Source organism: Podarcis liolepis (assembly GCF_965112155.1).
Source record: "Podarcis liolepis genome assembly, chromosome: 10".
Taxonomy (NCBI): Eukaryota; Metazoa; Chordata; class Lepidosauria; order Squamata; family Lacertidae; genus Podarcis; species Podarcis liolepis.
In genome coordinates this window covers 58579016-58723194 of record NC_139562.1, presented here as the reverse complement: position 1 = coordinate 58723194, position 144179 = coordinate 58579016, and the positions used below count along the sequence as shown (strand labels likewise).

General features: G+C 43.7%; 1 protein-coding gene and 1 long non-coding RNA gene across 9 annotated transcripts in view; both read right to left on the bottom strand.

Annotated features, from left to right (window-relative positions):
- Positions 1 to 31245: 31245 nt before the first annotated feature.
- GRAMD4 (GRAM domain containing 4) lies at positions 31246 to 128749 on the bottom strand. Of its 8 annotated transcripts, none has more exons than XM_083463538.1 (20): positions 128730 to 128749; positions 99985 to 100195; positions 89160 to 89280; positions 69829 to 69949; positions 59908 to 59969; positions 55848 to 55980; positions 52965 to 52990; positions 50929 to 51020; positions 49518 to 49609; positions 48254 to 48302; positions 47280 to 47351; positions 45573 to 45616; positions 45362 to 45471; positions 43812 to 43966; positions 41174 to 41191; positions 38243 to 38390; positions 37638 to 37731; positions 34442 to 34526; positions 33109 to 33177; positions 31246 to 31594 (listed from the first exon to the last, which is right to left on the bottom strand). In XM_083463538.1, exons 1-20 carry the CDS (start codon positions 128732 to 128734, stop codon positions 31493 to 31495), a joined length of 1809 nt encoding a protein of 602 aa, XP_083319664.1. In that variant the 5' UTR covers positions 128735 to 128749; the 3' UTR covers positions 31246 to 31492. The 8 variants fall into 8 exon arrangements, with proteins under 8 accessions (XP_083319664.1, XP_083319660.1, XP_083319665.1 ...); XM_083463534.1 differs by lacking the exon at positions 128730 to 128749 and adding an exon at positions 127795 to 127905; XM_083463539.1 differs by lacking the exon at positions 128730 to 128749 and adding an exon at positions 127623 to 127788.
- Positions 128750 to 132739: 3990 nt separating this feature from the next.
- Positions 132740 to 144179, bottom strand: part of LOC310687941 — a 34709-nt gene continuing 23269 nt past the window's right edge. The window contains exon 3 of the long non-coding RNA XR_014516661.1: positions 132740 to 132828. This is a non-coding gene — a long non-coding RNA (uncharacterized lncRNA). The remainder of the gene's footprint in view (positions 132829 to 144179) is intronic.

Sequence of the window (144179 nt, the reverse complement as noted above, 5' to 3'; positions counted from 1 at the left end):
ACCCGCCCTGTGGAACGCCCTCCCATCAGATGTCAAAGAGATAAACAACTACCTGACATTTAGAAGACTTCTGAAGGCAGCCCTGTTCAGGGAAGTTTTTAATGTGTGACATTTTAATGTATTTTTAATCTTTGTTGGAAACCGCCCAGAGTGGCTGGGGAAACCCAACCAGATGGGCGGGATATAAATAAATTTATTATTATTATTATTGTTATTGTTATTGTTATTGTTATTGTTATTGTTATTAAAATTAAAATGGAGTCATGCAACTCCTGATCCAAGAAGATAAGTAACTATACAACCTTTAGAAAACACCTGAAGGCCAGCCCTGTATAGGGATGTTTTTAAACGTTTAATGCCTTATTATGTTTTATATATGTTGAAGTGGCTGGGCAACCCAGTCTGATGGGTGTAGTATAAATGTTGTTGTTGTTGTTGTTGTTGTTGTTGTTGTTGTTGTTGTTGTTGTTGTTGTTGTTGAATAGGGCATGCCTATTTTCATCAGAGAATGGGAGGATATGCATCCCTCACTCACATAGTCCAAAACTGGCACAAATATCCCAATTGTCACTGTTCCTTTATGGTACCCTCTGCCCCCCCCCCCGGTCTTGTTTAGCACAAAACCAGCTACAGAGAAAGCTGCCCCTTAGGAAGCACTCTCAGATATTGGCTATAAATGTGAAAGACCAGACAATGAACAATCAGTCGCAACATTTTCCCCACAGAACAATCAATACACAGGAAGAAGGAAGGAAAGGGATAAAATGATTATTTAAAAATAATAAATTTCCCCAGTACGGATGGATTCACCTCTGAGATTTATATATCACACAGATATAAATAATTGGCAAAACTTTCACCATCCTTAACAGAAATGAGGAATGCAGGTATGTGGAAGCAAAGAAGAGTTCCAGCCTCTTGGAAGGAAGCAAAAATTATTATAATTGCTAGCCCTGGAAAAGCTCCAGCAGAAGTTGTCTCCTATAAAACAATAGGTTTCCAAAACTTAGAATGTTAAAATATCAACATGGGTATTGGCAACCAGGTTGAACAAAACAAATGGGTCTTGGTCCAGTATACCTGAAGGAGCGTCTCCACCCCCATCGTTCTACCCGAACACTGGGGTATAAATAATATATTATTATTATTATTATTATTATTATTATTATTATTATTATTATATCACAAGTCTATTGACAGCAATCCAAATGTCTGTCGTCTAGGTGAAAAATTAATTTGGAAATTAATTAACATTATGTTAAAGAGAAGGTCTGTATAGTGAAAGCCATGGTTTTCCCAGTAGTGATGTATGGAAGTGAGAGCTGGACCATAAAGAAGGCTGATCGCTAAAGAATTGATGCTTTTGAATTATGATGCTGGAGGAGACTCTAGAGAGTCCCATGGACTGCAAGAAGATCAAACCTATCCATTCTTAAAGAAATCAACCCTGAGTGCTCACTGGAAGGACAGATCCTGAAGCTGAGGCTCCAATATTTTGGCACCTCATGAGAAGAGAAGACTCCCTGGAAAAGACCCTGATGTTGGGAAAGATGGAGGGCACAAGGAGAAGGGGACGACAGAGGACGAGATGGTTGGACAGTGTTCTCGAAGCTACCAGCATGAGTTTGACCAAACTGCGGGAGACAGGAGTGCCTGGCGTGCTCTGGTCCAGGGGGTCACGAAGAGTCGGACATGACTAAACGACTAAACAACAACAACAATGTTAAAGAGAGAGCAGAGGAGCCTTTATTCTCAGCAGGTCTCCAATGGAGTCCTGTAAGTTAGAGGGATGTTGGCACAACAGACATTACTGGGGCTAGCCTTGAATGCCCTGTAGAGGAATCAGACTCCTGGGCCCTGACAGTTTGCACCCATTTCTGTGTTTCTCAGCTGAAACAGGAATCTAGTGGACCTGCGTACAGCACCAAAGGTGTGGGGCAGGGATGATTAATACCAGCTGGCTTTTGAAGTTCAAAGAGTTACATCTTTTTAGATGTCGCACCAGCTGTGATTTTTCTGATCAGTTTTCAGTCCCAATTATTCGGCTTTTTGTAAAGGTATTTCCGTTGAGTGTTTTATTAATGGAGGTGATGAATACTTGTCACAGTGGAGAATTGTGAATAAGTTTAAAGGATCTAAGTGTCCTTTTTACCTGCAAAATCTTGATCGGCAGCAGCTCTTCCGATTATAATAGCTTTCTGCCATCCAATTTAAGCAACAGAGTAAGGCAGTCAGAAGCATAAATAGGCCAGAGAGCATAAAAACACAGCAGAGGCTGATAAAACAAAAACAAAGCGCAAAGACAGAGGGTGCTCAGATTAATAGATCTGCCCCACCCTCACCCATCCAGAATACAGAAAGATGTGTTACTGCCCTTGAGCAATGGCCAGATTCAGGGATGGGAGGTTCCTTTCTTTATTGGTCTTTAAGAATGGGGGGGGGGTTAATTAGAAGCCACCCAATTTGCACTTCTTGAACCAATATGTGATCCAAAACACAGCTGTCCTTAGGAATTCACACTGGCTATGTTTCCCAGTAGTGATGTATGGAAGTGAGAGCTGGACCACAAAGAAGGCTGAGCGCCAAAAAATTGATGCTTTTGAATTATGGTGCTGGAGGAGACTCTGGAGAGTCCCATGGACTGCAAGAAGATCAAACCTATCCATTCTTAAGGAAATCAGCCCTGAGTGCTCACTAAAAGGACAGATCGTGAAGCTGAGGCTCCAATACTTTGGCCACCTCATGAGAAGAGAAGACTCCCTGGAAAAGACCCTGATGTTGGGAAAGATGGAGGACACAAGGAGAAGGGGACGACAGAGGACGAGATGGTTGGACAGTGTTCCTGAAGCTACCAGCGTGAGTTTGACCAAACTGCGGGAGGCAGTGGAAGACAGGAGTGCCTGGCGTGCTCTGGTCCATGGGGTCACGAAGAGTCGGACACGACTAAACGACTAAACAACAACAACAACAAATGTTGGTTAAGCGGTTTAAGAAAGCTTGGCTTGATGAAATCACAGAATAGTAGAGCTGGGAGTAACAATCATCTAGTCCAACCCCCTGCAATGCAATGCACGTTGCCCAACGTGAGACTCGAACTCGCAACTCTGAGGGCAAGAGTCTCATGGTCTACCGGCTGACCTATCCTGCACAGTTACGATTGCAAGGAGCCTAGAACTGAGATTCACAAAGCAGCAAAGGGTGTGAGATCTCTAGGATCTCAAGAAAAAAGCAAAATGTCTTTTGAGGATGTGGAGTAAAATGTCTAATCAGGAAAGCATTCTAAGAGAGGAAGAGTAGCAAGAACAGTGGTACCTTGGTTCTCAAACGCCTTGGTACTCAAACGCCTTGGTTCCAAAATGCCGAAAACCCGGAAGTATGTGTTCTGGTTTTTGAACATTTTTCGGAAGCTGAACATCCAATGCAGCCATCGGCTATTGTTTCCAGGGCACCAATCAGAAGCTGTGCCTTGGTTTTTGAACATTTCAGAAGTCAAACGGAATTCCATAAAAGATTAAGTCTGGCGCTTTTGTTTTTGCTCTTTATTTTGCGTTTTTGTGGCTCTTTCAGTTCATTTGTTTTTGTGACTACGTGGAGCCCAGTTCAGCTACTGATTGATTGATGGTGTGACTGCAGAAATGGATAAAAGCCCCCCATCCCAACAATGACTATCATCAGTGCAGGTAAGAAAAAATTAAAAAATCATCATCATCATCATCATCATCATCATCATCATCTACAATACTGTCTTATTTATTTTATAGTACAGTACATTGATTGTTGCTTTCATTTTATGGATCAATGGTCTCCTTAGATAGTAAAATTCATGTTAAATTGCTGTTTTAGGGGTTGTTTTTAAAAGTCTGGAACGGATTGATCTGTTTTGCATTACTTTCTATGGGAAAGCGTGCCTTAGTTTTGGAACGCTTTGGTTTTGGAACGGACTTCCGGAACGGAGCAAGTTTGAGAACCAAGGTACCACTGTAGTGAGAGATTAATCTGTGTGCGTGCGTGTCATTCCCTGATGTCTGTCCGTGAGAATGCAAGTATGAGGATTTTTCCCCAGCTCCGGGTGCCCTGGTTGACTCTTCTTTGAGAGCATCTATTCTCCCTCAGGCAGCAGCCTATATTTGCTCTCGCTGTTCCTCATTGTACAAAAGTGACCTGGTGCTGTGACAGCTTATTGGCACTCTCCAAGTCACTAAGGCAGAATTCGTGGGGGTTTTTCCCTATGATTATCCTCACCCATCCCTTTAGGGCTATGATTAATTCATAGCGTGTCAGCGACAGAGCCTTCCATCGCCGTTCAGAGTGAGAAGGGTCCTCTTCCACGAGCCGCCCTGAGACCACTGTGAAATTTGTACAGGCAGTCCCACCAGGTAGTCAATCTTGTAAAAGCACAGATATTACAAAGTAAATACAAGTGATCTATTTGTTTAAGGTTATTACTCTGACCGAGAGGGTATTAAAACAATCTTTTGACTGGCAAAAGATAGCTGGCTGCCATTTCCCGCTGGATTGGAGCAAATAGGTTTTTGCTCTCCCCCTCGACTGTTCCATCTCACCTCCTCCTTTTCGCTACCTGTGAGCACTCAGGAAGTTCATCAGTTTTCCGCTGATAGGGAGATTGGAATGCATAGCACAACAGAGTCATTGAAATTCAGTCCATACACAAGTCTAAATTAGGGTGAGAGGGGGCCTTTCGCCAGTAATAACACCTTGATCTGCGGAGACATAAAACTTAAACTTCATCTCAAGTCAGTGTCCAATCACATCGTTTGATTTTTTGAAATTTCATCTCTTAATACACCCGAAAGCGCACGTATCAGATGTCGAACTCTGCCTTCAGAAGTAATTAGGACTGCAGCTGTTTGAAAGCTTCCGTTCTGAGCTCTGATCACAGTGGCATAGCTGAAACGTTTCACAAGATGCAAGCTTACTCCCTATTGATCTGAAACGGAGATCAATACTTCTCGCCGACCACCGTCCCTTTACTGGAAACTATCAAGGGTGAGGAACCTGGAAATTCAGACTGAAAAGTATAAAAGTAGCTCTAGTATTAGGGACGGGAGTCTAAGTAACAGTATTACTCATGGTGGTAGCAGCAGTGGAGCAGTCTGTGGTAGTCTCACTCAGAGCACACCCATTGAAAGGAATGGGCATGGCTAATGTAGGTCCATTAATAGGTCAGCTTTGAGCATACCTGAGTTGTATCCTGCCCACCATCTTCTTACAGTTTTCATAGAAAATATGTTGGATTTGGAATCCGTGATCAGGGGAAAGAGACGGCGGATGAAGATTGGAAAAAATTTAAAATTTATTTTAAGAAACATTATCAAATTGATGAATGCTAAAATGTTGAAGTTTCAGAAAAAAGGGGATTACAGCGGCAAAGATTAAGTAAAAGAAAAGAATAACAAGGGACAAATTTGGTAAAAATAAGTGTTAGGATTTGCTGAAATAATTTTGGAAATCGGGATGTAGAAAGGGGAGGTTTGGGGGAGTCGGAGAAGGGAGGTTTATGAAAAAAAGGATACGAAATTATACATGTTTGTTTGTTTGTTTGTTTGTATTGTCTATAAAAACTTTTGTAAAACCAATTAAAAAAATATTTTTTTTAAAAAAAGAAAATATGTTGGATTTGAACCCAAATCCCCACCCAGTTTATAAATATACAAGCAGGAATTGTTTTATGGGCAGCCGAAGTAAATTGAGAAAGGTTAAACGATTTAAGATGAAATATTAAATCATTACATTATTTTAAAGGATTTAAGTGTAAATTAGATTAAAATCTATAATATGATGCAGTATCATAGGGAAATATTGGAAACACCTTGGAAGAAGGGTGAGGAGCCAGCTTTATAAATTTGCATTAAATGTGAAACAATTCAATACTGATTTGTTAAAAGTTATGAAACTCAATAAAAATTTAATTGGCAACTCCCCACCAAGCTATGCGCTCACTATCTCATGACTGAATTAGACTTTCCCATGTCTTCCAGGAGCCTTAATCCACGAATTACAGTTAACATGTTTCCCTCTGCCTTCCCTGAGTTCAGCAACATTCCGGTATATCAAAAGAAAGAACTATAACCAATGTAAATCCTTACATGGGCACTGGATTGTTTATGCCAATAATGGAGATTGAATGGGGGGTAGGTAAAGGACCCCTGGTCAGTTAAGTCCAGTCAAAGGCGACTATGGGCTCGTCTCGCTTTTCATGCTGCGGTGACAAACTGGTGTTTGTCCACAGACAGATTTCCAGGAGATGTGGCCAGCAGGACTAAACTGCTTCTGGCGCAACGGAACACCGTGACAGAAACCAGAGCGCATGAAAACGCTGTTTCCGCCACAGTGGTACCTATTTATCTACTCGCGCTGGTGTGCTTTCGAACTGCTAGGTTAGCAGGAGCTGGGACAGAGCAAAGGGAGCTCACCCTGTCGTGAGGATTCGAACTACTGACCTTCTGATCACCAGTTGACCAGTACAGTCGTACCTTGGAAGTCGAACGGAATCCATTCTGGAAGTCCATTCAACTTCCAAAACTTTCAGTTCGGCTTCTGAAAATTGTTCAAAACCCAGAACACTCACTTCTGTGATGGAAACCAGAGTGCACGGAAATGGCGTTTACCTTCCTCCTTACCTATTTGTCTACTTGCACTGGCTCCATCATGGGGAATCAAACTGCCGACCTTCTGATCAGCAAGCCCAAGGGGCTCAGTGATTTAGACCACACCGCCACCAGTGTCTCATGGATTGTTTATGCCAATAATGGAGACTGAATTGAATCATGGGTACTGATCCTGGAGAAGATGATCCAGTGCTATTTTTCTAGAAAAATAGGTGCCAGAACTCTCTTGTTCCCTTATAATGGCACCCAACTGAGAGATGCCGCAACTGAGTTGGTCATATAAGGCCAGGTGGAAATACCTTTTGGCAGAATATAAAGAAATATCTGTGGGGTAAGTCACTTGCATGAGTATGGAGGAGACCTCTCAAGATGCTGCCTAGAAAACTAAACGTCTGTAGAACCTTGGCTGTGGAGGCAGCAAGTTTTGTGTGGTTCTGAGTGCCAAAGAGTCATGTGACAACAACCACCTGACCTGTCCCCCGCATCTGTCCATTGATTTCCCAGAGGTGCCTGCATGGACGTTCCAGAGATAAGAACAAGGCACAGAACAGTCTCTCGTCTGCTGTACATTTTCGCTCTTGTGAAGAAGCGTATCGAGCGCAGCCTTGCAACCCGGTTACCAGCTGCCCCCTCCCATTGGCCTTTTCCACTGTGGGATCAATGAAGACCCGCCGATTGCCACCTGCCCGAGATCAGAAAGCACAGCTACAGAAACATCTGGGCCTTTTCTTTCCTAAAGCTTGCACTTGCGCTAAGTTACGGCTCCTATTTCTGGCAACGCGTGTTTGCTTTGTTGCTCGGCTTTTTTGGAGTCAATAGAAAATAAAGGTCACTTTGACTGAAATATCTGCTTGCTGGAGAAAGACACAACAAAGGGAGATCATAATTTCCGCCGCTGCATTGTTTTGCAAGCTGAATGCGCCTCTTTTCACAGAGCTCCTGATCTTTGAAACCAATGGGAGTTTGGCTATTGATTTCAGCGAGGAGAGGAGAGAGACTGATTTACATATGCAATTAGGAGACAAGTAGGAACAGAGTCTTAGTTAGGCCAGCTTCATACTGATTTGTTTCTCTTGATCTCTTGTATCATGTTTGACATCTGTCAAAAGGTGGGGGGGGGGACTGCCAGCTGGCAGAAGGATGGAAAGGAGGCCATACTCCTTTCCCGAAGGCAGCTCCAAGGTTGTGGAGACAGGCAATGTGTTTATGAAGGTCATTCAAAAACCTTCCTCCCATTTCCCCCCCAAATACAAACTTTTGGACTTAGGTTCAAAAGGGATAGTGGAGAGGATGCAACTTCTGCCTGGTGTAGGGACAAGAAGGGTATCGCTGAATTTCAGACTTCTAGGGCAGCAAGAAAAAACACAGAATTCCTGCTTAAAATAAAAGAAAAAGAGGAGGGCCATTTCTCTCTTCCTTTTTTTAAGTTATTCTTTTCATATTTACTCATTTTACAATCATTTTAACACTTCAAAACTTGACTTCCTTCCCCCTCTTTCTGCGGTTCCTTCAATTTATTTTTAACATCTTCTGCATATCCAAATTAACTTCATTTGCTCATTTGTTCATCTACTTTAAATATATACTCTTATAAAACTACTGGTTATTACAACAATCCTGCCAATGTTCTTATCTGTTTACAATTTATATGTAAATATTCCATAAACCATTTCTATTCTTTTATAAAAAGTTTGTTGTCTTGTTTTCTTACTCTTCCGGCAAGTTTTGCCATTTCTGCATATTTCATAAGTTTTTGTATCCATTCTCCTTTTGCTGGGACTTCTGCTTCTTTCCATTTTGGGGCAAGTAACATTCTTGCTGCTGTAGTTACATACATAAATAAATTTCTATACAGTTTGGGTAGTTCTGCCGTATAATTCTCAAAAGGAAAGCTTCTGGGTTTTTGTTTGTTTGCTTGTTTTGTTTTTTACAAACATTATTTTAAACATCCTTTTCAATTCATTATACATCATTTCCTAGTAAGCTTTAAGCTTACTACAAGACCACCACAAATGATAACAAGAACCTTCTTTCTCTTTACATTTCCAACACTTATTTGGATTTATGCAATTTTGCCAATTTACTCGGTGTTAGGTACCATCGATATATCATTTTCATATATTTTTCTTTTAGACCATGACATGCTGTACATTTTATATCCATACTCCACAATCGTTCCCATGCTTCCATGCCTATATTATGGGGCCATTTCTATCTTCCACCTCCCCTCCTCCTGGTTTTACACCAATATTTTTTCCCTAAAGTACATGGCCAGTCAATTGCAGAAATCGAACCTAGAACATCACACACATAAAAAGAGCCCTGATGGATCAGACCAAATGTCTACCTCGCCTTGCATCCTCTTTCCTGCTGTGGCCAAGCAGATGTCTCTGGGAAAGCCAACATGCAGGGTATGGGCACCATAGGTGTCTCTGAACAAGTGGTCTTCAGAGGCCTAATGCCTCTGATCTACTGAGCCAACCCTGACCCAATAAGTCATTGGTGGCCCCTTGTGCACCCTGAAATTGCCTCATCTCCTTTTAAAGCAATCCGAGTTGGTGGTTGTCCCCACGTCTTGTGTCAACAAATCCCATAGGATATTTAAGTGCTGTGTCCATGGAGGCACAGATAAAGTCTGTCTACCAGCTCCATCTGGTACTCAGGCTGAGACCCTACCTGCCCACAGACTGTCTCGCCAGAGTGGTCCATGCTCTGGTTAGTCCGCTTGGACCACTGCAATGCATTCTACGTGAGGCTACCTTTGAAGGTGACCTGGAAACTACAACTAATCCAGAATGCGGCAGCTAGACTGGTGACTGGGGGCAGCCACCGAGACCATATGACACCAGTCTCGAAAGACCTATATTGGCTCCCAGTACGTTTCCAAGCACAATTCAAAGTCTTGGTGCTGACCTTCAACGGCCTCGGCCCAGTATACCTGAAGGAGTGTCTCCACCCCCATCGTTCAACCCGGACACTGAGGTCCAGCTCCGAGGGCCTTCTGGCGGTTCCCTCACTGTGAAAAGTGAAGTTACAGGGGACCAGGCAGAGGGCCTTCTTGGTAGTGGCGCCCGCCCTGTGGAACACCCTCCCACCAGATGTCAAAGAAATAAACAACTACCTGACATTTAGAAGACATCTGAAGGCAGCCCTGTTTAGGGACGTTTTTAATGACTGATGTTTTAATGTATTTTTAATCTTTTGTTGGAAGCCACCCAAATTGGCTGGGGAAACCCAGCCAGATGGGTGGAGTATAAATAATAAATTATGATATTATTATTATAAAGAAGCATATCATTCTGCCCATACCGAATCTCCCACATCATTAAATGACCCCAAGTTCCAATAGAAAAATGCACCCCCTATCCACTTTCCCAACGACATACATCATTTGAATAGACCTCTGTCTTATCCCTCTTCTAGACTAATGCTGTAACCGTTTCTCATTGGAGGATGATTTAGGAATCTGGGGCTGAATCTAGACATATACATGCGTACATAAAACGCTGTGAAAATGCTTTTTTAAAAGGCTTTAAAATATATATATTGAATTTGCCATTAGCTCACCATCGCCATCTAGTGTCCATTTGTTTAATGCACTTAAGACATTATATTTGCAGCTGCATAGCTGAGTCCCAGGAAGCTGCCTTGTACTGAGACAGACCATTGGACCCTCTTGTTCGGTACTGTTTACACTGATCCGCCACTGAGCTATGACCCTTCCTAAGGGAAGAAGCACCCTTGGGAGACAGGGGTCTCTCTTTGTGGACGTCCTGGATTTCACTGCTTGCGCCCTGGAAAAGAGGAACCGAAGAGCTGTTGATTTCCATCGCAGACCTGGTTAGAGAAAGCCTCTCCTCCTTCCAGAGGGGAGGGATTGTGAGCGGGAGACGATTCCCGTGCCATGCAGGGGGGCGTCCTGCCCCCTGCCCTGTCATCATCGCTGGCGCGCCACGCCTCCCAGTTGGGCACCCAATCGGGTGACACCATGGGGGCGTGGTTTATCCAGCTCTCCCCGCCATTGCTCTGCCAATCTCCACAAGTCACCCACCCACCACTCCCTTTAGTGCATAGCTTCTCACTTGACCTTGCTATGGACCCATGGTTGGTCACCCTGGTTGCCCAGGGGGCCTGGTAGGAGTTTTTTCCAATTGGCAAATTGGCCTCTTGGTTTTTTTCATCTACCTCGTAGCAATCGTCACAACTTTCTTGGTATTTGGTGGTTAGGCATTGGAATGTGTTGTTGGTGTATGGAAGGGCAAGGTGTGGCCATCGCCTACCCCTTCACTTATGGGTATTCCGTTAAAGGAATCCGGCGATCGTGGGTCCTGTCCTATGCCCTGTGTGGCGGGGGGCCATGGCATGACCCCCGGTGACATCAGGGGAGAGCTTATAGTTGTATTTGCATCAACAGGCTCCCCCTACTGGTGGTTAACCCCTCATCAGACTCACACCTCTCCAAGTGGGTGGAGTCCAATTTTCTGTGGTCCAATGCCTAAGCCAATACCTTCTCACATGCTGTAATCAATAAAGTTGTGGCCTTTTTCTTGCCCATTAACCTAATATACTGTGTCCACGTGTCTTCATTCCCCAAGCGGGGATTGGGTCCTCGAATCACAAAGCTTTATGTTCATGTCCAAGAGGAAAGGTAAAGATTGGCAAAGCTGTTCGAATTACAGCCCATTTGTCCGCTTCCACAGTGATGTGCGGGCAAGGGGATTGTTGAGCAAATCTCATTTATTGCTTTGCAAGCATTTGGGCTCAAGGAGTGTTTGCCGTGCGGTTGATCATTACCCAGAAATGTCCAGGAATCTCGCGGTGTACATAGGATTTCCCATCTCCCAGCAACCCATTCCTGCAGATCTTTATTTCTGACACATCCTGCAGCCTCAGACTCTGCACTTATCTGCCTCCATCTTCAACTCTGCAGAGGGTTGAGAAGCTCTCAAGCTCCTTTTGATTAGCACACCTTTCACCGAGTGTTCGGCGCGGAATAACTAACACGGCAGCGGTGTGCCTCTCGCAGCTATTTGAGAATCTAGACCAGCTCTTTGCAAAAAAGGAATAATTCCCCCCCATTTTCCTTTCTTTTCTAATCCGTATACTGCAAATGTTGAACTAAGCAGGGATTTCTTTAGAGCCACACACATTTCATACTGTTAAACAAGGCAGAATTCAGTTTCAAATAGAAGTGCAGAACTTCTTAACAGGGTCCTCAAAGGACTGTTGCTCCATCACACTGAAAGAGTGTACTATTCAAGCTGGGATCCATTTCAATCAGGGTTTGGGCTGGTTTTGGCACAGAAACTGCTTTGGTCGCCCTGTACAGTGGGTCATACTTCCCCCATCTTTGATTTAAAGGAAAGGGAGAAATTAAGAAGAAATGAATTACAATTACAGTGGTGCCTTGGTTCCCAAACGCCTTGGTTCCCAAACGCCAAAAAACCCAGAAGTGTGTGTTCCAGTTTTCAAAAGGTTTTCGGAAGCCGAACGTCCGATGTGGTTGTCGGCTAGTTTTCAGGGCGCCTGCACCAATCAGAAGCTGTGCCTTGGTTTTCGAACATTTCGGAAGTCAAACGGACTTAAGTTTGAAAAGCAAGGAACCACTGCATTTGCTGCTTTTGGTTTTGCTATTTATTTTGCATTTTTGTTTTTTTCAGTTCATTTGTTTTTGTGACTGTATGGAACCCAATTCAGCTACTGATTGATTGATTGTGTGACTGCGGAAATGGATAAAAGCCCTCCAATCCAAACAATGACTATCATCAGTGCAGGTAAGGAAAAAAATTAATTTTAATTTTTATCATCTGCAATACTGCCTTATTTATTTTATAGTACGGTACAGTGGTACCTCAGGTTAAATACACTTCAGGTTACACTCCACTAACCCAGAAATAGTACCTTGGGTTAAGAACTTTGCTTCAGGTTGAGAACAGAAATCGTGCGACGGTGCAGCAGCAGCAGCATGAGGCCCTATTAGCTAAAGTGGTGCTTCAGGTTAAGAACAGTTTCAGGTTAAGAACATACCCCCAGAATTAAGTACGAATTAAGTACGTAACCAGAGGTACCACTGCATTGATTATTGCTTTCATTTTATGGATCAATTGTCTCGTTAGAGAGCAAAAGTCATGTTAAATTGCTGTTTTAGGGGTTGTTTTTAAAAGTCTGGAACGGATTAATCTGTTTTGCATTACTTTCTATGGGAAAGCACGCCTTGGTTTTGAAACGCTTTGGTTTTGGAACGGGCTTCAGGAACGGATTAAGTTTGAGAACCAAGGGACCACTATACTAGCTCTGTCCATGTAGAATCCCTCACCTCATTCCAGAAGCCTGCTAGAGGAGAGAGGGAACTCCTCTTTTCTTTGAAGAGTTGCTTAGGGGAACTAGCTGGGCTTTGCATCTTGGCCAGTGTGCTTTGGTTAGGTCTTGTTTTGCGATGTCACCGTTGAGGAAGTTTCATGCTGTGCTCCAGAGCACTCAGAACTAATCTTAGAATCATAGAATCATAGAGTTGGAAGAGACCACAAGGGCCATTGAGTCCAACCCCCTGCCAAGCAGGAAACTCCAAGCTGCTCCTCTCTCTAATATTTGGGTTTAACCAGGGGTTTTTTTCCAGCCAGAACTCAGTTCTGGCACCTCTCAGGTGGATGCCATTGTCATTATAAGCAAACTGGAAAGTTCCAGCCCCTCTTTTTCTAGAAAAATTGCACTGGGTTTAAACATCTGAAGTCATAGGTTCCAGCATGCAATTCTTTACCTCACAATTATGCAGCAGAATCACGTCTGGGTCAAATTTTAGGTGTGCCTATTTTACATTCCCATTTTGGAGAAGAGTTGGATGCAACAAACAATTTTATGGACTCCACCATAAAAAAAGGTACCTAAAACCCTTTTGAAGTGGTGACAGGAGTATTAAAATCCATCTGAAACGTAAACACACAAGGATAGTGTCACAAAATGGAATTACTTTACCTTTATTGTACTTTATTGTCTGCGTATTGACCATGAAACCAAACTGCTCTCTGCAGCATGTTCAATTTGCTCCTGGAAACTTCCTTAAATCAAATTTAGAATGTTTGAGGATCTCTCGGGGGAACAAATAAAAATAAATAACATAGCAAAACGGCTTGGAAGTGTCCAGGCAACAGTCATCAGATCTGACAGACTGAACGAGACATTTGGAAAACAATGAAGGTGTCCTCCTTGATTCCCCACGAGCTGTTTACTGGCATATATTTGCTCTTCTTTATGCTACTACTAATACAAAAAAGCAAGCAAGGCATCCATTTTGGCAAAGGAAGCCCATTATCTTGACTAATAATCACGTGTTTGTCTCTGTGCACACATAACTCCTGCATAGATACGTGTGTACATTCCCTTCCACAGAGCAGGCAGTTCTCCATGAAGATAACCCCCCCCCCCAAGCTATTCCCCACCCTTCAACATTTCTCTGAGGAAAATTGTTGTTGTTTAGTCGTTTAGTCGTGTCCGACTCTTCATGACTCCATGGATTAGAGCACGCCAGGCACTTCTATCTTCCACTGCCTCCCGCAGTTTGGTCAAACTCATGCTGGTAGCTTCGAGAACACTGTCCAACCATCTCGTCCTCTATTGTCCCCTTCTCCTTGTGCCTTCCATCTTTCCCAACATCAGGGTCTTTTCCAGGGAGTCTTCTCTTCTCATGAGGTGGCCAAAGTATTGGAGTCTCAGCTTCACAATCTGTCTTCCCAGTGAGCACTCAGGGCTGATTTCCTTCAGAATGGATTGGTTTGATCTTCTTGCAGTCCATGGGACTCTTAAGAGTCTCCTCCAGCACCATAATTCAAAAGCGTGAATTCTTCGGCGATCAGCCTTCTTTATGGTCCAGCTCTCACTTCCATATATCACTACTGGGAAAACCATAGCTTTAACTACTGTATACGGACCTTTGTCGGAAAGGTTATGTCTCTGCTTTTTAAGATGCTCTCTAGGTTTGTCATTGCTTTTCTCCCAAGAAGCAGGCGTCTTTTAATTTCATGACTGATGTCACCATCTGCAGTGATCATGGAGCCCAAGAAAGTAAAATCTCTCACTGCCTCCATTTCTTCCCCTTCTATTTGCCAGGAAGTGATGGGACCAGTGGCCATGTTCTTAATGAGGGTGAAAGAGGAGAACACAAAATATGGTTTGCAGCTCAACATCAAAAAAACGAAGATCATGGCCGAGGAAAATAGGGATGTCCTATTCCATAATAACAATTTCACTATTCATATCCCACCCATGTGACCCATGGTTGCTCCAGCCCCTCTGGACAGCTTCCAACATTATAAAAACATAATCAAACATTTAAAAACTTACCTATACAGAACTGCCTTCAGATGGCTCGGGGATTGGGTTATTCCATGCCCTCCAACATTTCTCCGTTGGAAATAGGAATGACCTATGGGAAAGCAGGACATTCCAGAATCAAATTAAAAACTGGGTCAGCTTCTGTATATCAGGGCTGTCCCTAGAAAACAGGGACACTTGGAAGGTCTGCTCTTCCCCTCTATGGAATTAATAGAGACATAGATGTAGCCAGGATTTATGTTGGGGGTGGCAAGAGCTGTCATCATCCTCTGCCTGGTTCTGTCTAGCAGATTTGGAATGAAATATCTCAACCACAGTTGTTTTAAATTACTTTCTTCCGCCCCCAGGTGCTCAGAAAAAAATCCGTCAAAATCTTCACTCATTTGAAAACTAGGAAGTCAAATGAAAAATTAACATCAGGGAGTACCTTTCATGCGGTTAACTCTTGCAAATTTCCAAAGAACACACCGTTTTTATCTTATTTTTTCAAAAATCAAAACTGAAACAAGTTGTCTTCGATTTGTTGAAAACCTTTTCAGCACTTCCTTCTCAAATTCCTCCTTCCCCCCCAATGCAGCTTTCCTGTGCACACTCAGGACACTGCTACACAGCTGCAAATGAAACGTTTTCAATGTACAATGTACATGTGTGACACTAGGTGGCAACAGTGAGCTATGCCAAATTCAATGTATTTTTCAAAACGTTTGTTTAAAAAGCGTTTTTTTGTGTGTGTGTGTGTGCGTGTTGATTCTACCTCAGTAAGCATATGCCATCGAAATGCTCCCCTCTAATTGTGGACCTCAGCCAGGTCTTTACTCCCCACAAGGTACTGAATGACAGGTCTATGGTACAAGGTCATCTTTTTTGGCAGAGTAACAGATTCCCACCTCTTTTACTAAGTCTTCTATGTTCAGCTCTTTTAACTGCTTTTTTGCTGAGTTTTTTCTCCTTCCACATGATGTGTCATAGTTCAGCTTTGGACATTTCCATTTCAAATATTCTGCTTATTTCTACTTTTAGTTAAGCATTTTTATTCGTTTACTCGATTGGGGGGGGGGCAGCTGCCCCTCCTGGCTACACCCATGAACAGAGAAGCTCTTGCAGCTCAAATTCCAGAAAGATCCTTTACAGTTCCCACCTCACTTTTGGCACAAAGTCACATCATTTATTAAGGATCTTTAAAGAGCTTATCCCCACCCCCACCCCCCAAAAAAAATTTAAATCCTGAGAACTGTGGTTCACACACACTGAGCTACAATTCCCAATACCCTTTAACAAGAACTTCAGGCTGAGAGCAGAGCATAAAATGAGAGCATATAATGAAAATCTTCTCCACACAAATCCTTCCCCTCCACCAAAAAATACCACTAGATACTGGAGAAAAGAATTGTATTCTACTAGAACGTTTCTCTCGGATATCTAGTTTTCTACATAGAGAGAATCTTTGGATGAAAAACATTCCCAGACAAAGTGCTACATCCCAGACAAAGGTTTGCCACTTCAGTCAGAACCAGGCTTTTAACACCGGTCTCAGAACACATGAAAGCATTTTAATGGCTTGTTAAATTGAAGTCACTGTGTCAACATGACCTCAGAGAAACCTCTCTTAGCACTGGAGTCCAGTTCATTTTTATTTTTTTCCAGGACGGCAAGAGTTTTCTGTTTAGGCAACTCAATTACAAAACTTCGGATTTTCTCTCTGTGTCAAAAAGTTGTGAAAGAAATAGATTGGGGGGGCCCTTCTTTGCCAAAACGATTATTTGCCTGCATATAAATTAGAAGCAATCAATGGCACAAAACAGCATCAAGTTCATTTGAAAAGAAATTGATTAAATTGCCGAGGTTTTCAAAGGAAACAGATTTACAGTTCGGGCCCTCGCAATTTTCTTCCAAACAAAGGGCTTTTGCTTCTCTCTGATAGTCCAGCATCTCTTGGAACAACAGCGATGGGTAACTTCTTTGTTACGCCTGCTAAGTAGGTATGTTTGTGTTCTGTTTCTTCGTGGTTTCTTTAAAAAGAAAAGAAAAATCCTAATGAATAATGGGGAAATACAGCTGCTTCTAATTCCTAATATTGCAGGTTCTACTAACCCTGGTGAAATTTCTGTTATTCTTCCATTTCTGCTTTGTCCATTTAGATTTTAGAATCGAAGCTGGTTTATTCGTGCATTTACTGCCCTCAAGTGCTTGGCTGCAATGTTGCAGAGGCGAGAGGCTTTTCCAGACTGAAACTCATCCAGACTATGGAACTGCTTTCTGTTACATATCACTCATGTATTTCCTGATCTTACTCTGCTTGCCATGGCCAGCATCGCTGAAGAAGGGAAATTCAGGGATAGGTCAAGATGATGTTGAACTCCAATTCCCATCAGCCCCAGTCAGCATAGCCAATAGCCAGGAATGATGGGAATAACTCAGATGGAAATTTGCTGGTGCCAAAAAAGGTTATTTATGTATGCCACTACTATGGCTTGTGTTTTGTTAGCCCAAAAATGGAAAATGAGCGAAGTCCCAGCTAAAGAAGAAATGGCAATTTAAACTGATGGAATAAGTGCAGCTTGCGGACCTAACAGATAGAATACGAGAACAAGAAGAACGTACGTTTAAAGAGGATTGGGAAATGTTTATTGATTATATGGAGGGAAATTGTGTATATTTGAAAAAAGCGGGCAGCATTAAGATAAATTCAACAGTATAAACAAGTTTTGATGGATGTAATGATGCTTCGGTTTTGTATAAAATATACAGGGATTTAGATTATGCAAAATGAACAATGGAAAGAGAGGAAGGGAAGTCGTTGATATTTTAAGGTTGTTTAAATGAATATTCTAAAATGTAAAACAGAAAATTTAATAAAAATTATGGGGGGGGGGATGGTGGGAGCTTCAGTCCAATGACATCTGAACAGAACCATATTGGCTACCCATGGTTTTCAATGATATGTGTTTCCCACAGGTCTGGAGAGGTGGAGCTTAGAGCAAAAAAAATAAACCACACGCAGGCATCTTAAGAAGAGAAACGACGATAAATGAAATTGCTATGTGGATAGGCAGCTGTGTTTAGGGAAGTTTTTAATGTCTGATGTTTTATTGTGATTTTAATTCTGTTGGGAGCCACCCAGAGTGGCTGGGGAAACCCAGCCAGATGGGTGGGCTATAAATAAATTACTATTATTATTATTATTATTATTATTATTATTACAAGAACATTGGCACACTTGTTGCCTTTTTTCTACCCTTTGTTCTAAAGGCTACAGGAGCACTTTTGCGCTGGATGGCTGCCGTGGAAGGGAACCCTTTCAGAAATGTCCGTGAGAGAAAAATAGAGTACAAAATTTCACCCAACTGCAAGATAATGCAGGAAGAGGGTCTGTGTATCTTATCATCAGTGGGATGTCTGGAAACACCCAGCATAAGACCAGCTGATTATACGTCGCTCAATATTGCAGTGGAAACGTTTGTTTGAAGCGTTGAGTGGAGTATTGTATCATTGCTTTCTTGAGAGACGTAAAGCGCTTGAACATCATATAGAATATTTTATCCCGTTGCACTGCTGGTTTTATAGGATAGCTGAGCAGTTCATGTATCTAGCAGACTGGTTGCTTGCCACTTGGATCTTGTTCCTACCGAAGCTTAAAAACATAAAAACATTGAGATTCAATGGGCATTTGACAAGCTACAAGCGGTGACAATCACATATTGGCACCAATGAACCCTCAAGTCTCTTGCTCAGCAACAAACCCCACCCAATTGCCATAGGCATTAAACCAAAGAGTAGGAATGAACAGTGCAGAAATCCCATTCGGAGACTCTCCCAGTTGTCTTCCAGCAGTAGCAAATCAGTACCAAGTCCCCATCAGGCGTCGTGACATTAAAATAAAATAAAACTCACATAAAAACATACAGTACAGAATCAAATACCGTTTTAAAGGTGTGTGGTTTTAGTACTGTAGTGGACGTTTTTTGAAAATGTACACTTCTTGGCTTCACAAATACAAAGAAAGGCTGAATTGTAGTGGAGGAAAAAGCTGTCAAATGTTACTGCCTCTCCTCCAGAGAAAATAAATAACTTGGGTAATATTCGCAGATTCCAACACACACATGCACATCAATCTTAAATGTTTATGGAAGCAATACTTACCATCTCTATCACAATAGTGTTAAGATGTTAAGCTGACCTATAGTCAGATACAGTGGTACATCTGGATGCAAACGGGATCCGTTCCGGAGCCCCGTTCGCATCCCAAATGGAACGCAAGACACAACGGCGCGTCTGCGCATGCGCGGGTGGTGTTTCGCCGCTTCTGCGCAGGCACGTGATGTCATTTTGAGCGTCTGCGCATGCGTGAGAGGCGAAACCCAGAAGTAACGCGCTCCGTTACTTCCGGGTTGCCGCGGAGCGCAACTTGAACGCACTCAACCCGAAGCGCATTCAACTCGAGGTATGACTGTAGAATCATAGAATCATAGAGTTGGAAGAGACCACAAGGGCCATCGAGTCCAACCCCCTGCCAAGCAGGAAACACCATCAGAGCACTCCTGACATATGGTTGTCAAGCCTCTGCTTAAAGACCTCCAAAGTAGGAGACTCCACCACACTCCTTGGCAGCAAATTCCACTGTCGAACAGCTCTTACTGTCAGGAAGTTCTTCCTAATGTTTAGGTGGAATCTTCTTTCTTGTAGTTTGGATCCATTGCTCCGTGTCTGCTTCTCTGGAGCAGCAGAAAACAACCTTTCTCCCTCCTCTATATGACATCCTTTTATATATTTGAACATGGCTATCATATCACCCCTTAACCTCCTCTTCTCCAGGCTAAACATGCCCAGCTCCCTTAGCCGTTCCTCATAAGGCATCGTTTCCAGGCCTTTGACCATTTTGGTTGCCCTCCTCTGGACACCGTTCCAGTTTGTCAGTGTCCTTCTTGAACTGTGGTGCCCAGAACTGGACACAGTACTGCAGGTGAGGTCTGACCAGAGCAGAATACAGTGGCACTATTACTTCCCTTGATCGAGATGCTATACTCCTATTGATGCAGCCCAGACTGTAATTACTGGCTGCAACATTAAGACCTGTAACATCCCAGATCTGGAAGTTGACCTGAAGGCCAACTACCCAAACCCCTCTCCAGAAGCAAACAAAAGTGCCAAACCTAATTTGTTCTGGAAATCTGTTTGACTTCCGAAATGTTCAAAAACCAAGGCATGGCTTCTGATTGGTGCAGGCGCCCCGGAAACAATAGCTGACAACCGCATCGGGTGTTTGGCTTCCGAAAAACATTAAAAAACAGGAACACTTACTTTTGGGTCTTCGGCATTTCGGAACCAAAGCGTTTGAGAAGCAAGGTACCACTGTACTTGCTTATTTATCCGTTCCATTTAGAGGAGCTATTTCCAAGCAACTCTTGCTCATTTTAAAAGAGTTCATTTCAGCTTATGTCAAGATTCTCTATCACAAGAAGAGCTATTAGACTAATATTTCACATTAATAGCTAGCCAATTAAGCAGCTGTGTGCGCCGGTGATCATTTCTGGAGCTCTCTGTGAAATTCACCTCTATATTTTTTCATTACTAGCGGAGGGGTAGCAAAAACAAACGCTTTCAGCCTCCCAGGCTTGCTCAGATAAATGCAAGAAGGAGCTCGTTCAGTTTTTCAGGTGCCGATCTCCCCCAATGAGACATCAGAGAAAATTATTAACCGCCACCCAGAAGTGAGCTAAGAATTGTTCCCAATGTGGCGTATAACAAAGTGATCCGATCTGTTCTTAGATTTTTGTTTTCCTTCTTAAAAACAAAACAAAAAGTAGCTCGTCCCTCCTGAACTATATATAAAAAGGGCGACACTATGCTGTTTGGATGAGAGGATTCTAGAAACAAAGATTTTGAATGGAGACATCCCGAATGACAAAATTAATATTTTCTTATACGCGACAACAGCAGCGAGAATGTTGATAGCCAATAATTGGAAAGGAAATTATATTCCAAGCAAAGAAGAATGGTTGAATAAATTATGCGAATACTTGGAATTAGCAAAGTTGACTGATTTGATAAGACAAAAACCAAAAAATATAATACAGAAACAAAGGAAAGGCTTAAATGAGTATTTATGTAGACAAGGATTAAATGTAAGGTATTGGTTGTGTTTAGAATAGATTTATGAGAGATTTGGAAGACTTATTGATTAGAATATTGTGCGAGATTGTATGGGAATAATACGGAATAACAGATACAGTCTTGCTTAAAATGTATATAGGAAGTGCAATGTAAGCGATGAAAGTCAATCAATGAAATTTTATTATTATTTTCATATTGAGATATTTGTAGAATAAACTTGGGAGAAATTCTTCCAACTTTTCTTCTTCTTTTTTTCTCTTTATTTTTTTCTTCTTTTTCTTTTCTTCTTTCCTTTTTTCATGTATATGTGGTTATTTGAAATATATATGTATGTATGTATGTATTTGCAATATTTTGCTTATATTTTGTAACAATTATGTTAAATAAACAATAAAATTATTAATAGTTAGCAGTACAAAACAAAAAAAATAGAAACAAAAACTTAAGTTAGCTTGGCATTGCCATATTTTGAGATTTTAGGTAGATAAGCTCATTATGCCAGGAGAATGGGGGTGTTTCGGAGGTGGTGAGTCTACTCAAAGCTCTCATGAGCTTTCATTCATGTACACTAAAGTATAACCTCCTTATGGGTGAGTGCAGAGAGCCATCACTATTCACTGACTCACTCTGTCAAACTAGAGATAATTCACCAAGCTTTAGAGATAATTCACCAAGCTTTAGAGACAGTACTTTTTCATCTACTGCCTTTGTCCAAAGAACGAAAATCACCTCCAATTTCAATCCTTTCCCAGTGGATATGAGGCTTGTTAAAATCCAGTCTTTGCCCTTTTCAAAGGAACAGTATTTTGCATTTTCTCCCACTGCCTAATATTCTACATATCTGCACTTGTGCCATGGTTCCAGCTAGACATTTTCGCTTCCATTACCTTCTCGACTTCTAAACGCACTTCTAAGCCAATGCCCTCATTGGGACTAAAATAATAATAATCCTCCAACATTTCTCCAATGAAAACAGGGATAGCCTATTCCATAAGAACAATAATTTTATTTCTACCCTGCCCATCTGGCTGGGTTTCCCCAGCCACTCTGAGCGGCTCCCAACAGAATATTAAAAACAAAATAAAACACCAAACAGTAAAAGCTTCCCTAAACAGGGCTGCCTTCAGGTGCCTTCTAAAAATCAGATAGTTGTTTATTTCCTTGACATCTGATAGGAGGGCATTCCACAGGGTGGGCGCCACCACCAAGAAGGCCCTCAGCCTGGTTCCCTGTAATCTCGCCTCTCGTAGTGAGGGAACAGTTTAAGAATCTCTTTGGCTGCAGTCCCCGGATCATTTCTATCCATTTCTGGAGCTAAGAGGATAGCATTGCATTATGGAAATGACACCACCCAATCCTGACCCACAGAAATTGGGCTGTACATTTTGCTGCCTGCTCCAACCTCCCCATTTCACGTGCAGAAGGCAAGCGGAGAGGCACATGAATCTTACTTCAGCACTGACAATGCAACAGCAGTACACTAGAGGGCAGCAGGTTAGCCTAGGAGGTGCAGAACAGATTGTGTGGCACACACAGCTCAGCCTGCTCCTCACCCCATAACATCTGCCACCTGATCTCACTTTGCCTAATGGGAGGGCCGGCCCTGAACACAAATAAGCCACAACTGTTCTCACCACGGCCAAAGAGCACATCATGAACCTCTCTATGTGCCCTTTGACAACTTCAATGGTTAGAGTACAGTCTTACCTTGGAAGTCAAATGGAATCCGTTCCAGAAGTCCATTCAACTTCCAAAGCGTTTGAAAACCAAAGCGCAGCATCTGATTGGCTGCAGGAAACTCCTGCAGCCAACCAGAAGCCGCAGAAGCCCCATCGGACATTCGGGTTCCAAAAGAACGTTCAAAAACCAGAACACTCAGTTCCGGATTTCAATCATTCGGGAGCAGATTTTTTTTCAGGAGCCAAAGCCTTCGAGATCCGACTATACGACTGTATAAGGAGAAAGGATTTTGTTCTGCTGAGCCCAGATTTCCTGAAGCTGCTCTTGGGCCAATTCAGGATTCCTTGAAAACAGGTGCCCTGGCTCTGCACTTCTGGGCAATTCAAGACGGCCTTTGAAGAAGCGTCTCCACCCCCATCGTTCTACCCGGACAATGAGGTCCAGCACCGAGGGCCTTCTGGCGGTTCCCTCACTGCGGTTCCCTCACTGAGAGAAGCCAAGTTACAGGGAACCAGGCAGAGGGCCTTCTCGGTAGTGGCGTCCTCCCTGTGGAATGCCCTCCAACTAGATGTCAAAGAGAACAACAACTACCGGACTTTTAGAAGACATCTGAAGGCAGCCCTGTTTAGGGAAACTTTTAATATTTGATATAAAAATTGGAGTATAGAAGAATATGCAGTAATATGTTTAAAATGGGACTCCATGAAAGTCCTGAGCATAGCTGTCAACTTTTTCCTTTTCTTGCGAGGAATCCTATTTGGAATAAGGGAATTTCCCTTAAAAAAGGGAAAAGTTGACAGGTATGGTCCTGAGATTTGGAGGAATCTCTTTATATGGATATGGTTTTCATTTTTTTGTGTGTATAACTTCGTATTTGTAAAACCAAATAAAAATGATAGGTAGGTAGCTAGGTACCGTATTTTTCACCCCATAGGGCGCACCGGCCCATAGGGCGCACCTAGGTTTTTTTTGGGGGGGGAATAAAGCAAAAAAATTATTTCCCCCCCAGGCGCGGGGCTGGGGCGGGGGGAAGCCAGAGTTTCCCCCGACCCCAGCCCCCAGAACAGGCTGCTATCCGCAAGCCTAGGGAGCCCGGCAGGAAGTCGCGCCGGTCTGCCTAGGTTTGCAGGGAGCCCGGGCGCGCTCTTCAGCACGCCCCAGGCTTCCGAATGCAGGCAGCTCTGCGCAACCCTTGGGAGACTGGCGCGATGTCGCACCGGTCTCCCAAGGGTTGTGCAGAGCTTCCTAAAGCCTGGAGAGCGAGAGGGGTCGGTGCGCACCGACCCCTCTCGCTCTCCAAGCTTCAGCGAAAGCCTGCATTCGCCCCATAGGACGCACACACATTTCTCCTTCATTTTTGGAGGAGAAAAATTGCAACCTATAGGGCGAAAAATATGGTAGGTCTATCTACCTACCATCATCTATCTACTTCAAGATTGACTCTGGACTGTATCCTGACTGCTGAACTTCTAACTTGACTTACTTGGACTGACCCTAGACTGCGTTTCCTGATCTTTGGACTTTCCTTTTGTAGATTGGCCTCTGAACTTGCAACTTTGTCTGTCTGCCAGGTAGGTCAGGGGATCAGGACATTTGCTCAGCTCGGCTCCGTTTCTAAGGGCAAATACCTAAGTTTTTTTCCTAATCCCAGGAGTTCATTCAAGTTTCCATAGTTTGAACACCCTAGAATAAATGCAGCGTCTACCACCTGCAGTCAGTTGGATACTTGCGGGATGATCATGGCTGCTTCACTCAACTCACAAGAGGTTGTGCAGGAGCATGGCTTGTTGCCCTGTTACAACCTGCAAGCCATGTTTCCTGTAATCTCATCACGTTGCTCACAAATCGCTCTGTTGCCCTGGGTAGGAGCTATAGGCTCTGTATTGTCTCCAAATATGTGCATTTTCCAAGTTGTGTTTTCAACAGATCAGTTACCCAGTGTGGGTCTCAAACTCTTGACCCTGATATTAAGAGTCTTATGCTCTACCAACTGAGCTATCCATTATCTCCTAGGCTCTGCATTATGAGTTGAAATGACTTGCAGGGGCATGAGTCATCCTTAAGAATTTAGACACCTGCAAAGCCTTGGTGGATTTTGGTGATTCAGAAAGCAGTTTAACCTGCTTTAATTCAACCAAGCAAGAGTTCTGTCTGGGCTCCAGATTCTCCTGTTTCTCTGAACAGTATTGGAATCCACCTTTGGCACATGCAGTCTAAGCCATATAGAACTACAGTGGTACCTTGGCGGCTGTCGGCTATTCTTTCTGGGGCGCCTGCACCACTCAGAAGCTGCGCCTTGGTTTTTGAACATTTCGGAAGTCAAACGGACTTCCGGAACAGATTAAGTTTGGCACTTTTGTTTTTGCTCTTCATTTTGCGTTTTTGTTTTTGAGGCTTTTTCGGTTCATTTGTTTTTGGGACAGTGTGGAACCCAGTTCAGCTACTGATTGATTGATGGCGTGACTGCGGAAATGGATAAAAGCCCCCCATCCAAACAATGACTATCATCGGTGCAGGTAAAAAATAATAATAATTTTAATTTTTATCATTTACAACACTGTCTTAATTATATAATACAGTACTTTGATTATTGCTTACATTTTATGGATCAATGGTATCGTTAGATAGTAAAATTTATGTTGAATTGCTGTTTTAGGGGTTGTTTTTAAAAGTCTGGAATGGATTAATCTGTTTTGCATTACTTTCTATGGGAAAGCGTTCCTTGTTTTTGGAACGCTTTGGTTTTGGAACAGACTTCTGGAACGGATTAAGTTTGAGAACCAAGGTGCATGCATTTATCTTGAGTAGTCTTACTGAAATATAGTGGGATTATTCAATTGTCCAATGGAGGAGGGCACTTAATAAGCCAAAATATAATCTCACACAGGAGCTTTTTCTGGCACAAGGCTTGTTGAGCTGCCTGAAAGGGTAACAGCACGCTTGTACAGTTCCCATTCATTCCCAGAGATCTTGTACAGGAAAATGTCCTGCCAGATTACGCTCCACGTGTATTTTGCTGCAACAATTTTCCCGGGGCTGAATAGAAAAAACACTGTCCATTTGGACACTTTTTATTTAAAGTCTAATGAAATAAGCTTTTTGCTTTACAGCGTCGGCCAGAGCTGTTGGGTAGCTGTCATTTGCTTCTGTACATTTTAATTAGAGCAAAGATGCTTTTCTTCCAAGGCTTGTCAGCAGCTGCAATCACTGTCAGCCACAGGACCAGCTGCTTGGCTGAAAATATACAACCCTACACCTTGCAGGGAATATTACATGTTTCGTTTTACAAGGCACAGCAGATGACAGGAGGCAGCCATCTAAAGCCTTCTGGAAATAACAAAACAGCACTAAAAACATGCCCCCCCCCATCCTCAAATCCATAGATTGTTAAAAACTATTCATTCCTAATACTTTTATAAAATGGAAGTAGTAGCCTAAAATACAATGGAACCTTGGTTTTTGAGCATCTCGGAAGCCAAACGATTCGGAACCCAAACGCCAAAAAACCCAGAAGTGAATGCTTCCATTTCGAACATGGAAATGGAATTCTGGGATGGATTACGATCGACAACCAAGGTTCCACTGTATAGCCTACCAAAAAGGCTCTCTTCCTGGGTCCTGCTAAACCTATTTCTGGGGATGTTGAGGGACACAAGAGCTCTTCCAAAGTTCTAAGTAGGCAGGCAGATTTGGACAGGAGAAGGTGGTGCTTAAAATATCCCAGATCCAAACCATTCAGACATTCAAATAATAATAATAATAATATTTATTATTTATACCCCGCCCATCTGGCTGGGTTTCCCCAGCCACTCTGGGCAGCTTCCAACCAAATATTAAAAACAATACAGCGTCAGACATTAAAAACTTTCCTAAACAGGGCCACCTTCAGTTGTCTTTTAAAAGTACAGTGGTACCTCGGATTAAGTACTTAATTCGTTCCGGAGGTCCGTTCTTAACCTGAAGCACCACTTTAGCTAATGGGGCCTCCTGTGGACAAACGTTGGCTCTCTCAGCCTGAAAGCGAGATGAGCACCGCAACTCCATCGTCATCTTTGACTGGACTTAACCGTCCCGGGTCCTTTACCTTTTTAGTACCCACAGATGAGATACATACACAGACAGACAGACAGACAGACAGACAGACAGACAGTAGAAATGCATTCATAAACGTATTTTGTTTGCTCATTACAAACATCCCTTTTCTTTCATCATGGAGTGGCCTTAGACCAGGCCAGGGGTCAGCAACCCGCAGCTCCGGAGCCGCATGTGGCTCTTTTACACCTTTGCCGCGGCTCCGGGGCAGATACTAGTGAGGGGAGGAGGCGCATTGTGCACCCCGACACTCCCCACTGTGGCGGGCACTGTACTGGCTGTGACGTCGCATGGGGGCGGTGTGTGCGTTAGTCACGCACCGTCCTGACGTCACCTTCCCGCCCGCTGTCAGATCGGAGGGCAGCGGCGCGCATGTTTGCGGCTCCCAGTTTTTTTTTCTTCGGAAACTGGTCCAAGTGGCTCTTTTTGTCTTAAAGGTTGCAGACCCCTGGACCAGGCCCTGAAGCCAAGTTCAGAGAACCTCAGGGCATCCATCTGTGACAAAAATGGCTGATAATTTATTTCAGGGGAACCACAAGACTGAGTACTTCCACAAGCCCGCCGTCTCACCTCCCAATGTCTTGAAAAGGCTGAGAAACACCAACTCCAACACAAGCAGAGAAAGAAAGAACTGTCTGAAGGAAAACAGGCACATTTGGTAGCATCAAAGCATTTTTAGGGTTTATTTTATTTAAATAAAAATTATAATTTATACCAAGACCCCCCTCCCCTTCTTTTTTTCTTTAAACAAGTGTCTTTAAAAAATGTACAGGGCAATTTATTTTTTTAAGTTCAATTTCTCATACAGTACAAGTCTCCTCTTGAACAAAAGTTACACTGCTAATGAAATATATACAACTTCAAAATATAGACTCAAACCTCAGACATAAAAATTATTTCACATCCATTCTATTTAATGATTAGTAGCAGAAATAAAAAAATATCTGCCAAAAATGTACATCGTTCATTATAAACTACCAAGTTTGTTTGATTTAAGGGTTTGTAAATGTTCCTATCTCTCCAGCGCTTCCTCACTCGGTCTGCAGAACTCATTGTGAATTGGTTTTTGCTGGATTTTTGTGCGACGTTGCTACATAATTCGTCCGAAGTCGAATCTTGCCTCGCAAAACTAACACATGTAATAAAACTTCCGTTTCTGGCAATTTTAGAAAGGGAAGATAAAATGTGATCAGCTTTCATCCGCCTTTATCTTGAGAAAGGTTCTCAAACTGGATCACTTCCAAAAAAAAAGAGAGAAGTAGTTACCTAATTAAATACAAATATTCACCAGTAAGCCACAGATAGAGTCAGAACAACACATATTGATACAGCAAATTTATGAAGAGTGGTTTTAAAAAAATGTTGCTGAAAAATAATACTTCACATTCAGTCGCCCTACTGAACCTAAATTCAGCTGGACTATACCGCAAATCCCATGGAAGGAGATGAATTCAGACCAAACCTATGAGTGGTTACATCAGTACAGAATAGCCTGGCAAATGCTCAACATTTCAGGGCACAGGGAATAAAAAGCAGTTAAGGTATTCAAGTCTGCCAAAGTTATTTTTAGGTTATTGTAACTAATGGCCTATCACACGACATAGCAGTTAAATTTGCAGTACTTCTGTGTAATGCCAAGTTGGATTTTGCAAAAGTATATGCATGCCTGCCCACCTTATCGCAGATTTGATCTGTAAATATCCAGTTCGTTTACTTGATAGTGGAATGAACCCCCTTTGCATTTCAGTTTGCAAAATACATTACTACCATAGCATTTTATTTTTTAAAAAAGTTTGCATTGTTAAAAGTGCAGACTGTTTCAAACAAACCTATATTAGTAGTACCACAGAAGAGAGGGGAAACTAAAATTTAAAAACTACGACATACCGGCATTTTATTTTCATTGTTCTATTCTGAAAACGTAAGGGACTGATTGTGGCATTATCAATACATCACAGCCGGACAGGACTTCAAGAAACCACATTCTAGAACAATACTTCAGTCGGCCACAAGTGGGAAGGGTTCACCAGAACCAGTACTTTCATGATCAGAGTGAAGGTAAAAATTACATTTGAAAATGATACAAAAATAAGAAAAACAGCTCACTCTGTATAAAATATAATCTGTTTTTCAAAAAACGAGAACTTCATGAACACCTAAGGGATCTGCTTTTGTTGAAAAGACAACTCAATATTCTACAATTCTGATTTAATGCTTATTTTACCCATCTTTTTATCAACTTCTTTATGCTTGACAAAACCCTCCCATAAAAGTCCAACTTGTGTTATGCCCATGTTCCTTCAACTGGTTTCAAAGGGTATACAACATACTTGCTAAAAAAAAAGTATACAAATTGCCAATTGCCTTTTTTAAAAAAATGAAGTCGCGTTGGGCCGAGAAACTTACAACATTGCTCTTGGTGAAACTGGAATACTGTGAATCTTGCACTGACATTTCGGATTCAGGACCGAACCAGACTTCCAAGTCTGCTTAAGTCCCTTTGAGAAGAGGTGTTTCGCAGTCGAAGAAAAGTGTGTTTTGCTAAATCCTGCCACTGCTATTTCCCTTGCAAATTTACTCCTTCTAAAACAATGTGGAGAAAGCAGTTTTCTACCCTAACAAAGCCTGAAGTCCACAGAAGCTCATTTTCCTGCGTCAAGTGTACTGTTTAACAACCAGTGCCCCTGTTGACTTTTTAAAAAGAAAAATGAATACAAGTTTTAGGATGGAGCAAGTGGAGGTATATGTGCTTAATCCTTTCCCCAACTGAACTGCTTCACCCTTTCCCTCCCACTGGGGTTCCAGTTGCGGTTTTGCCCTTTGCCGATGAAGGACTTGGGAGCTCACAGGGTAAGCAGCCAAGAAAATGATCATGAGATGGAAAATGAGGGTGCAGAAAGGGTTAAAGATCCCAAATTACTTCTCTGCTCACAATCTCCAATCCCTGAAGCTGCTCTTTAAAAGTAACAAAATTGGTCCATTATATATATGCATTTGCACATAACATGGAGTTAGTGCTTGACACTGACAAACTGGAACGTGTCCAGAGGAGGGCAACCAAAATGGTCAAAGGCCTGGAAACGATGCCTTATGAGGAACGGCTAAGGGAGCTGGGCATGTTTAGCCTGGAGAAGAGGAGGTTAAAGGGTGATATGATAGCCATGTTCAAATATATAAAAGGATGTCATATAGAGGAGGGAGAAAGGTTGTTTTCTGCTGCTCCAGAGAAGCGGACACAGAGCAATGGATCCAAACTACAAGAAAGAAGATTCCACCTAAACATTAGGAAGAACTTCCTGACAGTAAGAGCTGTTTGACAGTGGAATTTGCTGCCAAGGAGTGTGGTGGAGTCTCCTACTTTGGAGGTCTTTAAGCAGAGGCTTGACAACCATATGTCAGGAGTGCTCTGATGGTGTTTCCTGCTTGGCAGGGGGTTGGACTCGATGGCCCTTGTGGTCTCTTCCAACTCTATGATTCTATGATTCTAAGAGTCCATTCCTAGTTCTTCTCGATTAAAGCCTTCCGCGTACGAAGCGTTATTGAATTAAAAAGCAGAGAGGAAGCCTGCAAGAGGCAAGAACGATCAGCAACGGAAAATAAATTGGCATGTTTGTGCATAAGGGGAAAAAACACCACCCCCACACTCCCAAATATACTACTAAATTGAGGAGAGGGGAGACCAAACATTCTGCTGTGTGAATTTGATGAGCAAACCTGCACTCATAGAGTGAGCCTGTACTACAGGAAACTAATTTTCACAACTTAAAAAAGCCACCTCATTAGAACAAACGTTTTAAAAGAAGAAAGTAGAAAATCAGTGAAACTGTAAAGGCAGCACAATGCCAATTTATTCTTGGTGGGGCGAGGGAAATGAAGTTCCTAAAAATGGAGATTCGTCACAAAAATGACAAGTTTTACTAAAAGGTGCTTTCTGTTGAAATACAGTGGCTTCCTCTGGTTTATCTTATCAGGCCAACTTTCACTGTGAGAGATTATTATTATTTCTCAGCGCAAAGGACTCCAAAAGATGGGAATTCTTTGATAAGGTACAGTGGTCTTAGCAAGAAAGTTTGCTCAGACATATAACTACAGGTATTCCATATGCTCGAATAATATTATATATATTTATCAAAAGCTCTCCAGAATTCGTTTATCAGGGCTCCCAAAAACACGCAGTTAATACGTTTTGGAAAGTCAGGCTGTCATTCTGCAACCAGTTACGTGGCATTACTGAAATCGACAATAATTGGACTGTGCGCAGAACCCGTTGCAGAGATTGTACCATCACGCGCCCTGGGATTTCAGGGTAGCGCAAGCCAGCTTCTATGGCCTGCCCCTCGAGCTAGCTTTGCCAAGGATCTTCCTAAGCTTTTTTTAATGTCCGTAAAATAAACATTAAAAGTGCTTGATGTGCAAGGCTAATAGTGATGATAGCACTTTCGCCGTGTTTTTTATTTTTCTGTTTTTTACAAAAGCTTTTTTTTAAAAAACAAAGACATGGAAGGCGTATATAAAATACACTTGTGTGTAACATAAGACATGTGCATCAAAGAAAATTATTGCAGAACCGATGAAGGGTGTTCCACCTTTTTATTCACTACCGAGTGAGTAAAATTAATAGAAGTCTCCCCAGGAGAACCCACGGTGATCTACTAGCTTTCGCTGGTGGATGCTGCAGAAGTTATCTTGATATACTGGTTGAAAATTGTCTCGAAAGCTTCGTCTCTGTGTACCATGGCACCAAACACCAAAGGCTTGAAGGGGGGGAGGAAGAGAAAAGCAGAAGAGTCAGTAACACTAATGACTGAAATACAGAGATCCCTAGTGCATCGGTAAGAATTAACTGCGCAATCCTATACAGTGGTACCTCAGTTTTTGAACAGCTTAGTTCACGAACAACTTGGAACCCGAACGCTGCAAAACCGAAAATAGGTGTTCCGGTTTTCAAATGGTTTTGGGAAGGCGAACATGCTCCGTTTTGCATCCCCCAGTGTTTCCTGTTGCGCTGCTAATTTGCGCACCCCTGTGTTTCCTGTTGCACTGCTAATTTGTATCCCTCTCCCATTGTAATTCAAGCCTTCCGTTTCTGATTGCAGTGTTCTAAGGTGATATTTGGAGCTGATGTTTGCTGCTTTTGTTTTTGCTATTTATTTTGCATTTTTTGTTTTGAGGCTTTTTCAGTTAATTTGTTTTTGTGACTGTGAGGATCCCAGTTCAGCTACTGATTGATTGATTGATTGATTGCGTGATTTCGGAAATGGATAAAAAAACCAACCCCATCTAAACAATGTCTATCATCACTGCAGATAATAAAAAATAATAATTTTAATTTTTATCATCTGTCTTATTTATTTTATAGTACAGTACATTGATTATTGCTTACATTTTATGGATCAATGATCTCGTTAGATAGTAAAATTCATGTTAAATTGCTGTTTTAGTGGTGGTTTTTAAAAGTCTGGAACAGATTAATCCGATTGGCTCCTGCAGTCAATAGGAAGCCGTGGAAGCTCCGTCGGATGTTTGGCTTCCAAAAATAGTTTGCAAACCGGAACAGTCACTTCTGGGTTTGTGACGTTCAGGAGCCAAAACGTTTGGGAACTAAGCTTCCAAGGTACGACTTCCAAGGTACAACTGTATTGTTATTATGCTATAAGAGAGAAATAATAGGGTGCAGCAAGGGGGAGAAATTAAAAAAAAACTACCATGAAAATCAGGGTGGGAAGTCAACAAAATAAAAGAAAAAATAGTATGCATTGGAGTGTATTTGTGTATTGTTGTTTTTGAAAATTTAATAAAATATAATTGGGAAAAAGAAGTCTCATTGAATTCAATGGGACTTATTCTCAGGTTACGTTCAAGTCATTCTTACCAAACGCCTTCACTAAATAAGTTTCTCATCATTAACTTCCCCAAATCACCATACTCTTTCCATTACTACTGACAAAGAACGTGACTCACTATTCCCTTTCTGCTCTAAAACATTAGCTGTGGTGGATTTTTGTTAAGACGGGCCATGCATATGCAAGCTAAAAAAGGACCCGAAACGTTTTCGCTTTCCCTGAAGATAATGACTAAATTCCCTTTCATTGCAAATTGCAGCACAGATGCTTGCAACAACTTAAAAAAAAAAAAAGGTTTAGTAAAGGAATCCGCGTGGCTCAAGTTAAGTGCTCCAAAAACAGACAAGGTCATCAGAGCATTAATATTTCAGCCGGCAGAATTGATGGCGCAATACACGTTAAGATCCTTTTATTTGCTTGCTCACTTTTTGCGTAGACGGCGTTGATACCGCAATCCCCATTCCGGATCCGGGAAGGACGGAAAGCACTTTGTACTGAAAAGAACAAAGAAAAAGGCAATATTAAAATACTGAGCCGGTGGAGGCAACGTGGGAAAGGCTCTGATCTGGCCAGGGCTGGAGACCTCTCAGGTCCATAGCACAAGAGGGAGGGCATTAAAACAACAACATCATAATACTAGGAGAGGAGTGGACAACCCCTCTGCAGGCTTGAGACCCACTGTTACTCCTGGGCAGCCTCTCTATACCCTATACCTGGAGGTCTCAGGGAGGTTCACAGCAAGACCACAACATATAAAATCAAAGCAATAACCCACTAACACCACCCCAAAAAAGAGCCACATTTTAAAATGGTATAGGATGTCAATCAGGTCAACAAAAGGCCTGGTTAAAAAGGAAATTTTTGTCTGGCACCTAAAGGTGTATAATGAAGGTGCCAGCTGAGCATTCCACAGATGGGGAGCCACTGCAGAGAAGGCCCTGTTCTCATGTTGCCACCCTCCAAACCTCTCTAGGAGGGCCTCAGAAGATGATCTCAGGGTCCGGGTAGGTTTATATGGGAAGGGGCGATCCTTGAGGTATTGTGTTGCTGAGCCATTTAAGGCCTTATAGGTCAAAACCAGCACTTTGAATTGGGCCCAGAAGCTAATTGGTAGCTAACTGGAACACCGTCATGGAAACCAGAGCACACAGAAACGCCTTTCCACCGCAGCAGTACCTATTTATCTACTTGTACTGGCATGCTTTCGAACTGCAAGGTTGGCAGGAGCTGGGACAGAGCAACGGGAGCTCACCCCGTCGCAGCGATTCGAACCGCCAGCCTTCTGATTGGCAAGCCTGGGAGGCTCAGTGGTTTAGACCACAGCACCACCCACATACTTGGGTCCAGGGGTGCCAACTTGAATAATAGGTTGCATAATCAATCACAACTCATCATCTGAATGGCAATGCCCATCAACTTTGGGGGAGCTCAGCCGACTCAAATATTTTATGGGGGTCCCTAGAGGATGGCTTCTAGGGTAGGATCTGCAATGGCCCAGAAATATGCTGGGAAAGGTAGTTCCTGGGTTAGTTAGCTCAGACAAGTATTTCAGAGTTGTTGCGCTAAAGGAGCTCCACATGATCTGAAGGTTCCACAGATCATGACAAAGAAACACAACACAATGACCAGAAGTGGCTCCACATCTGTACAGAGAATGGATCTAGGTGCCAATGTGATGTTCAAATGTTTTGATTCAGAATACAATCTTCATCCGTATTATTTAAAAAACAGCATGTTAGACAGACACCATGGACCTACCTTTTGAATATCTGTAATATCTGTCAACTTTATAACTTTATTTCTTTTAGATGAACCAGATTTGGAACTTTCAAAGCACAAATAACTGGACAAAAGGAAAGGAAAACGTTATATATTATATTGATGTTTGAGGACCAAAATGATTCAAAGCCTTGCTAACTAACTTCAATTTTTAATTTAAATACAAACAGCTTTGCAAATCAACGAGGAATAATTAAATTGCCAGACAAATGGGGGGAAAAAGAAAGAGCAGTTACACCAAATCGAACAACTAAGCTCTATATAGTTTTAGAGACTGTCATACACTGATGTTACAACAAAAACATGTGCATACACAATGCACATATTAAATACCCTTTCATAAGGATTTCAACACAGATATATCGCTTCCATTCATCAGGAAAGATTCAAATCTCAGGAATAACTTCTTTCTCACCACTAGGTGCTTTTAGTCTATTTTTTTTTTAAAAAAAGGACTGACATACCCACAGAAATCAATCGGCCTGCCCTGAGTGTGACAATGTTTGGTATCACCCAAAGCTTGAAGCTCTGTCTGTTTTGTGGAATACTGAAGATTACAGATGAGGTAAAAGAACACCCCCTTTTGCAATAAGGGGATATTCCCACCACCATCAAGGAAAATAACTACCCAGCACAAATTAAGGCTCAACTGACTACAGTTTGGGTGCTGCTTTTTTGCTTTGAAATGCTCTTTTTCCTAGCAAGAGTCACACCGTCAATAAGTTCTGGCTAAGGGTTGACTCCACTGAGAGCAAAAATAAACCGTTTCCGTTCCAAATTAGAAGAAGCCCGGTTCAGGGTCAACGAGGCTCATGTGGTGGCCTTGTGAGGAGCCGGTGAGGGGGTTTCAATAAGTTTATGGGGTGAGAATACAGTGGTGCCTCGCAAGACGAAAAGAATCCGTTCTGTGATTCTCTTCGTCTAGCGGGTTTTTTCGTCTTGCGAGGCAAGCCCATTGAAGGATTAGCGGATTAGCGCTATTAGCGGCTTATCTGCTGATCGGATCAGCTGATAAGCGGCTTAGCGCTATTAGCGGCTTATCTGCTGATCGGATCAGCTGATAAGCGGCTTAGAAAAAGGGGGGAGGGGAAAAAACCAGCAGGAACTCGCAAGACATTGTCGTCTTGCGAAGCAAGCCCATAGGAGATTCGTTTTGCGAAGCACCTCCAAAACGGAAAACCCTTTCGCCTAGCGAGTTTTCCGTCTTGCAAGGCATTCGTCTTGCGGGCACCACTGTATTGGGGCTCTGTGGTGTGTACATTAATCTATCATATGCATGTCTCGAGAGGGGCAGCCAAGCAGCACAACTCGCTTGCCCTGGCATCAGCCAGCAGAGGAAAAAATCCCAGGGGAGGAAATAGGTTTAAGATTCCCAACTCTTCTATGGGTGCAATTTGCACAGAGCCCTTGGGATCGAGCCAGACATATAACATGTCACTTTAATAATACTTTAGAATGGCGGCAACACTTCCTGGAGAGCTTTGTCTGTCTTGAGTGACCTGGTCACGTAGCCTAACACCAGCGCACAGGTGTAACAAAGAAAGGCTTCTGGAACTTTTCTTAAAAGTTCATTTGGCTCAGCAATTTTGATTCTGAAGTATATGAATGTGTAGAACTCCGAGATCTGCCTGACATGTGCATGGAAAGGCGCCAAGAAAACGTATTCTAGAAACACATCAGGGTCACTGAGTTTGAAGTCTGAAACATTGCTCCTCAGACTGCAGAAATGCAGCCGCTACAGGTCATTTCACTTTGACCTGTCTACTTTTGGAAAAGGTAAGGAAAACCTAAAGGACCCCTGGATGGTTAAGACCAGTCAAAGGTGACTATGGGGTGTGGCGCTCATCTCCGCTTTCAAGCCATGGGAGCCGTGCGTTTGTCCACAGACAGCTTCTGGCTAAACTGCTTCTGGCGCACAGAGGACCGTGACAAAAGCCAGAGCACACAGAAACGCCGTTTACCTTCTCAGCAGAGCGGTACCTATTTATCTACTTGCACCGGCGTGCTTTCGAACTGCTAGGTTGACAGGAGATGGGACAGAGCAACGGGAGCTCACCTCGTTGCGGGGATTTGAACCGTCGACCTTCCGATCGACAAGCCCAAGAGGCTCAGTGGTTTAGACCACAGTGCCACCTGCACCCACCAAAAAGGTAAATTACCCTTGGACAGTGTAGTCCAGTCAAAGGTGACTATGGGGTTGCGGCGCTCATCTTGCCTTCAGGCCCAGGGAGCTGGCATTTGTCCACAGACAGCTTTCCAGGTCATGTGACCAGCAGGACTAAACCGCTTCTGGCGCGGTCGACCACGGCTGTGCGGATGTTACTGGCCCAGAGATGGAAAGAAGATAAAGTCCCGACCAGGGAAGAATGGCAGATTAAGTTGATGGATTATTCTCAAATGGCAAAAATGACCGGAAGAATCAGAAATCAGGAAGACCAAAATTTTAGTCAGGAATGGGGAAATTTTTAAATTTATCTTAAAGACCATTGTAAACAGTTAAAATCGTGAGTAGGATTGGAATAACACTTGCAGTTTAATGGTGAATTTTGGATATAATGGAGATGTAAAAGATTTGGATTATTATAAAAGATGCAGGAGGAAATGATTAACAATAGGACCCGCAAAGGGGAGGAGGGAAGTCCAAGAGATCCATTGGAATCTTGTTTTTATAATGTATGTTGGATATCTGAATGTAAAACTATAATTTGAAAAACAAAATAAATAATTTATTTTTTTTAAAACCCACTTCTGGCGCAACGGAACACCATGATGGAAGCTAGAGCGCACAGAAACGCTGTTTACCTTTTGAGAAAGACCATCACTACACTCAGGATATTACAGCTACACTTGGGTGGCTCTTTTCTGACCCATTCAATTCTCTTATTATTTCTCGAGGAGATGCCTACTTTTTCATGAGTTGGTTCTACCTCATGTGAACAGTGAATGAATCATGTTGCAACACGTTCTGGCATTCTCATGAGGGGGAACATCCACTGAGGGCTAGTTTGCACGCCCTGTATATTTTTCTTACATTTATTTACGGTGACACGTGTGAAATACCTTTAACCCTCTCCTTTGGTTTAATGGCACTTGCAAAAGGAGTTGCCTGGTGCTCCCAGGTAGTCAATTTTTTCCCAGGCTGAAAACTCCCGTTACAAATCGCGTAAAGACTTACTTTTCTGTGACGTAAAGCACTCCATTTCTAATGTAGTCTGTGGGCATCTTCCTGTCTCTGTTAATTAAGCAGCAGCGCCAGCCATTCTCACACACTGTCAAAAGAAAATAAACACATTATACTTCATGCAAGAAATCGAGGGGCCAAACCTTCACAGTGGCAGCCCAGGAAAAAGACATTTCCCCCCCAAAAAAGAAAACAGGACACAGACATGTTTTGTTCAGTTATGGTGACAAATCTTTCTTTAAAAGCAACAAAGCCACACACCAGAATTCCAGAATGCGTACCAAAACTTTTCCTAAACCCTGAAGTATTTGTTTCAAGCACTGGGTTAAGTTACTTCTCTCGCAGGATTATGAACCTTTCCTGCCCTCTCAAATTCGTGCTACCACAAAAGGCAAACCAGGCGGCAGGCATCGGGTTCGCTCAAAGAATCTTATGGATGTCAGATAAAAAATTAATTTGGCCTCTTGCTCACAGGACCTAACAGCAGATAACATTACAGGGCAGTTCATTTTCTCAGTACGCCGCACTGCGCGCAATTCCTTTTTAAAAATGCGCTTCTATTTACGGCCAACGCCCGTGTATTACGTATGCGCCGCTACCTGACAAAGGACGTTCGTTTTCCGACAGATTAAATACTTCATAGAAGTTGCCTCTCTTGGTGGTGTGAAATCGGCTGCTGTCTTCGTCTCTGCTTACTCCCGTCGGGGCGCTGGAGCCCACGCAACTTCGTGACGTTGCCGTTTGAAGCTGCAAGGAAATAAAATCGGATTACCGTTAATGCACCGCAAATGCATAAAGCACACAGGGGCGGCTTTGCGATTTTATGCAATCCTTAGAAAAACAACAACACCCTGCCTTTATTCTCCGGAACGTGCATTTATGGCGGGGGGACCAAGGCTTGATACCCAACACAACTGCGTGTCTTGCCCATGTAGACCAGTGCTGTAAAAGGTCGGGAGTGGAGTTTCCACGTGAGCCAGAATTAGATCCAATCTATCCATTCAGAATTATCAGGTGGTACAATAAAACTTTGGGACACGGGTGGTGCTGTGGGTTAAACCACAGAGCCTAAGAATTGCCGATCAGAAGGTCGGCGGTTCAAATCCTCGCGGCGGGATGAGCTCCCGTTGCTCGATCCCTGCTCCTGCCAACCTAGCAGTTCGAAAGCACGTCAAAGTGCAAGTAGATAAATAGGTACCACTCCGGCGGGAAGGTAAACAGCGTTTCTGTGTGCTACTCTGGTTCGCCAGTAGCGGCTTAATCATGCTGGCCACATGTCCCGGAAGCTGTACGCCAGCTCCCTCGGCCAATAAAGCGAGATGAACGCCACAACCCCAGAGTTGGTCACGACTGGACCCAATGGTCAGGAGTCCTTTTACCTTTTACAATAAAACTGGACTATACCACTTCTTACTGCAGACATGTGAACTGCGTACAGTGGTACCCCAATTTTCGAATGTAATCCATTCTGGATTTCCGAAACGTTTGAAAACTGAGGCGAAAAGGGCAGCCTGCAAATTCAATAGAGAAAACTGGAAAAAAACCCTCAGTGGGAGCTATTCTACTTCCGAGGCACGTTTGAAAGCGGAAGCATTGACTTCCGGGTTTTTGGCGATCGAAAACCAAATTCCACTGTATTAGAAAGCTCCTGCACTGTCTGTGTGGAGCATGCCCACGTGTCACAACTCTTGAGAAATCTAGTGCATCGGGAAAATAAGCTCCAGTACAGCCCTCTCTTGCAGAAACTTTTTTTCCCCTAAATGCAGAAAGGTCTTACAAAGAGAGAAGAGTGAGAACATGCAGCGCCGCACGTTCTGTCAGAAACGGTGCCATTTCAGGTGGGCTCTATTGTATTTTGTAAAGGCTGTCTGCGATCCTAAGCGGCACATGCAAGCAAGGGGATTTTCAGGCGTGCTTTTATTGTAAGCCACCCCGATAAAATGGGGCCGAACCGCAGGGTGTCATCGCAATAAATGATAAAAAGACGTTCCCATGTGGTCTGCCGTCCTGGCCCTGGCGAGGAAAGAGATCTGCTCAGCTTTTAATTTTAAAAATGTGTAATGGACCCTCAGGCCGCTATATCGATGTTCCCTCGCATATTATGCCCTCAAACTCTAAGGAATGTCAAAGTTTTGTTTAACCATTTGGCATCTTAAAAGCTGGCGCAATAATTCCTAATTAAGTAAATTCTGCTTGAATGTTTCAATTATGCACTTTAAACCCTGCTGATTTCTTTTGCTGCACAGGGCTCCTCTGAGAGAGAGAGGTGGGGGATAGACATTCAATTCATCAACATTATATGACCATCTCAACTTGTCTGGACTGCACTCTTTAACGCAAAGCTTTTTTTTAAAAAAAAGCTCCAGTAGAATTGCAACTGAGAAATGAAAATATGGCAAATGGTTCACTCCTCGCCAAATCAAAAACCACAAAAAACACCCTTTTTATTTTTAAAACATGGGAGCCCCTTTTTAAAATGCACCATTCTGGCGAGACAGTCCGTGAGGAACAGCTGAAGGGGCTAGGTATGTTTGGCCTGGAAAGGAAGAGTCTGAGAAGAGATATAAGAGCCATCTCATGAGGGCCGTCTCGAGCTTGTCTTCTCCTGCTCCAGAGGGTAGGACTCAAACCAATGGCTTCAAGTTGCTAGAAAGGAGTTTACGAGTAAACTCCAGGAAGAACTTTCTGACAATGAGAGCTGATAGTCAGTGAAACGGTCTCCCTCGGGAGGTTGTGGGCTCTCCTTCTTTGGAGGTTTCTAAGCAGAGGTTGGGTGGCCACCTGTCATGGATGCTTTAGCTGAGATTCCTGCACTGTAGGGGGTTGGACTAGATGATTCTTGAGGCCCCTTCCAACTCTACGATTCTATGTATTTTTGTGTTTCAATATTGTATGAAAGGTGGTATAGAAATTTATATAATAAATAATAATAATAATAATAATAATAATAATAATAATAATAATAATATAGAGAGCCTTCGGGTGTAGGACAGGCTCTGCACTGAAGAGTGTCACTCCCCATAGCTCAGTGGTGGCCAAACTTGTACTACAACTCCCATCATCCCTAGCTAACAGGACCAGTGGTCAGGGATGATGGGAGTTGTAGTCCCAAAACAGCTGGAGGGCCAAGTTTGGTCACCACTACCATAGCTGGAGATAGCGTATCTGTCCCCAGTCTCCCTCACATAATTCTAACTGTCTGACTCTGAACATCAGAACAGGGTCCTTTCGCTAGACGGAATTTAACAAGCACATCAAAATAACTCCTTTGACTAGATCTGGAAATATTATTGCACACAATTAATTCAAGATCATTCAGCTAGCAGGAGCCACACTTACTATGCATTTCCAAGAAACTACAAATTAAAACCAAGCCATTAAATATATGCAACACACACAAACATACAACGTAACTGTTAACTAAATACACAAGCTTACACACGCACACGCACACACAAAAGGCATCAGCTCATTATGAACACAAATGATCCAATTGAAAGAAAGAAAGTGTTGCACGCTGAGATCCGTACCTTTTCATGCCCTGACAGCTAGCAGGAAAGGAAAAAACAAACAAACACAAATGTGACAGTGACAAAAGAAAAAAGCGAAATCTATTTAACTGTATAATATACAGAATAAAAAACATGAACTGAGTGAAGTTGCAAGGTTGTACATTCCAAAAGACTACACACAATGATTGCAATATTAAAGGGAAAAGGAAAAAAAAAAACCACTCCAATGTATCAGTGGTTAGAGCATATATTTTCAATCCATTAAAATCAAATTAGCCCTTAACTAGATTTCCCATTTCTGGCTCTTAATCTGTTTAACAGTGGGTGTAACTTTTCACTTCATTTTGTTTATAATTTGGTATTAGCTGAGAAAGTATGGCAGAAGGTTAATTCGGTGTAATGTAGATAATGAGTTCTCCATAGATTCCTTTGATAGACCAAACAAAAGAATATGGGCAAGGCAGCTCAACTGAAGAAAAGCTGAATGTTCAGAAAAAGAGTACAATACGGCCCCCTCGTGACTGGACCACGTAAAATTATGGGTGGGAAAAAGCAGTTCAAGGCTCTGTCAGATCAAAAGTGTCACTGGAATGTAGAACGTTTGCACCTTTGAGAAATTCAGGAAGTCTCTGAATGAAGTACTGGGCACTCCAGATGCAAGAAAATGCTGAATTCTTTAGGGTAGGGATGGAGAACTGGATCCAGCCAGATTCCATGGGCCATTTTTACATGTGACGTCAGGTGATTCCAAGACAGGGCAGCTGTCTACCTGCTCCATCTGGTACTCAGGCTGAGACCCTACCTGCCCGCAGACTGTCTTGCCAGAGTGGTGCATGGTCTAGTTCTCTCCCGCTCGGACTACTGCAATGCGCTCCACGTGGGGCTACCTTTGAAGGTGACCCGGAAACTGCAACAAATCCGGAATGCAGCAGATAGACTGGTGACTGGGAGCGGCTGCTGAGACCATATAACACCGGTCTTGAAAGACCTACATTGGCTCCCAGGATGTTTCCGAGCACAATTCAAAGTGTTGGTGCTGACCTTTAAAGCCCTAAATGGCCTCAGCTTAGTATACCTGAAGGTATACTATCCCCATTGTTCTGCCCGGACACTGAGGTCCAGCTTCGAGGGCCTTCTGGAGGTTTCCTAACTGAGAGAAGCGAAGTTACAGGGATCCAAGCAGAGGGCCTTCTCGGTGGTGGCACCCACCCTGTGAAACGCCCTCCCATCAGATGTCAAGGAAATAAACAACTATCTGACTTTTAGAAGACATCTGAAGGCAGCCCTGTTTAGGGAAGTTTTTAATGTTTGATGTTTTATTGTGCTTTTAATTTTGTGGGGAGCCGCCCAGACTGGCTGGGGAAACCCAGCCAGATGTTGTTGTTGTTGTTGTCACAGCTACAAGGGAATATTCTTTTTTGAATTCAAATTGAGATGCAAAGGAAGAACCTTATTGCCTTTAACTGCAAAAGAGCAGGCAGTGTTTTTCTCTTCTGCAATCTTAGCGCTGTGGTGCTTTTCACACTAAGATTGGAGAGCCTGCCTGCTCTTAGACCACAAGTGGCAGCAGGCAGAGGTTTATCTCAAATCTCAGTGCTAAGCACCACAGCACTAAGATCAGGGACAAGAGAGCCTTTATCTCAGATCTTAGCACTTAGATGGGACATGACCGCTCTCTGAGGTTCCTCACAGCTGGTATGTTTTCAAAACAAGAAAACCTGTAATCTGATGGGTAAAATTCTGACAAGGCTGCTGCTGCATCTCTTATTTTTTATCCAAATGTTTTGAATCGGCCCTTGATTCAACTGAGTCTCATAAGAGGAGACTTCAAAGTTCAGACAGTCAATGCATAATACTTTTAACTGGGGTCAGGCGACGTTTTAAATCATGTAATTGCCTTAATCTGGGTTTCGAAATTGTACTTAACCCTCCCTGGCATCTTTGAAAGAAGGGCAAGCTGTAAATCTCAATAAAGGAATACACACGGCTAGAAACTGGGCTATGGCCTTAGGGTGGAAGTCAAAAACAGTTGACCTGCCCCTGTTCCTTTACCATGGTCATAGTATAATAATAATAATAATAATAATAATAATAATAATAATAATAATAATAATAATAATATATTAATTATACCCCGCCCATCTGGCTGGGTTTCCCATTGGAGTTCTGACATGGCTACCTGTATAATAATAATAATAATAATAATAATAATAATAATAATAATAGTCTGCCGTTAACTGTTAGTATGGCAATGGCTGTGGGCAAGATCAGAATTACTGAGGATGTGTACAATCACTAAGGACTTGATGGGGATTATATTTGCTGTGTTATATTGTCATGACTGAGTGAGACTGGGATCGCGACTACTATCCTATGCTGTGACTGAATTGAAGGGGGTTGGTAGATGATCCTTGGAGTTTAGAACATCACCCATTAGTTTTAGAGCACCCGATATCTACATTCACGGGGCCTTCTGCTTTTTAAGTGGGAGAGTTGTCAACTATCAAATCCAACCGGTATTTGCATATTGGGTCCACAGTCTTAAAAGCCAGCCAGCCAGCCCCTCTATGTGCTCTAGTCACTGAAGTCAAATGGATATCGTTCGGTTACGTGAAAACAAAAAACAAAACAAAACAAAACATCAAGCTCTATTTACCCGTCTTGATACTGTAGCATTAGCTCTCTCTTTGAGCTGGGGATCTGTAGGCAAGTTTAACCATATGATATAAGGGGTATCGTACTTTGCTCGTAGCCTCGGGCACCGCTTGAAGACAAAGTCGATAAGGAAAAATTTGATTCCTGCATAAAGTCCTATGTAATTGGAAAGACCAAGAAAGAAAGAAAGAAAGAAAGAAAGAAAGAAAGAAAGAAAGAAAGAAAGAAAGAAAGAAAGGTTATCAGTGAAATATCAGCTTAACCGGAATTTTGCTACTGATATAGTCACCGTACAACCAAAACAAAGATACAGTCATGCCTCATGTTATGTTTGCTTCATGTTACGTTTTTTCAGGTTGCGGCGACCCGCGGCGATCCAGAAGTACTGGAAAGGGTTACTTCTGGGTTTCGCCACTCGCGCTTCGTTCATGCGCACAAGCACCAAATTGCACCACGCACCTGCAGAGTTGCAGGCTTTTCACGTTGCAAATGGGCCACTGGAACGGATCCCATTCGCAACCAGAGGTACCACTGTACTTCAACCCTTGAACAAAAGGCCAGAAACTATAGGGTCTGCAAGAGATGTGAGCCTTAGAAATTCAAGTGGCCACACAACTGCAAAAGCAGAAGTTAAGGTTGATTTACAGCAAAGCAGCAGCAGAGGTGCAGCTATGGACATCTTTATCTCGGCCTCTGACAGCTGAAAAATAAGGTTTCCATGACCTATCTGGAAAGAGTTAATTAATGCAGGCCTGTTTGGGGTAGGTGGTTTTAAATTGTATTACTTACAATGCTATAACCCACCTTTGGTAGGCAAAAAACCCAAAACATAAAAGGAAATTACCAGCTGCCCTCTAACACTTCAGGTTGGGACATTGCTGTGTACTGTATGCTAGCATTTTCTGTCCTGTATGGTTGTTTATATGGCCAGCTTAATGATTTTATGCTTTAATTTTATTTGTAAGCCATATTGAGAGGATGGTTCTAGAAGCATTTAAAAGAAAATATTTTCATAAGGGGTTATATCCATCTATGGGATGTGGGTTGTGCTGTGGTCTAAACCACTGAGCCTCTTGGGCTTGCCGATCGGAAGGTCGGCAGTACAAATCCCCACGACGGGGTGAGCTCCCATTGCTCTGCCCTAGCTCCTGCCAACCTAGCAGTTCGAAAGCACACCAGTGCAAGTAGATAAATAGGTACTGTTGCAGCGGGAAAGTAAACGGTGTTTCCGTGCGCTCTGGTTTCCATCAAGTTGCGCCAGAAGTGGTTTAGTCATGCTGGCCACATGAACCGGAAAGCTCTCTATGGACAAACGCAGGCTCCCTCAGCCTGAAAACGAGACAAGCTCTGCAACCCCATAGTCACCTTTGATTGGACGTAACCGTCCAGGGATCCTTTACCTAACATCCATCTCCAAGCAAGTCTGGCACCATGCAAGTATTTTTTGAAGCATGCCCAATTAATGGCTCATAATGGAAACTTGGTTCCTGGTCAAGATAGATGTGAGCTTCTAGGACCACAGAAAGCGGCAAGAAATCTGAAAAGTGTTACCCATTGAAAGGCCGATGATCCTGTACGGAATACAGCAGGATGCTATAAACGCCGCCCACAGAGCAATGTACAGCTTTTGCGTAACTTCAGGCTGCACCCACATAAACAAGCTGTGAAAGGGAAAAGGAACAGAGAAATAAGTGAGACATTGCGGCACTTTGTTCTCTCCCCCCGTTCAAATATGCTGAAAATAAATACATTTAAAACTCACTTTTTGATTTTTTCCAGTATGTCTGACATTTTGCCAAACAAATTCTGCAATTGAAAGAGGAAGGGAATGTCAGCTCAGAATATACTGCAGTGCAACTTAAGCCAAAGTTCTATTCTGGGTAGAAAGCCACCGTTTTAAATTTAAAAAAAAAATCAGTTCCATCTCATTGCAAAGGTGGAAGAAAATCTTTATTCCAGTCACAGTACGACACTCATAAAATCTTCACATGCCAGAAATTGCTGCTGGTCCCCCCCCCCCCGTGCCTTGTATTTTAGGAACCATAAACTAGAGAATGCCCAATGGGCAGAATTGCGAATCCTGTGTAAAAAGATTGCTGTTTTGAGAACGTAGAAAACATCCCTTAACACTGGAAATGACTGCAGGGAAAATGACTGCATTTACACTAATGTTGAACTCCCCCCCCCCCTTTTTATTTAGTGGTTGTTGGTTTTTGTGTCTGTTTTTTTTTTTTTTTACAAAGTTTGCACATTTATCAAAATATCAATCATACATTTGGCATCAACTTCCTCCCCACCCCCACCTTCCATGGTTCATTTTAGTTACCCATTTCTGCTGCATATTCCAATTAGGCGGTATTATTTCCATTTTATATCAGTTTTCTTTCTGCTGCTGAATTTACTCTAACCCTGCTAACGTCTTTAATTTGTTTGCAATAATTGTTCAAGTATCCTACAAACCTTTGCCAATCTTCCTTTTAAAAAAAAACTTTCTTCCTGGCCTCTTATTCTACGAGTTAAGTTTAGCCACTTCTGCATATTCCATCAATTTCATCTGCCATTAACATTTCAAACGCTGTACGGTCTACGCATTGCAAGAGGCAATATTGCGGCATGAAGTCAAGAAGAAAAGAGTCTTCTGAAACTGATTTTTCACGTGGGCCAAGCTAACTCTCTTCAATGAGGGTGCACAGGTCAGAGTCACCAAAAGATTTGGGTTTAATTCTCAGTTCAAAAATGAATTTACTGGGCGGCAGCCCTCAGTAGCTAAGAAATACATATACCGTACTTTTCCGTGTATAAGACAAGGGTTTTTTTTAACTCTAAAATCATGTTCAAAACTGTGCCTCGTCTTATATATGGATAGTGAATGGGGTGGACGGGTGATTGGCTGCAGCTGCGAGTAGGAGCTTGTCTGCGATGATTGTTGGCTGCTAGAAGAGCTGCTTTGGATTGGCTGTTGCTTCTCTAATTGGGTTGGTGATTGGCTTCTGCAACAAACACTGCTGTGGATTGGCTGTCGCTGCTGCCATTGGCGGCTGCTGTTCTGGGAAGCGCGCGATTGCCAGTGGACAGCTTTTCTCAGTCGGGTAAGAGATTTTTTTGCTGGGGAAGGGTCTGTTTGCGATTGGCTGTTCCTGTGGCTAGTGGGCAATTTTTGGCAACCCCCCCCAAAAGCCTGAGCCATCTCCCCCTCATATTTTCTAAAATTTGAGTCCCCCAAAATAGGGGGCATCTTATACATGGGGGCACCTTATAGACGGAAAAGTACAGCAGATAGCAAAAGCCAGGCGTCTGACTAAGAAGCCTGCTGAGAAAGATGTTCCTCAGAGGTGTTTTGTGGGTTGGCACAGGCAAATATGGACCACAAAGAACAGATCTGGGAGCTGACAAGAAAACTTGTGTTATGAACCGCCCTGAGATCTTACCCACAAATCCTTTCAATGGGAGGCGCCAGGGATTATATTACCTGTGCTTTTTGTGCCACGTCCAGAACAAGCTGGAATTTTTCTGACACTGTTAGATCTTCCTTTGGAGGTTCCTGAAAGAAGACCAGAAACGAGGCAACAAGATTTTTTTACATGCCCTTCACCTTTTAAGCAAAAATCACCTTAGGGAGGCAGATTCGTGGCAACACAATGACTATGATATGCCTGTACTTGGGGCTCGCGTGACTGAATTTTCCACCATGCAAGCATTCTCTCCCCATAAAGAACCAGATGTCCAGTTTTCTACGGAAATATATCTATTTTTTTAATGGAAGTGAATTCCATTACATGGACCACAAGCCTATAGTCTATACTCGGGACTGGGAAGCTGTGGCCCTTCAAATGTGATTGGACTACAACTTTCATGAACCCCAGTTGGCATGGCCAATGACCAGGGATGATGAGAGCAGCACGGGCTCTTGGCTGAGGGCAGCAAAGTTTGCTTGGAGAACTGCCTCAGGGGAATTAACCTCCCCAGTTATAGACTTTCAGAATAAAGCAGCTCTGGAAAACTATTTACAGTCATACCTCAGGTTACAGACACTTCAGGTTGCGTTTTTCTGGGTTGCGGACCGCCGAAACCCAGAAGTACCGGAGCGGGTTACTTCCGGGTTACGGCGGTCACGCATGAGCAGAAGCGCTAAATCGTGCTTTGCACATGCACAGAAGCGCCGAATCGCAACTCGCATGTGCGCAGATGCGCCGCTGAAGGTTGCGAATGTGCATTCCACACGGATCATGTTCACACCCCGAGCGTCTACTGTAAAAGCCATTTTCTCATGACTCGATGGCTTCAATGGTGTGTTGCTAAGTGCAATATTTGAGTTTTCAATGAAAAGCATAAAAGGAAGTTTGTGGCGCAACATCCCTGAATACTAATCATAAAAAGCTGGTAGAGTCAATTATTACAATGAGCAAAATAGATGAAACGTATCTCAGAATTATTTGGACTTACAATGGGCTCAGAAACTTCAGGCACAATACTCCACTGTATTCTCCACCCTCTAAAAATAAAAAAAAAATACTTTAATTAAACAGACTAGCTTTTCCATAAGGCTCAGTTAACAGAGTAAAAGTAATGCTTAAAAAAAGCAACTCGTGTGGGTAGCAGACAACATCTTTTCAGATCTATTTTAATTATTTCCCCCAAATGCAACCACCCAGTTTGTGTCATGCAGCCTCACAGAATCATATCGTCTTGAATATTCAAAAGACTGCCATAGATTACAAGTATGTAAATAATGCTTATGTTTGTTCTTAACCAACCAAACACCCTATCAACTACACAAAGCCATAATTAACATTAAAAAAACAACAACCCACACTCATCAATCCTTTGACAATCGGCAGTAATTATGGCATTGCAAGAACGTTCCTACACAAATAATATCCATTCTGTGTAGATTACTGCATTTGGCTTTTTAATTAGGGATTAGCATTCTGCTGGTTGTTAACAAAAAAATATGATACTTGGCATTTTAGCCTTCCTGCATGCAAATAAAACTAGCCCACTTCATAGGAGGGGGGTTTCATCGGTCCAAAGTTCATTAGGAGCACAATGCTGGGTCCTGAACGTCCACATGGAACTGGAAACCCTGGAAGAGGTTCCTTTCTGCAGACATCCACCTTCTCCAGAAGTGGAGAAGACATGCAAAAATGGAGGTTCCCTAAGCACAACAAACATGTGAAGAGGGCTTCAGGGACTCAGTGAACAGGATGAAATGCGCTTGCTGGAGCTGAAGCAATTTCAGTTCCAGCACAAGTTTTTTATACCTGCGTTGATGTAAGAATCTGATGGCACATAGGCAGAAACTGTCATGTTCAGTTACCATGGGTAACAGAACTTTGAAATGAGTAGATTTGCATCATCACTTTTCCTGCTTTAAGAATAATGTTCTGGGTGGGGTTATTGACTTGTCTCCAAAATCAACGTTCGGTAGAGTTCCCTTCCCTCTGCTACAACCTGTAGAGGAGCTGCAGTTGTGGCAAATCGCTTCTCCCTAGGAAGTCTGGCAGATGATATAGAACCACAGAATCATACGAGTTGGAAGGGACCACAAGGAGCATCTAATCCAGCGTTTCCCAAACTTGGGTCTCCAGCTGTTTTTGGACTACAACTCCCATCATCAGAAGGACCAGTGGTCAGGGATGATGGGAATCGTAGTCCCAAAACAAGTGACAAACTGAAACCTCAATACAGAAGAAAGATGAGCGATTACCTGGCTATGAGGTAATTTAGGGATAACCTCAAAATTGCTAAAAATAAGAACATAGGAATGGCCCAGCCATGCCACACAGCATTCATGTAGATCTAGAGTCAGAAGAAGAAATAAAGAATTACAAAGGAAATAATAAGGATGCTTTCATGCAATACCCATGCTGAAAACAATCTCCCAGGACATCTGTATTGATTTGAGATGAATCAATCTTACATTGCAATTCTATGCATATTTACCTGGAAATGAGTCCAGCTATGTTCAATGGGGTTTACTCCCAGGTAAACATGTATAGGAGAGATGGGGAACTTCAGCTGGAGTCTGAAAGGCTACAGGTTTCCATCAAATCCATTTATACTTTTGAACTGGCATCAATGCTCTGAAATCATGCAGACGGCCAAACATTTTAACTTGGAAGCCTCCCCCTCACCATGGGTATTATACTGACCCTACAAAGTGACATTCCTGCTTTTTCCCATTTTGTAATTAATTCCCCTTGAAGAAAATGCAGGTTTCTGACATTCTTTCAACTCCCACGGCAACAAGCTCTCCTCACAAGCGGGCCCAGAACGGCTGCTCATTATCATGAAACGCCATTCCCTATGCAACAATTTATCATCTCAAAATCTCTATTGCTTCATTGAATTAATATTCTCAGTGTATTCTGCAGTCTGTGGTTACTTAAGGATTCTGCACAAAAATCATGCAATTCGGCTTTGCTTGAACAATGGAGTACAGCTGAGAATTGCAGATTTAAACCCTTGAAATACTCTCCCAGATATGTTAGGTTTCTAGAAGCAGGATAGTATTTCTGTTTTGTTTTGAGGGGAGAGACACATTATTCTATCAAGAGGCACAACCTGGCAGGAGACCCAATAAGACCCTGCAAACTCTTAAAAACCATGCCAAACCATATTCTTAAACCCACATTTAAAGTATATTTGAAACAGGGTAAACCAGCCCAGCTGATATTCTCCATAAAAGCTCTTTGTTAAAGTGGAAGACAATCTGCTCTCTCTATATTATCAGCCCCATCGTGTTCCTTTAATGGATGTTAAGAGATGTTGTTACAGTAATCTGGAAAACTAGACACTATGAATGAACCAGAACAGCAAACAGGTAAAATCAGTGTATCTTTTAAAAATGGGCAAGCACTGACAAACAGAGAAACTTTTGCAACTCTACACAACCGACACTCCAAGAGGCATGCTTGGTGTCACAACACACGACACTGTAATGCTGATTTGTGTATCTCATTCTTCCCAGCCCTGCGAGTGTTGTTGACTTCTAGGATTCATATTTATCAAGCCAGCTTTAACATTTAGAATTGAGTAGAGTTGCTTCCCCGCCTCCCCCAATAAACTGAGCGAAGTTCATGTCTGTAAGTTCACCTGAACGAGAAAGGATAACTTACAATAAAGGCAATAGCAGAAGTATAGATAGAATACCAGTCTGATAAGGCAGAAAGATTCTTCACAAAATTTGTGACGGGTTTGGCACCTCTCTCTAGGCAGAAGAGAAAATAAACATACTCTAAGCAGACAGCAATGCTCCTAAAGACATAATACTTTGAATTGGAAAGGGGAGAGGGGACCACCCACACGGGCCCAATAGCTGGTGCCTGAACTTTTCAGCATCCCTTTTCCTTGGGATTACAAGCAGAAGCGATGTGTGTCATTGACTTAGAATGTTTCCTCAGATAAGTGGTGTATCTTGTTATTAAACACACACTCCCATAGTCCTTATTTAGGCATGGCATCTCGCGGTTTCTAGGAATTCAGGAAGCTAAGAGCTGATCAACACATGCATCAGCATCACTCGAGTTATCGCCCTGTGAGCAGCTGCTGTATATGCAAACGGCCTCCCTGGGAAGGATCACACTCGAGGTGAAATAAGGCCGTGTGGCGTTTTTTATCCGTTTCCTACATGCAAATCACACCTTCGTGTTCTCCAGAGATGAATCTATGGCCGTATGAAGCTGCCTTCAGGTAAGGTAAAGGTAAAGGGACCCCTGACCATTAGGTCCAGTCGTGACTGACTCTGGGGTTGCGGCGCTCATCTCGCTTTATTGGCCAAGGGAGCCGGCGTACAGCTTCCGGGTCATGACTAAGCCGCTTCTGGCGAACCAGAGTAGCGCACGGAAACGCCGTTTACCTTCCCGCCGGAGTGATACCTATTTATCTACTTGCACTTTGACGTGCTTTCGAATTGCTAGGTTGGCAAGAGCAGGGACCGAGCAATGGGAGCTCACCCCGTCGCGGGGATTCGAACCGCCAACCTTCAGATCGGCAAGTCCTAGGCTCTGTGGTTTAACCCACAGCGCCACCCGTGTGCCTTCAGATTGCACCATAATTTAGGAAAGGAATGGCACAGTAGCAAAATAGCGTTTTGCAAGAGGTCAAAGGCAGCTCAAAATATGGGCAGGACTGCAACCACACATCCTGGTCAGTCCAATTTCATCTCCATGCCTGTATTAAAAGGGGAGGTTACAAACAAGGGCAAAGGCTGCATTCTGGCCATTCTTGTGGCGTGAGATGCCTCCGTGTGGGGCCTGAGGAATTTCAGATTAATCTTAAGCAACTCTAATTCTCATATGCTAAAAAACAAAACAAAATCCACAAACATTCGACTTGCAGAACTGGTCCGGCTCCATTTTCCCGATAAGGAGCTTTATAAAACTAGACTGAAGCCAGCACAGAAATCAACTCAGCGTGATCATTTTGGAATCGAGAAATAAACTGATTCCGCACAATGAGTCTTAATGGCTTGGCAAACAGTAACAGAATTATTTAACGATGGAACACTTGATTAATTAAAATTTGTTCCATAGTTAAGACTCATTGGGCAGAATAAATCAGAACAAGATCGCTGCTCCCTCTTCACCAGGCCCCTCGGCTCTTGTTGCATGACTAGGTTTGGTGTGCCTATCCTCACTTCAGTTTCCTATGACAGCCACACCATGAAACTGTGGTTTAATAGCTCCTTACAAGCTAGGATAAACCATGGTTCACTAACCCAAAAGCATGACGTCTGAATTGGGCCTATGAGTCCAATTATCACTCTAGTTGTCAGATAAATATATTCAAGAGAGTTCAAGCTTCTATTTCTGTTCAACAGAGCACAACAATAAGCTACTATTGGGAAAATGTTGAGTTCTAGGGATTAGCTGAAGAGCTATTTTAAATTAGACAATTAATTAATCCTGTGAATAGATACACTGCAAAAAATGAATATTCACAGTTGTCACATCATGCTTTTTACATTTTAGATTTCTGTAACTTTGAATATTAATAATATACTTTATCTAATTCCATGTTATATGTGACACTGAGGTAACAAAATTATAGGGATTTTATTGCTACAAAATCTACTTAAATATTTCTCAACACTGTTTGTATTTTATATACAAATACCATATATTTACACATAAGAGCAACATTAGATACTTACTTAATCGTCTCATATTTTCTGTGAGCCTGGAAAATGAATAGTAGACCATATGATATGTTATCTTTGAAGGACAAACATATTTCTGTTACTACCTCATATTCAACACAGATTATTCAAAAATTGTGTGTGTTGTGTCAGAACTTTGGCATGTATATTTTTATCCAATTTCAATGCTGCCCTTCACCTGAAAATCACAGAGCAGTTCACAACATAAAACTACAAAATGAGAACACAAAATACACTGAAAAAGAATGAAAGCAAAAAGCAAAAACCCTCCTCCCACAAACAGGTTAAAAAAGGACATAGAATGCTAATCAGTCAAAGGGCTGGTTAAAAAGAAATGTTCTGGCCTGGTGCCTAAAGACATGCAATGAATGTGCCAGGCGAGTCTCCCTGGGGAGAGAATTCCACAAGCAAGGAGCCACCACAGAAAAGGTTTGCTCTAATAATAATAATAATAATTTATTATTTACACCCCGCCCATCTGGCTGAGTTTCCCCATCCGCTCTGGGCGGCTCCCAATCGAGTGTTAAAAACAATACAGCATATTACACCGAACCTGGTCCGACTTCACTGGCCACCAATTAGTTTCTGGGCCCAATGCAAAGTGCTGGTTTTAACCTATAAAACGGATCAGGACCACAATACCTTAAGGACCAGCCTCTCCCCATATGAACCAGCTCAGACCCTGCAATCACCACCTGAGGTCCTTTTCGTGCGCCTCCTTCGCAAGAACTCTGGAGGGTTGCGACCCACCCTGAAAACTATTGGTATAGGGCAGTGTACACATTTAATAAATAGTAATAACACAAAGCCCCTTCATGGATCACTGCCTTGCCGTGGCGAAGGGGCTTGAAGAACTCAGAGAAGCTATGAACTATGCCGAGCAGGGCACCCAAGATGAACAGGTCATAGTGGAGAGTTTTGACCAAACATGATCCACCTGGAGGAGGAACCGGCAAGCCACTCCAGTATCCCTGCCAAGAAAACTCCATGGACAAAGACAACAGGCATATAAAAGTTATGACACTGGAAGATGAGCCCCTCAGGTCAGAAGGCATCCAACATGCTACTGGGGAAGAGCGGAGGACAAGTACAAGTAGATTCAGAGCTGATGAAGTGGCTGGGCCAAAGCCGAAAGGATGCTCAGTTGCGGATATGCATGGAAGCGAAAGGAAAGTCCAATGCTGTAAAGAAAAATATTGCATAGGAACCTGGAATGTAAGAACCATGAACCTGGGTAAGTTGGATGTGGTCAAAAATGAGATGGCAAGAATAAATATTGACATCCTGAGCATCAGTGAACTAAAATGGACGGGAATGGGCGAATACAGTTCGGATGACTATCATATCTACTACTGTGGACAAGAAACCCGTAAAAGAAATGGAGTGGCCCTCATAGTCAACAAAAGAGTGGCGAAAGCTGTAATGGGATGCAATCTCAAAAATGATAGAATGATCTCGATACGAATCCAAGGCAGACCTTTTAACATCACAGTAATCCAAGTTTATGCACCAACTACTGGTGCTGAAGAAACTGAAATTGATCAATTCTATGAAGACTTACAAGACCTTATAGAAGTGACACCAAAGAAGGATGTTCTTCTCATTATAGGGGATTGGAATGCTAAAGTAGGGAATCAAGAGATAAAAGGAACAACTGGCAAGCTTGGCCTTGGAGATCAAAACGAAGCAGGGCAAAGGCTAATAGAGTTCTGTCAAGAGAACAAGCTGGTCATCACAAACACGCTTTTCCAATAACACAAGAGACGACTCTACACATGGACATCACCAGATGGGCAGCATCGAAATCAGACTGATTATATTCTCTGCAGCCAAAGATGGAGAAGCTCTATACAGTCAGCAAAAACAAGACCTGGAGCTGACTGTGGCTCACATCATCAGCTTCTTATAGCAAAATTCAAGCTTAAACTGAAGAAAGTAGGAAAAACCACTGGGCTGGTAAGATACAATCTAAATCAAATCCCTTATGAATATACAGTGGAAGTGAGGAACAGGTTTAAAGATTTAGATTTGTTGGACAGAGTGCCTGAAAAACTATGGGTGAAGGCTCGCAACATTATACAGGAGGCAGCAACGAAAACCATCCCAATGAAAAGGAGGCCTTACAAATAGCGGGGGAGAGAAGGCAAGCAAAATGCGAGGGAGATAGTGAAAGATACAGGAAATTGAATGCAGATTTCCAAAAAATAGCAAGGAGAGACAAGAAGGCCTTCTTAAACAAGTAATGCAAAGAAATAGAGGAAAACAGAATGGGAAGAACCAGAGATCTGTTCAAGAAAATTGGAGATATGAAAGGAACATTTCGTACAAAGATTACCATAATAAAGGACAAGCCACTTCTCCCAAGCCACTAAAGCAATCTAAGGACTTTTAAACTATGTGGCTTTTATTTTTTGTTTGCTTGTTATTATGATTTTTTGTGGCTTTTTTTTTTACTGTAAAGCACCCTGTGATCCTCAGGTGAAGGGCAGAATATAAATTTAATATTTTTAAAAAAATAAAAATAAAATGGCTAGAGCAATTTATACATGCTATAAAAATCATTGAAATAAGTCACCTAGGTAAGTTTCACAGCTATCCTACTGAGTGTTCCCCACTCCCACCCCAAAGTTGGATTTCCCGAGCTCTTAAAAACAGCAGAATATGGAAAACGTGAGAGAGCAATACTTTCTTCTCAGTTTTGTGCAGATGCCCCATAAAGGTTGAGTGAACGAATCACGGCTACTCCACAGTCAATTCCCAGAGTGAAAGCAGGCTCTAACCCTTTAGCAATTGTCCCTACTAATGTGCTTTTTTAGCAGACTATATCATTCAAATAATTTTTTTTTAAAAAAACCCTGATATTCCTGTGTGACTTACCTTCTAGCACTAAGTGGTTCTTCTGTTTCAACTGTGTTTTCTTCGGGCTGAAACCTGAAGTCTTCAATATATTCCCCAAATTTGTCATAGACCCACTTTTGAACCCGTGAACACATCATGTTGCTGCGTTTATCTGGCGATAAAAAACCAACGTTTTAGTTCTAAGAGGTCAGTTGAGTACAACATATGCAAGCTAAAGCGACTGTATTAACAGGTCTTCACCGTGATCCGATGCCCTAGAGCCAATGGGGTAGCCAATGAGGTGCACTCAAGGTGTTGCTAGACTACAATTCCCATCAGTCCCAACTCTCATCAGCCCCAACCTGCTTGGTCAATGGTCATGGATAAAGGGAGTTGTAGTCCAATAAGATATGGGGGGGGGGCCCTAGAGATTCCCCATCCCTGCTCTAGGGATTGAACTCTTCCATCAATGGAAGGTCTGGTTACATGATCTCTCATGATCAACTGGTCCCACCCAGGGCTGAATGCATTCACACACACACACACACACACACACACACACACACAGTCCAAAGAAGATTGGCAGATCAAGTTGATGGACTATGCCGAAATGGCAAAATTAACTGGGAAGCTCAGGAACCAAGACGAGAAATTTAAAAAGAATGGGAAATGCTTATAATATACCGTATTTTTCCGTGTATAAGACGGTGCTTTTTGTTTTAAAAAATTAGGCAAAAAAGGGGTGTCGTCCTATACATGGATAGCAAATGCACAGGGCGGACGTGTGATTAGTGGCAGCAGCAAGCAGGAGATTGGCAGCGGCAATTGGGTGGGTGATTGGTGGCTGCGGCAAGGCCTGCTGGCGATTGGCTGTGGCAATTGGGCAGACGAGGCAGGCAGGTGATTGGCGGCTGCAGCAAGTGGGCGGGTGGGCTGTTTGTGGTGGCAAGCGGGCATACAATTGGCGGCTGTGGTGAGGTGTGTGATCGGCAGTGCCTGTCGCAAGCGATTGGCAGTAGAGTGCAGGAGAGTGAGCGATTGGAGGAAGTGACCTCCCCCATCCCCCCAAAAGCTAAACAACTTAATTTTGGGTTTTAAAAAATAGGGGTCATCTTATACACGGAAAAATATGGTATATACAGAATCACTGTAAACAGTTTAAAACATTAGCAGGATCCTAAATACACTTGTAATGTAAAAGAAACTACAGATAATTTAGGATGATGGAAACTTTGGAGAAGTACTGTTATGCAGATGAAAGTAAGAGATCGCGTGGATGGGATGGGGGAAAGTCAGGCGATTCAGAGCAATCTCGATATGTGAATGTGTATGGCATTTTGATGTAAATTTATTCTCTTTTTCCTTTTCTTTTTCGTTTTGAAAACCAAATTTAAAAAATTATTTTAAAAAAACCTACAATCTATTTATCTATCCACCTGAACTCTAGAGACTCATCAGTAGCAATAGCCTGGGGGCAGTTTTCAATGAGGAACCTGTCCCATAGCCTACAGCGGTAGCCAAATATTTGGCCATATTGTGCCCTACCAGCCTCGGATCCTGGCATCTTGCCACAGTTTCGAGACTTGACGCTTCTGTGATCCTGAAGGCAGGCCTAAAAATATGCCTCTAAAGCTATCAATGAGTTAGGTTCGCCAGAATGCAAAAGAGGCACAAATGCAGAGTACGATGCCATGGGGATTTCTCTAATACAGTTCCATTTACAGCACCAATGAAAAAAGGCCACAAGGCAGCGTATTATATGAAAGCACATTGGTAAACAGAGAGAGAGCATCTTGCTTTGCAGGCATGCCTAGCAGGGTCAATACAGATTTCAGGAGAAACCATGGTTTGTGATAGCTTTTAGAACTGAAACCCAAATGGTTTGGGGTGGTGTGTCTTTTCAGCACAGAGCTTCATAAGTTTCACTCCCATCTCCACGGCACAGCAGTTTCCGAAGTCCAAGTTACGACTATGAAAACAACTTCTCAACTGTTACCATAAACTGCAGCTCGCAAAACGTTGTTCTGACTCATAAAACAGAGTTTGTCAATGTAAACATCATGAGAAACCATGATTTGATTTCCTTAACCATGGTTTGGTGTGATGTCTGAACTGAACACGCACAACGAAGCAGTCAAAACAAACATGATTCCATGCTATGAAATATCTTGTTTTCGCTTTTATTTTAATGCATATCAAATTTAAGCCGTAAAATTGAAGCTGCAAAGAATGTTTTCACCTTCATCACACCAAAGCAAGCCACCTCTTAAAAGTTTCAGACACAATCTATTTTTTCCTATACTTTCAAATTTGATTTTAGAGAGCACAGTAGGCAGGGAAAAGGGTTTTGTTCCAAAAAGCAGTGGGAACATATTTCTTAAGGCTTGCATAACTAGTGTTTACAGGGAAAGCAAGTCCTAGAGAGAATAACACATTAAAAGATAGGAAAAACAAGAAAAGGGAGCAGCTGTAAAAAGAGAATCACAGGAAAGAGCACAAGATAGGAATTTAAACAGCTTTGCACTACAGCTAATTTAGAGGGGGAAACATGAAGCAATAACTCATCCATCAATCCCAACAGTACGTAATAAATCTCAGGAATTTGGGATGTGGGAGGTACTCTGATGTACTTGTACTTTGCAAGGATAATGGATCTCCCCATTTTCCAAAGATCATTTGTGGAACCTATTCTTCAACAACTATCTATCACCACCCAATGAAGTGTGCCATCTAGCAGCATGTAACTCATAGAACGGTATCTGCAAACAGAGAGAATTACATTTTCTACCACATCAGAGGTTGGGAACCTCTAGCCCACAGACCAACTCTGGCACACTACAGGGTGTAGTTTTGGCCCACGAGGCCATTGCTCCCAAATCACCCCCATCTGGTGATCAGCTGGTGTCACAGGGCAACATCAGCTGATGTGCCGGGCGTGGCGGGTTTCAATCCTGCCTGGTGCAGAGTTGCCTGCAGGGAACATGCTGGCAAAGCAGACTCCTCTCCCCACCAAGTGGGGTCAACTTTGGCAGGTGGATAGTCACCTGCCGTCACCATTTTGCAGGTGACTGACAAGGTGAGTGCTCCCACCCACCTGTCAAAGTTGGCCTGTGGAGTGGGGAGACACAGAACTGGCTCACTCCTGCACTAAAAATATCTTCTCGAAGGTTATTCTCTCTCTCTCTCTCTCTCTCTCTCTCTCTCTCTCTCTCTCTCTCTCCCCTCTGGCCAATCTCTCTAGGCCTTTCTCTCACACACGTTCCTCTGGCTCAGGTGAAAACCTGACCAAAATCCCTAAGCCAGGTGCCTAATGCATTTTGTTAGAAATTAGCTAGGTGCCAGGCGCGTTTCACGACTGGCACTTGTCCAATTGCGACCACATGGAGATCTCTGGATGCAAGTTTGGCGACTGGGGATATCAAAATGTCACTTGCAGAAGGATCTGAAATATTTTCCTTGAAGATTGAATTTGTCTCATTCTGGATTGTTTCAATTGATGTTTTAATGTGCTGTAAACCAGCGCGGGTGGCGCTGTGGTCTAAACCACTGAGCTTCTTGGTCTTGCTGATCGGAAGGTCGCGGTTCAAATCCCTGCGACGGGGTGAGCTCCCGTTGCTTGGTCCCTGCTCCTGCCAACCCAGCAGTTTGAAAGCACGCCAGTGCAAGTAGATAAATAGGTACCACTCCGGCGGGAAGGTAAACAGCATTTCTGTCCGCTGCTCTGGTTTCACCAAAAGCGGCTTAGTCATGCTGGCCACATGACCCGGAAAAACTGTTTGCGGACAAATGGCGGCTCCCTCGGCCAGTAAAGCGAGATGAGTGCTGCAATCCCAGAGTCATCCGTGACTGGACTTAACGGTCAGGGGTCCCTTTACCTTTTTAAAACCATTTTGAGATTCTCTCACCAACCCCCCCTTTAAAATATAAAGCCGTATATAAATGATGATGATGATATCCCACTGCAAACAACAACAACAACCCAGTGCCCAGACATTCCATCGCGACGACCGGAACCTAGTTTTAAGGAGCCATTGGCAATTAGATTATATCTGAGTTTCCAACATTGTCCCTAGAGAGCTAGTAATGAGTCAAAAGGTACCTGTTCCGTTGGCTTGTGTCTGTGCTTTTGGGGGTTGCGGAGGTGGTGGTGACTCTTCTGTTCTGCAACAAGCCAAACAAACAAAAGCAGTAAGGTAAGCATAGCATCTCCAATTCACAAAAACAAAATGAGTATGTATTTCATATGCGTGTGGGTGTATCTTTATTGGCTTGCTAGAAGAGGAAAGATAACAACAACAACAACAACAACAACAACAACAACAATTACATGATTTAAAATGTTGCATGACCCCAAATTAATAATAATATTAATAATAATAATAATAATAATAATAATAATAATAATAATAATAATAATAATTTATTATTTATACCCCGCCCATCTGGCTGGGTTTCCCCAGCCACTCTGGGCGGCTTCCAAAAGAATATTAAAATACTGTGATACATCAAATTAAAAGTATTATGCGTTGTCTGTCTGAACCTTGAAGTCTCCTCTTATGAGACTCAGTTGAATCAAGGGCCGATTCAAAACTTTCAGATAAAAAAATAAGAGATACAGCAGCAGCCTTGTCAGAATTTTACCAATCAGATTACAGGTTGTCTTATTTTGAAAACACAGCAGCTGTGGGGAACCCCAGAGAGCGGTCATTTCCCATCTAAGTGCTAAGATCTGAGATAAAGGCTCTCTTGTCCCTGATCTTAGTGCTGTGGTGCTTAGCACTGAGATTTGAGACAAACCTCTGCCTGCTGCCACTTGCGGTCTAAGAGGAGGCAGGCACTTATCTCCAATCTTAGTGCGAAAAGCACCACAGTGCTAAGATTTGAGAAGAGAAAAATGCGGCCTGCTCTTTTGCAGTAAAAGGCAATAAGGTTCTTCCTTTGCATCTCAGATTGAACTCAAAGAAGAATCTTCCTTTGCAGCTATGGCTATAATAATAATAATAATAATAATAATAATAATAATAATAATAATAATATTTCCCCAACCACTCTGGGCGGCAAATGCTCTGGGTAGAAATACAATAAAACACCAAACATTAAAAACTTCCCTAAACAGGGCTGCCTTCAGATGTCTTCTAAAAGTCAGATAGTTGTTTATTTCCTTGACATCTGCTGGGAGGGTGTTCCACAGAGCGGGTGCCACCACCGAGAAGGCCCTCTGACTGGTTCCCTGTAACCTCACTTCTCACAGTGAGGGAACCGCCAGAAGGCCCTCAGAAGAGGACCTCAGTGTCCAAGCTGAACAATGAAGAGATGCTCCTTCAGGTATACTGGGCTGAGGACGACTAGAACATGTACCCTTCTAAGTATCCCTCATCAAAAAAATTAGACAGACAGATATGGAGCACACCATATAAAATAGCATGCAAGCATTTGAAAAGTACATCCGATATCCAAGGTAAGCGGGGGAAATTGCATTCCACGCTGTATTTCTCCCCCACCGATTTTCAGCGCTGTAGACATGAGATAACAGCAGCTTCTTGGCAAGAATCAGACCGAATATTCACGTATTCACCAAATGCTTAATGCTCTATGGTGAAAACTTTCACAAAGTCCCTGGTTTGGCTCCACAGTGCTGAAACAAGATCCTGTTGCTCAAAAAAACCCATGAAGGGCGATTGTTATGTTCTGTGAAGGCAGATAGGTGCTCAGACCTGGATACCTGGGAAGCACAACATCATGCTATGGGCAATCTCTATTGCTTCCCCAGCACCGCTGAAAGAAAATAAAGCATGGAAACAGAGAAGGCAGGGGCTGCAATAGGAAGGGGAAAGTGGAGTTACAGGTGGCAGTTGCAGTTCCCAGGTTAATAGGCAGCTGGGAAAAGAAGAAGAAGAAGAAGAGTTTGGATTTGATATCACTACCCTAAGGAGCTTTATCACTATCCTAAGGAGTCTCAAAGTGGCTAACAATCTCCTTTCCCTTCCTCCCCCACAACAAACACTCTGTGAGGTGAGTGGGGCTGAGAGACTTCAGAGAAGTGTGACTAGCCCAAGGTCACCCAGCAGCTGCATGTGGAGAAGCAGGGAATCGAACCCAGTTCACCACATTACGAGTCCACTGCTCTTAACCACTACACCACGCAGGCACACTGGAGCAAAGTGGTGGGGCTAAACCATGAAGAAAGTTTGAAAGAGGGGGAGGCAGTGGGTAGTTGTGCATCCCACTCCCCAATTCTTCCTGGAGAGCCCAAGCCTTCATTATACACTTTTAGGCACCAGGCAAAAAACATTCCTCTTTAACCAGGCCTTTGGCTGATTAGACATCCAGTGCCCTTTTAGAATGTGCTGGGGAGGGGGCTATTGGGTTACTTTTGTTTTTATTATGCATTCTGTGTTTTTAGATTGTGATTTTATGTTGTAACTGCCCTGAGACCTGCGGGTACAGGGCAGTATAAATAATAATAATAATAATAATAATAATAATAATAATAATAATATACCTTTATTGTCAATGTACAACCTGTGTACAATGAAATTAACAGAGCCTTCCCCCCCCCACCAAACACTCAATCTCATTGCACTCTGTGTGCTTGTTGCACAACACACCAACCTCGAAAGTCAGTTGCACTATATTATTTTCCATTCAGCAACCTAACAGCTCATGGATAGAACATATCTCCTGCCTGAGGGTAGAAGATTAAAGAGGTGCTGGCCAGGGTGTGAATCGTCCCTGAGAATTTTTCTCGCTCTCCTAAGGCAACGATCCCTTGCGATGTCATCTAGCGGCCTCAGGGGACATGCTATCACGTGCTGTGTTCACCACCCTCTGTAAAGAATTTCTGTCCATGGCTTTCAAGCCAACGTACCACAGTGTGATACAACATGAGAGGACACTTTCTATTGTGGACCGGTAGAAGGAGGTCATCAATTGTTGTTTGACATTGTTCTTTCGCAAGACCCTGAGGAAATGGAGTCTCTGCTGGGCCTTCCTAACCACCTGAGTTATATTGTTTTTCCAAGTGAGGTCTTCACTAAGGTAAACTCCCAGGAATTTAAAGGAAGAGACTCTCTCCACACAACCCCCTCTGATATACAACGGAACTAGTTCCCCTCTCTTCCTCCAAAAGTCCAACACCATCTCCTTTGTCTTGCTAATATTTAGGTGCAAGTTATTCTCTAAGCACCATGTAGATACTTTTTGAACCTCCTCCCTGTACGTTGATTCATCTCCACCTGTAATTAGATCCATTATGGTAGTATCATCTGCAGACTTAATAATTACAGTGGATGGATCAGATGAAAAACAGTCATATGTATACAATGAGTACAGGTACACATATCCCTGTGGGGTGCCAGTGCTGAGCTTCAGGGAGGTAATGGTTTCAACTGGGACCTACTGCAGGAATACAGTGGTACTTCGGGTTACATACGCTTCAGGTTACACACTCCACTAACCCAGAAATAGTGCTTCAGGTTAAGAACTTTGCTTCAGGATAAGAACAGAAATCGTGCTCCGGCGGCGCAGCAGCAGCAGGAGGCCCCATTAGCTAAAGTGGTGCTTCAGGTTAAGAACAGTTTCAGGTTAAGAACGGACCTCCGGAATGAATTAAGTACTTAACCTGAGGTACCACTGTATAAGAGCTGGTGCCAAGACGGCTTAAGGGCAACACTGAACCCAACCAAATCTTCCATACTTCCCCTAGTTGACCTGCATTTTAAAACCAGGAAGACTCCAACCCATGACGTCGCATCTGCCTAACGTCTTAATTTTCTTAATTGATAAAACGATGTTTCTATCAAATGCGCTGGTAGCGCCAGCTCAAGCCCGTTTGTATTTAGTCTCACGGCAATTAAGAGTAGCGTGAAACGTCGCTCAGAGCCGGCCGTGAGCGGCTAATGGCATGTAATTTCACGCAGCAGCAAAGTGCAGGTTTGCAGACTTCCATTCAACTCCAGCCCACAGAAACACCCAAGGAGCAGTGCCAAGGAATTAGCAAGCTTTCTTATTTTTACAGCTGGCGCCCCGACGCACCAGCTGAAAAGGAAACTTGACCCAAGATGCACTTGTTATTTACGCGGGCAGGCAGCCTTCAAAGAGCACCACAAAGAAGGATCCCAAGCAGGGGCTGCATGACAATCTGCTCTGTTAAAAATGTCCTTTCTAACCTCTGTACCTTTTCAAAACCCTAGGCTAGCCTTTCCCATCCTGACATCCTTCGGATGCCGCTGGACTCCGACTCCCATCAGACCCAGGCAGCATGGGTCTCTGGGTCAGAGATTATGGGATGTGCAGTCCCAACGACATCTGGGGAGCTAAGGAAGGCTGACCTAGATTCATCAGATGAAGTTAACTAAAATTCGGCTAGCAAGGACATGCAAAATCTAAAATCTCTACCGTAAGTGACAGCAAATTCTGCCAATAAGCTACTGGTGGGTTTACGTTCACTATTTCTGTCCACACCAAAAAAAGAGTGGTCACCTTATATCCAAGTTTTTATTTTTATTAATACTATTATTATTATTAATTTCATTTCTATACCACTTTGGGACGCGGGCAGCGCTGTGGGTTAAACCACAGAGCCTAGGACTTGCGGATCAGAAGGTCGGTGGTTCGAATCCCCGTGACGGGGTGAGCTCCCGTTGTTCCGTCCCTGCTCTTGCCAACCTAGCAGTTCGTAAGCACGTCAAAGTGCAAGTAGATAAATAGGTACCGCTCCGGCGGGAAGGTAAACGGCGTTTCCGTACGCTGCTCTGGTTCGCCAGAAGCGGCTTAGCCATGCTGGCCACATGGAAGCTGTACACCGGCTCCCTCAGCCAATAAAACGAGATGAGCGCCGCAACACCAGAGTCGGCCACGACTGGACCTAATGGTCAGGGGTCCCTTTACCTTTACCTATACCACTTTATATTTTTAAGTTTGTGTATTTGAGGGCACTTACAGTTTCAAGCAGGGCTTTCTTTTCAACCAGAACTCCCCTGAACTCAGTGTCCGGCACCTCTCAGGTCGGCGCCATAATAAAGTAATAATCATAAATAAATAAGAATAAAAATGTCCACCCCACCACCATTGTAACTATCCAACCTCCCAAAATTTCAACACCTCCTGCGACAGTTTGAACCCTTTCTGTTTTAACGGGACAAATTCTACAAACACCCTCCATATCCCCTCAAAATCATTTCTCCTGCATATTCCCCGTCTTATCTTAATGGCACGTGTTAATTTATCATTAATAGCTATATCCCACACTTCTTTATACCATTCTTCCACTTTATATTCTGCTTGCCCCTTCCACTTCCTAGCTATAATAATTCATGCATCTGTCAATAAATTTGTGAGCAAGTCCTTCATAGCCTGCGAACTTTGCCATTGCCTTTATAAAAGAACAAGCACATCATTTTCTAGAAAAACAGCACTGGTTTCAAGGATATTTCAGCATTTAAATAGGTGCAGAAGTAAACTCTGGCAGACATGAGTAATCAGAGAAACCACTCCCAAAGGGTTTGTGCTAAACACATTTGTGTGCTATACATAGAGGAGCTGATTTTGCCTGGATTTTGAAAGCAAAGTTGGGTCAAATGCTTGTCAGCTTTAGCATCTGCTAGGTTCTGCAAAAGAAACTGGTAAAGTTTTAGAGTGGAAATAGCAGGCTGCACCAGTGTTGCATTATGAAAAGCATGGTTTTTAGTTAGGGCTGGGCGATATAGTCATATATCGTCCAAAACAGGTTAGAAGTCCATATCGTGATATCAGATTCATAATTTTTGAACTGGCAATATATCGCGAATCATGGTGTGGGGGTATGTGTGCACTATGCAAAAATCACGATGTGGGGGAAACCGTGAAGGCAGCCAATGCCTCTCCACAGTTCCATCCTTATTTCAGAAATTGGGATATATCAGTATATCGTGATGTTTAGTTGGTGATATATCACAAGGTTAAAAACCAGGTATTGCCCAGCCTTAGGTCAGGGTTTTGTTAGCCAGTTTGAGAATCCAGCTCTGGTGAAAACATCATAATTTTATGGGTTTATTGGGGGGGTTCAAAACTCTCTGCCAACCTTTTGGCAGACCACCTAAAAAGGGAAACTATTCTCATATTTTTAGCCTTGCAGATTGCCTTGCACTAGGTATTACGTAAACAGCCCACAAAAATAACTGAACCAGCATTTGTTTAGAAATTAATAACTTGCCTAGGAAATATGGGGATTACACAAAAAAAGACCTATTATACCCCCCCAAAAAAAGTACGCAAATTTAGTGACTTATCTTCCCCTAATCTACATGCCCATGTAGGTTAGGAAGCTAATGGGATGTTAAAAATATCTCATTACAGGACAAATTAATTCTCAGGATGAATTAATTCTCAACAGTAGCCGTTCTACATGCAACATCAGTGTTTAATGGCCTGCCAGGCTATAAATAAATGAGAGAGAGAAAATCAGCCAGCCAAGGGTCCTGCTGATTAGTGCTGCAAATTGCTTTAAAAAAAAAATGTTGAACTTAAATTCTCCTGTTCAGCTAAACTTGCATATGGACAAAAGACAACATAAAAGCAAGAAAGCAATTTGCCGAAAAAGTGAAATAAAAATAAAAATGGATGCTTCATGTGCTTATCCCGCTAGCCAGTAAATGGCACTGTTCCTAAACTCACAAGAACCAAAACAAGAATATAAATTGCATATACAAAAAGTAAAGGTAAAGGACCCCTGACAGTTAAGTCCAGTCACGAACAAGTCTGGGGTTGCGGCGCTCATCTTGCTTTACTGGCCAAGGGAGCCGACATTTGTCCACATACAGTTTTTCCGGGTCATGTGGCCAGCATGACTAAGTCGCTTCTGGCAAAACCAGAGCGCGCGGAAACACCGTTTACCTTCCCGCTGGAAACAGACCTATTGATCTACTCGCACTTTGATGTGCTTTTGAACTGCTAGGTTGGCAGGAGCTGGGACTGAGCAACGGGAGCTCACCCCGTCGCGGGGATTCGAACTGCCAACCTTCCGATCGGCAAGCCCAAGGCTCAGTGATTTAGACCACAGCGCCACCTGCGTCTCAACTACAATTGCCCCAAATGCTAACCACAGCTCCACACTGGTGGCTGCCATCAACCCAACCCCTCCTTTAACTACTGCATTCCAGAAACCAGGCTTTTCAGCTGGAGTACAGAAGAACACTTAGCAGTGGTCAAGCAAGTGGAAAGCATATTAACATCGGGGAGATATTTTATTGATCTTTCTAAAAGGATGCCCGGGTCACTTAATATTTTAAAAAATATCTGCTCAGCGCATGGCATAAAAACAGCAAACATCTTTAAAGCGAAAGTACAACGCATAGCCAGTAAAACAGCACTATAAAAACAGGGCTGTGTGCTGAATTTGGCCGAGGCTCGAGCGAAGGCACATCTATGGGGAAGGCCTTGGATGAATGGACAGCTGTGGGTCGCTGCAAGTCCAGCTGGGCTGGACCAGAGTGATCTGAAGCTGTTAGTGAGGAGTATCAGGCAGGAAGAAAGGCAAGCAGGATGCAAAAACTGTGAGATGTAATCCACTGGAGCAGCCAAGTACAACCAGGGGGCAGGCAGGTGTGGAGGACTCCCTGGTCCTGAATGGGGTAACTGTGCCCCTGAAGGACCAGGTGCGCAGCCTGGGAGTCATTTTGGACTCACAGGTGTCCATGGAGGAGCAGGTCAGTTCTATGTCCAGGACGGCTGTCTAGCAGCTCCATCTGGTACACAGGCTGAGACCCTATCTGCCCACAGACTGACTCGCCAGAGTGGTGCATGCTCTGGTTATCTCCCGCTTGGACTACTGCAATGAGCTCTACGTGGGGCTACCTTTGAAGGTGACCTGGAAAATACAACTAATCTAGAATGCGGCAGCTAGACTGGCGACCGGGAGTGGCCGCCGAGACCACATAACACCAGTCCCGAAAGACATACGTTGGCTCCCAGTACATTTCCTAGAACAATACAAAGTTCTGGTTCTGACTTTTAAAGCCCAGTATACCTGATGGAGTGTCTCCACCCCCATCGTTCAGCCCGCATACTGAGGTCCAGCTCCGAGGCCCTTCTGGTGGTTCCCTTACTGTGAGACGTGAGGTTACAGGGAACCAGGCAGAGGGTCTTCTCGGTAGTGGCACCTGCCCTGTGGAATGCCCTCCCATCAGATGTCAAGGAAATAAACAACTATCTGACTTTTAGAAGACATCTAAATGCAGCCCTGTTTAGGGAAGCTTTTAATGTTTGATGTTTTATTCTGTTTTTAATCTGTTGGGAGCCATCCAGTGTGGCTGGGGAAACCCAGCCAGATGGGCAGGGTATAAATAATAAATTATTATATTATTATTATGGGAGGCAAGTGCTTTCTCACTCGGACTTGGAAGGTGCAGGGCAAGCAGTCTGCGGCAGAATCACTTACAAACCTCACCCTGCCCTGATATTCTCTCTCTTTCTCACACACACACATTTCTAGACTGCCACATCATAAAACATCAGGCCGGTCTACAACAAAGCACTAAAAACTATGCAAATAATAATTAAAAGTGACTGGCTAATTAAACAGCTGCAAAAGCTTGTTGGCGTGGACTTCAAGAGACAACTGAAAGCAAAAAAAATAAAAAAAAAAACCCCGAGGATGGCTCCTGAATCCCTGCGGGAACAGGGTTACACAGGACAGTTCTGGTGAAACTAAATGGTTGCTTTCCAGCCGAAGCAAGTTGGGTCCCTATACAGTGGTACCTCTGGTTACGAAGTTAATTCGTTCCGGAGGTCCGTTCTTAACCTGAAACCGTTCTTAACCTAAAGCACCACTTTAGCGAATGGGGCCTCTCACTGCTGTGAGATTTCTGTTCTCATCCTGAGGTAAAGTTCAGGGGTCCCTTTACCTTTACCAGGTGAGCGATTTTTGGCAATCCCCCCCAAAAATAGCTAAACAACTCTGGGTAATCCTTTCCAACTCTGTGCCATCTCCCCCCATTTTCTTAAATTTCAGTCCCCAGAAACGGGGTCGTCCTATACATGGGGTCGTCTTATAGACGGGAAAGTACGGTAGCTCCCGTTTGCAAGGAACACACTGCTAGCAGTAATTACAGTTTGGTTATGGGATAAAACTAGCTCACAACTTGTAAACCACAGAAGTGACAGAATGCAATTTGCATCAGGCAAATGGCTGATCAGACCATTTCAAATCATTTAGACATTTGTTTCGTTGGCAACGTGCCTCTTGTAGCAGATGCTATACCCAGCGCTAGACAATCCCTGAGCATCCTTATAGATAAATCTATGAAACTGATGCTATTGGGCTTGTTTAGTATGTCTTCTTTACATGGGCGTGATAGGAGCTCTTGAAAAACGCAAAGAAAAGAATTACTTTCCACTGGGGCAGCCTGTTCTCCTTGTCACATAATGTATGATTCAGCGATGCTTAATATGTAAGTTGTCTCACAGGCAGACCAATTCATTAGTCTCTGCTTTTCCTACAGAGGAAACATGAAACCACCCCAAAACACCATAGACTTCACCTCTCTGTGAAGAAAGGATCTTCCCACCAAATAATAGATTTGAGGCCAATTGTCGCTGCTTAATTAACGGTTAGCAGGCTTTCAATGAGGATGGATTCAGTCTGGTTAACTGTTTTTGTGGCTTCTGACACTACGATGTCCGAAGTCACCCACATGTCGCTAATAAGGGCAAAAATGCCACTTAGATGAGAAAGGAGGACAGCACTTTGAGACCCAACCAGGAAACAAATGACACAATGGATCTCAGCTGCTGAGTATGACCATGAAAATGTTTTTTTAAAACGAAAGAGATCGGATTTCTATACAGCCTTGTATGGATTCTAGAAATGTCACTGCTTCAAAATCACCGAGTACCAAAATGAAGAAATTTCAGGTTTTATTGTTCATCATTCCCAGGGCGAAATGACCTAGAGAACAGCCTGGTCTCTTAAAAACAAACAAAAACAAACAAAAACCCACAACGCGCACACACAGCTGCACTGCACCTTGCAGGTTTGCCTTACCTGGTTTTAAGTATTTCATTGACTTTTTGCTCCAGTTCTATCCTTCGTAGACGTTCTTTTTCCAGCTCTTGTTTCAATGTTTCAGCATTCGTTTCTTCTCGCAACTTCCTGAGCTCCTCCTCTGTTAAAAAAGGGAGGAAAGATAAAATAAGGGGGATTTCCTTGATAAAAAGGTAAAGGTAAAGGGACCCCTGACCATTAGGTCCAGTCGTGACCGACTCTGGGGTTGCGGCGCTCATCTCGCTTTACTGGCTGAGGGAGCCGGCGTACAGCTTCCGGGTCATGTGGCCGCTTCTGGCGAACCAGAGCAGCGCACGGAAATGCCATTTGCCTTCCCGTCAGAGTGGTACCTATTTATCTACTTGCACTTTGACGTGCTTTCAAACTGCTGGGTTGGCAGGAGCAGGGACCGAGCAACGGGAGCTCACCCCGTCGCGGGGATTCAAACCGCCGACCTTCTGACCAGCAAGCCCTAGGCTCTGTGGTTTAACCCACAGCGCCACCCGCGTCCTTGATAGCCAGACTAAAATCAAGCACCAAACCTAGGAACTTAAAAGGCTGAATGGGTTGTTCATGTTCCCCAGGTGTACTCTGGAAGAGGAATAGGCTTGGACAAATACAGTGGTACCTTGGTTCTCAAACGCCTTGGTTCCCAAACGCCAAAAACCCAGAAGTGTTCCGGTTTTTGAATGTTTCTTGGAAGCCAAACGTCCAATGCGGCTGTTGGCTATTGTTTCCCAGACGCCTGCACCCATCAAGCTGAACCTTGGTTTTCGAACATTTTGGAAGTCAAACGGACTTCCAGAACAGATTAAGTTTGGCGCTTTTGTTTTTGCTCTTTATTCTGTGTTTTTGAGGCTTTTTCGATTCATGTGTTTTTGTGACTGTGTGGAACCCAATTCAGCTACTGATTGATTGTGTGACTGCGGAAATGGATGAAAGGCCCACATCCAAACAATGATGTATCACCAGTGCAGGTAAGAAATAGTAATAATTTTAATTTTTATCATCTACAATACTGTCCTATTTATTTTATAGTACAGTACATTGATTATTGCTTTCATTATATGGATCAATGGGCTTGTTACATAGTAAAATTCGGATTTCCGGAATGGATTAAATTTGAGAAACAAGGTTTAGCACAAAGATGGTAATTACAAGAATTACCAACGATTGAGGAGTGGCAGATGATGATGATGGAATATGCAGAATTGGCCAAAATGACTGTGAGGATTCGGAACCAAGGCGATCAGAAATTCCAGAGAGATTAGAGTAAATTTATTGAGTATTTAAGAGATTATTGTAAAAACTTGAAGATACTAGCAGGACTGACATAAATCCTGCAACATAGGGTAATTATTAGTATCTGACCATTAACAACAGAAGGACTCGATTTGTATTAAAGGACAGAAACTGACATTAGAAAGGCGTGCATAACTTATGAGGAAACAGAAAACCAGTTCAAGGGAGGGAGGGAAGTCATGAGCTCAGCGGAGCAAATGCATTTGATTGATCATTGTAATGTTGTTATATGTTTTATTAATGAAAATAATAAAAATTATATCAAAAAACGTTTGAGAACCAAGGTACCGCTGTAGTATTATATGGGTCATACTTGTGAAGCGAATATTCCTTCACATCTCATAGATAGCTTGCATGCATCCAGTGAAGAATACGATTGGTAATGCAAAGCTCATTCTACATTAAATGCCTTTGCCATTCTAAAGCCGTACGCACAGGATATTTTTTGTTTTTTGCTTTTTTTCTAGGAAGGAAAGTGCTTCTGACAATACTGGCTTACTAACAATGCAAGCTATTATTGCTTTTAAAGGTCTAGCCCGCCGGATTAACATAGTGCAGTGCTCATGCTAGGTTTATGAAAGACTTCTTTTGTCCATTTGCCTTCATTTTATTTTTAATGACCTTTTAAGAATTGTTTGCACAGTCACTCAAACTAATGCAGGTGGGTGGGAAATGAAACAGCGGGTGGGGGGGGGGGAGAATGGAGGATAACTTTGAGTCATCCAAGGGTTTGCTCCAAGGGTTTGGTTTTAAGGTAATTATTCAGATACCATGCTGGCCTCAAAAGCTTTCCTCATTGTTCTGTGGAGGAAGCTCTTAAAAAACCCCACAAAAAACACCAGAGGGAAGATGCAACATCAGGTGATTTTTATGCTACCGTATACTGTGTACCTTTTTATTTATTATAATTACTTTATTTATTAAATTTCTAGACTTCCCTTCACAGGGTGGTTTACAATAAAAAAACACAAAAATGTGTAACGTAGTAAGAAACCAAAACAATACACAAACACACCCAGTTTGAAAGACTGTTTAATTAACCAAAGGACTGGGAGAAGAGGGATGTTTTTGCCTGGTGCCTAAAGATATGTAATGAAGGTGCCAGGTGAGTCTCCCTGGGGAGAAAATTCTAGAAGGCATCGCAGAAAAGTCCCACTCTCTTGTTGCCACCCTCCCGACTGTTTGTGAAGGAAACACCCGAATAAAGGTCTCAGGTGATTATATCTCAATTCTTCAGCAAGATCTGGAAAGGAGGTACAGTGGTACCTCGGGTTAAGAACTTACCGTATTTTTCGCTCTATAACACACACCAGACCATAACACGCACATAGTTTTTAGAGGAGGAAAACAAGAAAAAAATATTCTAAATGAAATAGTGGATATATGATTTTTGTGGTTCATGCTGTGGCCACAGACATGTGATCTGACAGTGAGTTTGGAGTAGCCCAATGCAAAAATCCTGAGGATCCATGCTTTGAAACCACGGAGGAGGGAAGGAAGGGGAACCATGGATCCTCTGCTCACGACTGCAGCAGATCCCCCCGCTACCCACAGGCATTCGCTCCATAACACGCACAGACATTTCCCCTTACTTTCTAGGAGGAAAAAAGTGAGTGTTATAGTGCAAAAAATACGGTAATTCGTTCTGGAGGTCTGTTCTTAACCTGAAACTGTTCTTAACCTGAGGTACCACTTTAGCCAATGGGGCCTCCTGCTGCTGCTGTGCCGCCGCGCGATTTCTGTTCTCATCCTGAAGCAAAGTTCTTAACCTGAGGCAATATTTCTGGGTTAGCGGAGTCTGTAACCTGAAGCGTCTGTAACCTGAAGTGTATGTAACCCGAGGTACCACTGTATTCTACTTGTAATGGTTCTAGGGGTTGCTCGTGCGTAAAACGGCGCCACACCTAGCTGGGTTGCCTGAGTGAACCCTTTCTGTCTGGACAGCCATGCGCCCGTGGCTGTCTCAATCGCTGGCAGAATCCGTCAGTGGGCGTTTCTTGAACTTCTTCCAGCAAAGAAGCTCTTTGACGCCTAGTCTCCGCCTGCTTTCCCTGCGCGGAAGCCTTCTGCGCAGGGAGGGTGTGGGCATCGGAGGACCCGAGCTCTCCCCACTGGTCCCCGGCGAGGAGTCTTGGAGCCACCTCCCCGATTCCCCCATCTGCCCCCCTTCTCCACTGGTGCTATGCTGATTTCCTTCCCCAGAAGATGTGCTGCTTCTCTCCCTCCCGGGACACTCTCCGGAATCCCTCTGGAGCCCTCCCTCTCCCTCTGGCTCCGATGGCAGTTCCCTGACACTACTGAATACTTGAACTTCTTCAAGCTTCACATCAGGATAGGATTCTTGTTGGGTTTCTGATAACTGGAGATTTCCCACACCTTTGATAGCTTTTCATCCACCATTCTAGTTGCAGATACTTTATAACACTGGAACATATCCTACAAATATGGTTTTTACCCTGGTTCTTCTTGCATTGGTACCATATTTTACTTTAAATGTTGCATCGTTGCTCCTGAATTTCAGAAGATGATACACGGAAGCCAGGCTTGTGTGACATCTAACATGCAGATTTGTGATACTTAAATATAATAGTCTTATATACCCCATTAGTCTAAATGTCAAGGGGTGTCCACAATCTCTTCTCTCCAAACAGGTCACCACTTTCTGCCCCGATGGATCTGGAGTTATGCTTGAAACTGAAAATAATAGCAACCCCCTTGGTCGCCCACAGAATTTCACGTGCTTGCTCTTCCTTAAACCATAGCAGGGGCATAGCAGTTGCACACATACAGAGCTCTTTCTGAAACACTTAAGGCAACATTTCAGAAAGAGGCGCCCACATGGCTGTGATGGGAAGAGTGGAAACACTTGTCTCTTGATCTTAATGTATCTGTGATGAGTAAAACTCAAGTGTTTCAACTCCTCCAAAGTTGCACCTTCCCCTTCTTGCAATATGTGAGGTCAGAGGTGTTTAGGAAACAGTAAAAAGCCCCATCCTTCCTTGAATTTCCTGACCTTTTTACACTAGTACAATGGTACCTTGTCCATTCCAAAGCCAAAGCGTTCCAAACCCAAGGCGCACTTTCCCACAGAAAGTAATGCAAAATGGATTAATCCACTCTAGGCTTTTAAAAACAACCCCTAAAACAGCAATTTAACATGAATTGTACTATGTAACGAGACCACTGATCCATAATATGAAAGCAATAAACAATGTACTGAAGCCACACAATCAATCAGTAGCTGAACTGGGTTCCACAAAAATGCAAAATAAATAGCGAAAACAGACAGGCTCAAAACGGAAGCGTAACACTCAAAACGGAGCACGTTTGGCTTCTGAAAAAAGTTCGCAAACCAGAACACTTACTTCCAGGTTTGCAGTGTTTGGGTTCCAAGTTGTTCAAATACCAAAGCATTTGAGAAGCGAGGTACCACTGTACTGAAGTGTATTACATTTCAGATAGAGAAGACAACCAGAAGCACTTTGCATGATCTGTTTTTCCCCCAAGCAACATTAACACAGAACTGTGCAAATCAACGTTTTCGAACCAGATGCCTTCCAGATGTTGTTGGACTACGGCTTCCTTTATTCCTGACTAAGTTGGTTCCGGGAGGCCTCCCTGGAAGACCAGACATTGGAGACAAACAGGACCATTATCACCATGCTTTATTTGTGAGCTGTCAGTAAGCATCTCATTGCCCTTCACAGGGAACAGAATGATGGACCGTTGGGCAATTGGCCTGATGTAGCAGAGCTTATCCATTCAAACCTATCCATTCTGAAGGAAATCAGCCCTGAGTGCTCACTGGAAGGACAGATCCTGAAGCTGAGGCTCTAATACTTTGGCCACCTCATGAGAAGAGAAGACTCCCTGGGAAAGACCCTGATGTTGGGAAAGATGGAGGGCACAAGGAGAAGGGGACGGCAGAGGACGAGATGGTTGACAGTGTTCTCGAAGCTACCAGCATGAGTCTGACCAAACTGCGGGAGGCAGTGGAAGACAGGAGTGCCTGGCGTGCTCTGGTCCATGTGGTCATGAAGAGTCAGGCACAACTAAACGACTGAACAACAACTACAAATGAAACAGCTGTACATTGCGTCCTACACAAGCTGAAGCAGGCACTTCATACCTGTGCAATGTTCTGACCAGAATGAAAGATGACAGGATAATTAGTTCAAACTAATTGAGAGTCAAACCCATAAGCTTAAATTGAGAGTCACCAAAGCAGAACTGCCGGTATGCTATGCTTGCAGAGGCCAAGTTAAATAATGAGGCCACTGGCAAGTTTAATGCCGTCAGCTGGCTGTGCGGATCAATGCTACTATTTCCCTGTGTAAACACAAGACAGAAATAGCTTTACTAAGCCCGTGTTAATTATGGCAAATCTCTTTAGAGGCTCTTTCCAAAATAGTATTTTGCATCAAGAGTATTGTATAATTGGTACAGACTGATCAAACCTCACACACCGTCCGACTTGTGGGCAGAGCCTTCACCTGTAATCAAAGAAGCATTTGCTACTTTTGATAGTGCCATTTACATTCAGAACTAGCAAATGGACATAAGATGATTTCTCGTATATGCACCGCCAAACCATAATTTAGCACCAAACCAAAAAACGAGCCTGTCCTTCCCCCCTCATCTAGCATGACCATGAAAAGGAGATTAAGAAATAATAATTTTATTTATGATTCTCAATTTTATACATTTCAATAATTTTACAATCATTTTAACATTTCAAACCTTTCCCCTCTTTCTGCGGTTTCTTAAATTTATTTTTAATGTCTCTGCATATCCAAATTAACTTAATTTGCTCAGTTATCCATCTACTTTAAATATAGGTAAAGGTAAAGGTACCCCTGACCGTTTGTGTCCTGATGCATTAAATGAACCACCAACTTTTCTACGGCCCTCAAGTGAAAATTCCCATGAAGCAAAGAGCAAGGCATCCTCTGGGAGTTTAACAGGACTCCGTTATGGCGAGGTGCCAAGCATTAGGGAGCCAAAAAAGTTAATGTAGGTCAGCACAGCCTTGTATCATTATGATTGGTCTCTTCGAGACTCTTAGCCTGTTTAACCAACCCACTGGAGAGCAGCACAGTAGATCTTAGCAAAGCCATCCAGGAGTCAGCTGAAACAAAGGGAGCTTTGAAGAAATAAAATGTAATTGGACAGGACTGAAAAAACGTGCTTACCAAGGGTTGCGGGGTTGGGGTGGGGAGATTTGTATGCTGAAGGAGGGTGGAAAATTTATGAAAGTTGTGTTATTTATTCATTTGTAGGATGATACATCCCCTCCTTTGGGCTTAAAAGAAGACCTTGTGGCAGTTCACATAGTGTGTGTGTGTGTGTGTGTGTGTATCTTAACCTGAAACCGTTCTTAACCTGAGGCACACTTTCACTAATGGGGCCTCCCGCTGCCGCCATTGCGCAATTTCTGTTCTCATCCTGAGGTAAAGTTCTTAACCCAAGGTACTACTTCCAGGTTGGCGGAGCCTGTAACCCAAACAATTTGTAACCCGAGGTACCACTGTGTGTGTGTGTGTGTGTGTGTGTGTGTGAGAGAGAGAGAGAGAGAGAGAGAGAGAGAGAGAGGCGGGTGGCACTGTGGTCTAAACCATTGAGCCTTGGGCTTGCCGATCGGAAGGTCAGCGGTTCAAATCCCCACGACGGGGTGAGTTCCTGTTGCTCGGTCCCAGCTCCTGCCAACCTAGCAGTTCGAAAGCATGTCAAAGTGCAAGTAGATAAATAGGTACTGCTCCGGCGGGAAGGTAAACGGCGTTTCTGTGCGCTGCTCTGGTTTCGCCAGAAGCGGCTTAGTTATGCTGGCCACATGACCTGGAAAAACTGTCTGCGGACAAACGTTGGCTTCCTCGGCCAATAAAGCGAGATGAGCACCGCAACCCCAAAGTCGTTTGCGACTGGATTTAACTGTCAGGGGTCCTTTACTATCTATCTATATCTATCTATCTATCTATCTATCTATCTATCTATCTATCTATCCACACACACACACAAAACCTACAGTAAAAATCAGCATACATGCATAAAGGAAAAGTGTTTTACTAATATTAACATGACTGCATTTTTTAGTAATAAAAAGGTAACATTTTGGTAATATTGTTGATATTACAGTGGTACCTTGGGTTAAGAACTTAATTCATTCTGGAGGTCCATTCTTAACCTGAAACTGATCTTAACCTGAGGTACCACTTTAGCTAATGGGTCTCCCGCTGCTGCTGCGCCACCGCGCAATTTCTGTTCTGATTCTGAAGCAAAGTTCTTAACCCGTGGTACTATTTCTGGGTTAGTGGAGTCTGTAACCTGAAGCATATGTAACCAGAGGTACCACTGTATTTACATTTTAGTTAGAGATCTAAAAACCCCCACTAATGCTAGAGATTGCTTAGCAGGCCTTCTTAGGCAGGAAACTCAATGAAAGTGCAGCCACTGAGAATGTCCTCTAGAAAGATGACGATGAGAACTGCACTTTCAGCACTGGGTAATTTCCCCAAGAAGATCAAACTGGAGCTAACTGAAGACCCCCTAACAGATCAGACTCTCCTAAATGACACAGAAAGATGTGGCCTTTCCCATATCTCTCGGGAGACACCCATGTCCCTTGTCCTACAATCTTCACACCGAAGGTCAGAGTACCAATTTCTTCACAACCTGTCCCAGCTGCTGCACTTATAACATACGCAAATGGCAACCCCACTTAAAGCGGTGGCCTTTTTTGGCAGGCTGCCTCTTCACACTCCAGGAATAACACGGATTACGACCACCACACACAAAAAACAGCAGCAGAAAGCGTCATGGCAAACGAAAATGATTCAAGGCTCCCGACGCAGAGCCTTTCCCATGTCATTCCGCTCGCCTGCAAACGGACAGGTGGAAAAGCACTAAAATGTTTATATGGGCAGACTCCCCGCTAACTGCCATTCTCCTCCCTCGACCGCAGTTGCCAACTCATCAGTGCCAACGTTAACCACAGTCTCCTGAAAGCCAAGACCTGAAATGGAGTTTGAACTGGGTTTTGTAGCTACGGGAGGGCTGCCTGGGTGGCAATCTTGCATTTATCACGTGGACTTTGGGGGCAGGGACAAAGGGCAAGACGAATTGCCAAAGTCCCTCTTTCACGGGAAGGCTCAAACACTTAAGAAAATGCGAGGTGCTGAGATATGTGGATATATTTCCCCCCCCCCAAATTTCTTTATTATTCCAAAACCAAAGAGAATTACAAACATCAAATTCAGAATCCATATTTGTTTTCTAACATAAACCTATTACATAAATTACCTGAATTAAAACATACCTAATTACTCTAAACTTCCCTTTGCTGTATATAAATACAACACGATTAGAAAATTTATATTATAAATGATATTTTAAATTCCCATATACCCCCCACTCCCCTTCACCCATGTGTGATCCCAATTTTTTTACTTCTTCCATCTTGTTGTGCTGTTATAATTTAATACTCGTTCAATTAATTCTGTTGTTATTTTCTTACTTAGCCCTGCACGTTTTGCACATTATTTATTCATATTTTGATTCCGGAACCATATTTTTTATGTATTCCTTCACTCCATTCCACTCTTTAATTATTCTCTGATTTGAGTGGCCTCTAATAATTGCCGTCAATTTTGCCATTTCTACGAACTCACAGAGTTTATTTTGCTATTCTAATACTGATGGGATTTTCTCCCCCTTCCAATTCCTTGCAATCAATATCCTGGCTGCTGCTGTTGCGTAGAGGAATGCATTTTTCTTGTCTCTGGGGATGTCATTAGATATTAGCTAATATCTAATATCTAGAGATGTGTGGATATTTGGCCCCCTCCTGCCTGCAAAATACTTACGATCAACAGGTTCTCTGCGGGGTTTAGCTCTCTTTCCCCTGCCAATGGAAACAAGCTCTCTAGTTTAGAAGAAATGCCAAACTGTAAAATAAAGCACACAAACTGAGCTTATTCATGGGGTCCAAAGGAAAGCAGCGTGATATGTTTGGCACCAGCTTAGTTGCAGGAGTTGCCGAAGGAGCCATACAGGGCGCCATCCAACCATCTTAGTGTTAGAATTCCTGCTCCATGGCTGCAGTCATGGGATTGTTGTCTATCACTTGACAATATATGTTTTGACTCCACAGAGTGGGATGTGACGGAGACAGGATGTTTATGTTACTGTGTTCCGTGAAGTGGGACGATTGTCCTTTGTTCTTTTTTCTCTTTGCTGCCTGATGCTAGAGAGAGAGGGAGCCATGTTGCAGTGCTCCATGTGTGTTTATATGTAAATAAAGTAGACTAGCCAAAATGCTGAGTTGCTGAGGGCTGTTACGCAACTGCTCCTCACACTTAGGGACTCCACTCTGGATTTGTGTAGGGTTTACTCCAGGCATCCCCAACCTTCGGCCCTCCAGATGTTTTGGACTACAGTTCCCATCATCCCTGCCCACTGGTCCTGTTAGCTAGGGATCATGGGAGTTGTAGGCCAAAACATCTGGAGGGCCGCAGGTTGGGATGTCTGGTGTCCTCCTTAGCAGCCTCTTCTCCTGAAGGTGCCCTGCAAGGCAGCAGAGGTTTAGGAGCAGAGCTTTTCTTCAGCTCGATGGGCTACCTTCCCAGGTTGACGAGCGCCATCTGCCCTTAAATTACGCTGGCTCCCCAAATTTAGCACTGTTCCCTTGGTGAACGATGCAGCGAATTACAGACCACATTCCCAAACTGTGCACATTTATATGAAGTAGCTACACACAGGCAAGCGCTGCCTTATTCTCTCCAGTACTGAGAAATGTTGAGGAAGGTTTATTGGCTTTTGCCATTAATTTGCAAAATTATACAGGATTACAGGTCCCCTCCTGATCACAGTCATAAAAACCAAACTGGTCAGGTCACAAATAAGGTGTCATGATAGAATTCGGATGGAGCTGATAGGAGCTATTCAAATTCCCGTGCTTACAAACCACCAAGCATTACTTTTATTTTTTATTTTACTCACAAGGTGTTTCACTGATACTATTTTACTCACAGGCTATTACAGGAACGATGACAGATCTATCCCAGAACTTCAGCAAGTCTGGCATCTTTTATACACTAGAGATGTCACACAAATCCCTCATCTGTTAAGGGTTTAACAGAGTTCGCGGTGACTGGCTAACCTCTGAAAAAACCAAGACGTGCTGTTCCCAAAGAGGAGTGAAAAATTTATCAATCTAGGCTTGAGTACGCGAGAAACGACTTCTGCAAGGTGGCTGGGACCAGTTTTTATAGCTCAGTCATCAGAAAAGCTCACTGTAAGTGGGAAAAATGGCCGGTGAGCACAACAGCAAGGCCTTGTTAGCATTGCATCCTTTCTCTTGTGCAAAATAAAGACAGGCTGTTACGCCTGTGATGCTCAGAAATCCACATGGGAGTGTTTTGCACTGGATGTTTCAACAAGCAGCTAATTGCATTGTTCTTCTCAATGCAACAGGAGATTTTGTTTATTTTAACAGAGAACTGTTTGAAAGGGTGCAGAGCGCCCTATCTCACATTTTACCATTGCTAACAACACCACTTGACAGCTGCAATTATTCATCCCAGTGAAACGTCTCCTTTCAAGATTCCTGGGTTTTTAAAAATGGTTTATTAAGGGCAGAATCAGGAGAGCTTTTTCTGCTTCACAATGACTTAGTTGGAGGCATACAGCTAGCTTCTCTTAAAACAGCAGCATCAGAAGAGACCCATGTTTTATGGAGCTTCCATTCTAAGCGCATGCTTTTTGCAGAACCACCAAGTGGATTTCTGCAAGGCAGCCCCCAACAGAGGTTTTGACTTGCAGGTGTCTGGCACCCGGGTGGAGCTGATGGCAAAGCTTCCGGTCTGTTTTTGTGGCTAAAGCTAGCAGGCAGAGCACTCAGCCCACTCTGACTCAAGGTGGGAAAGGTGTAAAAGGAAGAGGATATCGGAACAACCCTCCACATCTCCCCTTGTGGTGCTAATTTTGCAACCACTAACACAGCATCTTCAGTACTAGGGCTGAGCAATATAGCAATATATCATCCAAAACCAGTTTGAAGTCCATATATGGTGATATCGGTTTGACACTCTCTCTCTAACTTTTATTTTTAAAAAAGTTTTACAATTTAGAATATTCATTTAGACAACCTTAAAATATCAATGACTTCTTCGCTTTCCATAGTTCATTTTGCATTGCATAAATCCCAGCATGCTTTATATACAGTGGTACCTCTAGTTGCGGACACGATCTGTTCTGGGGTGCCATTCGCGCCCCAAAAAGTCCGCAACTAGAGCAGCACTTCTGCGCAAGCGCGGAGCGCAATAGAGCACATGCACAAGCACGCAGAACACTTCTGCGCACACAGCGAAACCCAGAAGTGTACACTTCCAGGTTTGCCGCATTCGCAAGCCAAAAAGACGCAACATGAACCTAACACAGCACGAGGTATGACTGTAAACTAAACCATTCAGTATTCCATTGTCACTTCCATCAAAACTTATTTACACTGTTGAATTTATCTTAATGCTGCCAACATTTTCAAAGGCACACAATTTTCCCTCATATAATCAATAAACATTTTTCCAATCTCCCTTAAACGAATGTTCTTCTTGTTCTCTTCTTGTTCTCTTATTCTATATGTTAGAGCCTGTCGGTTTGACCATTTTTGACCTGGCAATAGATTGTGAATCATGGTGTGAGCGGGTGTGTGCTAGGCAAAAATCACAATGCGGGGGAAACCGTGAAGTCAGCCAATGCTTCTTTCTTGATTCCTGCAGCCCCGGTTAACTTCGCCGTCTCAGTTCTCCTGCCCCCCCCCCCCGCGAGGGCAGCGAAGCACGAGAGCAGGTGCCGGCAAAAATCACAATGTGGGGGAAACCGTGAAGCCAGTAGATGCCTCTACAACGATCCATCCTCATTTCAGACATCATGATATAACATGATGCTTAGCTGGGGATATATTATGATAGTGAAAACCAGCTATCGCCCAGCCCCATTCAGTACAGTCATACCTCGGGTTACAGCTGCTTCAGGTTGCATTTTTTCGGGTTGCAGACCGCCAAAACCCGGAAGTATTGGAACGGGTTACTTCCGGGTTTCGGCGATCGCACTCTGCGCACGGATCACATTCGCAACCCGAGCGTTCACTGTACTAGATGGACTCTGAAGGGGAATAATAGAAGAAGAATGCATGTCTGTTTCGGATCCTTATTGGACTGTGCAGCTCAAAGAAAGAGCACATGCAGAATGAAAATGATGCTGATTTAATTCTGGGAACCAGTGGGAAATGAACGGTCCTGACCCCTCACTTTAATACATAGGTGGGGAGCCTCGGGCCCAGGGCCCAATGCGGCCCTTCAGACCCCGCAAATCTGGCCCCCAAAACTCTCCCCAGACCACGCTCCTCACCAGCCCCATTTCTTGCCCCTGACTGCAATGTTGTCCTTGGACTTCAGTGGTCCCTCTCACTTGTCTGGAGGGAGGCAAGACCGTGTGAGTGTCTGCAGAAACCAGTCTTACTGTACAAAGATGAGAAACAGCTCAGTTGGTACAGCATGAGATTCTTAATTGCAGGGCTGTGGGTTCGAGACACACGATGGGCAAAAGATCCCTGAATGAAGGGGGCTGGACTGGATAACCCTCATGGCCCCGTCCAACGCTACGATTCTACCAAAGGTAGCGTTCACATCCATTGCTCCGCCCAGTTTTGTCTCTGGCCCCACCCACCGCTGCCATGCGGCCCTTGAAAGATTGCACAGAGAGGAACACGGCCTTCGGACAGAAAAAGATTCCCCAGCCCAGCTCTAATGCAAGAAATGTTTCTGCAAGGTGACTAAATTTGGCCCATTCCAGGACTGCTGGTATGTCCTTTGATCTACAAAGCTCTCAGTCTTTCTTTCTGAACATTAAAGGCTTCCAGTTTTCTATTAGCACCAGAGGCAAAATCATACGGCGCAAACTCGTTCTCAAGAGTGAATTCTTGTGCAGCCAAAATGGCAAAGCGATGCAGAAGAGGATTGCATAGTGTTTTCTATTTTATCTGTGTATTTTATCTATAAGCCACCTGGGGAAAACGTAGGATGATGATGATGATGAAGATGAAGAAGAAGAAGAAGAAGAAGAAGAAGAAGAAGAAGAAGACAGAAAAAATATTCAGAGAAAAAAGCCCTAAGGGTGAATTTGCATAGATACAAATGCATTTTCCATCTTCCACATTTAGTTGCATTTCCCCCCAAAATGCAACCCCATTTTTAGGTGGCAATACAAGTTTCCAATTTTGAAAAGAGGCTCATAACTCTTCAAAGTAACACACTGAAGTCATGTCTTACGAATTTGCTGTTTACTTCCTCTTTATCATGAAAATACTCAAAAACCAGACCAACCAAATTCTGCACCCCCCAATAATACACTAACAGGCTTTCTTTGTTTTCGTTTTTAATGCTGGCTGGAAAATATTAGCACACATGACTCCCTCAACACAACACTTCACACATTCTTTTCTACTAAACATTTCCAAGACTTCTCAACAGCTTTAAACACATGCAAAGCAAAAACGTCCAATTTGCTGGATTATATTATCCTACAAAGCATTTTTCTGTCGAAGATAATCCCTTACGTTCCTTAATATAGGCATTTTTTAAAAAACACGAGGCAGCAGTTTTGAAACACTCTTATAAATAAAATTATAAAGTAAGTACTATACCATGAAACAGGGGGAAATTTCCCTCCTTGCTGCAGTCTCAAGCATAGTGTTTTGTTAGCATCCTAATTACTTCTGTTTTCTAGCTCGCTTCCCTTTTGGTTCCACAACTGAAGTAATGGACTTGAACGGCTACAGGTTGCCAAATCTCAGAACTTGGGCAGACGATAAGTGAGGGTTGCTAGTGAAAAGTGACAACCCGGAAGCAGAAGGGTGAGTGTGAGCAGGCAACTGAAGCTCTAACGGGAGAAAAGGAAAACAAATATACCCGAGGGCAGGCGAATCGCCTCCCTTTTTCTCCTCTCTGTTAAAAAGGCTTTAGGCAGGGTGCCTACGATTTTTCGAGAATGCTATTTTAACACGGCGGCGGCGGATAAAGTGCTGTGTCAAGCTGTCTTCAACAACTGTATATATTACTAGGTCATGCATGGATCAGGTATCTAGACCCGTAGGTGCTCTGATGGTATCTGTCAGGCATTTGTTACAGCATTAGCCTAGCACCAAAGGTCCAGAGAAGAGCAAGAGGCAGACAACTGCAGATGCACACTATTTACTGGCTCAGAAAGGAATGGGGGAACCCAAAGCACATCATTTATAGGCTTCTGAATCACGTTGCAGCCTTGAGCAGGACTAGAAAACTCAGAAATATAGGCTAGGTTCCTTAAACTAAGGTCACAGTCACCGAAACAAAACGTCCAGTTGCTATTTGGGGGGCTCTAAAGTCTTATTTTTCAAACAATGGACTGATTGGGATTTGATTCTCAGTTAATAATATTTGTAAGAATTTTGTTATTTATACAATGCCCATCTGGTTGGGTTTTCCCAGCCACTCTGGGCGGCTCCCAACGGAACACTAAAAACAGAATAAAACTTCAAACCTTAAAAACTTCCCTAAACAGGGCTGCCTTCAGATGTCTTCTAAATGTCTGGTAGTTGTTTATTTCCTTGACATCTGGTGGGAGGGTGTTCCACAGGGCGGGCACCACCACCAAGAAGGCCCTCTGCCTGGTCCCCTGTAACCTCACATCTCGCAGTAAGGGAACCAGCAGAAGGCCCTTGGAGATGGACCTCAGTGTCTGGGCTGAACAATGGGGGTGGAGATGCGCCTTCAGGTATATTGGGTCGAGGCTGTTTAGGGCTTTGAAGGTCAGCACCAACACTTTGAATTGTGCTTGGAAATGTACCGGGAGCCAATGTAGGTCTTTCAGGACTGGTATTATGTGGTCTCGGCGGCCGCTCCCAGTCACCAGTCTAGCTGCCGAATTCCGGATTAGTTGTACCTTCAAAGGTAGTCCCACGTAGAGTACATTGCAATAGTCCAAGCGGGAGACAACCAGATCATGCACCACTCTGGCGAGACAGTCTGCGGATAGGTAGGGTCTTAGCCTACATACCAGATGGAGCTGGTAGACAGCTGCCCTGGACACAGAGGTGACCTGCGCCTCAGGCGAAGAACGTCAAAAACTTAAAGAAGAAAGATCACTTTGATCCAGGGACAGTTCACATACTATATTGGCCTATTCCGACCTCTTTTTCTGTAGGTTGTCTGCTCAGGCTGCACAGAAAAGGCAATTTGGTTCCATAAATTCAATCCAATTGTGCAGATAAAATACTACTGATGAAATTCTACAGTGTGTGAAAACAGTCCCGATCCAATGAGCCCCAGGCAGGCACCTCCAGATAATGACAGGATCTTTACTTGGTGGGAAACGCACCTGGTGCTTTGCTAATTTCAAACACTGGTTGAGGAAACACAGAGGTTAGATTTTCCTTCGACACCTTGGGGGAGGTCTTTGGTGTACACAAAAGGCCTCTACAAATCCACAGGCCAGCAGCTGTCGAGAAACGCCTCTGCTTACCAGGCGGGAGAAACTCTCCTCCTTGCAAAGTACAGTGGGACCTTGGGTTAAGAACATAATTCGTTCTGGAGGTCCGTTCTTAACCTGAAACTGTTCTTAACCTGAGATACCACTTTAGCTAATGGAGCCTCCCACTGCTGCCACGCCGCCACCGCGCCATTTCTGTTCTCATCCTGAAGCAAAGTTCTTAACCCGAGGTACTATTTCTGGGTTAGCGGAGTCTGTAACCTGAAGCGTCTGTAACCCGAGGTACCACTGTATTACAATTACAAGAGCTCTAATTCAAGGCCAAGTGAATCACTTCGAGCGAGGTGACAAAATTCAAAGCACACACAAGTCTAAACCAACACTGTGAAGCTATGCTTTGGCTTGTTTATCCGCTGAAAAGGAAGAAAAAGCTGGCCCTCAGCTCAAGGCCACTAGGGCAGCAGCAGACAGAAGGCACAATACAAAGACTTGTTTGAACTAAGCCCATGTGATACAGGTAGAAACTTTCCAGCCCGGCTAGAGGCAGCATGCAAAATCCTCAGTTGGATTAGGAAGCATGTGTGCAAAATTTGCATGGTTCGGCTGGCAGACTGGAACATGCAAATCCCCAGGTCGGTAAAGGGCTGAAACTCAGTGGGAGAGCATCTCATATACATGCAGATGGCCGCATGTCCAAATGCCGGCATCTCCTGGCAGCGACCCCTGTCTCAAAGTGCAGGGGGGTCCCTGCCAACCAGTGTAGAGCAGAGTTTCCCAAACTTGGCTCTCCAGTTGTTTTTGGACTACAGTTCCCATCATCCCTGACCACTGGTCCTGCTAGCAAGGGATGATGGGCGTTATAGTCCAAAAAACAGCTGGATACCCAAGTTTGGGAAACTCAATCCTAAACTAGGTGGAACAATGGTCTGACTCTGTATAAGGAAGCTTTCTGCACTTCATTAAAGAGCTGGAATATTATGAATCCTAAAACGGAGCTGGACTGGGGGGAGGAGTCAGATTCAATCTCCCTGCTCCCCCCCTTGCCAAGTCAGCAATCGGTGGGATTTTGTCATTCTATGAAAAGCCATATGTGTGCCACTCCTGCTAAACACCATGCCCTCTGCTGGATTGGAGCCAGATCATAACTGCCTTAGGTTTCAGGACCAGAAGGGACAAGCCAGAGGGTTTTTATTATTGTTGTTGCTGCTGTAGTTTTGTTAGTTGCTTGCTGCGTAGCATGCCTCCAAGCGGTCTGCAATTGTAAAACACACACACACACACACCAGAAACCAAAGGAAACAAAGCAGCATTATTCACACACACATAAAAGCTCATCCTGCGCCATGGAGCAAAAGCGAGCAGGGTTAAATCAGAAACACCCTCTTCAAATTGCTCCTCGCCTCGTGCTTAGTCACTGTGCAAACTGTTGCCACCCAATGTGTGCACAAGAGGGCGGGGAAAACACCTTTTCACCCCCCTGGCATGTTCCCACACCTGACAGGCGACTCTCGGTACCCTAGCCATGTGCCAGGATTGTGTTTATTAAGCAGAGAAGAGAGTGCCACAAGCCTCGAGATCACCAGAATCATCATCATCATCATTTTGCCTTGCAACAAACAGCACTCTATGCTTCCAGGGAAGAGGCCCCACCCAAACCAATATTTCCTGATTGACTGGCAAGCAGAAAGGAAGCTCTCCTCCTAATCGCTCAGTATCGAAATTTGTCTCCCCTATTCAGAACAGGCTGATGTAAGAAGGCGCTAGCTTTCTGCCGCCAGAAATTGGAGATGCTTCCTCACATTTGCCTTGATATGCTGAGCCCGTGGGTTGTTTCTCTGGCTTGCAGCGAGGCAGTTAAAAAAAGAAAACTTGCCTAGTACTCCTACCCATGTAAACAAGCCCTCAGAGGATCTATTTTTATGTACAGTCGCTGCTTTTCACCTTAATTGTATCTTGCTCAGAATGAGCTGAACAATGGCTACGTAGACGTGTAAAGCCAAACCATGGTTTAGTGTTACATGCACCATCAGGAAGTAGTCTTACGGCTCATGCATTTTCGCCTCTCCCCCGCACCCTTTGGCAAGGAGGAGGACTCTGCCAGAGTTTAGTTTTACCTTCTACCTGGGCCACCTGGGCCAGGGATCGTGTTTTAAAATGAACTCTGGTTGGTTAAAAAAAAAAAATCAACCTTCAGAAACCGTGGTTGACGTTTCCTTCTTTTGAAAATGGCCAGTTTGTTTTTAAACTATGATCCAATGACATCAAGCTAACATACTAGGAAACTCAAACTAAATTCTGGGTCATAGCAGCTCCTTTCTGCTCACGCGTGTAAAGCTGTATCCGTTTTCAGTTTCCACAATCAGACAACTAATGGTGAGCAACTATTTTTTAGATGTTACTTGATTAATTCAAACTTACAGTAGCACCCACAATACCCATCTGTCTTTAACACTGGGGAGAACAGATGATGATGATGATGATGATGATGATGATGATGATGATTACTAATAGCCAGCCCATCTGGCTGGGTTTCCCCAGCCACTCTGGGCTGCTCCCAGCAGAACAACAACAACAACAACAACAACAACAACAACAACAGAAGAAGAAGAAGAAGAAGAAGAAGAAGAAGAAGAAGAAGAAGAAGAAACATCTGTTCACATCTGTCACAGTTCTACACCCTTCTTATTCTGAACGCATATACAAATGTAACCTCTGATTGAAACCAAAATGCTTTGGTTTTAGTTATCGTAATATAACAGAAGCAGTTTGACCACTTTATAAACAGTTTTGCATTATAGTTATCCAGCTTACATCCTTCAAGCAGAAGGCTGTGTCCTAACACTGCCATCTTCCATTCACACAAAGGAGTTTCTATTCTTCCCTGCCCCTCCTGCAAGATCCCATGTCATCAAAATCTGCACTGGGAAGGTCCCCTGACTCTTTGGAGTGGATGCAGGTAGCAGGAAAGGAAAGGGGACAGAGTAGAAATTCAGTATGTGCACATGCACACACAATAGAATTTGAAAGCAGGCAGCTGCTGTGTTTATAGGACTTGATAGAAAAACCTTGCTATCCCGAAAAGAACCACACTGAGGATTCCATCTGAAAAGGAAATTGTTCTTTTCCCTCCCTGCAAAGCACACCTCCATCAATAGTTAGAAGCTTCCGAGCCGCACAGCGCCTGACTTGCTGAAAATAAGCTAGTGTTTGCCATCATCCTTTGCCTAGATAAGACATTTCATCACTCCCTCTCCACAATTAGCCGATTCCTAAGCACCTCGTCGCTACACATTTATAAATCTGAACTTTGAAAGAGTTTGCAGCTATCGAAACGAGTGAATTCACGCCGAGTGGTTCTTTTACATTAACAGCTTGTCATATGATGAGCCAACATTTTAAAATCCACGTTTCCTACAGTCCTTCGCCCCTACCCCCCATTTCCTGGCCATGCACCAGATCATTGCTACATGCGCCACTATCATGCCATAAAAACATTCCTGTGTACTTACGTAGAAAGTGTTTTTCCAGTAAGGCAATTTCCAGATGGCCTTTGATCTCATTTAATCTATCTGACTCCGTTCTGTTGTAATCCTGGACTCCCGAAGCCATGTTGATGGTCCCAGGACCAGCCTAGATAGGGGAAAGGCAGAGAGAACAAAAACATTGGTGGGTAAGAAAGCAGCCTCTCTCAAAGGGTTGTCTGCACACTCCAAAAGGAAAAAAAACTCAAAGCAATTCATAAAACGTGGGTGCGGATTATTGTATTATTTTTTTTTTAAGCTAAGTGCAGAGCAGATCGACAAACCTCTTATTCAGCATTAGCTCTCTGAAACAAATCAATAGGAGCTAAAGAAAAGAAACCGTGCCTCTTCAGTCAGCCGTCTTCGGACACTGCGCATGCTCAGGCTTTCTGAGAGCCATAAGGGAAAGCATTTGAGTTCTGCAGCAAAAATCATCACCATCAAAACTCTTTTCTATTGGGTGGAAAGCACTTTTCAAATTATGGGCATTCCAAGTCAATAGAGCTGGGGGGTTTTTTTCCCCTCCTTCAAAGAAAGTATTTAAGCAATTATCAGCCATGTAAATTAAAGCATTTGCTGAACACTGGCTGACGCTGCATAAATCCCGTCTCATGTATATGCTAATATATGATGGAGCGAGCTGTAACAAAGAAGGGACTGCAGTCCTCGTGCAAGGCAGACAATAGAGGGGAGCACCCATGTTCGGAGCATATGAGAAAAACCTGGCAAGTTTAAATACCTAGCACGCGTTGGAAATAACCAGATTCCTACTATGCAAAAACAGTGAGAAAGATGCGGCAGTGCAAAATTCAGGAGGCAGACAGCATTAACTTCCTAGAAAAGAGAGCTGTTTTCAAGGAACTGAGAAGCTAGATAAAGCGTAAACAAAGGAATATATATATACACACAAAAATCAGAGGTATGTGTGCGGATATCTTTGACAAAGTGGATTGCTAAACCGCATGAAATGAGTCGGCAGGGAGCTAATAAAGACATCACTGGGTCAAAATTATCAAACTATGTCAGGATGAAGGGTACCACTAAGGACTGCTTTTATAGTAGTATATTGGTTATCGTTTGCCCTGCAACAAATGACATTTCTGGATGCGAACCGTCAACACATATTGCTTGGAAGTAAACAAGGCGAGAATAAAATATTTTTTACAAAAAGAGTGGCCAATTAACTTGGCATTGCCAGAAGACACGCGATGCAACAACATGCTGAAACTAAATGTCAGGGGACAGAAGACCCATTGCTTTGCCCATTGAGTTCCATGGAAGGGAGGAAGGTGAGATATCAATGGAATTTAAAAATGGCTCACGGGCCAATTTTGTCGCCAGTCAATTATGTAGCTCCCCTCCAAGCCAATTTCTAATCTGTCTTTCCAACACAAGTTTGTGCGATAGCAGCTACGATCGGCTCACCACCTTCACTCAATAATAGATTCTGAAAACTTTGGCAGAGTCACATGCAAAATTGACAGATGTAAATTATGCGCTGCAAGACAATGCAGACGTCAAAAATTATAAAATCCCTGCTGCTGACAACTAGAATGGAAGGTATACACTGGGCATGGAACGAATCTGAGCAGCAATCTTTAATAACCCAGAACAAGACAAACAGTATTACTTGTGGAACTATGCCAACGTATGCTAAACCAAATGTAGTTAAATAGCATGGCAAGCATGACTAAAATGCTCTCCGTCAGGTCTTACTACAATAGCTTCTTTCTGAGCCACTCCTCAGAGCCTGTTCCACAATTTTAAAAGGGTTTTCTGCCATGACACAGTCCCTGAAAAAGTTTCATCCGCATCCATCGGAGTTTTCATGAAAAATCGGGGGGGGGGGGAGAGGAGAAGAATGCAAACTTTTCTCTCTTAAAATTCTTGGCTCCAACGTCTCAAAGCACATCCATGTTTCGGTTCCATCGCCAAGTTTCCAAAAAAGCAAAAATTCCGACGACGTCACCAGAATTTCCCTGCGTACTTTTTCCTTTCTAATATTTACAAAAGGCAGGTTTTTTATTGCTAAACACCAGCTGTGTTGCAAAATATTGTAAACCTCCCTTAAAATGTGCTCGCTCCTCTGGGGAAGTCACATGGCAATTAAATATAGCCAAGCTGAACCCAGAGCTAAGTGGCAAGGCTTCAGTCACAGAAGGTTTTGCATTAATCATGACGTATTTTGTCAGTGCACACTAAATGGGTTGTGCCTATCTTTGGCATTTAATCTTCACAAAAATTGTATTCGATTTTCCAATACAGTGGTACCTCGGGTTACATACGCTTCAGGTTACAGACTCCGCTAACCCAGAAATAGTGCTTAAGGTTAAGAACTTTGCTTCAGGATGAGAACAGAAATCGGGCTCCAGCGGCGCGGCAGCAGCAGGAGGCCCCATTAGCTAAAGTGGTGCTTCAGGTTAAGAACAGTTTCAGGTTAAGTGCAGAACGAATTAAGTATTTAACCTGAGGTACCACTGTATTAGAATAGGAATTTGTAACACGCAATGCAATTACAATATTTTCCATCGACAAGCAACACTGAGCATGCTCACATACTCACTGTCTTTTCAACTGGATCACCTAAGCATATAGTAACTATAAACTACAGTAGTTTTCTTCCAGCTATAGCAGTTTTCTAAAAGCAGCTGTTGATCTGCTCACCTGTGGCGAATACAGTGGTGCCCCGCAAGACGAATGCCTCGCAAGACGGAAAACTCGCTAGACGAAAGAGTTTTCCGTTTTGGAGGTGCTTCGCAAAACGAATTTCCTATGGGCTTGCTTCGCAAGACGACAATGTCTTGCGAGTTCCTGCTGGGTTTTTTCCCTTCCCCCCCTTTTTCTAAGCCGCTAAGCCGCTTATCAGCTGATCCGATCAGCAGATAAGCCGCTAAAAGCCGCTAATAGCGCTAATCCGCTAATCCATCAATGGGCTTGCTTCGCAAGACGAAAAAACCGCTAGACGAAGAGAATCACAGAACGGATTCTTTTCGTCTTGCGAGGCACCACTGTAATGCTAATGTCTTACAAGGTTGACACGAAACAGTGAGCAGACAATGTCAGCTAATAGTTTCTTTACAAGGCCGTGTAAAATGGTGCTGTAACTACAGACTTGGCCGAAAAACCGGAACTGCAAATTCCTATTTTGCTGGAATCTGTGTTTAAAGCAGCCAGGGTCGAAGAGTCACCTTAAGAAAACTCTGCGCTCTACACAGTAATCTAGAAAGAACTGCATAATGAGATATAATCTCATGAAACTGGATACAATACAGGTAGCCTGCTCAGGTTCCAACATGTATTAACTACGATGAGAACAACGTGCATCTGGCATTTGGGCCTTTATTTCTATCCATGTAATGTACATAGTTATGCACCTGAAATAACATTTCATTTCATACGTAATGCAAACAACAACATGGCCTTTTGTATCGTGTTTTCTAGATGCAGCAACAGATGAAACAAAAATAGCTTTGAATTATAAATGATCCCAACAATTTGGGGGGGGGGGGAACCGCACCAACAGTGCGTTCCCATATGTGTCTACACAAAATCCAGCCCCTTGGATTCAATGGGATTTACTCCCAGGTAAGTAGGCACAGGGTGTCATACAATATGTATCCACACCGGTGAAAGTTGTGGGCAATGTATAGAATTGCGACAAATATATGTTGGAAATGTAAAGGGAAGGAAGGCACCTTTTATCATATGTGGTGGACGTGCAAGGCAGTAAAAGCATTTTGGGAAATGATATAAAATATTTTTCCGTGTATAACACGCCCCCTATTTTTGGGGACTCCAAATTAAGAAAATGGGGGGAGATTGCCCATAGCTGTTGAGCTCACTCACACGCGTTGGAAAAGCCACTTGTGTGGCGAGTTCCCGCCCCCCCAGTGGAAATAATGACACATGACACAATTATTAAGGTTAATGGGCTAAATAAGGCCACAACTTTATTGGTTACAGGTGATGAGCAGTATTGGCTTAGGCATTGGGTCCTAACCAACTATATCCAACTTCAGCCCGTCCGCTTGAAGTCCGGGAAGGGTTAACTACCAGTATGGGGAGTCCTGCTGATGCACATCAACGAGGAACTCCCCCGGGGTCACCGCTAGGGGGCGTGCCTTAGGCCCTCACCTCCATAGGAACAGCTTGCTGGCGGCAAAGAGGGAGATCCCCGGCCGCGTCCTGGTTTAAATAAGGCAGGCCACACCCCCAGAGCCAGCCAATTGGCTGGCCAGGAGGTGACGCAGCCGGGAATCCCCCCAATCACGCGGGGGCTGGGGCCATGAAGCCCGCAACTCCACCTCCTCCAAATGGCGGAGTGGCTCTATCATCTGTCCCCAAGCCAGCGGAAGCCAACAACCGCCCACCCAATTAACGCAGCGACAACCAATCAAGAACAGTCTTTGCTGCAGCTGCCAATAACACGCCCAATAGCCACTGACAATCTCCGGCTCGCGGAAGCAACCAATCCCATGTCCCCCCAATGCGCTACCCGTGTGTAAGGCAGCCCCCAATTTTCAACGTAATTCTTTAAGAAAAATACATCGTCTTATACACAGAAAAGTACGGTATGAAACAAAAAAAATGTTTGAAATAACGTTTGTGGAAAAACCAGAAGCATTTTTTATTAGGTGCAGAAATACCACAGGAGCAGAAAAGACTATTCATGACAGCAGCGCGGATAATTCTAGCCCAGAGATGGAAAGAAGAAAAAGTCCCAATAAAGAAGAAGGGTTGATGAAGATGATGGACTACGCCAAAATGGCAAAAATGATCAGGAGGATCAGAAACCAGGAAGATAAGAACTTTAATAAGGAATGGGGGGAATTTATAAGTTATCTTGGAGAACGCTGCAAACAACTGAAAACATTGGCAGGATTGTTATAACACTTGTAATGTAACATGAACTATGGTAAAAGCAGTGTTTTAAGGAAAAGTGGAAGAAGTTATAAGATGCAAATGAAAAAGATTAACAATGGGACCCATGAAGGGGTGGAGGAAAGTCTAAGGATTTTGTTTAAGATTATGATTGATATTTCAATGTAGATATTATCTGCAAAACGGAATAAAAAAAATTATGAAAAAGAAAAAAGAAAGTTGTGGACATAACCAGGAAGTAAGGTAGGAGCAGCTGCGGGACAGCAGAAACTAACCCTACTACTGGAGGAAACCTGACTCAGGCACCTTGTTAAGAAGTTTTAGAAAAACCATCTTAAAAAACAGGTCAATTGGCAGCTCTTAGGCATAGTGGCTAAACGAACCTCCATTCTCAGAAGCAATCATAAAAATCAGAATTACGGAATGGGAGCCTATGAACTAGGTTATACTAAATGATCAGGGAGAAATAATAAGATTATCAAACCTCTAGGACTATAAGTTTATAAGTGGACGGGCAATCGATATTTGGAAAGCAAACTTGGTTTGAACCCCTCAGGAGCTCCTTTGCACTACAGGTGAACAGAAATGGTTGTGACTCAGCTGCCTTGAGCTGCGTTTTAATTCACACGTCAAGGTCACGCAGCAGAGTCAATATAACAGCTCTAGAATCCACTCTTTTTTTTTGTGGCATGGCACAGAGCAGGTTATTTTTAACTCAAGAGGCTGGAACAAGCAAGTCTACAACACTTGAGAAGGGGCCATCAGCAGCCACCAATATCTGCTCATTGCTTTCACCACGTTGCAAGTCCCTGACTTGATTGCGTTAGTGAACTTCAACGGCCTCCAGCAATTCCAGACTTAAGACCCACCTTCAACACAAGGTCCCTTTCAATCTACCATGCGCTGTCCTTCACTTTACTACATCTGTTTGTCGAGATCTGTCCTTCTACAGAGCTGAATTTATAGAAGCTGCCAGTTGAAGTTTGAGGTCTAAACTCGGGTGCATGGAGCCTCTCTGTCTTAACTTGTGGCCAAAACAATGGAGACGTAAAAGACCCAGAACCAAATCACCTAACATTTTTGACATGAAAGCTGCCCTAGAAACCTTCCCGTTTGATCATAGGAAAGGTAGGCATAGGGACTTCCCTGAGCTCTAGTGCCTCGCCAGCCCCAGGTACTGACCCCCGAGATAGAAAACAGACTTTTAAAGGGAGATTTATGTCAGGAAAATGGTGCAAGGAGGAGGGTTAAATCTACCACCTCCCAGTACATATACAGTGGTGCCTCGCAAGACGAAATTAATTCGTTCCGCGAGTTTTGTCGTCTAGCGAATTTTTCGTCTTGCAAAGCACGGTGTCGGGAAAGTTTTGGAAAAGCTTCAAAAATCACCAAAAACCTCAAAAAAGGCTACCACACCGCATTCTATGAGTTGTTCCTCGAAGTCAAGTCGCAACTGTATTAACGGTGTTAAGAAAAAGGAAACAAACTTGCAAGACGTTTTCGTCTTGCAAAGCAAGCCCATGTGGAAATTCGTCTTGCGAAGCAGCTCAAAAACCGCAAAACCCTTTCGTCTAGCGAGTTTTTCGTCTTGCGAGGCATTTGTCTTGCGGAGCACCACTGTATGCTCTGATCCCATTCAGTTGCTTTTAAGTAATTGCCTAGGTCAGTGATGGCCAACAGGCAGATTGTGAGCTACTGGTAGATCACAGGTTGCCTGTGGTAGATTGTGGGACCCCTCCCCCCAAAAAAAAGCTCAACAACTTTGGTCAATCCAGTGGGTAGATCAATCACCGCCAGTTTTTTATAGTGGGAGTAGATTGCAGTCTCTTGGATGTTGGACAAGCATGGCCTATTATTATTATTTAATAATAATAATAATAATAATAATAATAATAATAATAATAATAATAATAATTTAACAAGATTAAAATACAACATTAAAATTAAAATGCAGCCTCATTTCAGTAGAAACTCAAATCAAAAACTTTTTGGGGGTGAAAACGTCAAATCTTCACCAAGGCCAACTATCCAGACTGGTCCTACGTGGGCCAGAAAAAAGCCAGGGAAGTCCCCAAACAGGAGTTCCATCACAGAAGGAGAAAGGAAAGAGGGGGAGGGGATCAAGATCTACTTCATTCCTCAGTGGGAAAAATGCGCTCTGTGGCCAATCAGGGTGGTTTTTAATATACTCTTGGTATATTCCAGGGCTGTCCTGGCTCACTGTGGCTTTTTCTGCATTGAACATCATCATCATCATCATCATTGTTATTATTTTCTGTGAAGCATCTCAAAGCAATTTCATAATGCAACAGAAACGTATATAAATTAAAACAATTGCATCTTTAAAACCACTTAAAAGCAATTTCGAATCCATTACAGATACTTGAGTAGGATAAGAATCTCCACGGGGATGGCTTGTTGAAAGAGGAAAATATTTCGACAGGCATCGAAAGGACAGGGAAGATGGCGCCTGCTTGATCTGTAACAGAAGACCAATTCCATAGGGTGGGTCCTGACACACTAAAGGTGCGTCATGTGGAGCAGAACTCCAGGCAAGATGGCGCCTGAATGAAGCCCTCTCCTGCAGAGCAAAGTGTTTGTTGGGGATATAAAGGAAGGAGACGAGCTTTCATTTATGCTGGTGCCAAGCTGAAGAGGGCTCTGTACATGAATCAATCCGTGTTGGGAAAGGGGACCTTGTCAGATCTTGTTACAGATAGGTAGCCGTGTTGGTCTGCCATAGTCAAAATAAAAAAGTTCCTTCCAGTAGCACCTTAAAGACCAACTAAGTTAGTTCTTGGTATGAGCTTTCGTGTGCATGCACTTCTTCAGATACTTCAGATATTCTTCAGATATCTGAAGAAGTGTGCATGCACACGAAAGCTCATACCAAGAACTAACTTAGTTGGTCTTTAAGGTGCTACTGGAAGGAACTTTTTTATTTTGGCAGATCTTGGTGAGCTGTAGCAAGCAGGGTGGATTTGATTTAAGTCAAATCAATTTAAATCATGATTTAAATCACTAGTCAGTAAGATATGATTTAAATAATTTTTCCCTCCCAGAAAGACTCATTCTTGCTGGTAGCCTCTTAATATTTGCAACCAGATGAAGGTTTCGTTTTTGGAATAATAATTTTTCAGAGTAGTTTTTACAGTTATATCAAAAATTACTGATTTGGTTATACTATTAGAAATACATAAACCGATAATTATTAAATGAAGGCAAGGTTTAGTAAGTTAAATGTTTATATTTGGACAACTTTTCTGCTGTACTTTATTGGAAGGAGAAAAGTGATCATTTCCTTAATAACAATTGAATCAATTTATTTAACTAAAACAATAACATTATAGCATATGTATCCATGTTTGTTAACTGATATGGTTAAACATTTAAAGAAAGAAAAAAAGACTGAGTTTTAGCACACCTGAAAAACTTAAACAAATCCTTATTTCCTGATGGACTATAATGTAACTTAAATAGAAAACTATCTTTAGAAAGATTTTTCCTCCAAAAGCATTTTATTTTAAAAATCCAATTTAAATTATAAAAAAAATCTTATTTACATTTTTAAAATATGTTTTTTTTAAAAAAAAAATCCATTGATTTTTATTCAGCCCTGGTAGCGAGTCGGAGTAGGCAGCACACAGCTAGACCAACCAAAAGCTAGGCTTTTCCTCTTCCCCATCTTTCTGTCATTCTTTCCCCCTCTTTTCATTCCTCCTCCAGAAGAGGATTACACGGCACCACTAGGATAAGCCACCTCAAATAAGGTCATGACACAGTTGCTGTTGTCAAAATCTTGAAGGCTAAAGGCAACTAGGTTGGGCTCTGATCAACAGAACCCAAATTGATAGCCGTTCGTTCCCAATCTGTCGTCCTGCCTACACTGTCAGTCGTTGCCCGAATTAAAATGCCAACCCGCCCGTCTTAAAATACTGGGTTAGTTACAGGGTAGTCACATGGGTAGTCACATGAGTAGCAGGCCGTTTGTATAAGCTGAACACACAACACACCAGCCCCAGGGATTATATACCGGCAGGAGCATCTAAAACAAAAGCTGGTGCTGCGGAAGAAGCCAGAAGACCATATTGGCTGCAAGACCTGCTCCCTGCCTTGCTGGGACTGACTCCAGCTACAAAAAGCTGAGGCTGCCAAACAGACTTTGGGGTTAGGGTGTTCTTTCGGGAGTTTTGTTGGGGAAAGTTGTTGCTGTTAATCGATACTAACTTTTTGTATTTTTATTTTTAGATCTAATTACGATTTATGTGGAAATGGTTCAATTTGGTTGTGCACTTTTCGATGTGTTTCATTTATTGTTTACGACTACTTTTGTTATCTTTGTAATTATGTAGAGTGGTACCTTGGTTCCTGAACTTCATCAGTTCTGGAAGTCCATTCTTAAACCAAAGCGTGCTTTCCCACAGCAGCAGGGGACTCAATTTACAAATGGAACACACTCAACAGGAAGCGGAACATGTTCTGCTTCCAAGACCAGATTTATCTCCACTTCCCGGTGGCCTGGTTCAGATATAACCCTGAAATTTACAGCCTTCTCTGATTAGGATCTCAAATGTCTAATGAAAAAGTTAAGCTCAGAGGATAGGTACACAGAGACATGAGTGACAGTTATTTCTCACCCTGCAGACAAGAAGGCAGAAGAGGGAAGTAAATTGCCTTCACCATGGACCACTTTGGTCCAGAAGTATTACTGAACAATGGTTGACAAAACTCAAAAAAGCTCTTGAAACATTTCACATCCTGATCTGTGGCTAATTTTTAACTATGGGTTAAATGTGTGGGGGGGGATCTGCGGCCCTCCAGATGTTGTTGAGCCACAAATTTCCTTTTCCCTGATCACTGCTGGTTTCCGGGGCTGATTGGAGCTGGGAATCTAACAATAATGGGAAAAACCACAGGTTCCTCATCACTGAATTAGACGTTCAGATATGATCCGTCCAGAAAACAAACCACAGTTAAAGCATTAAGTGCGCATGGGACTAATAAGAAAAACCAAATAGAGCATAACTTTCGCGTTACAAACACTTAAAATGTTTTTCAAAATAAGAAAGTGACCACACACAGACACACATCATTAGCCCTAGACAAAAATTCCTCGATTACATCCTTTGCTCTCTTTCCAACCAAACTGCCGTTGAGCAAATCTCTTATTTTGCTGGCTAGAAATAATGTATTTATTACTGCGCAGGTTGCAAAATTTGCCTTGGCTGCAAGTAAGTTGAGAGCTAGGCACCAAGACAAGTATCATAAGGGGGAGTGTGAGACGTGGAGTGCTTACTTAACTTATGCAGGTGTGATTTTTGCATTTTTGTATGCTTGCTTTGCTGTTCTTGTTGTTCAGTCTTAAATCAATTGTTTGTATCCTTATAAAGGTAAAGGGACCCCTGACCATTAGGTCCAGTCATAGCTGACTCTGGGGTTGCAGTGCTCATCTCGCTTTATTGGCCGAGGGAGCCGGCGTACAGCTTCTGGGTCATGTGGCCAGCATGACTAAGCCACTTCTGGCAAACCAGAGCAGCGCACAGAAACACTGTTTACCTTCCCGCCAGAGCGACACCTATTTATCTACTTGCACTTTGACGTGCTTTCGAACTGCTGGTTGGCAGGAGCAGGGACCGAGAAACGGGAGCTCACCCCGTCACGGGGATCCGAACCGCCAACCTTCTGATCAGCAAGCCCTAGGCTCTGTGGTTTAACCCACAGTGCCACCCGCGTCCCATGTGACAGCTTATAGCTTTTAGCAATAAAGATTCATTCGTTCGTTCAGCCAGGAGTGCCATCTTGGCCCCGGGTGCTATGCAGCGTGCATGGCCCTGGCACAGAATTCTGTGGGTGCCCGGCCCCTCCATGGGGAATTTTGTGGGTGCTCGGGCCCCAGGGAGTTGGCACGTATGTCAATAGCGCAGATACTTACAGGGTCTCTCAATTCATCGCTGTCTTTGCCTGCCGTACGAGGTATTTTCATAGGAATTTCATCTCCACATTCAGTGTCGGAAGCATTAGGAGACTCTGCTAAATCGAGGAACTCATCTCTCTTGTGACCTCTGAACCTTATTTTGTCTAACCTCTTTAGCATGTTCAGCACTGCTCCTTTCTGCTTTATCTTAACATGACGGTTGGAGTCCCTGCAAAACACAAAGGGAAGCGGCAGAGACACGGGAAAAAGATTATTTTCGGGGGACATGCATGATAAACATTATAATTATACAGAGTGCTCTTATAATCACGCATTGAACGCTTGTGGCAGAAATAGTAATCCTGTTTCCAAAAGAAAGAAAAAACACTCTAGCTTACGTTTCAAAATCCTTTTTAAAATAAAAAAGTGAATATTAATAGAGAAAGCATTTTGTGGAACAATCATTTCCACCAGACGGACAGTATGAGAGCACTGAGGAATAGAACATGACAAAGTTTTGTGTCATTTGCTCGCGGAGCAAAACCCTTACCAATTCTACGTTTCAGAGAGGTTGACAAAATAGTTATTTAGGAAACAGAGCTCTGCAAATCAGCTGGGAAACGCCGGGTTCAAATTTCAACAGTAATGAACTCAATAATGGGACTTTGAATACAGAGATGATGATTTCAACCTTACGGGGCTACTTGGTAAAGTTGACTGGGATAATGTATGTGGAGTTATTTGATGACTTGAACAAGCTATATATAAATACAAATCGTTTTTAAACTGCACCCCCAAAAAATGACAGCAAGAAAGCCGGAAAGCTTAGGAAGCAATAACCCTGGTACATATTGAATCCTAATAGAGTCGTACCTTGGATCCCGAACGCCTTGCGAGTCGAACGTTTTGGCTCCTGAACGCCACAAACCCGGAAGTGAGTGTTCCAGTGGTGAACATTCTTTGGAACACAAACATCCAACACGGTTTCCGATTGGTTGCAGGAGCTTCCTGCAGCCAATTGGAAGCCGTGCCTTGGTTTCCAAACATTTTGGAAGTCAAATGGACTTCCGGAATGGATTCTGTTCGACTTCCGAGGTACCACTGTATTACAAAGCCAGTATGACCTAGAGTGAAACGTTAACAATTAGTGATGCACTGGATCGGTAATATCCCCTTGAAACTAGTTAATGTGTTGGAAATACAGTGAGAAGCGTCCCCACCAGTAGCCATTGCAACATCTTATATTAAAATTGTTAAGAAAGGAAATTAACGCAAATCAGGAGTGCCTCTTGCACATTTACAGATCTGCGCAAATGTTTTTGCTGTGCCCACATTGGGAAGCAATTCCCAAACTCCCCAACACACATATGCAAACTCCTATTACCACAGCATTCTCATAGGTGAAAATGTTCCCAAATGGAGACAAGTCTGTATGGTGGCTCATTTGCCGGCAGTAATGTATTTAGCGTTAACTCTGGAACTGTATATTCTCGATTCTGACCAAATTAAGCCTCCTGGTGTATATTTTGCTCTAGGAGGCCTAGCTTCATCAGAATCGAATCTACATTTCCAGAGTTTAAAGCTAAACACATTACTGCTGGTAAATGAGCCACCATGGATGCTAGAGGGCCATGAAAATTTGTGTCCTGGGCTTTTTAGATTCGTCTACCCATGTGCTATCTGAAACCAAAGGGGCACATTTGTTGCCAGATGTGATTTTGTTGTTGTTTCAGCAATCTGGATGGGTTAGGACAAACGTGGTTCTCCAGCTGTTGTTGGACTACAATTCCCATCATCCCTGACCACTGGTCTTGCGAGCTAGGGGTGATGGGAGTTGTAGTCCCAAAACAGCCAGAGACCCAAGTTTGGGAAGCACTGGGTTAGGAGAAATAGAAGAAGCCAAGGAGAAGGTGGTGGCAAGGCCCTAAACGGGTAAACACTGACAGCACGGAAAGTTGGGCAGCATGAAAAGTGGGGAGAAAAGCGAGGCATTTCGCAAAAGGTGGGATGGGAAACAAAGGCCACACCATACAGAGAAGTTCTGCAGTCCCAAACGGTGACTTCATCCTGTCTGCCAACTGTGTTAACAGATTCTTGGAAGGGGAAGATTTGCGATTCGAAGAAACAATGCAGAAGTCAACGGATGGAAAAGTCTGCCTTGCAACATAACCACGGAGAAGCTCGCAAGCCGATTCCGTCAGGCTAAATTTGCGCTTCTCCTTCTGGAAGCGGAAACCACACCAAGATTACGACACTTTGGGTGTAAAGGAAATCTGTGCACACTTTAGCTCAGAGGTTTTCAACCTTTTTGAGTCCAGGTGTCCCTTGAGCAACTATATTCTGGGGGGCTCAGGAGCCCAGTTATGTCACCTCTTGCCTGCAGAGCTGGCAGCCTCTCACACTTTTTTGAACACGCTCCCTTGTGGAGTGTTCCCTCAGCCTCCTCTCCTCTCCATTGGTAGTCCCCTTGCAGCCGCTGTCACTGCCACCGCCCCTAGTTTTTGAGCTGCCCCCTCTGCCCCAAAGAGAGGTGCCTCCTCACACTGCCCCACAGGGACCTGAGACTTGTCTGTCCATTCCCAACGGCAAGGGATGGAGGACTGGCTGGCTGGCTGGGCTCCCTCGCCTGCTTGCTTGCTTACTCCAAGGCTGGCTCAGTTCCTGACAACCAGCACCCCCTGGCCAGCCCCAGAGGCACCATTCTATAACCCTCACCCACAATGCCCCTTTTGGCACTTAAAATAGTTTGGACCCCACCCCATCCACAGGTCCATACCACAACCTTAAGTGCTTCATGTATTTACAACCCGGACCTTCGTAAAGTGTATCACAGCGGCTTACAACATTTGAAAGGTAAGTAAAAACGGTCCACAAAAATCCACAAAACGCCATTAAGAACATCAGTAGGCACTGCTTGGTTAAAAAGAGAAAATCATGTTGTGAAGGCCTATCTAAGCAATGCGGTTTTCAGAAGGGTGGTTCCTGCCGAAACTCTAGTGGCAAGGAGTTCCACAGGGCAGCGCTTGCCACACCAAAGGCTTGCTCCCCAGGGAAGGCCAACTGAACCTCAGGAGTGTGAGAGAGCTCTTCGGATCTCCCGGGAGATGCAAAGAGCATCCAATGACTATAATATCAAATCACAAATAAGACACTACAAACAGAGAGAGCTTTGAATATCCATCTCACCTCAAGCCATGGTTTTTGAAGACATTGAGCCAAGACTCACCAAGTGATGTGGCAGCGAGTAATGAGATTATCTATCTATACACAGACATATGAATCAGCCCTGAGCAAAGATGCAAGGTGACGTTTGCTGTGCTCTGAGAAGTGTGGTGCGTTACTAACGTCATCCGACGTGAAATTAAGAAACAAAACAGCATAAGAAATGCGGGCAGGTACCTGCGCGTTTGGTTTATTACTCAAATAAAAAACAAGAACACCTGAAGAACCGCCTCTCGTTATTTCTTTTTAATCAACCGTCACATTCATGCATCCAGGCTCCCATCATATTTACATGTCAGCTAGAAATCGTGACTTCCTGTGAACAAGTGAGTCACAACTGTCTCACACATATATGGATTCATGTCAGGAGGAAACAAACCACAATTCCTGGCTTGCTGTTATCTCCAAGTCAATGCTTGTAGTTTGTTCTCGCTCCCCCCAAAACCACAATTTGTTCCGCCAGCAAGGAGGAGGCAAACCGCCCATTATGGTGGATGTGTGTTAGCTGAGACTTATACTCATGACATGTGAACTGGGTTTCCAGAACATTGGACAACTGCTCTCACCCTCTGTGATAGCCCAGAAGAAGGGAAGTCTCACTTCCAGATAAACAGCTCCTTTTCCATCTCTTGCAGCCTTCTGCAGATCACAAGTCCCATCTCCTTTGCAATTGACATGGTTCCTGAGTAGCATGTGCACAGCGCCTCAGAAACCTGCCCCACCTGTTGCTTGGTGTGCCTACCTAAATGCTAAAGGCAAACTAGGGATGCGGGTGGCGCTGTGGACTAAAACCAGTGAGCCTCTTGGGCCTGCCAATAGGAAGGTTGGCGGTTTGAATCCCCACCACTGGGTGAGCTCCCATTGTTTTGTCCCAGCTCCTGCCAACCTAGCAGTTGCTGTGCCCGTGCAAGTAGATAAATAGGTATCTCCATGGCGGGAAGGTAAACGGTGTTTCCATCACAGTGTCCCGTCATGACAGAAGTGGCTTAGTCATGCTGGCCACATGACCTGGAAAGCTGTCTGTGGACAAACACTGGCTCCCACAGCCTGAAAAGTGAGATGAACACTGCACCCCATAGTTGCTTTTGACTGGACTTAACTGTCCAGGGGTCCTTTACCTTTTTTAAATAGGTAAAAGGTAAAGGACCCCTGACAGTTAAGTCCAGTCGCAGACGACTCTGGGGTCGGGCGCTCATCTCACTTTACAGGCTAAGGGAGCCGGCATTTGTCTGCAGACAGTTTTTCCAGGTCATGTGGCCAACATGACTAAGCCACTTCTGGTGCAACGGAACACTGAAACCAGAGCAGCGCACAGAAACGCCATTTACCTTCCTACCGGAACGGTACCTATTTATCTACTTGCACTTTTGGCATGCTTTCGAACTGCTAGGTTGGCAGGAGCTGGGACCGGGCAACGGGAGCTCACCCCATCGCGGGGATTCGAACCGTCAGCCTTCTGATCAGCAAGTCCAAGAGGCTCAGTGGTTTCAACAGAAGCCACAGAATTTAATTTGCCAATGCACATCCAGGATTTGAACCCCCCACCCAAATAGTTAGTTTGTTTTTTCAATAAAATATGTATGATCATAGAAAACTAGGAGAAAATTTTTCCAAGGCCACTTTTCATAATATATACATTAATTATAACCAGCATTAGAAATTAGCCAGACACCAGGTACATTTTGTGACTGGCGTGGGTCAAACTGCGACCACATGGAGATCTCTGGATGCCGGGCCAGCAACTGGGGAAAACAAAATGTCACATAGAGAATGATCTGAAATATTTTCCTTGCAGACTGAATTTGTTTTGATTCTGGATTGTTTTATTTGATGTTTCAATGTGTTGTGAACTTCTCTGAGATTCTTCTTTGAAATATAAAGCAGTATAGAAATGAAATTATTATTATGGTAGTATTTTTATTGCTAAATCCCATTGCAAAAAATTAATAATGCCTAGACATTCCATTGTGGGGATCATAACCTAGGTTTAAGGCGCCATTGGGCAACTAGACTATATACCTGAGTTTCCATCACCGAACATTAACAACAAATACTGATTTAATAAACATATATCAGTACAGTCCCAAATTTAATTATTTTATGTAAGCTGCTTTGAAGATCCATCTGGGCCACGGGGCAAGGTAGAAATATATAATGGAATAAAACAGGAAACCCTCTTGTGCAAAGGAGCCTTTATAGGGTCAAGGTTAGGAGTCCTGTAAAAGTGTTCCCTGATCTATTTTTAGGGTGCAAAGGGATCCCAACAATTAAGAGAAAGCCCTTCAGGGAAGCTGCAAGAGGATGTGACTCAACTCGATTTAGCACAGCAGGAGAGCAATAGCAACAGTGGCGTCTCAGTGCTTTTTTTAAAAAAATAAAATCTCTCAAGTCTTCCCACAAACATCCTACACATAGTCTATTTCGGTGTTCAAAATCTAGAACTTTTCCCTATACAGATTATTAAGAGTCATCCTAGCTTATATAAAACATTCATAGGAAGCCATTCAGATATTTGAGAACACCATTCATCTCGTCTATAACACAGAGTTGTCCAATGTCCATGCAACTGAATCACTGGTTGTACTAGACAAACAATTTTTTCTTTAAAATGATATATCCTCTTATTATTACTGGACGTGGTGGCGTATTTGCTCCCTCTATTTCCCCTTTACCTGGCATTGTTGGCTAAGCCATGCCAAGGCAAATCACTTGCATTTTGGCGACAGCAGCACACTCTGTTGTGTTAACAGTGGGAAGCAGAGACTCGCAGTGGAGTCTTCGAGTCACATGCCTGAGCACTGCTTTGCCACTGCTGTGCAGCACTGAAACATGCCAAAACTCTCAGACGTGTCAACCAAGAAAAACACAGAGGCCGTGCGCGCGCACAGGCAATGGGCAACACGATACTATCCTCACAACAAACAAGATTGACTAAGAGACAAAGACAGGCCCAGCAATGTTAGAAACTCATGATATACTGTATAAGCTAGGTGCCAAATAGCTCCTTTAACCAAATTTGCAGTCACCAAAATGGAATGTCTAGTTGCCATTTTGAGGCAAGACGGCTCTAAAGTCTTATTTTTCAAACGATGACTGTGACTGATTCTCAGTTCAACATCTGGCTAGTTCAGATGACAACACTGAACTAGGTGAGAGAACTTAAAAGAAGAAAGGTCACTAGAACCATATATTGACCAATTCCAGCCTCCTTCTCCGAATGGTGACTGCTCCTGGCTCAGGGTGCACAGAAAAGGCATGTGGCTTCCACAAATTTAGTCTGATTGTGAGATAAAATATAACTGATAGAATTCTACAGGATGCGGTATTAAGTGTGTGAAATCAGTCCAGATCCAATGATCCCCAGACGGTGGAGACGTCTGGAACCATCTTGGCACCCAGGCGTCTTCACTTGATCGCAAGTGGCCGACAGGTGCAAAATGCGCCTAGTGCCTGGCTAGTTGTGAACACTGAGGCCGAGGGTCACACCGTGAGCTTTTCAATAGATGTACCGTATTGGCCTGAATATAAGCTGTACCCACAAATAAGCAGCACCTTTAAAATTTGGCGGCTTGGGGGAGGCTTGGGAGCCGTGGACGGGACGGGGGCTGTTACCCGGCACTCCCGGGCTGCTTCCAGGGGTGGGGAGCCACGCCACTTTGCTGGCAGTGTAAGGTCGTGAATATAAGCCGCACTTTAACTTTTCACAATCAGAATGGGGGGGGGGGAGTGTGGCTTATATTCGAGCCAATATGGTACTCACGTTACGACCTTCCAATGTCAAGTTCCCGTCAAAGTTCTTCCTTTCTAAGAGGACCTTAACATAAATCAGCGGCAAATGGTATGAGTGAGGGATGTTTTGGCTTATGAAAAAATCACACTGTGCTACCAAAAAGCAACAGGCAATGTTAGCGTCGTCACAAATCTGGTATACGAAACGAAACTGGCCAAAGACCCATGTCAGAGTCGCAATGCTTGATGCCCTCGGAATTTCAAGGAAAAGAGCTCAGGCAGACAGACTCCTGTAAGTGCGACTTAAGTCCAGGAGAAACCTCGAGATCAGCACATGCTCAATAACAGATGTTATAGGGCTAGCATCTCTGATCCTTGTGCTGACAACCTGTGGTCAAGGTAACAGAGAATGTGAGAGGAGAGGACTCAGAACATGGCCCAATCCCATAGCACCTAGCAGCCAGAGCACCTAACCATGGTTAACTATGCTCAGAGAATTCAGTCAAACCTTGGTTCCCGAACGTTTTGGCTCCCAAATGCTGAAAACCCGCAAGTAAATGCTCCAGTTATCAAATGTTTTTCAGAAGCTGAATGTTTGATCTGGCTTCCGCTTGAGTGTGCAAGCAGCTCTTGCAACCAATCGGAAGCCACGCGTCGGTTGCCGAACGTTTTGGAAGCTGAATGGGCTTCTGGAATGGATTGCGTTCAACAACCAAGGTTGGACTGTACTCTCATGTGATTTTGAACTGTATCAACAAACAAGATGTTCTTTCCTCCATGCAAGATTCTCCCCTAAGTTATTCCTGAATAGCAGGAGGCTGAACTAGACGGCCCTTGGGTTCCCATCCAGCTCAATGAGTTATTTAAGGTTGGGCTTTCATGTATGAGGGATGCAGATGGCGCTGTGGTCTAAACCACTAAGCCTCTTGAGCTTGCCAATTGGAAGGTCAGCAGTTCGAATCCCCACAATGGGGTGAGCTCCCATTGCTCAGTCCCGACTCCTGCCAACCTAGAAGTTCAAAAGAACGACAAAGTGCAAGTAGATAAATAGGTACCACTCCGGGGGGAAAGTGCTGGCCACATGACCCAGAAAAACTGTCTGTGGACAAATGCTGGCTCCCTCGGCCTGCAAAGTGAGATGAACGCCGCAAACCCAGAGTCGTTCACAACTAGACCTAATGGTCAGGGGTCCCTTTACCTTTCCATGTATGAATTGCTCGCTATGATAACAAAGCGGCCAAATAAATGTACACTGGTTTTGAGAAAATTCAGCTTTAAAAGGCAAGAGCCAGTCCACCACTCACAGTTTAAAGCTGGCGTCCAACCAAGTCAAACTCAGAAGAATTAAGTTAGCCGTAACTTAAGCCAGCTGTTTTCAACAGACCTGCTCCGAGTATACCATCTTCAAATGCAATCTCTAGGTTACAACTCACCTGTAAGCAAGTCCTACAGCAGTAAGCAAGGCTTACTTGCAAGTAGACATGCATAAGGTTTGCACATACCAACTTCTAATTAGGCCACTCTTTCCATGACGGACAGCATTTAGACTTTCTTCCTGGCCGATGCGAGGGCAGACATGGAATTTGAGAAGCTTTGTCTTCTTTGCAGAAGTACCTAGCCACTTCCTTACCCACAAAACCCCATCGCTCATTTTCTTAGTAAAGGAATACGTGTTTCACTTCTTCCGCCTTCTTAGAAGCACCAACGTTCTTGCAGGCCTTTCTCCGGACAAATTTTATGCGCAAACCGCATTAGGAAAAGAGCCAGAAGGCTCTCAAGAGAGTTCGTGAGGCAGAGAAATCTGAAGGTGTGGAGGCCTAGCTTATTTTCAAAACGTGCATCCGCTTCGACAAAGTATTTCCACATCGTGTTTTATTTTACTTGCGTTCATCAGGAACTGAACGGAATGATGGTTGGGGAAACTTTCGTTGGGGTGGCTGGGGAAACTTTCATTAAATGTGTGGGAATAGTTTGCACGTCCTCTCCTGCAAGAAATTCCAGGAACTGTAGTTCTGTGGTGAGTAAACTACGGTTCTCAAGAATCTTTGAAGGGGAGGTTGCTTTGAAGCTACAGTAGGTATAGAGCAGTTAACACATCCATCCCAAACTTTAGTTTACTGAGAATTTCCTTTTATAGCTCCTCAAGTAAACACTGCCTGTTGTGAACTGTGGATAATTGTCAATAAAACCCACATTTTGAACACTTATCCCAACGCTATGCTAACACCACCACCACCACGCTGGTAAACCTGTGACAATCAAATATCCTTTTTCTTGCTTCAAAACAACACAGCTGGAACGTCTTCTTTTTAATGCTTTCCCCGATTTAAATCACTTCAGCCCCTATAGTTGCCACTAGCCATGTGAGAAGAGAAGATAACTATACGTGTTTTACTTCTTTTTTACCTCTTCAAAGGCTAAATAGCAGCTTTTAGGGGGTTTAGTGTGTACACTCAGCACCAATACAAACCCTCGCAGCTGCTTTTAGGCAAAGAAAAATCTATCATGGTATCATATTATAGATCTTACACATAGTTTGGCCCCAAGACAAATCATGTAAAAGGAGAAGGCTGGATGCTAACTATGTGCTTATAACCAGGGCTGCAAACACCCTGGACTTTTAAAACACATTCAAAGCACATTCTCCGCCTGCAAAGAATTGTGGGACCTGTAGTTTAAGGGTGCTTAGACTTGTAGTTCTGTGACAGGTAAACTACAGCTCCCATAATTCTCCCTTTTTTGGGGGGGTGCTTTGAATGTGCTTTAAAGGTCTGGTGCGTACGCAGCCTAAGTTTCAACAAAATGCTTTTTCCTCCCTTAACCAGTGCAAATACTGTGAATATCGGGCAAATACTCAGAGTAGAATCGGTGAAAGAAATTTCAGTTACTCAGGTTTGCTGATTTCAATGGGCCCACTCTGACTATGACTATGATTATCCACATTGAGATCACATTGTTATGTTGGGCTTCATAAACGTTGCTACTGAAAATCTGCAAGATAAAGAAATATTACAGAGTGCATCGCTGACTCTGGGTGGGACTGGCATTCCGTCCTTCCTCATTCAGCCCAGTTGGCAAAACTTGAATTTTTTGCCTCCTTCCCACACACGTCGCTTGTCAAATATGCGCAGCAGATGGAAAATAAATGGAAGAGAAAGGCAAGTTACTAGAATACACATGGCACCCAACTCTGTTGCACACAGAAAGTCTTAAAATAAACATATTAGGGTGTTGTTGTTTTTCTTCCTTGCAACTAACACGCCTGCAAAGTGCCACGAGGCAGATAAGTGCCCCATATGTTGTTGTTTAGTCATTTAGTCATGTCCGACTCTTCGTGACCCCATGGACCAGAGCATGCCAGGCACTCCTGTCTTCCACTGCCTCCCGCAGTTTGGTCAAACTCACGCTGGTAGCTTCGAGAACACTATCCAACCATCTCGTTCTCTGTCGTCCCCTTCTCCTTGTGCCCTCTATCTTTCCCAACATCAGGGTCTTTTCCAGGGAGTCTTCTCTTCTCAGGAGGTGGCCAAAGTATTGGAGCCTCAGCTTCAGGATCTGTCCTTCCAGTGAGCACTCAGGGCTGATTTCCTTCAGAATGGAGACGTTTGATCTTCTTGCAGTCCATGGGACTCTCTAGAGTCTCCTCCAGCACCATAATTCAAAAGCATCAATTCTTCGGCAATCAGCCTTCTTTATGGTCCAGCTCTCACTTCCATACATCACTACTGGGAAAACCATAGCTTTTAATATATGGACCTTTGTTGGCAAGGTGATGTCTCTATGTTTTAAGATGCTGTCTAGGTGCCCTATATACTGCGGCTTAATTCATCCAGGCTGTTGTCTACTGCTCATCCTAGAAAGTTTGGCATCTGTTAGTATTTTCAGCAGCGTAAGTTAGAACTAGATTTAACGGGGGGAGCAAAGAAAGATTGGGGAAACTAAGAAGAGGCGAGAGGAAGTGGAATATAAAACGAACCAAGGAAGGCAAGGAAAGGAAGTCTGTCAATGACTGTATTTTTGTTTTGTCTTTATTTAATTTTACAAATATAAATTTATAACAAAACCAAGTACATATCCATATGGAGAGATTTCTCTGAATCGCAAGACTTCTTCCCATCCCCTCCATGGGTCCTATTGCAAACGTTTTCAACTGCATATTATTTCATACAGTGGTACCTCAGGTTTCATACGCTTCAGGTTACAGACTCCGCTAACCCAGAAATAGTGCTTCAGGTTAAGAACTTTGCTTCAGGATGAGAACAGAAATCGTGCTCCGGCGGCGCGGCAGCAGCAGGAGGCCCCATTAGCTAAAGTGGTGCTTCAGGTTAAGAATAGTTTCAGGTTAAGAACGGACCTCCGGAACGAATTAAGTACTTAACCCGAGGTACCACTGTACTCTATATTTTACATCTGTCCATATTATCCACAGTATTTGTTATATTACAAGTGACGTTAAAATACTGCTAATGTTTCCATCTGCTTACAGTGGTCTCCAAAATAACTTATAATTTTTTCCCCATTCTTTCTTGAAGTTTTTGTGTTTTTGGTCCCTGAGCTTTTGGGTCAGTTTTGCCATTTCAGCACAGTCCAACAGCTTGGTTTGCCATTCCTCTCTGGCAGGGACTTTCTCTTCTTAATGACTGCAATTTTGAATGTAATAGAATATGTGATATGTAGCTGTCTCTTTTCCTATTTTTCATTACTTTCGGGTTTTTCTTCTGTTGAAATGTATCAGAAAAGAAAGTTTAGCATCTACATGTGGGGCCGGGGTGCTTGTTAGCTTCAAGATGAGACAGCTACCCACTCTTGCCCTGGTGCTTGTTAGCTTCAAGATGAGACAGCTACCCACTCTTGCCTGTAGGAAGGTAGACAAGCTGTGCTTGGAGCATGCAAATGATCCAGAATCAAGTTAGTGCCATTCTCCTCTTGCCTGGTCAAGGCTGACTTCTATCAGCTGGGCCCTTCGCCAGTTGAGGTAATCGATGTGTCCCCTCAGGGAAGGCAGGACGCCAGATGGATGCTAATCTGCAGTCATTTGGAACCTACTCAAAACTCGATGCCAATTCCCCCGTCAGTTATCAATCTATTTCTCTTTTCTGGGGAAGATTTTCAAGCAGGTGGTCATTACGCAGCTCCAGACACCAGTTCAGGCAATGCTGTCCCTCTGGTGCCAGATATTCTGGCGTTCAACCAGCTATCCATCCATTGATCCAACTGGTCCTATAAGGTCATCCGACAGTCTTTGCTAATAGGGACGTGGGTGGCGCTGTGGTCTAAACCACTGAGCCTCCTGGGTTTGCCGATCGGAAGGTCAGCGGTTCAAATACCTGCGATGGGGTAGTTTGCAATTGGCGCCCCGGAAACAATAGCCGTCAGCCGCATCAGATGTTCGGCTTCTGAAAAACGTTCAAAAACCGGAACACTTACTCCCAGGTTTACAGTGTTTCGGTTCCAAGTTGTTTGAGTACCAAGGCATTTGAGAACCAAGGTATCACTGTATTAGATACACTCAAATGATCCTACATACCAAGAGACAAACATATAGCACCAATAAATTCAATGCAGTCGTTCCTCCCCCCGCCACCCCCCTCAAATCTCAAAAGAAGAGGTACATCACCGGCATGGATCATAAGGCAGCTAAGCTATAAAATAGTAAAACAGCAGTTACCGTATTTTTCGCTCTATAAGATGCACCAGACCACAAGGCTCTGATAACAATGGGGTGGGACAATAAGAGGAACAAAAGCAATTTTGCACGGGACAAAATTAAAGAAAGCAGAACACAAACAAGAACACCAGACCTGGTTTTTAGAGGAGGAAACAAGAAAAAAAATATTTTGAATCTCAAAAGCCAGAACAGCAAGAGGGATCGCTGCGCAGTGAAAGCAGCAATCCCTTTTGCTGTTCTGGCTTCTGGGATAGCTGTGTAGCCTGCATTCACTCCATAAGACGCACACACATTTCCCCTTACTTTTTAGGAGGGAAAAAGTGAGTCTTATAGAGCAAAAAATACGGTATTTATTCCAGACGGTGTAAAAAATTAATGGATTAAAAGCACAGGGTGCAAACCCACTATGAAAAGAGCGTTTAGAAAATGAAAAGAAAGAGGCTCTGATAACAATGGGGTGGGACAATAAGAGGAACAAAAGCAATTTTGCACGGGACAAAATTAAAGAAAGCAGAACACAAACTCTGACAGATTCCATGATGCACGACTATGATCACTGGTCTATAGAAAGAAAAAAACGCCAGGGAATTCAAAGGGTCTAACTCCCAACTAAACCTGTTTGGGACTGCACTGCACATCTATGTTACACTTTCTAAATCATTTTAGTTTGCATTTATCACTGTTCTGATCCACTGGATTTTAATTGCAGGCATTTAAATGCATGTTGTCATTCATTCTGAAACAGCATGATAAGGGGGGGAGTGGGAGAGAGAGGTGGAATCCATAAATACAAGTATTGCTCTGCCCCTAAATTGCCTGCACATAATTCTGGCATGCGCTCTCTCACTTACAGCATTAACACAGGGTAATGGAATGCAAGTAGCTTTCTTCACTGGTGCCATTCAGAACCGTTACCAAAGGAATTTTATCTAGCAGCATTCATTTGCAGGCAGTACATAACAGCACTAAAAGCACGCTTTTAGACTATTGAAAAATCTCCATCATTAGTCAACAGGAAAAAAAATAAAACAAGCAGCCTAACCAAAAAAAAAAAAAAAAAAAAGCTAAATGGATGCTCTTGTGGCTATGGGACCTGAAGCTCAGTTATATGAGCTGCTCTTTGTGTTCTTCCACACACAGAGTTTCAGACCTTGTGGCTACAAAAAACGAAAGTGAGCAACCGAAGAGCTTACATAGGAAGGAGACAGCGGCTGCACATTAAGCAAGGTCAGACCAATGCTACTCTTTCGATCCACGGCTTTGGTGCTGAAGCCTTTTCTGCAGAATCCCCCTAATAGTCCCCCAAATGCAGTGGTACCTTGGTTCTCAAATGCCTTGGTTCCCAAACGCCAAAAACCAGGAAGTGAGTGTTCCTGTTTTCGAACGTTTTTCGGAAGCCGAACGTCCGATGCAGCTGATGGCAATTGTTTCCGGGGCACCTGTACCAATCAAAGGCTGCTCCTTGGTTTTCAAACATTTCGAAAGTCAAACAGACTTCCAGAACGGATTAAGTTTGGCGCTTTCGTTTTTGCTATTTATTTTGCATTTTCGTTTCTGAGGCTTTTCCTGTTAATTTGTTTTTGTGATTGATTTTATGGATCAAAGGCCTCATTAGATAGCAAAATTCATATTAAATTGTTGTTTTTAAAAGTCTGGAATGGAATAACCATTTTGCATTACTTTCCATGGGAAATCGCACCTTGGTTTTGGAACGCTTTGGTTAGAGAACGGACTACCGGAATGGATTAAGTTTGAGAACTAAGGCACCACTGTACGAATCCCCCAAATATGAACACTTGTATGCACAAGTGTTAAAATGATTGTATATAGGAAGGACCCTGAGGGTAATCTAGTCCAAACTCCTGCAATGGAAGAATCTCAACTAGATCATCGACGACAGATGGTCACCCAACCTCTGCTTCACCCAACCTCCAAGAAAGGAGAGCCCACAACCTTCTGGGGGAGACCATTCCACTGCTGAACAGCTCTTACTGTCAGACAGTTTTTCCGTATGTTTAGTCGGAATCTCTTTTCTTGAAACTTGAAGCCACTGGTTCCAGACTAAAACACACATGTGAATTTCCTGGATGCCAAGATCCAAGTCTGGGGCAAGTACTCTGGTGAGAGAACCGCAGCGGTGGTTTGAAGTCACAAAACATGGAAATACAGTGGTACCTCTGGTTGCGAATGAGATCCGTTCTGGAGGCCCGTTCGCAACCTGAAAAGAACGCAACCCACATCTGTGCAGGCCTGGGTCGCGATTCGCCGCTTCTGCGCCTGCGCGTGACGTCATTTTGCGTGTCTGCGCATGCGTGAGCGGCAAAACCCGGAAGTAACCCTTTCCGGTACTTCTGGGTCACTGCGGGACACAACCTGAAAACGCGCAACCTGAAGCAAACATAACATGAGGTACGACTGTGTAGGCCGTAAGACCTTCAAAGTATACCTTTTCAAGTTATTTCCAAAGTTCTCCTCTTTTAATCAGAAAAAGAAGAAGAAGAAGAAGAAGAAGAAGAAGAAGAAGAAGAAGAAGAAGAAGAAGAAGACTTGTTTAACTGACAAGTCTGCTCCACCCCTCAACCCAGAAAGTCAGTGGCTAGAGTCAGTTACAACAGCGTCTGTGACGTGAGCAAAGGCTTGAGGCGACAGAAGCTTAGTAGCAAAAGCTCTACTCATCTGGCAGGCCACCTTGCACACAGCATTCGAGAGAACAACACAACTGCATTCAGTCTTGCCTCATGTGCCCTTTGCGGCCTTCTTATCTAAGGGGGAAAGATATAGGCAGCAGCTCAGCTATGCAAATGCAGCTGTGACGCCCAGTTTCGCTGTGACACCAAGTTGCAACAAGCTGTGACCCTGGGATGACACATCTGTTCAGGAGATACAACAGCTAGTAGGAGAAGCAGAAGAAACAGCCAAGCGTCTGGAGGGCAGAGAAGAGACCCTGAACCCCCCCCCCCAAATCACAACTGGAAGGAAAGGGCCCTTGCGCCTGCCATTGCTAGGAGACGACTCCGTGGTGCGAATTTATTTATTTAATTAACGAATTTGCATACGGGCCTTCATCCAAAGATCTCAGGGTGGGTGACAGCCTAAAAATGCAAAATTAAAGCGCTAAGCAAGAACAGAAACAAAAGAAACCCATAACACACACACCCAATTTCAGAAAAGATAGACAGCCATTTTTACAGAGTTTTACAGAGTTCCAGGGAATCTTTGATCGGCATGCCATTTCTAATCCCCCAATCATACTGTATCTCAGACTTAAAAGTGTCACGTTGCACCCAATTCTTGCTTTCTGCAGGTGACCTTAAGGGGACGCGGGTGGTGCTGTGGGTTAAAGCACAGAGCCTAGGATTTGCTGATCAGAAGGTTGGCGGTTCGAATCCCCACAACGGGGTGAGCTCCCGTTGCTCGGTCCCAACTTCTGCCAACCTAGCAGTTCGAAAGCACGTCCAAGTGCAAGTAGATAAATAGGTACCACTCCAGTGGGAAGGTAAACGGTGTTTCCATGCGTTGCTCTGGTTTGCCAGAAGCAGCTTAGTCATGCTGGCCCCGTGACCCGGAAAAACTGTCTGCGGAAGCGGACAAACACCGACTCCCTCGGCCTGTAAAGCAAGATGAGCGCCGCAACCCCAGAGTCGTTCACGACTGGACTTAATTGTCAGGGGTCCCTTTATCTTTATAGTGGACCCTTGTGTTGTCATGGACCTCCTAGATAATAGGTAGGCAAACTAAGGCCCAGGGGCTGGATCCGGCCCAATCTCCTTCTCAATCCGGCCCGTGGACTGTCCGGGAATCAGCGTGTTTTTACATGAGTAGAATGTGTCCTTTTATTCAAAATGCATCTCTGGGTTATTTGTGGGGCATAGGAATTTGTTCTCTTTTCCCCCCAAAATATAGTCCAGCCCCCCACAAGGTCTGAGGGACAGTGGACCGGCCCCCTGCTGAAAATTTTGCTGACCCTTGTCCCAGATCTTTTCCAGATCTGCTGACTAAGCTATAGAGTAGCTTCTATGGCTTCATTCATTTCTGAAACATTTCTGGCACAAAAGGTATTGACCCTATTTCCCTGCACAGGCTCTCGGCTTTCAAAAACGCCACGTTCTTATTGATTCTGGAAGAGAACCGGTGGACTGAGTGGTATCATTCCTAAGTATTCTCATGACACTTGTGTCCCAGCTGTTGGCAATGGCATTGACAATGACTTGAATTTATTATGACTAAATATTGGTTCTGCTGCTCTAGGGTGGATGGATGGATGGATGGATAGATAGACAAATAGATAGATATAGATAGATAGATATAGATAGATAGATAGATAGATAGATAGATGATAGATGGATAGATAGATAGATAGATAGATAGATAAATACACATACACACACATCATTTAATTACAGTGGTACCTCAGGTTACATAAGCTTCAGGTTACATACGCTTCAGGTTACAGACTCCGCTAACCCAGAAATAGTGCTTCAGGTTATGAACTTTGCTTCAGGATAAGAACAGAAATCGGGCTCCGGTGGCACAGCGGCAGCAGGAGGCCCCATTAGCTAAAGTGGTGCTTCGGGTTAAGAACAGTTTCAGGTTAAGAACGGACCTCCAGAACGAATTAAGTGCTTAACCTGAGGTACCACTGTACTATACTTCATGTGATGATTGGTGTGGCCAACCTTCCACAGATTTAGTATCAGAGAAGGAGCTCTCAGCTACACCCAATCTCACCTCAAACAACCCTTGCCAGCTTGTTTGCAGTCAGCCATCAGTCATCAAGCACTGAGTAATAGTGACACGCAGGTGTAAAGAGCTACATGTGAACCTTCCGTATCAACAAGCAGTCGCGAAAAGCAGCCAACAAGCCATTTTCAGAACGTCGCTACTTCTTTCAGGAGACAAAAGGGCACAAGTGGAGGAGTGTGTTTATTCTATGGGACACACAACCTGGTGCCTTCTGAATTCCATCATCTCTTGACCACTGGCCATGCTGGCGTGGACCGATGGGTCTTGTAGTCCAACGCATCTGAAGGGCTCCAGGTTGCCTACTATAGATTCAACCCAAGAGTTGAAGGACTCCCGCATTATAACAGAATGCGTGGCACATCTCATAGGCCTGCAAAATTTACAGTCTTATCAAGCTGAAAACAGCCCCTGTAAATAAACCTTCGATCCCATCACACGCCTAAGGGGATCAAGAACCTGGAAGGCACGGAAACATGGCTGGCAGGCTGGATTTGGCTTGATCCTTCGCAAAGCACATAGGCTTTGGGCACAAGATTATTTGCAACAAGAGAAATTAAACATCAGCCTGGAGGTTCTTGGAAGGTGCCACCACCCTCAGATTATGTCAAGATGGAAGTGTGGTGGTACAATACAGTGCATTAGCAGTTGCTAATTCTCTCTTGAAGATCTTACAGAATGACAAGGGAGAGCAATGGGCCTGATCCCTCCCTCTCCCATCCACCTGCCTGGCCCTGTGCTAACCGTAAGCTCTCAATCCCAGTTCATTAGGTTCATTAAAGGGACCCCTGACCATTAGGTCCAGTCGTGGCTGACTCTGGGGTTGCGGCACTCATCTCGCTTTATTGGCCGAGGGAGCCGGCGTACAGCTTCCAGGTCATGTGGCCAGCATGACTAAGCCGCTTCTGGTGAACCAGAGCAGCGCACGGAAACGCCGTTTACCTTCCCACCGGAGTGGTACCTATTTATCTACTTCCATTTTCACGTGCTTTCAAACTGCTAGGTTGGCAGGAGCAGGGACCAAGTAACAGGAGCTCACCCCGTCGCGGGGATTTGAACCACCGACCTTCTGATCGGCAAGTCCTAGGCTCTGTGGTTTAACCCACAGCGCCACCCGCGTCCCTTAAAGCAGTACAAAAGAACTGTCTAGTGATGGTGGGCGGCAAATTTTCCAGCACTGTGTTTTTCCCGTGAACATTTTTCCATTGCTTAAGTTCATCGGTAACAAACGGATGCTGACTACAAATACAGTATTAGACAAGCTTGGTGGTCGCAAAGATTTTTAGCTTTGCTTACTCAGTACAAGTAAAACGTAACGAACTACGTCTCTGAGGCACCATAACAACATCCTTCGCAAACTGCCCTCATTTCCAGAAAACCAACATCAATGGGGAGGCCATAGTCATTTACCTCTTGGGAACGCTCCATTTGACAGATATTAAGAGCCCTGCACCAAATCAGCCTTTGTGGGAAACAGACAGAACCCCACAAAACTGTGCTCTTATTCTCACTGGGGATTTTTGCGTTGTGTTTTTATTTTGCAGGTGCAGGAGCACAGTATGACCTGGTATAAATAAGACAGTTTTTATACTCATCCCTCGAGAACAGCACTGTCTACTCTGACTAAACCCAGCTCTCCAGAGATTCTTCTCCATTGCCTGCCACTTTGTACACACACATGCTTGCAACACACACTTTGGCCCTTCAGAGAAAGAACCTATGGGGTGGTTGTCTAGCAGAGCATGGTTGTGTGAACACTTAAATAAGAGTGGGGTGCAAATCTCCCTCCAAAGACAATGCAATCTGTTAAAATGCTTCTTCTCCAAGTTGACATCTTCTTCCACTGCACCCGGTCACATTGTGTATCTCCTGGTTCAGCTAAGTCAACATTTTATCTCCACCAAGCTATTACATAAGTGTCCATTTCCCCTTGACTCCAGAAAAGAACACAGGCTCCAAAGAAAAAGCTCAAAGGAATCCAGCAGCGGGAGCGGACTCACATGATCACAACTTGAGAAATGAAGGATTAGGGAAAACAAGACCGGCAAGATTTAATACACAGCTTTCCAAACTGGCTTCCCCCCCACCAGGGATACTCCCCCCCCCCCAGCTTTTTGTACAGCACTGCAATTTTGAAACTAACACTGGACTAACCATGGGTAGAGAACCTGCAAGTCATGGGTAGGCAAACTAAGGTCCGGGGGCCGGATCCGGCCCACCGCCTTCTCAATCTGGCCCGTGGACGGTCCAGGAATCAGCGTGTTTTTACATGAGTAGAATGTGACCTTTTATTTAAAATGCATCTCTGGGTTGTTTGTGGGGCAAAGGAATTCGTTCATTTTTCCCCCTTCAAAATATAGTCCGGCCCCCCACAAGGTCTGAGGGACAGTGGACCGGCCCCCTGCTGGAAAAGTTTGCTGACCCCTGCTGCAAGTCCTCTGTATGTGTTCATATTCCAATTCCCATCAGTCCCAGCCAGCAGGGTCAGAGAAGTTAAAGAGCTGTGATCCTACAACTTCCCCATCCCTGCCCCTCGCTACAGTGCCACAGGTCCTAGAATTGCTGCCAATGTGTAGAAAGCACCATTTCAGCCCTAAACCCTGGCAGGCTGGGCAAGATTAAGTAGCCTTTCTCAAACTTGGGTACCCAGGTGTTGTTGGACTACTACTCCCATCATCCCTAGCTACCAGGGCCTGTGCTCATGGATGATGGGAGTTGTAGTCCCAAAAACCTCTGAAGAGCCAAGTTTGAGAAAGGCTGAATTAGGCAAGCCCATTGCTGCAAGGAGTGTATCTGCTCATCATGCTGGGAGTTGACCAGGAAAATAAAAGAAAATTGCGTCCCTCCAACTTTAATTGAGCAAAAGACTACAGACAAGTATGGCAATTATTTAAAGCTTCTAGATTAATCTAGCTGCTAGGGCCTGTGTCTCACTTGCTGTGGTTCTTTGCTTGACCACCAGGCAAGAACAGAGGAGTCTCTATTTAAAATTGACTGTGTGAATGCAAAGGAGTCTATCCTGTCTTTTAACGGATAGACAGAAGGTCTGTTCACTCTTATGGGAACAAAACTCTGAACATACAACAAAGACACGCCAACTATGAGGCTGAAGAATGTAGGAACGCAGTTTCAACCCAACAAGTCTGCTAGGAACTCTATCAGCAACCCCCTCAGAACTTATTCTTTAGATCAAGGCTGTGATCTAACTAGATCTAGAACTGTGTTTTAGAAGAACTTTGTGCAGACAGTGTTTGTGATGGAAATCCTATCCACTGTGTGAACTTAATGGAGATCTGTTAAGAGTGCTCTACTGTACAAGAAGACACTTTAAAAAACGCACCATTAACTGCAAAAGAGCATTACAAAGAACGTCATCCACCAAAGGTTCAAGCAAAATCCTCTCCAGGAGTGCACACACATACACAAATAAATTGTTCAGTCCGTAATCATGTGACTACATCTGGCAAGGGGGATCAAGCAGCTCAAGCTTGCTAATAACTGTTAATTATGTGTGACGTTAGTATTCCACTCCTCCTCCAATAAGGCTGAAAGATCACAACAACCTTGTGAAGTAGGGAAGGCAAACCAGCAGTGGTTCTGCCCAAGGCCAATGAGCAGCCTCCATTCATGAGTGCATCCAGAATCCTTCCAGCTATCAGGGGATACAAGGGAGAATAGGAGGGATCACTTATCTACAAAAGGCATTAACAACTTTGATATCCAGCTCACAGGACACTGTTCTCTTAAGTCACTGGCTCATAGGCAAGATTTTGCCATCACGTACAAGCTGTGGCAAAAAAGTCCCCTTGCTACTAATGCGGAGAGTGACGATGTCACACCCCATGGGGAAACAAAGCAAAGCAAAATGCAACTTTTAATGAAAGGGCACGTCGGCCTTTCATGTTGCATGGGGAGCGGAGGAGAAGACAGGCAGGGATCAGACCCCTTCCACCAGGAGCCAAATCGAAATAAACCAAAGCGCCACTGACCACAGCACGCCTTCCCTGACACAGATTGAATCTCCCCAACAAGTAAACAATTCCCATGCAACCCACAAGAGTGTCCTCTTTCATCTCATTCCCTGGAGCAAAATTCAAAATAACCCCACATCTACCACCAGCCCTTTACACACACACACACACACACACACTTAACCCTTCCTATTCCAGAAGAGCACAACCTTATTAACCGCATGGCAAAGCAAGAAAAAAAAATATCACAGAAGGGGGGGGGAGAACTGAGAGGCACAAAATATGGACAAAAGGCATTATTATTATTATTATTATTATTATTATTATTATTATTATTAACACCCCACCTATCTGGCTGGGTTTCCCCAGCCACTCTGGGCGGCTTACAGCACATAAGAACCAGTGCCTCCACTAAAAGGAGAAGAAATGGCATTCCCTCCTGAAAACTGTATCATCTCTCTGGCCAAGATATTGTCCATCATTCCTACAGGGGTTCAGGAATGTAATTTTTTCTAAAGAGGATGGTGGGGAGGCGGAAACTCAGCCATAGGCAAGGCATAAGCGACAATAGTAACAAGGGGGAAGGAAGACTATATGGCTGAGAAGAGGTCAAAGGAGAAGGAAAACAGAAAAGCGGTTCCCAGGAAACCGATGAAGCTCCTTGCTTCCGACAGAAAGAGGATTCAATCCTCTGGAAAAACCGAGGCTTTTTTTTTAGATGGTTAGGAATGGGGTTTCCCCTCCCCAACCTTAATAATGGAGGAAATGGAAGAAAAGGGGAGCGTAGCAGCGGATTAGAAAGGCTTAGCCGAGAGCCGTGCGTAAAAGCAGGGGGTGGGGATTGCTTCCTTGAGCCGACCTAAGGAACTTCGAGAGACCCACAGAGCGAGTGGGGCGATCCCAAGACAGATGTGGGGATAAGAGTCAGTCGGAGGGGGAAGGAGGGGGGGGTCTCACACTTGCAGGCTCGGTTTGGGGGGGCATTAAAATGTGGGCCTCTCCAAAACTGCCTCGGTGCGCATTGGCGCTTAGGGAACAAAAGGGGGTACCAAAAAAGGGGGCTCCTTTGGGGTCGGGAAATATTATGGGGTGGATGAGGAAGGGGCTGCAGGGTCCTTCCCACATCAGGAGGAGGCAAAATAAAACACAACCCAGAGAGACGGGGGTGGGATTGGCGGGCGAAAGTGGGAAACAGGAGCGCTTTGTTCCTTACCCGGCGCGCAATTCGGACCAAACTTTCATTCACGCTGCCGCTCCGGCCAGGTCCGCGCTCTCGGCTCCGGCTCCGCTGCTCCGGCTCCCGCTGCGCCACGGACCCCTCGGCGGGGACAGCAGCAGCAGGTGCCCGCCCGCCTCGCCTCCTGCTCCGGCCGCCAGGCCCGCCGCCGCCGCCGTGCCAAGGCCGTGCCGTGCGCCCTGCGCAGCCGCCGCTGCCGTCACCGCTCGCCCCCTTCCTTCCAGCGCTCGCAGCGGCAGCATCCTCGGCGCGCAAAGGGGGCCGGCCGGCCCGCGCGCCGCTCCGCCTCCTCCCGGCTGATTGGCGAGGCCGCGCGCCTCCGCTGCGCGCCGCCGGGAGGAGGAGCTCGCCTAACGCGCGCGCACGCACGCGCGCTCCAAGGGACGGCTGGCTTTGGCGGGAAGGGAGCGGCGGGGGTCGGTTGCTGCCCCATGCCGGTGGACGGGTGGAGGGAGTCGAGGACTGCTCCCCCCATTAAAGGAACCCCAGCCTGTTAGTTGCATGAGTTCTTGATCCTTTCATTAAACGACTGTTAAGGGACAGGAAGTACCATGCATAGGAGCTAAGGGGTCTTCGGTCCCCCCACAATAAAATATTTGAGGGGGCTGCCTCCCCCAAACTTGATGGGCGTTGCCATGCAATGCGGCGCGTGATCGATTGTGCAGGGCGGGGCTTCCCTGGACACCCCCCTAACAGGGCGGGATTTACCCCCCCCCCATATCCGAGCACAATTCAAAGTGTTGGTGCTGACCTTTAAAGCCCTAAACGGCCTCTGTCCCATATACTTGAAGGAGCGTCTCCACCTCCATTGTTCTGCCCAGGCACTGAGGTCCAGCGCCAAGGGCCTCCTGGCGGTTCCCTCCCTGCGAGAAGCCAAGTTACAGGGAACCAGGCAGAGGGCCTTCTCAGTAGTGGCACCCGCCTTGTGGAACGCCCTCCCACCAGAAGTCAAAGAGAAAAGTAACTACCAAACTTTTGGAAGACATCTAAAGGCAGCCCTGTTTAGGGAAGCTTTTAATTTTTAATAGGTTATTGTATTTTTGTGTTTTGTTGGAAGCTGCCCAGAGTGGCTTGGGAAACCCAGCCAGATGGGTGGGGTATAAATAATAACTAAATTATTATTATTATTATTATTATTATTATTATTATTATTATTATTATTATTACTATTATATTGTATTCAAATTGGCACCCCTGGTAGTGTGGGCAAGGCCCCACCCTAAATCAAGTAACTGATTCTGTCTGATCTGCAGTAATTTGTAAAAATCGATAAAAAATAATTGGCAAAAATGAATAAATAAGTAAGTAAATAAATCAAGTGAGTAAATAAAAAAGTAGAAATAATCGGAATGCTGTATTTGAAATGTTTTCACCGATTTTTCTGAGCTCTTGAGGTCAAAAGAAAGTAATCTGAAATAGCTGTTGTTGAGATAGTTTGTTCCAAATCAGCTAGGCAGAGCCAGGCTGGATCTACACACGGGGGAAATGTAATAAGTCAGACATTATTAGATTTTATAACAAAAGAGAAAAAATCCCCATGGAAAATCGCGGTTTAAAATTTCCTGCTCTCTGGCGCCATCTGGGGTTGCTTGCTTATAGCGCATACAAATTGCTGTTTCTTTACTATTGTAGCTGAGTCCCCAGGCAAAGGGTTGATGACAGGTGTGTGTCCTGCCCCTCCAAAAAAAAAAATCTGGCTACACCCATGAGTAGTACCTTTGGTGGGGGACATGTCCTTCTAATGGGCTCGCCCTGGAGCAAAATACAGGCCAGCACAGGACTTTTAATTTTGCCGCCGTATCGACCCAACTAAAAGTACTCATGGTGTATCAAGAAAAAAAATATGCAAGCCAACTGTCCCCCTGCAGCCTCAGTCCCAGAGGCATGTGGCTCCCCCAGCCTTTGTATGTGGCCCTTGGAATCCTCCAGGCCATGCCCCTAAGTGGTTCTGCCTGCCAAGAATGCCTCTTCTTGTCTGGATGGAAGACAGGAATGTGAATGTAGAAACTAGCCTATGGGGTGCTATGGGGTGTTAGGGGACAGGTACTGTCTCTGGTGTAGGACATGTCATGTTCCTTCTGGAGTAGTTTGTCCACCTTTGGTCTGCACTCAGCTCTCACCTGTGGTTCCTAATAATAATAATAATAATAATAATAATAATAATAAATGTTATTTATACCCCGCCGTCCCTGACCAGAGCTGGGCTCAGGGTGGCTAACACCAGTAAAATTACAGTAAAAACATAATAGGGGGGAAAAACCAATTTAAAATACAGGTTAAAATGCAATTTAAAATGCAGCCTCATTTTAAATGTAGCCCATAGATCAACCATAAGGGGAGGGAAACGTAAGGGCCAGACTGAGTCCAAATCAAAGGCCAGGCGGAACAGCTCTGTCTTGGAGCTCTGCGGAAAAGTGTCAAGTCCCGCAGGGCCCTCGTTTCTTGTGACAGAGCGTTCCACCAAGTCGGGGCCAGTACTGAACAGGCCCTGGCCCTAGTTGAGACCAATCTAACCACCTTGCAACTTGGGACCTTCAAAATGTTGTCATTTGTGGACCTTAAGGTCCTCCGTGGGGCATACTAGGAGAGGCGGTCCCGTAGGTACGTGGGTCCTAGGCCGCATAGGGCTTTAAAGGACAAAACCAGCACCTTAGACCTGAACCTGTACTCCACTGGGAGCCAGTGCAGTTGGGAAAGCACTGGATGAATGTGATCCCGGGGCAAGGACCCCTTAAGGAGCCTCGCTACGGCATTCTGCACCTGCTGGAGTTTCTGGTTCAGCTTCAAGGGCAGCCCTGCATAGAGCGAGTTGCAATAATCGTGCCTGGAGGTGACCGTCGCAGGGATCACTGTGGCCAGATCAGGGCGAGAGAGGTAAGGGACCGACTGCTAGAAGCTATCAGCATGCGGCAGCGACCACAATCCTGGGAATAGCTTCGACTGGCTGCAAAGACGGGCTCTAGTGGATTGAGTGGACAAGACCAATAGCGTGTCCAATGGTCAAGAGGGACTTTTCTGCAAATGGGGCTCGTCAACCTGGGAAGGTAACCCATCTGGAGGAAGGAAAACTCTGAACCTAAACGTCTGCTGCCTTGCAAAATCACTTCGGGAGAAGGAAAGGTTAAGGACAAATCCAGAGTGGAGTCCCTAAGGCAGTTGGGTGGTGCCTTGTGGGCCTTATTCTGGCAACTCCTGCAGCCAAGCTGGCGCCAAACGTATTGCTCTGCTTTCCTTCAGACCACACTAGTGAGGCCAAGAGGGGGGTCTTGTTTTCTGGGCAGCCCAGGAGCTCCATACAAGGTCACTCAAGTTCTGGTTTGACTTCACCCCAGAAGGCGCACTCCATTGTCTCTCCAGACAGACGGATGCCAAGCACTGTGACTATATCGGTGTGCATATCTCAAGTGGGTGGGACAGCCCTTCAGTTTCAGATGGCAGCAGGTATCATCTTAGAAGAAATCTTTCTGCAGGGGAGCACATGAACTTGTGTCCAAAGTACACGAGTTTTTCAAAGGTCTGCCGTCCGATTAAATGGGAAGTGCATCTTCCGAATTCAGCAGAAGGGCTTTAGCCATTAATGCACTTATTAGACTTGCAGCTGCCCTAGAGCCATAGTCCTCAAGCATGATTGATGGAGAGTGTTATTTCGAGGGGGGGGGATTAAGGCAGATTGAGAATACAGTGGTACCTCGGGTTACAGACGCTTCAGGTTACAGACTCTGCTAACCCAGAAATATTACCTCAGGTTAAGAACTTTGCTTCAGGATGAGAACAGAAATTGTCATGGCAGCAGCGGGAGGCCCCATTAGCTAAAGTGGTGCTTCAGGTTAAGAACAGTTTCAGGTTAAGAATGGATCTCCAGAACGAATTAAGTACGTAACCAGAGGTACCACTGTACCTTCATTTGTAGATCCTACCCATCGCTTTCTTTCAAAGCCACCTCAGCCCAGGTATGTGAAAGTGAACTACCAAAAAGTTCTGCTTACCAGAAAAAGGGTAACAGCAAGCAAACGAAAAATCATTTTATTAGTCCAAGTGTGGAGAATGAAAATTATTAACAGGCAGGGGGTGCTGGCATGTCGAGGTTTGCAGAAACCAGCGATTATGTTTTCCTATTCTGTCCTGGAGAGGCATAAAGTGTTCCAGGTGTGTGACCTCTAAATACAGATTATTTTGCTTAGCCATGAAAGAGCAGCACAACCACGATACATCATTTGCATTTTCTGGATGTGAAAAATAAATGATTTATGGCTAGGGAGGGCATGTGTTCTTTGAGAAAGCTAGCTATCCTATTTTCCCATGTCTCTTTCCCAAGCAATCTAGATTAGCCCCGATTCCTGCTTAGTCACAGTGACTCCAGGATAAATGTGTTTATTTTATCTAATGCAGGAATGTGGAACCTGTGGCTGGCAGAAGTTGCTGGACTCCAACTCCCATTAGCCCCAGCCAGCATGGCCTTGTCTCATGCAAGGCGCAGCGAATTCCAAGAGCAGGCGCCGGCAAAAATCACATTGCGGGAGAAACCGTGAAGCCAGCCGATGCCCCTACATAGCTCCATCCTGATTTCAGACATCGTGATATATCACAATGTTTAGCTGGTGATACAGCATGATGATGAAAACCAGATATCGCCCAAAACAGCCATCAACTCTTAGGATGAATTCTGTTCCCTCAAGCAACTTACCTGCCCTTGCTTTCAGATGACAAAGGAAGTCGTATGAAATATATATGCTGCGCTGTGCTTTTATGTGAATTCAAAACCCATTGTCCTTTATCTTTTATCCTGAGGTTGCCTACAGGTATGTGCTAACAACATCTAACCATCTTTCTGGTCCCACTGAGAGAAAACATGCTGTCCCCGCTAGCAACGGAGAACTGGAAAGCTGACTGCATAAAACCACCATCCCCCAAAGGCTTCCCACTGGGCTCCCAACATAGCTCCTGAAACTTCCACCCCACCACCAAAGAACTATTTCCCACCTCCGCTACTCAGCCAAGATTCTCCTCTTATTAATCCCCTCTTGTGCCTGAAGTCAAGGCACAAACAGAAGGGAATGAGCCCGTCAAATAGATAATTGGGGGGGCGCACCTGTTGCTGTTCTCCCTTTGCTTGCATCTTGGCTCCTACGGGAACTGCCCAACATCTTCAGAGATGGAGGGAAGCACACCGTGGCCTTTGCCACCGACCCGTGGACCAAGGGTCAGCCAGAGATGGCACCTCCTACCTCCCAGAAATAGCATCAGGCAAGGGGAAGACCGACCTGGCCCCATCCATTGGCCACGCGAGGAGCAACGGCTTCGCTTCTTGTGCCAGAAAGAACACTCGGCTCCAACTGTCAGTTGTCTCTGCCAGAAGCAGGAGGCAGGGAGAGAGATAATATGGCCCCATCCCACCAGCAAGGGGAGATCACCCAGGAGTAGAGGCCAATATATATAGATCAAGACTTCATACCAGCTTAAAGAACTATTTTCCCCCGTCTGCCTTTCTCTTCTACCCCTTTCCCCTTTTGTCTCTTTCAGTCTTATTCTCTCTCTCTTTTATTTATATCTTATATAAATGCATCTATAATAGATGCGAACAATAATTGTCTGGAAAGCGGCATAAAACATGCTAAATAAATAAATGAGAATGACTTGATTGGGGCAGGGGAGCCAAAGCTGTTCCAAATGTTTTAAAATACTGTATATGCCCCCCCCAAAAAATGAGTTGCCAACTAGAAATGCCCCAGCCCAGCTCAAGTTCGTTGTTGTCGTTTAGTCGTGTCCGACTCTTCGTGACTCTTTGTGACTAAATCTACAAGCCTGCACTTACTTCTGAGTGGATATAAGCTCGCCCTGTTAATGCGACTAACTGTAACTGGATCCAGGCCCTATGTTCTATACTGCATGTTTATTTGATGTTCTATATTGCATTGGTTCAACTGATCATACACAGACAAGCTCAATTCAATCTAAATCCCGGCCACGCATTTGCCATGCAATATTTTCTGCTTGTTAAAATATGCTGCGTTTCTCCTGCCCCTCTCTAGCACCCGCTGCTTAGGCATAGACAATATATTTCATCGTTTGTACCTGCAAACTGTTTAGCTAACAGTTCCAATCCCACATATGCCTACTCAGAAGCAATGAGTTCAGTGGGGCTGACTCCCAGGTTACTTTGACTGCAGCCTTAATTTGAGTAAACAATAAGCCATACCTCATTATTGGGTTAGATTTAGCCTCTGGTCCTGCTTGTTATCTGAAGTGATGTATCCTTCTGTCCCTGTGCAGGAAGTGGTCCTGTCATCTTTATATTTCTGCTTTCTCGGGGCAGTGGGGATTTCCCGTCCCCACCCACCCACCTCCACCGTGACGCTGACTCAAAATGTTCCCGTCCTCGGGAACGCTGTCGGCTTTCATAACACATTGTGTCCTTTGCTCACATAAAATCCTTGCGTAGTAACTTCATAAGGCAGTTATGAATTAAGCGGCAGTAAGAGAGTGAGGGCAAGCAGGCTCTGAGCTGCTCAACTGGGGAAGAACAAACACAGAGAGGGAACGTTGGGAACACCACCTGTCACTTACAAACATGTTTTCCTTCGGTCTCCATTTGCTGTTAGTAAAGCTCACGTTTCTTAAACTGGCAAATCAGCTTATTTGGACTGTCTGGATCTTCACTCCAATGTTTCAGCGGCTGTTTTCCTCCCTCCGATTTGCTTCTCATATGTCACAGAAGCTGTCCCCCTTGTAGAAAGAGCTTACTAATGTCCCTTGTGCATTCCCCACACCCTTTCCCTTTGTTCCCAGGGTCTGACATGCAGAGAAATGACAGCTTATTTGCCTAACAGCGCATTACATCTATTTTTTATATAACAGAGCTTTCTTCCTTTCCTCCTTATTCATTCATTCATTTAACTCTGTATTTCTGGCTGCCCAGCAGCATAAGCCATCCACTTGACTCCCGGAAATGTCAAAAATAAAATACAATACTAAGTATTGTTGCACACTGCCACAATCTCCGAGCAGCGTGCTATTTTGGGGTTCCAAGTGCTCACCTGGGGTTCATGATTCCTTTTCGAATGAGGCACAGCGGAGACAGTGGCGTCTTTATAATAGATGGTTTATTTGCACACACACACACACACACACACACACACTTACAACCTGAACCTACGATGGAGGGGTTCACAGCATCAACACCCCAAAAGGATATTGCTTCTCCCATAGCCACAACCTTGGATTCAGACAGGAATTCAACATTGCTCTCTGACTCTCTGCTTGCTGCTTTGCTTCTAGGTTGTGCCACAGCAAACTCTGGTCTAAAACTTTGTCCTTCTAATAAAGAGTTGAAGGAGCGGCCCCACCCATTTCACATCTGACACAGATCCCCCCTTCCATTTGTGGGATGTGGAACACGCAGCAGTCAAGTACAACATTCCTAGAGTGAACATGCTTGGGGATGCTTTGTACCAGCCAGAAGAAAACTTCCCGTTTCCTCCTGAGCTGGGACAAACTTCCTCTGCATGTGACTAGAGGAGGATGTGGTCTAATCTGGCCCTCTCTCTGCCCGGGAACAAGAGCAAGACAGGGAGCACAAGTCTCTCTTTCAGCTCTTCTCCATTTTGTTTTTCTATGTGTTAGGAGAAGTGACTGCTTGTTCACAGTCACTTAGGAACTAACCCCCTTATGGGATAGTTCCACATGCGTATATACTTTTGTAACATAAGTCTGCCTTCAGGGATCTAACTGTGAACTGAATGAATGTGAGTAAACTACTTTTATATTCACTTTAATAAGGTTGTTGTGTATATTCTTTTTAAGAGGGACAAGAAGAAATCTTACCAGGAATAGGGAATATTTAAACTCTGCTAAGACATAGAACTTGCTAACACGAGTTAGGAAGGATATCATTAAACAATATATCCTCTCCTGCCTCCCATAACATTCCCACACCCTTTGTTCTTTTAATGGCCCATCACCCAGGTGATCATCTCAACAGGAAGCTAGCTTGGTTTATATGTCAACACTTGCTGGATCCAAGAATTAGAGAGATCTGGCACCCACAAACTCTTAACATAGAACAAAAACAGTAAAAAGCAGCACAGAAATGGTTCTTTAGCAACAAGACTGAGGTGCAATATAAATGGGACTTACCACATCCCATTTATGGGGGTGGGGAGAGGGCAGTGTGTATGTGTGAGCTGACTCACACACTGAATGAATTTGTCTGGATCTTATCACGTTCTAAGAATTGTCATCAATCAAGCCACAGAAAACAGTCTTCTTGTTTTTGTAGCAGGCCAGCCAGATAGAGACAACATGACCAAGCGACAGAGAGCACCTCTACAAAATTTTAGCAGTATGTCAGATTTAGCCAACTGACTTATTAGAATTTACCGTATTGTGCAAGTGCTTTATCTGAAAAAATTGATCTATATTTTGCATTAGGCGATTAGCATCTAGATAAGCTGCTATTTAAATCCCATATCTTTGGAAGAGGCATATCACATATCTGTTTGCATATCTCAAATTTGTTGAGTATGCCAACCAACTGAAAGATTCTACTATACAGAAGTAAAGCTAATGGTGGAACCCTAGAAATTAATCCTTTCTTATCCCAAATCTGGGGGGTTGAAACAAGGTATTTTCTCTGAGAAGGAACCTGAAGACCTCCAAAGGTTCTCAGAGTACAATTCCCATCGTCTCTGACCATTGGCTGTGGCTGGAGCGCCGCAACACCTGGAGTGTCATGGCTACCCTAGGGTTAAAGGTCAGGATTTGTTACTCAAGCACAGAAATACTCCGACCATATTACATTGTTCAAGATACTCGTCTCACCACTTAGCTGAGTCAAGATTAAAGATGTTAATAAAGATCCATAATAATATAGTATTATGCTCAGAAAACCAATCCCATATTTTTCTTTTTCTTTCTGGAAAACCTATGTAATTACCGGGGGTTGGGAGGAAGGATCCTGCTGTAATAAATTGTGATATGCTATGTCATTATCACAGTGCACTTCGTGAAACATATACAGAGATCAGCTTTTGCGTAAACCTCATTTTTGCTTTCCACAGCCATAAAAATACTGCATTGGTTCTTTGCATCAAGAGTCCTTCTGATATTCTGAATGACAGATATATTATTTGCTAATACATTCTCAGGGTTTGAACTGATTTTGATTTATAGATAACTTTACTGGGGAGTCCCTTCCCCATGATATATACAAGCACACACATACAAACATTTTTAAAGAAACATTTGCCACGGGGGGGGGGGGAATTCTCCATAAGCTCTTAAACAAGTAATGGGTTAAAAACAACAACCATCCGATACATCTCAAACTGGACTGAAAATTGAGGGGGTAAGATTTAGTTTTATTCACAGCACGTGGAAATTGTATGATTTGTTCTTTCCCTGTTGGCATCCGTCTGTCTCTAAATTCTATCATTTTATGATTCTATGTGTGCCTTTGACCTGTCCTGGAGATCAAAGACTACCTTGTCTGTAGCTGCTCCCTGTTGATGAAATTCCTTGCCCTGGGAGGTCTGCCTGGCACCAACTTCGCCATTGTTTGAGTAACAGGGGTAAATATGCTATTGTTTACCTGCACATTTGGGCAGCGCCGGGTATTCGTTGCTTTTACTTTGATACAGTTCAATGTTTCTGTACTACAATTACAGTATTTTATTTCTTCTGGACTAGTTGTACTGGACAGCATCTTAAAAAGCAGAGACATCACCTTGCCAACAAAGGTCCGTATAGTTAAAGCCATGGTTTTCCCAGTAGTGATGCATGGAAGTGAGAGCTGGACCATAAAGAAGGCTGATCGCCGAAGAATTGATACTTTTGAATTATGGTGCTGGAGGAGACTCTTGAGAGTCCCATGGACTGCAAGAAGATCAAACCTATCCATTCTGAAGGAAATCAGCCCTGAGTGCTCACTGGAAGGACAGATCCTGAAGCTGAGGCTCCAATACTTTGGCCACCTCATGAGAAGAGAAGACTCCCTGGAAAAGACCCTGATGTTGGGAAAGATGGAGGGCACAAGGAGAAGAGGACGACAGAAGACAAGATGGTTGGACAGTGTTCTCGAAGCTACAAACATGAGTCTGACCAAACTGCAGTGGAAGACAGGAGTGCCTGGCGTGCTCTGGTCCATGGGGTCACGAAGAGTCGAACACGACTAAACGACTAAACAACAACAGTTGTTTCAAGAAGCAATACATCAATTCAATAAACCAGGGCACTCTGGCAGAAATGGTCCAGTTTCTTTTGAGTGACAATAATAGCTTTGTAACACAGAGACCTCTATGCTCCAGCTGCAGAAAAGAAAAGAAAAAAGTCAGAAAAAAGGAGTTAGAAAAAATCACTATAAATTGTGATAAACATAACCTAACCTCTACCTTTTGGTATGAATCCACACTAATTTCTGCACGTACATATGAAACCAACAAGAGGTCTCCCCCCTGACCCACGCCCCTGAGATGGAGAACAAAATCATTTACAGGTGGGGGGGATGATGACTTGTAGGGCCTCTGAGGGTGGATCCACACATAGGGGAAAAACACTATGAATAAGTCAGAAATTATATCGTTATAACAAAATAAAAAACCCCTATGGAAAAATGTGTATAAAAATTTCCTGCTCTCTGGCGCCATCTGGTGTTGTTGCATGTTTATAGTGCATCCAAATCATCATTTCTTTACTAGTGTAGATGAGTCCTGAGAAAGCCTGCTGTTTTCCTATCATTTTTATTCATTTATACCCCGACTTTTTCCCTAATGGGACTCAAGGTGGCTTACAGAAAAAAACACAAGAATTGTTAAAAACCTAGGAAAAACAACAACAATTAAGTTTTAATGGAATTAGAACTATGCACAGATATAAAGTCTGTCTGGAATAGGCATAGGCAAACTCGGCCCTCTAGATGTTTTGGGACTACAACTCCCATCATCCCTAGCTAACAGGACCAGTGGTCAGGGATGATGGGAGTTGTAGTCCCAAAAACATCTGGAGGGCTGAGTTTGCCTATGCCTGGTCTGGAACATACCAATAATTACAACAAAAATAGCACAGCACCAGCCCTTCCATTAAAAGCAGTCAGTTCCCAAAAGCCTGTTGGAACAAGGAGGTCTTTGCCTGCCGGAGGAAGGGCAAGGTGGGAGCCAGTCTGGCTTCTCCAGGGAGGGAGTTCCAAATTCTGGAAGCCACCACCCAGAAGGCCCTCCATTGCATTCCAACAAAGCATGCATGTGAGGCGGGCAGGACTAAGAGAAGGGCCTCTGCTGAAGATCTCACAACCCAGGCAGGTTTGTATGAGGGAATACGGTCTTTCAGGTATCTTGGACCTAAGCCATATCGGGTTTTACAGGGCAGTGGAGCTGTTTTATCAGGGAGTTGTATGCTCTCTATAACCAGCCCCGGTCATCAATCTGGCTGCGGTTCTTTGAGCCAGTCGAAGTTCCTGAGCACTTTTCAAAGGCAGACCCACACAGAGAGCCTTATAGTAATCCAGAAGGGTTGGATCTAAGGCGTGTCGCTGTGGCAAATTAAGACGCCTCCAGGCGCAAGCACAGCTTGCACACAAGATTTAACTGTGCAAATGCACTCCCATGCCAGGCCCAGAGACTGCAGAAGCATCATCACTGGCGTTATTCAAATTTCTGCCTACCGTAAGTGACACACGCAGCTAATATATCACTTCATGTATTTATTTTCCGATGAGCGAATGAAAACCAGCGATATTATTTTCCTACACCTGGCACAGGCAGATGAGGAAAGTCAGGTCATGTTCCAGGTGTGCAGTCATTTCTGCTTATCCAGAAGAGTAGCACAAGCACCTAATAAATCAGTATTCTGCTCCCCACCCCACGATGCGGAGGAGAATATGATATATTGGGAGATGCTGGCCTACAAGACAGAGAAATCCAGCTATTATATTTTCCTATGGTTGGCCCAGAGATACCCCAAAAGGCAGGAAGTGATGCAGGTTTGTTCTCAATTCAGAGCAACTTTTTCTTCCCTTCAAGAGCAGCAACCTTGGGGTTGTCCTTAGCGTGTTAAAACCACCTTCGTGTTTTTCAGGTTTGGGTCCATTTCTGAAGCCATTTATTCTAATTCCCCATTTGAAGAAAGTAGTATTTTCGAAGTAAAAAAAAAATGGCCTGTGGGAATTTATCCTGGTGGCTATTTGTCCTTGGTCAGGCTGCGCCCTTCATGGGTCCTTGAGACTTCTTCCTCAGGCCCTTGACCATAAGCTTGAGCAACCAGGACTCATTGTGACATGAATTAGCACAAGATATGCCCTCAAAGAGCTGCTTAGTGCTCCTTAATTGGCTGTTTACCCTTTGGAGCTTTGTATGGCCATCCTCGCAGGAACAATGGCAAGCGTCCCAGTTGTGCAAAGATACCCTTGGCAAATATTAACTTCCTCTTTCTCCATCAACTTAAAACCTTCACTTAAGCGAAAGCCAAGGATATCTATACATTTTCCAGGACTCGCCGATTCACAGCATTGTTCAGCCCAGACACTGAGATCCAGCGCCGACGGCCTTCTGGCTGTTCCCTCATTGTGAGAAGCCAAGTTACAGGGAACCAGGCAGAGGGCCTTCTCGGTAGTGGCGCCCGCCCTGTGGAACGCCCTCCCTTCAGATGTGAAGGAAATAAGCAGCTATCCTATCTTTAAAAGACATCTGAAGGCAGCCCTGTTTAGGGAAGTTTTTAATATTTAATGCTGTATTGTTTTTAACACTTGATTGGAAGCCGCCCAGAGTGGCTGGGGAAACTCAGCCAGATGGGTGGGGTATAAATAATAAATTATTATTATTATTATTATTATTGTTATTATTATTATTATTATTATTATTATTATTATTATTATTATTATTATTATTATTTCAAGCCAGACTCAGCTCAAGCTGCGAAGTGAGAAGACCTCAGATGAGCCAGTCAGGGAGGCTAATAGGCCCGCCCTGGAGAAAAATGCCAGCCAGCCCAGGACTTTGATTTTGCCACAGTATTGAGCCAACTAAAAGTACTCATGGAATACAGAAAAAAATTGCTAACTATCCACCTGTAACCTCAGAGGCATGTGGCTCTCCCAACCTTCGTATGTGGCCCTTGGAATCCTCTCCAGGCCATGCCCTGAGTGGTTTTGCTTGCCTGATAATGCCTCTTCCTTGCCGGACCGAGAACACGGGTGGAGAACAGCATGTGAATGTGTACACAACTATGGGGTGTATGGGGTTGTGATAAGAATTTTAAGGTCTTCGATATATAATAAATGTTCATAAATGTACCAACCAAGCACATACATAGATCAGCACAGGAAGACCGACCTGAAACCATTTTGACTCCCAAACTGACCAAATGTTTTCTCTGCAAGGAGGGAGAGAGTCAGGGAGCCTTCCCATTGTCTCAGGAATTGAGTAATCACCATTTCAAAGGGTGACAGACTACCAGGAAAGGCAATCAGATAAGGCATTATCAGATAACCTGGCAGACAGGAAAAACAACAACATTTAAATTTCTGTTTTAGACCACCTTTTCTGTGATGTAGGTATGATGTTTGTGGGTGGTGGTCTTGGGTTAAAATGTCTATATAAGGGTAGGAGCACCCTGTTGCAACAGATCGATAAAGATCAGGCTTACTAGCTGCTTTGCTTCTCAATATTCTCTGGTTGGCCTATGTTATTTTCTCCTACCAATAGGGAACCCATGTAAGGACTCTATACGGGCTCTTGGATACCCCTAAGGGAAAAAGGGAAGATTTGGTTTACAACAGGGTATGTACTTTTGGTAGGAGACATTTCATGCTCCATCTGGAGTTTTGACCACCTTTGGTCCCCTTTCCCTGCACTCAGCTCTCACCTTGCAGCTCCTAGAAGCTTGCAGCATGCAACAGCAGCCACACCCTGGAATGGCTTCGACTGGCCAGCTAAATCTGGTGAGGGTGGCCGATGGGTCTCAAACCCTCAGTGAATTAGGGTCTTCCCCTGCCTGTGAAGACAGGCATCGGCAGACTGAGCGGAAGAAAAGGCACAAAGCATTTCTCTTAGGTATAATGGGTACATATATACCAAGAGATTTGAGGAGGGTATTCATGTACGCAACCACCGCCACAAGAACAATTAATAGCCAAAGGTTGGAAAGGAGAAAATATGGAACAAAGAACAAAAATGGAATGGCAGGCGAAATTACTGGATTATGTAGAATTGGCGAAAATAACAGGGAGAATTTGGAATCAATCAGGTCAAAGGTTTAATAGAGAATGGGATAAATACATATTATATTTAAAAGAACACTGTAATCATATGAAATCTTTGGCAGGCCTAGAATGACTCCTGCAAAGTCACATAAATTACAGACGTTTTAGAAAAACTGAAGTCAGGCAATAAATAATATACAGTTGATATAGAAAACTTAGAACCCACGATGGGGAGATCAGAAGTCATAATAGGAAACTCTTATGTATAAAAATATACTGGTTTGGGGAGTTTTTTTGTTTTTTTATATAGGTCATTTGTTATTTGTTTCGTTAAAATGTTTTTATTTGTTTTGATAAAGTGTTTAAAATCAATAAAAATTATAAAAAGGGGGGGGGGAGAGAAAAGGCACAAGGCAATCTCTCATGAAGACTTGACTGAACTTGGCCATCCCAGGCCCCCTCTCAAATAACGTACCCATCTTAAGGTTGCACTCTTGCTTAGGAGTAAGCCACTGAATTCAGCACACCTACTCAAGTCATTCTTGTATGGTGTCCTTATTTTGCTTTCATGTTGCCATCATTTTTAAGGATAGAGGTTCTATAATGCAGTCTGTGTAGCTCAGTACACCAAACTGGTTCACAAGACCGCTGGATGTGCAGGATCCCAGAGAGCTTTGCTCCTTCCCAGTCCTTCTTACTGCCCTGCCCTGACCTAAACCAAGGATTGGCTTAGGGTCCTCTCCAAACTTGGGCTCAAGGTTAAGCTCTCTCCTTCCTAACCATGAGCTGCAGCCAATGTCTCACTCAGCCACTGTGTCTTGTTCATTGTCTTTAGCAGCTGCACAACAGGTCAACATAAGCAGGCGAACCTTTCCTTGCTGCTTTTATCACTATTCTGGAAAATATTTAATCTGCTGATTTGTGTTGTGGCTATGCCATTACTAGAGGGTAGGATCCTTTGGCTTTGATCCACACATAGCGTTGCAGCCAAAGAATCCTAACATCACCTCAAATGTACAAAATCTCCATCTTCTTTTGGTGAGCTAAGAAATTCAAGGTGCAAGCACACCTGAACTCATTTACTTTCCGTTTCATCCTTCAAAATCTGAAGAATACGGTCAGCTAAGTTGTGTTTTGCCCACTCTAGGGTTGTTTGGAATAAGGGCGGTCGTTTTCCTTTACTGAGCAATGAAAAGGTTCTTATTGTGCAAAGAAAAACCGACAGAGCCATAAAACATGTAGCCTAATAGCATAAAGAAGGGAAATATCTGCTGGGATCTTGTCAAAGAACGGTACACTTGCTTCTGAGCAGAGCACAGAACATGGAGTACAGCTGAATGCATTATGGGTGCTTTCAGACTGCCACTATTTATCTGGAAGGCTTCAAGCGCAGAGCAGGACTTTAGCTTTGCACAATTAAAGCGAATCAAAGTGTTCTGTTGCCTAAGTGCAACTACGCCACTTAAAAAAGAAAAAAAAAGACTTTGGTAATTTGAAAAGGAAATGAAAAGGGGGAGGAACAAATGGTTAATGAGAATATGAATAAGCATCCTGCAAACAAATCAGTGTGAATACTCATTGTCATATAACTGCCCTGCAAACAAATCAAAACGAATGCTCAATAATAATAAATATGGGCATAATGCCACCGTCATGCAAGGTTAGTGCTAGCAGACCAGGATGAACGCTGAATGAACAAGTTGTTCTTTGACTGGCAGACTTAACATGCAAGAGTTGAATGCCCTTTACTGAAGGCTATTTTAATGTGCTGTGATCTACACAGAACTAATGCAATGTGATGTACATAGGCAAATGTCTTTTATTTCTTTTGTATTATGCAGTGCAGATGCTAGGCGGCCACGTTTACTAAAATGGTGTCGTAAGGCTCTCAGCAAAACAATGCAAATCATCATTTATTTATTTTTGAATTCATTTTTATTTGATTTCTCTGAATCTCACATCCCCCATCCCTTCCAAGTGTTCTAATGTGAACATTTTCAGCTACATATTATTTCCTAATCTATATTTTGTATTCATCCATATTATCCCTAACACCTGTTTACATTACAAGTGATATTAAAATCCTGCTAATGTTTTCATCTGCTTACAGTGGTCACCTAAAAAAATTCCTTCCAGTAGCACCTTAAAGACCAACTAAGTTAGTTCTTGGTATGAGCTTTCGTGTGCATGCACACTTCTTCAGATACTTCAGATACTTCAGATACTTCAGTGTATCTGAAGAAGTGTGCATGCACACGAAAGCTCATACCAAGAACTAACTTAGTTGGTCTTTAAGGTGCTACTGGAAGGAATTTTTTTATTTTGACTATGGCAGACCAACACGGCTACCTATCTACTAGTGGTCACCTAAGTAAATTATAAATTTTGCCCATTCTTTGTTAAAGTTTTTGTCCTCTTGGTTCCTGAGCCTTCCAGTCATCTTTGCCATTTCAGTGTAGTCCATCAGCTTCATTTGCCATTCTTCTCTGGTAGGGACTCTTTCTTCTTTCCATCTCTGGGCGCAAATCATCATTAACTACAGGGAATGTATCCCTTGTGAGATGGATATTTCTCTCCTGGAGAATGTTCCGAGCTGTTGTGAGCAGCGGGATGTGCAAAAAATGACTTGGACTTAGTTTGGGATTTGGGAGCTGCTAAAACAAGGGCATGCAAAAATACTGGCGCGGTCACCTGAGACTGAGTTTCGTCCCTAGTGGATGGCACAAGTTTATCTCGCAGTGGCCAACCAGATGCATCCAATAAAGCCTACTGATAGGGTAAAGGTAAAGGTAAAGGGATCCCTGACCATTAGGTCCAGTCGTGACCGACTCTGGGGTTGCGGTGCTCATCTCGCTTTATTGGCCGAGGGAGCCGGCGTACAGCTTCCAAGTCATGTGGCCAGCATGACTAAGCTGCTTCTGGCGAACCAGAGCAGCGCACGGAAACACCGTTTACCTTCCTGCCAGAGCGGTACCTATTTATCTACTTGCATTCTGACGTGCTTTCGAACTGCTAGGTTGGCAGTAGCAGGGACCGAGCAACGGGAGCTCACCCCGTCGTGGGGATTCAAACCGCCAACCTTCTGATTGGCAAATCCTAGGCTCTGTGGTTTAACCCACAGCGCCACCTGCGTCCCTATTTAGGGTACAGTGGCAATGATTCTCTCTTGCTGTGCTCCAACAACTGGCATTCTGCATCCTGACTAGCAGCCGCTGGCAGTCTTATCCTCCATAAATCAGGCCCCTTTTAAAGCCATCTAAATTGGAGGCAGTTGGCACATCTTGTCAGAGCAAAAGCCACAGTTTAACTCTGCACTGTGTGAAGAAGGATCTCTTCTTTGCATGCCCTGAGTTGCCCACCATTCAGTTTCGTTGGGCGACCCTGACCAATTATGTGTGTAGCACATTAACTGATTTACCCCATGAAAGAATAATATATACATTATCCTATATATTAGACACAATACATATATGTTTAATTATGCATTGGAGTTGAATGGAGTTCAGAGACGACCTAACCTGGGGAGAAAACAGCAAAGACCTGATGAAGAGAGCACAGCAGAGGTTATATTTTCTGAGAATCCTCCGGAAAAATAATCTCTCTTTTTTTTAAAAAAAAAATATTTTATTGCAAGTTTTAAACAAAAGAAAATCACCAAACATATAGAATACCTTCACCAAAAAGTAACAAACAAAAGAAACACAAGTAGACAAAAACATAAACATAGAATAAAAAAAGTCATAACCGTTCATATCTCATTTTTCCATGACTATCTGGACTTCCTCACACCTCCCTTTCCTGCGTTCTCCATAGTAAAATTATAAACAGCAATTTATTACCTTATTTCAATTCTTATTTTCTAGTTCTCATATATTATGCCTCAGACTTTAAATATTTTTGTCAAATGCTTCGCTACTTAGTTTGGACATAACATTACTTCAAGTTTCATCTTTATCATTAAAATCCACTTATTCTCATATATCTTTCAACTAAATTGCTGATGCCATGTTATTTCCTTTCGTGCACTTTCTTAACATTCATACAACTTATAATATTTTTGTAAATAGTCTTTAAACTTTTTCCAGTCCTCTTCCACTGTCTCTTCTCCCAGGTCTCGGATTCTGCCAGTCATTTCAGCCAGCTCCATGTAATCTGTCAGTTGCATCTGCCATTCTTCCAGCGTGGGCAAATCTTGTGTCTTCCAATATTTTGCGATGAGTATTCTTGCTGCTGTTGTTGCGTACATAAAAAAAGTTCTGTCCTTCTTTAACACCTTCTGGACAACAATGCCTAAAAGGAAGGCCTCTGGTTTTTTGGGGAAGGTATACTTAAATACCTTTTTTAACTCATTATAGATCATTTCCCAGAAGGCCTTCACTCTCGGACAAGTCCACCAGAGGTGAAAGAATGTTCCTTCAGTCTCCTTACATTTCCAACATTTATTATCATGCAAATGGTATATTTTTGCAAGCTTGACTGGGGTCATGTACCACCTATATATCATTTTCATAATATTTTCTTTCAAGGCATTAGATGCCGTGAACTTCACACCGGTGGTCCATAACCTTTCCCAGTCTGCAAACATAATGTTGTACCCAATGTCCTGCGCCCATTTTATCATGGCTGATTTAACTGTTTCATCTTGAGTATTCCATTTTAACAGCAAGTTGTACATTTTTGAGAGTACCTTAGTCTTGGGTTCTAACAATTCTGTTTCTAATTTCGATTTTTCCACCTGGAATCCTATCTTTTTGTCCAAATTAAAAACCTCTTTAATCTGAGCATAATGTAACCAATCTCGCACTTTGTCCTTTAATTTCTCCAAACTCTGCAGCCTCCAAGTCGGAAAAACAATCTCTCAAAGGACCTGTTGATGGCATTTTATCATTGTACTGTAGAGAGTGTATTAACTTATGGTCTCTGTGTGTGGTTTGGGAGCTGCACGGCCAGGGAAAAACCAATGCTGTCCAGGGTTGTAAAGACTGCAGAGAGAATAACTGGGTGCACTCTTCCCACCTTGGATCAAATCTATGCTGTCAGGTGCCATAAGAAAGCAGCAGAGATAGCACAGGATAGTACGCACCCTGGAAATGATTTCTTTCAGGTTCTGCCTTCTGGAAGAAGGTATAGGGTTATCAAGGCCAGGACTAGCTGCCTGAGAAACAGTTTCTACGCAAAGGCAATTCTGGTTCTAAACACAGCATAAGGAGTCTCTATAGTATATTGTATTTTAAAATGGGATTTCAGAGTTTTTAGGGGTTTTTGAATGTTTTATGTAGTTTTTCAATTTCATTGTTCTGTATGGGACATTGACAATAAAGATATTGTATATCGTATATCATATTGCATTAATAATTTACCCCATGAATATCCTTAAATATACTACAGTGGTACCTTGGTTTAAGAACAGTCCTGTTTATGAACGATTCAGTTTATGAACTCCGCAAAACTGGAAGTAATGTCCTGGTTTGCAAACTTTACCTCGGTCTAAGAACGGAATCCGAATGGTGGAAGGGCACCAGTGGCGGGAGGCCTCATTAGGGAAAGCGCGCCTCAGTTTAAGAACAGTTTCAGTTTAAGAACGGACTTCCGGAACGGATTAAGTTTGTAAACCGAGGTACCTGCATTGCAGGGGCTTTTACTAGAAGACCCTCACAGTCCCTTCTATGATTCTGTCTGGCAACTTATGCCAGTGAAGCAGATTAGCCAGGAAGGAAGGCTCATCGTCTTCAGAACACTTGTTACTCATTTATACAAAAAAGAACGATGTGTGGCTTAGCCAGGTGCCAAACTCAGCCAAGTGAAAGATGCCTTAAGCAAGTCATGGGTGTTTCGGGGGAAAGTTGGAAACTGGTTCTGTGCAACTGAATTCTTACAGATCAGTAGTTGCTGACTATTAATCATCTTGGCTTGTGACCTCTGCAGTTCCAGTTGTGCTCATGCAGCTATAAATAGAGATCAGATGCCTGTGCTATGCAGATGAATGTAGTTGCAGGTAATCTTCCAGATCCTCCTTATAGTACAAGAATGTGGGGAAATTCAGCAGCCAGAAACATCCTAGCCAGACACTGGAGAGACCTGTCAGGAGTAAGCATGGACCAATGGTATCAAATGGTATGGAAAACAGCCTTATTAGAAAAACTAACCAATAAACCAGGGGTTGGCAAACTTTTTCATCCGGGGGCCGGTCCACTGTCCCTCAGACCTTGTGGGGGGGCAAGACTATATATTGTGGGGAAATGAATAAATTCCTATGCCCCACAAATAACCCAGAGATGCATTTTAAATAAAAGCACACATTCTACTCATGTAAAAACACACTGATTCCCAGACCATCCGTGGGCTGGATTTAGAAGGTGATTGGCCCGGATCCGGCCCCCGGGCCTTAGTTTGCCTACTCATGCAATAATCGGACACAGGGAAAAATAGAAGAAGATGCCTTCACCCTGGTATGGTTCCCCTTTATCACATACACAGCCCAACAAGACAACAACAAGAATCTGCCGACAGCATACAAATTAATCTGGCTAACCTGGCTCAAAAATACACATTCACACGCCGCTCACACATAAAAACAATTCTCAATACAGCTAACCAAAAACAACCAACCACACCCTAAAGGTAAAGGGACCCCTGATCATTAGGTCCAGTTGTGGCCGACTCTGGGGTTGCGGCACTCATCTCGCTTTATTGGCCGAGGGAGCTGGCGTACAGCTTCTGTGTCATGTGGCCAGCATGACTAAGCCACTTCTGGCTAACCAGAGCAGCACACAAAAACACCGTTTACCTTCCCGCCGGACTGGTACCTATTTATCTACTTGCACTTTGACGTGCTTTCGAACTGCTAGGTTGGCAGGAGCAGGGACTGAGCAACGGGAGCTCACCCCGTTCTGGGGATTTGAACTGCCAACCTTCTGATCAGCAAGTCCTAGGCTCTGTGGTTTAACCTACAGCACCACCCGTGTCCCTCAATCACACCCTAGGCTACCCATAATCTCTCTCACCACCAAGGAAACGCAACGAGCAAATAGTAAGAGAACCCATACAAGTAACGCTGATACAAAACCCCACACATACACTAAGGAGAACAGAAGCATAACCACCTGACCCCACCCCTCTTACCATTCCCCTCTTCCCCTCTCTTTTCTTCCTAATTGTTCAAACCAATTCATGAACCAGGAACTTATACATTGACCACTAATAATGAACCATGAGTTGTAGATATTACTCCACATTTATTATGCTATATTTGTGATATACAATTGACATGAGAAAACTTTATATTTATATTAATGTTATACTTGTTTGCATAACATTATTCTTGTTTATAAAACCCAATTAAAAAAAAAAGAATGTGGGGAAATGAAATGGAGGAGGGTCTTTGCTAGTCCCCTGCTAAATGTATTCTTTCGCATGCAAAATAATAATAATAATAATAATAATAATAATAATAATAAT

Bases quoted from the DNA above. Each gene is read 5' to 3' on its own strand.
- GRAMD4 (XM_083463536.1), bottom strand. From the start codon at position 122,538: ATGAAAGTTTGGTCCGAATTGCGCGCCGG. The intron at 45,472-45,572 runs GTGAGTTTTAAA...TCCCTTTCACAG, and splicing joins ATACTGGAAAAAATCAAAAA to CTTGTTTATGTGGGTGCAGC. The intron at 31,595-33,108 runs GTGAGCAAGCAA...CCCCCCTTCAAG, and splicing joins CAACGCCGTCTACGCAAAAA to CCTTTGGTGTTTGGTGCCAT.